Source organism: Arvicola amphibius, chromosome 10 (assembly GCF_903992535.2).
Source record: "Arvicola amphibius chromosome 10, mArvAmp1.2, whole genome shotgun sequence".
NCBI lineage: Eukaryota > Metazoa > Chordata > Mammalia > Rodentia > Cricetidae > Arvicola > Arvicola amphibius.
In genome coordinates, this window is record NC_052056.1 from 82217177 (window position 1) to 82359297 (window position 142121).

At 49.8% G+C, this 142121-nt stretch overlaps 3 protein-coding genes across 26 annotated transcripts; 2 read left to right on the forward strand and 1 right to left on the reverse strand.

The window, feature by feature from the left end:
• The first annotated feature begins 2433 nt into the window (after positions 1-2433).
• Positions 2434-7208, forward strand: Ogfod2 (2-oxoglutarate and iron dependent oxygenase domain containing 2). 8 transcript variants are annotated; one of them, XM_038346119.2, is made up of 9 exons: positions 2434-2485; positions 3053-3152; positions 3371-4494; positions 4750-4806; positions 4878-5129; positions 5283-5466; positions 5833-5960; positions 6149-6406; positions 6476-7208. In XM_038346119.2, exons 3-9 carry the CDS (start codon positions 4366-4368, stop codon positions 6737-6739), a joined length of 1272 nt encoding a protein of 423 aa, XP_038202047.1. In that variant the 5' UTR covers positions 2434-2485; positions 3053-3152; positions 3371-4365; the 3' UTR covers positions 6740-7208. The 8 variants fall into 8 exon arrangements, with proteins under 8 accessions (XP_038202047.1, XP_041911843.1, XP_038202046.1 ...); XM_038346121.2 differs by having other exon boundaries at positions 2446-2485; positions 3729-4494; XM_042055909.1 differs by having other exon boundaries at positions 2435-2485; positions 3053-4494.
• A 132-nt stretch (positions 7209-7340) lies between these two features.
• Arl6ip4 (ADP ribosylation factor like GTPase 6 interacting protein 4) lies at positions 7341-9829 on the forward strand. 2 transcript variants are annotated; one of them, XM_038346124.1, is made up of 6 exons: positions 7341-8272; positions 8607-8879; positions 8956-9073; positions 9271-9366; positions 9478-9547; positions 9632-9829. In XM_038346124.1, the coding sequence occupies exons 1-6, from the start codon at positions 8116-8118 to the stop codon at positions 9686-9688; spliced, it is 771 nt and encodes a 256-aa protein (XP_038202052.1). In that variant the 5' UTR covers positions 7341-8115; the 3' UTR covers positions 9689-9829. The 2 variants fall into 2 exon arrangements, with proteins under 2 accessions (XP_038202052.1, XP_038202054.1); XM_038346126.1 differs by lacking the exon at positions 9271-9366 and having other exon boundaries at positions 7372-8272.
• Positions 9830-10244: 415 nt separating this feature from the next.
• On the reverse strand, positions 10245-116251 carry Pitpnm2 (phosphatidylinositol transfer protein membrane associated 2). 16 transcript variants are annotated; one of them, XM_038345054.2, is made up of 26 exons: positions 116147-116251; positions 51475-51651; positions 38499-38713; positions 37049-37170; positions 35529-35756; positions 29307-29609; positions 28472-28567; positions 26669-26770; positions 26450-26520; positions 23767-24014; positions 23158-23347; positions 22923-23042; positions 21856-22100; positions 21286-21464; positions 19890-20060; positions 19209-19358; positions 18166-18330; positions 17667-17828; positions 16764-16912; positions 16401-16517; positions 15978-16094; positions 15726-15874; positions 15466-15615; positions 13455-13638; positions 13249-13377; positions 10245-13165 (listed from the first exon to the last, which is right to left on the reverse strand). In XM_038345054.2, exons 2-26 carry the CDS (start codon positions 51550-51552, stop codon positions 12842-12844), a joined length of 4164 nt encoding a protein of 1387 aa, XP_038200982.1. In that variant the 5' UTR covers positions 51553-51651; positions 116147-116251; the 3' UTR covers positions 10245-12841. The 16 variants fall into 16 exon arrangements, with proteins under 16 accessions (XP_038200982.1, XP_038200981.1, XP_038200991.1 ...); XM_038345053.2 differs by adding an exon at positions 114703-114825 and having other exon boundaries at positions 13249-13638; positions 116147-116226; XM_038345063.2 differs by lacking the exon at positions 116147-116251 and adding exons at positions 45607-45806; positions 45962-46049 and having other exon boundaries at positions 13249-13638; positions 51475-51579.
• Between the last annotated feature and the right edge of the window lie 25870 nt (positions 116252-142121).

Genomic DNA, 142121 nt, shown 5'->3' on the forward strand with positions numbered 1-142121 from the left:
TCACCTGCACAACGTCAAGCCAGCAACATCAGTCATCCCAGCAAGCAGCACCGAATGGACTCAGGGATACAAAGAAAAAAAAAGAAAAGAAAAAATAAAGGACAGAAGGAACAGAGGGGCATGTGTTGGAGTGTCTTGGGAGCAGATGACCAAGATACATTCTGTACACATATGAAATTGTGAATAACGGGCTGGAGAGGTGGCTTGCTGGTTAAGAGCACAGGCTGCTTTTGCAGAGGAACTGGGTTCAGTGCCCAGCCCCCACATGATGGCTCACAGCTATCTGTATCTCCAGTTCCAGAGGACTCAGTACCTCCTTCTTGCCTCCATGGACACTATATGCACATAGTACACAGACCTATATGCAGGTAAGACATTTGTACACATAAAATAAGCGAATCTTAAAATAGGAATTTTTTTAAAAAGTTACTATAAAGATCCCAGTCCTCAAGACATCGTGGTGTTAGCAGAGGAGCCAAGAGTTTAAGGAAACAGAAGAGAAAGCCCAGAGATAAGCCCAGGGACATAGTATACATCTTTGAGAAAAGAACCCAGGTGACAGAGTGGAGTAAAAGGAGCTTGCCAACAATGATGGGACAGCAAGCAGCTGCACAGCCATTTGCTTGTACAAAGATGCACCCAGACACAGAACTGAATGTCCTTCAATGAATGTACTCAAGGAACATCATGTCACGTGCCTGCTTCCAGAGCCTAATGACCCAGAATCTGTGGTATAGTGTAAAGAGAGAGCAGCTCCACAGAACTGTCCTTTGACCTCTACATGTGTGCATGTGTGCATGTGTGCACCCCCACAGTGTAATAAGAGACAGCTTGAGTGTGGTTCCCAACACCAACATCTGGCAGCTCTTGCCTCTTGACCACCTGCAATGCCAAGTCCATGTGGATCCAGCGCTTCTGGGCTCTGGGGGCACCTGCACACACAGGCATGTGCCTGATGTTGAACGCAAGTCAAATAATCCCAAGCTAACTCCGAACAGAGTATCCTGAGGTTTTTCTTTATTAAAAGGGAAACTCATGGAGCAGGAATGGGGGGTCCAACCTCAAGGTGTGGAGCATGGTAAGAAGAGAATGAGCTGGGTAGGATGGCGGCTTTTTGGGTACCCAAAAGTCACGCCCCAACCTGGTCCAGCCTCTTAAAGGCCATTGGCTGAAGGAGGTTCCCCATCATGTGCCCATACACAGACACACATATGATTAAGTATTTGTATGTGTGGTCACAGTAGACCCAAGCCAGTGCTGGCTTAACTGTACATGTGACTCAGAGCTTCCTGTGAAGTCTCCTGCTGTTGTTCCCCTTAGTGACTGAGCCCAGACTGGGGCAGGGCATGGAGACGCTGCTTGCATGATTAACCGTGCTAGAAGAGAAGCACTCTAAGGGACAAATGGGCCCTACTGACCCTGCAAACTATAAACCATGAAACTCAGTCAGGCGAAGCAGGGCTGTGGTGGCTGTCTGGAGAGCTGGACCTCCTGGGAAGCAGTGGGCAGGCAGGGTGATAAATAACTTTGAGATGAGTAGACAGGTCCCCTTCTGGATGGCAGGGGCTTCCGGAGAAATCGAGACAAGTGTGAAACTTTAAACAGCTTCTTGGCAGGCTGGTTCAGGGCCAGGGAGCCAGGCTCTGCAGAAGAAGTGGGTCCGGGCAGCCCTTTTCTTCTTTGGGTCAAGAGGCTGGGCTTCCTGCAGCCCAGTGACCTCACATCTGAGGGGAGATGTACTGTTGGAGACTGGGCTGCCCCTTTAGGAACAACTCAGGAATGTCAGGTTTGAGTTTAGTTCCTTATCTACCATTTATAAGCTGCATGACCTTGGATAGTCAATCCAACTGACCCTGCTGCCATTCACTTTCCTGTATCAAGAATGGAAATGGTAAAGACTAAATTGCACATAGGTAACATTGAAAATGTTAGCCATGGCTCCGTTGGCCATGTTCAGGTGCATATACCCGTGCGTGTGTGCGTGCGTGCGTGCGTGCGTGCGTGTGTGTGTGTGTGTGTGTGTGTGTGTGTGTGTGTGTGTAGGCCAGAGGTCAACCTATGGATCGTAACCCCTTCAAGGGTTGAATGACCCTTTCACAGGGGTCACCTAAGACCATCAGAAAACACAGATATTTATACTACAATTCATAACAGTAGCAAAATTACAGTTATGAGGTAGAATGAAAATCATTTTATGATTTGGGGTCGTCACAACATGAGGAATGGTATTAGAAGGTTGCAGTGTTAGGAAGGTGGAGAACCACAGGCTGGAGTGATGATGTGGGAGGGTCTTCTGTTTTAATAAAGAAACTGCCTTGGCCAGCCCTTAGGTGGGTGGAGTAGACAGAACAGGAAGAAGGAAGTGAGGTAGATGGCTCAGTCAGATGCCACGCCTCTCCTAAGTTAGGCAGACTGCCATGCTTTTCCTCAGGGAGACAGATGTGATGAAGCCAGCCGCCAGGTCAGACATGCTGAATATTTCCCGGTAAGACACCTCTTGTGGTGTTACATAGATTTTTAGATATAGGTTAGTTAAGATGTGAGTAAGAGGCTGAAACTAATGAGCCAGGCAGTATTTAAAAGAATACAATTTGTGTGTTGTTATTTTGGGGCATAAGCTAGCCGGTGGCCAGGAGCAGGGTGGCAGGAATGCGGCCTGCAGCTCCTCACTACAGAGTGAAGCCATACAGGGCACCTCAGAAGCTTGAAGATGCGGAGCCTGCCCTATCTTCTGAGCCCCTTGCAGGAGGATGGTTCAGCTTGATTCTCTCTGAAGCCAGAGCTCATCAGTTCTTGACTTTTGAACTTCTGGCCACCAGGATCCTGAGAGAAAGTCTGCTGTTTATGCTAATTAGTTACACAAGCAGGGAGTTTGTCTGCAGCTGGCCACGCTGGCCCACACTCACCTGCATGCCTTGCACAATCACACTGCAAAGAGTTTCATTGCTCCTGTGCAGCCAGGGTGTAAGCCAATCAAGCTGCCATCTGTAGCTTCCTATGCTTCTAGGGGGGGCAGGAGGACTTTGTTAGCTGGAGCCTTGGATCTCCAAAGGGGCTGATGATCATAGCTGGAGAGGAAGGCCAGGCTCCAAGGCACAGGCTGTGAAGACCACTCTCCCCTCCCGGGTGCAGAGCTTCTGTAACGGTCACAGGTAGGACAGAGCTGGGCTTGCCATAGAAAAAGAACCTGGGTTGTGCTGTGTGGGGGGTGAACTATGTGAGAGACTGTATGTAAGAGCATTGCCATCACTGGGAGATGCTTCTGGATGGAGAGTTTACCAGTGAGTGTGAACAGGTTAATGTGGCTGCACAAGGATGCACGAGTGTGTCCATGCATGCTGGCACTTACCGTGTGACCCCCCCCCCCCAGTGAAACCATACCAAGCTGCAGAAAGAAGACACAGACTCCTGTGGTGGGAGGGCCCGAAGGCACTAACAGGGCACACTCCTGGGCTCAGATTCCATAGCCTTCCTGACTGGATGCCTAGGCTGGACACTGCACTATGGAGCCTGTTTCACGGTGTCAAGCTGGTACCTTATGTGATGTTTGTTATAGGGATGGGAGTTGAGAAACTGGGTAAGGGGGTAAGGGCTTTGCCACCACTCCGTGCCCATTCCAAGCTGAGAGGGTTCAGGACGGGTTCACTGAAGCTATTATTCATTTTTGAACTTCTGGTCACTATTCAAATTCTCAACTTCTATGAAGAGGGTTCACTGACCCGTTCCAGGCACCTCGGTTACCGCTGAGCGACATGGCCTTGTAGACCTGCCCTTGCGCACGCTGTGTGGCTGTGTGTGCAGTGGTGTCTCTCCCAGAGAAACCCTGGAAGACCTCAACACAAGTTCTTGAACTTGACCAGGGCGAGGGGCGTGCCCGCGACAGACCACGCCCACCCCAGCCCCCACCCCCGCTGCATTCTACGGGAGAACGGCCGGAGGTGACGCCGGAACGGAGCGTGTAGGGACTAGCAGTAAAGGCCAAACCCGAGCTTAGCCGCACAGACGCCGCCGCGGTCGTACTTCTGAACCCTAACCGTCCTGAGTGCTGCATCAGGCGGCTCCGCAAAGAAATTTCTAACAGGAGACAGGGCAGCTTTAAAATAAAGATTCTGAGTCCTGCACCCGTGCGTCCTGTGACCGTTCCAGCTCATCCCTCTGTAAAGGGGTTCCAGCCCTGTGCTGGAAACATCCCCGCCTCGCCCGGGAAGCCGACTTCTAGACCGGTTCCTGCCCTGTCTGCCTGCCCTGTCTGCGTTCCTCTCTGCAGTTGAGAATTTACAGCGGCCCCTTGGTTGCCGGCGCCTGGCTCTCGGCTGGGACGCACCCGGAAGTTGCCGCTACCGCAGGTGGCGCGGCCGCTTTGCCATGGCGACGGCCGCTCGGCGACGCTTTTGCCGCTGCGCCTGCTTCTGCTCTCAGAACCTGTACGTGGCGCGCTACGGGCTGCACCTGCGCTTCCGGGACGAGCAGCAGTTGCGTCGTGACTATGGCCCGGTGAGCGGGGGGGAGGGGGGAGACTTGCAGAAGGGGCCCAGACACCAGGACTGGCTTTGCCCGAGGCCTCTCGCTGCAGCTTGGCAGCTCCCTAGGAACCTGAGAACACGCGTGCCGAGTACGCTGGACAGAAGTTTTCAGACCTATCGATGATCCTGTCACTGTAATCTCCGTGACAGGGGTGGGGGCGCTGAGGCTCAGAGATGTTTATTGACAGGGCCACATAGCCCTGCTAACTGACCTTTTTGCCTGCAGCTCCTGCGCAGCCGAGGCTGCGTCAGTTCCAAGGACTTCCAGCAACTCTTGCAGGAGGTATGGCACCCCCGCCAGCCCTTCCTCTGGAGCCCTTGTCTTCGAAGGACTTCTTAACCCTCTTTCCCCAGTTTCTGCTTCCACTTACTCCCACTCCCAGGTCCTGGCCCAGGAGAGAGATTGAGAAAGACCAAATTGCCCCCAGCGTCCCCTTCTCACCAGCTGAGTGGCATGGTCGGGGCCACCACCCCCATTTCAGCTATCAGGACACCTTGACACCTGCAGAGAACTCTGGCAGGTTCAGAAGTATAGGCAGATTTGCCTTCCAGCCTGGGTCCCACTTTGGCCTTCCTGGACTTCAGTTTCTTCTCACGGCGTTGGAGGTGGGTGACCCCAGTGTGTAACTGCCTTTGCCTTTCCAGCTTGAGCAGGAGGTAGGGCGCCGCCGCAGGCTGGGGCAGGAATCAGCTGCCAGAAAAGCCCTCATTGCCAGCACCTACCACCCAGTGAGGCCTGATGTCTACTGCTCACTGCAGGTACTTGGCCGGCCTGGGAGCTTGGAGGATGCTGCCCTGGTGGGGGGGCTGGACTTTTCACAGCTGCCCCGTGTTCTGCCCCAGGATGCGGCACTGGCCCCTGAGTTTGTGGCTGCAGCTGAATACAGTGCATCCCCCGGTGCAGGCCTTGAGGGCCTTCTCCAGCAACTGGAGATAGTGTCAGGTGAGACCCTTCAACCCCATCACCAGCCAGCACTGGTGGGGATGGGGGGCAGGGTGGTGGCAGCTTGAGACACCTGGGTATGGGAGGTGGGGTACTTTAACTCTCATCTCCCGTCTGGATGACGTCCAGTCCCACCAGGAACTGGGACGGCCAGCAGGAGGAGCAGTCTGCTAGGGAATCTCATTCATTCATTAATTGATCTATTCTCTCGTTCACTTATGGATCATCCAGCTAGGTTCAGGGAGTATGTTACTATTCCCGTTGTACAGAGGGAACAGGCTTGAGGCTTTAGAATGACTTTCAGATAAGCTGGCTCACGAGGCTGAATGGGAGCTCCTGTCCCACAGTCTGCCTCTCCTTCCTCAGAGGAGAAGCGCATCTACCGGGTGCCTGTGTTCTCGGCGGAGTTCTGCCAGGCCCTGCTGGAGGAGCTGGAGCATTTCGAGCAGTCGGACATGCCCAAGGGAAGGCCCAACACCATGAACAACTATGGGGTGGGTGAGGCCTGCCTGTGTACCTGGAGAACGAGGACAGTTAGGGTGCACGAGTCACCTTGTTTTGAACCCAGAGCACCAGGAAAGCAAGCAACTCTTGCACTTAGCAACATCTTTGGCAAAGAATTGTGGGGATGCAGGGTGAGGCTCCCTAAGTCTCCCTGCTGATTCCTGGGAATCCTCCTTAGGTACTGATGCACGAGCTAGGCCTAGATGAGCCACTGGTGACACCACTGCGGGAGCGCTTCCTGCAGCCACTGCTGGCCTTGCTGTACCCCGAGTGTGGTGGGGGCCAGCTTGATAGCCACCGTGCCTTTGTGGTCAAGTATGCGCTGGGCCAGGACCTGGAGCTGGGCTGCCACTACGATAATGCCGAGCTCACCCTCAATGTGGCTCTGGGCAAGGCCTTCACAGGGGGTGCCCTATACTTTGGGGGCCTCTTCCAGGTGAGTAAGCCCCACCATTTAGGGTCCAGGCAGTCATGAGTACTCCAGCCTGAACCCTACCATCTGCAGGCACCTGCAGCCCTGATGGAACCCCTGGAAGTGGATCATGTGGTGGGCCAGGGTATCCTGCACCGTGGTGGCCAGTTGCACGGGGCTCGGCCCCTGACCACTGGAGAGCGCTGGAACCTTGTCATCTGGCTCCGGGCATCTGCTGTTCGAAACCGCCTCTGTCCTATGTGCTGCCAGAAGCCAGAGCTGGTGGACGATGAGGGCTTCGGTGATGGCTTCACCCGGGAGGAGTCTGCCATGGTAGATGTATGCGCACTGACTTGAGCCTGGTCCCCCAGTGGTGGTGCCAGGGCAGCAGGAAACTGCCATCTTGGATGAGGAGGGGAGAAATAAACTCTATAGCCATGACCCTTCTTGGGTCAAAGGGACACGCTGACTCCTCAGTCACTCTTTGGACAGATGAGCTGTGTTAGGGCAGAACAAGTCGAGTTTGAGATGAAGTATTGAGGTCGAGGGTGGAGCAGGTTCAGGAAGGGAAGGAGCCCCAAAGAGCCTCAGCCTGATCCCTGGGGAGCTCTGCCTGGGCTGGGGGACTCAGTCAGTGACTCCTTGGATAGGGTGGCTCACAGGGATTTAAGTGGAGTTCATTGGTCTGTCAGCAGTGCTGGCGAGTGGGGAGCCAGACTTTCTGGGTTCAAGCCTCTGTTCTGGCACGTCCAGCTGGGCAGCTCAGAATTTGTTTGCAGCCTGGATGTTGTGACGAGTTGACATTTATAAAGCACTTTATAACAGCCCTCTGTTTCCTGTTGTTATTTAAGAGCTTGAAATTGGTGGTTCTGAGATTAAGGGGTGCACAAAGCTGTGCGCTGGACTTCCGTTATAAGTCTAGGTACTCAGGGAAAGTGCTGAGATACAGAAACACCTCCCTCTAGATGGAGCAGTCTCAGCTAGACACCCGACAGGCCAGGGATTCATTCCTTAATTGGTTGTCATGATCCCTGGCTCCTGATGGAGAACTGGATTTACGACCTCCAGCAGTGAGTGACTTGGAAATACCAGCTGTCTTCAGTCTGGTGGAGTGGACAGACCGGCAGACTAACCAGGGAAAACAGGAGGATGGCTTTCAGGAGAGTGAGAGGCCCGAGGGCTTGCGGCTGGCGCAGGACCACAACCCGACTCCCACCCACGTAAAGACACCACTTCTTGTTGGAAGTGGGTGTGCCAGAAGCGGAACCCAGGGTCCGGAACTAAAGGCAACAAGGACTCAAACTACACCCGGACGGACGGTCTTTCAGGACGGCCCCACCACGGAAGCGGACAGGAAAACCCCCACAGGCTGCTATTCCCTCACGGAGGCATCCTGTAGACTGGTGGTTGACGAGGGAACCGGGCGGACTCGCGACTCCTCTCTGGGCAGCCAGGTCGCCTTCTTGCAGTTGAGGAGAGCTGCGGAGTTCCCCGCGTCCGCCGTGCAGAGTCCAGTGCGCAGGCGTGTGGGCGGGGCGGGCCCTTAAAGGGACCGCGGCGGTGCGGAGTCGGAGGAGCTGGGGTCGCCAAGCGCGGGGTTCTCGGGCGGGAATGGGTACTAAGTTCCCCGAGGACCAGGCCCCGTTGACACTGAGTTTGGATCTACTCTGCGGACGTGCCCAAGAGGAGCCGCAGGTTAAACGCGTCTCTTCCGGTCTCTAGACCGCTTTGCTATGGCTCACGTTGGCTCTCGCAAGCGCTCGAGGAGTCGCAGTCGGTCACGGGGTCGACGAGGGTCAGAAAAGCGAAGCAAGAAGAGTAGTAAGGACGCCTCGAGGAACTGCTCAGCCTCCAAATCTCAGGGTCACAAGGCCAGCAGCACGTCTGAGGGTGAGGACCGTAGGGACGGGGAAAGGGGTGTGCGGCTCTGCGCTGCGGGAGGCTTGCATCTGTCGGGCCCGCCCCCAGGGAGCAAGGGATTAGGTGTAGAACCCTCGGATGGGGAGGAGGCTCGGTGGAGTGGAGGGTGTGCCTTATTTATGCTTTAATGTGCTGGGCCTTTGAGGTCAGGCCTGGCCACCCTGCCAGGCACACAGTGACTTCGAGAATCCCAAAGAAGGTTTCGAAGATGCTCTTGGGGAGCCGGTTGGGAGGGTCCTACCGAGTAGAGGCTGCCCCAGGGCAGAGCAGGGGACAGAGGCCTTATCTTCTCCCTGTATCACAGAGAGAAGCAAGCACAAGGCCCGGAGGACAGCGAGGTCCAGCTCTTCCTCCTCCTCTTCCAGTTCTTCCAGCTCCACATCGTCCTCATCCTCCAGCGATGGCCGGAAGAAGCACGGGAAACACAAGGATAAGAAGAGGAAAAAGAAGAAGAAGCGGAAAAAGAAGCTAAAGAGGAAAGCCAAGGAGAAGGCAGTGGTGGTGCACCCTGTTGAGGCTCTGCCTGGCCCCTCACTGGATCAGTGGCACAGATCAGCTGGGGAGGATGATGGTCCAGGTACTGTGTGGGCCACCATGTGGTGGGGAGAGGGTGCCCTCCTCGGGTCTGACACCCCCTCCATATTCTGTTCCAGTCCTGACTGATGAGCAGAAGTCTCGTATCCAGGCCATGAAGCCCATGACAAAGGAGGAGTGGGACGCTCGACAGAGTGTCATTCGCAAGGTGGTGGACCCAGAGACAGGACGCACAAGGTGTGGAGCAGCAGACACTGCTGCTAGTCCTGCCCTCAGTACAGTCGGGAGTATGTGCTCTTGGGGGTGGGATGCTGTGGCCACTTTTGTCACAGACAAATATGGGGAAAATGGTCATTTGTAGTGTGATATCCCAGCTGTTATTCCCTGTGCCCCTTGAGTAGTGGCAGGACTGGAAGGGTCTTGTCATTTTTCAGATGGTTGCTGCGACAAAGGAGAGCCTACCTGAACTGTCTCCATTCTGTCCTGAGTAGTGGTTGGGATGAGTGGCCAGGCTCCCCCTGCTCGAGATGGTCGGCCTTGCCCTGGGGTCCCTTGGCTGGGTGGTTTTGGTTCTTTTACTATGACATGAGAGTCCCAGACTCTTATTTGGTGAGTTGATCCCCTTTGACCCCCCACCCCAGGCTCATCAAGGGAGATGGTGAGGTTTTAGAGGAAATCGTAACCAAAGAACGGCACAGAGAGATCAACAAGGTTGGTGTCACCACTCTGCCCATGCTGTGCCCACACGGTGTCTACACTCAGTATCTCATGCTTCTATCCTGTTTTCTTTCTCAGCAAGCCACCCGAGGGGACGGTCTGGCCTTCCAGATGCGAGCGGGCCTGCTCCCCTGAGGGCCCTGGTACCCCAGGTCTGTGAACTACTGTTGGTGGCTTGGAGACAGATGGATCCAGTTGCCTTTTCTCCTGTAGGTGGCCTCCTAAGCACCAGATTGGGAGAGTGTAGTATCAATATTAAATGATCTTAGTCACCGAGTTCCTGTCTTGTTGCTTTCTATTCTGAGGGGTGGAACTATTCATTTGACTTCTGAAGAGATGTGCTTAATATCTTTGGAAAGCTGGCATGTCCTCTCGTGGTAATGAGCAAAAACTACTAGCCACCCTGCTCCTCCTCAGTTGACTCGACCAGGACCAGACCTGACCCTACCCTGGCTGAGTCAAACCAGCTTTGGTCCTTAGATTGAGCTCATCAGGCCATTGCCTGTGTCCTGTTCCACCCGAGCCAGGCTGTGTCCCCTGGGGAGTAGAGGCTAGCAAACCTACCTCACTAGGTCTGTGCATGAGGTGTGTGCTGATGTCACAGTGGTTAGTTATCATATGTCATTGCAATGGATGTCCCCACGCACACACCAGGAGACCCACGGTGCCACCACAGTAATGAGACCAGAAGGAAGCCTCCTGCTTCTTTAATTGGTGTAACAGACTGTGACAGGTATACAGAGAGCACACTCAGGCCAGACGATGCAAGGACAGCAGGGATGGGGTCAGGACACGGTTCACACATCGTCCAGAGAAACAGATGACAGGGACACATAGGAGAGGGCTGAGATGTGAAGATGTCACAGGGCAGGGTGGTGGGCAGCTCACACAGAACCAGGAAGGGGGTCGGGGAGGGTTCTTTGCTGAATCCTTCTTTAGAAATCAAAGAGAAGGCAGGTGGTTGGTGCTGGGTGGCATTGAGGCTCAGTCCTGGGGACTGCGGATGGGGAGGGAGTGACTAAGGCTTCTATTCTAACAGGCCTGGGGTGGGTGGCAGTCAGCAAGGTCTGCCTCACCCTTTGGTTACGAATGGCCAGGCCTGAGCCCTGCAGCTCAGCACCTGACACTGTAAACATTTTTGGTATTTTTAAGGGGCTTTGACCTTCCTCTCTTAGTTTCTGTAAAAGTGGGGCTTCTTCAAGAGAATGAGCCAAAGGAAATCGTAAGGGAAGCAGAAAGCAGACTTGAATGAAGTTTGGGGGAAGGCTGCCGTCTCACCATCTATGGCTAAGGGCCCTGGGAGAGCCCTAGGGGACTATTGCTGTTGTCCTTGGCATGGCTGGCGGCTGGGCAGGCAGGGACATTCGGAGCCACGAGGGGGCTGCCCAGGGGGAGAAACCAAGCCCGCTGACCCCACGGCTTCCCTGGCCTTTATTGCAGGTGGCCTGAGGCTTCCAGGTGCTTCTCCCAATGGCTAGTCACCTAGGCTGAGGCAAGACGGGGTGGGGCTGCGGCAGGGAGCACTGGCCACTGGAACCCCTAGTGGGGCAGTGATTGTCGGGCCAGCAGCCTCCTTCAGGGGAGTGGTGGGGCAGATATTGCACTTTCATTGTGACGGTTCCTCGGAATCTTGGTCCATAAAACAATCACTGCTTTATACAGAACGCTGGAAACAGCAAAGCTACATCTTAAGGGGGAAGACCATGAAGGTCTTGCCTCTCTAGACATTTTTTTTCCTCTGCACAAAATAAATAGCTTTCTTTTGGTCTAGGCCCACCATGGCAGGGCATCTCACGCCCCTGAGATGCACATATCTCTGCAGCAAAGTCAGCGGCTCCTGTACGCCTACCTACTCAGCCTAGCCATGCAGCCCTGAGTCTCAGTCCAGCGTGGCAGCTCCTCAGGTAGAGCCCCGTCACTGGACAGCTGGCCTGAGCTAGGTGGGCTCAGTCAGCGCAGGGAAGGTGCAAGAGAATTGTGCTCAGTGCTGCGGGGAAGGCAGGGCTCAGACCCAGAGTGTGGGACACCCGTCCTTGTTTAGGGAGAAATAAAATGGCTGTCTGCCCTTAAGCTGATGAAGCAAACTGTGGCTTCTTGGAGTAGACATTAAACGGAATGGCATTAAGAAAACCTAAGAGCTCCACCTGCCCCAGAGTAGGAAGTCGGTGGAATTGTGGGTCTGGTGAGGCGAGAAGCCCACAGCTTGCCGAGTGGACCAGGTGCAGGGCCCACAGGCCAGACTGAGTGGGACCCTGTCACAGTGCTGGGTGTTCCTAATGTAGCAGGCTGCACTGATGCTGAGCTAAGAAAAGGAAGCAGCCGCTGGCTGCCTGTTAAAAAATCTTATAGAAACCAGATGGAGAAGTAGAAAGGTATAGAAACACGGCGGACAGCAGCCATGGCATGGGGCCCCAGCCCATGGCAGGCGAGGAGGTGGAGGTGGAGGCCAGGCTTCACAGGCCCAGCTGCCCAAGGTGGGTTACCAAGAAGGAGCTGGCTAAGCACTTCACTGGCCTTGCGCCTGTGCTGTGCTCAGGACCCGGAATGACAGCAGTCCTGTGACTGCACTGAGCTCTGGGTGGGCAGGTGGATGGGTAGGCAGCAGTCTTGAGACTGCCGCTGGCCTGCCACAGTGCTGGCAGCCCAGGCAGGTGGCAGAAATTAAGATTTAGCCTTTCTCTCCTGCTTGTGTGAAGATTTGCCACACTGGAATATTCTGTGTGGTGACAGACCCTGGATCAGCAGATACTGGGTTTCATGCATGTCAACATGTCTGGAGCCAGAAGAGAGATGGTAACAGGTCTCCACTCTCAAAAACCAGTGCAAAACCAGTGAGGTTGGACAGTTGAGAACCGGAGTCAACAAGAAGCAGGCTGGACCCCCGCTGGAGCTGCTACCAAATGGGAAGGGGCGCCAGTGGACACAGAGGTGGTAGGCTGGGCTTTACACCCATGCTTGGCACCAGGAGGCTGAGAGATCAACACAGGGCAAGCTGTCCAGGAATGCCTCCCGGGCTGGGCTAGGTAGCCCATCCTGGTTCCTCTTCCATCATGGGCTGGACATCCTGCCAGCTTCCATGACAAGCTGGGCTCCTCAGAGCCTAGGGCATGAGGCAAGGCCGGGAGGACTGTGTTGTCATGGCCATGTCTTCCAAGGGGCCCTGGGACAAGCTCTCAGGCCACGTCTGTGCTTGTCCCCAGCCACCTATGTGTGCACAGGCCAGGCCTCCCAGTGGGGCTGGTGCCCTGGCCTAGCACCATGGAGACCACAGTGCCTCCTAATGGTGTCCTACTTGGGTCCTGTGGCTGCCCCGGGTTCGAGGCGACCTGTTATGGCACGGCCCCAGCAGCTGGCCGCCACACTCATGCTGCGCTGGCCCCGCTGCTCACTGTCCATCTGGCTCTGTGTTCGATCGTGCCGATGGCTGGGCCCACTGGGCTGGGCTGAGATGGTGCGGAGCAGGTGGTTCCGGGAGCGCAGGAAGTCACCCTGGCCAGGTAGGCCAAAGCTGCCCTTGCGTAAGGCCATACGTGTGGCCGTGTTTCGGGCTGGACGTGCCCGATGATTGTACTTGAGCTGGGCCAGGTGTGCTGCATAGCCGTCCGTGATGAACTGTAGAAGAGCCATAGGGTGGGTTGTTAAGCAGCCTGGTACTCCCCAAGCTCCCCACGTCTCTTCAGTGTGCCCTGACTCACCTGACACTGTTGCTGCAGCTTCTTGGTGGGTCTGCCCACAATGTAGATATGCATGGGAGACAAGCTGATGGAGTTATAGACTGCCACATCCTTTGTGGAACCGTAGGCCGCATGCGCACGCAGGTGCAACTGTGGATGAGACAACCATGGGCACAGGCTGGGTCTTCTAGCCCTCCCCTCCTTAACCCAGTGCTCCCAGGCCCCACCTCAGAGATGAGCAGCTTCAGGAAGTTAGCCTTGTGCCGCAGCGGGTCATGCACCAGGCCATCACAGAAGGACACCACGCCGTGAGGGAAGTTGTGCTGAGCCAGCCATGCCACTACCCGCTGCTTCTGCATGTCCGGTCGGCCAGTCACATAGATGATGAGGTAGCCCAGGTCCTGCCAGTGTCTGCAGAGGCAAGGGGCAGGCATGTCCCATGGCTGTTCTCCTCCTCGAGCCTCCCTCTCTCCTGCCCAGCTAGAGCTCATTTGGGCCATTGAAAAGTACTTCTTCAAATGAAAATAGATCCGTATCTATCACCATGCACAAAACTCAAGTCCAAAAGGATCAAAGACCTCAACATAAAGCCAGACACTGAACCTCATAGAAGAGAAAGTGGGAAGTACACCTGAACACATTGGCACAGGGAACCACTTCCTAAATATAACCCCAGCAGCACAGACACTGAGAGAAACAATAAATGGGACTTCCTGAAACTGAAAAGCTTCTGTAAAGCAAAGGACACGGTCGGTCAACAAGACAAAACGACAGCCTACAGAATGGGAAAAGATCTTCACTAACCCCACATCAGACAGAGGTCTGATCTCCAAAATACACAAAGAACTCAAGAAATTGGTTATCAAAAGAACAAATAATCCAATAAAAAAATGGGGTACAGACTTAAACAGAACTCTCAACAGAGAAATCTAAAATGGCTGAAAGACACTGAAGGAAATGTTCAACATCCTTAGTCATCAGAGAAATGCAAATCAAAACAACTCTGAGATTCCATCTTGCACCTGTAAGAATGGCCAAAATCAAAACCACTGATGACAACTTATGCTGGAGAGGATGAGGGGTAAAGGGAACACTTCTGCATTGCTGGTGGGAATGCAAGCTGGCATAGCCCCTTTGAATATCAGTATGGCAATTTCTCAGAAAATTAGGAAATAACCTTCCTCAAGACCCAGCAATACCACTTTTGGGTATTTATCCAAAGAATGCTCAATCGTGCCACAAGGACATGTGCTCAACTATGTTCATAGCAGCATTATTTGTCATAGCCAGAAGCTGGAAACAACCTAAATGCCCCTCGATCAAAGAGTGGATAAGGAAAATGTGGTACATTTACACAATGGAGTGCTACACAGCAGAAAAAATTAACATCTTGAATTTTGCAGGCAAATGGATGGAGCTAGAAAACATCATATTGAGTGAGGTAACCCAGACACACAAAGACAACTATCACATGTACTCACTCATAGGTGTTTTTTAAACATAAAGCAAAGAAAACCAGCCTATAAACCACAATCCCAGAGAATTTAGACAACAATGAAGACCCTAAGAGAGACTGTACCTGGATCTAATCTACATGGGAAGTAGAAAAAGATAAGATCTCCTGAACATGAGGACCTTGGGAGAGGACTGAAGGGGGGGGAGAGGCAGAGAGGGGAGCAGAGAAAAATGTAGAGCTCAATAAATATCAATTAAAAAAGAAAAGTACTTCTTTAGTTGGGCCTTGTGGTGCCCACCTGCCCTGATGGTAATCCCAGATACTCAGAAGGCTGAGGCAGGGGGATGGCAAATTCAAGGCAGCCTGGGCAATTATTTAGTGAGTGAGACCCTGTCTCAAAAATAAAAGGGAGGTCGAGGGCCGCTCATGGGAGAGTGCCTACACTTGCCTTGTATGAGCAAGGCCCTGGTCCAGTGCCCAGCACCACACAGAAAAGAAGAAATGAATCTTGGCCAGGGTTGAACAGTGGTATGAGGGTGAACGGCAGTGTCAAAGCTCTCTGGACTGAGCTTGGGAGGCAGATACCCTAGGTACCCTCAAAGGAGGCATCCTTGGAACTGGATTGGCATTAAGTGTGCCGACAGCTTGTTTGACGGTACACCAGTCAGTGGTGGCACTGGCTCAGGTCCTCAAGGCTGTGCTGTGTGCCGTATCCTCCTTCACTTGGCTTGTAGCCCACCCCACCTTCTGACAGCCATACCGGGCCCCTAAAGGCCACTCACCGCACCACGTCCACAGCTCCGGCGCGCACCTTGGGGTCACTGCCCATGATGGACACACTGGCAGCAAAGGAGCCATCGATACTGAAGACTACAAACTCTGTGCCCTTGGGGAGTACGGTGATATAGCTGTCGGCAAAGGTGTGGTCTCCCCTGGTGGTCAGGGATAGCTCATCAGAACTAGAGAGGGCCCACTCCCCAGCCCCACCCTCCTACATTCAGGAGGCTGGCCTTGCTCTGCCTGCCCCACCAAAGGCACATACCTGACCACCATCTTGATGGGATAGACGCCCACCCCCAGGCGGTGTGTTTCTGGAATGGTGTAGGAGACACGCCCACTGCTGTTGGTCACCAGAGTGTCCAGGTACAGCCACTCACCTGACGGTGGCTGCATCATGATGTGCACATCCACCTGAAACACCAGGAACGCTGCTTACAAACCAGCCATGGCCGGGCCTCAGTCCCTGGACCCTGCCAGGAGAATGGAAGTACTACCCCAGGCACCGTGTCCTCACCTTCTCCCCAGTCAGGGTGACCATGTCCAAGGGCCCATACATGAACCGGCCTGTCACAATCTGTGGGCCATCCTCATTGGCAACTGCATCATTGATCCGGTGGTTGGCTGTCACATTCTGGGGAGGGGAATGCAAGGTGAGGTGAGGAGGGGGGAATGGAGCTGGGGTCTTCTAGGCTCAGTTAATACCTCTGTTAGTGGGGTCTGAGGGCTGAGCTTGGGTTCTGAGCTAGGTAGCCCATGCTGGGTCCAGCCAATAACCGGCCAGAGAGGGAGACAATCTTGCTGTGCTTTCTTCCCTCCCAGCTCCTACCTCACTCCTCATTGGTCAGATGAGATGGCTCACAGCAGTGTGATGTAGCTTCTTATTTCATGGGACTAAATAGGATGACATCTGGGGCCTAGACACCCGGAAGACCCTCACCCGCAGCTTTACATGGGTCCTCTTGCGCTGCCACTTCTCTCTGGGTTGTGAAGGTGTGAATACTGATACCTCCTTGCCATCTAGCTCCAGGATGCTGGAGCTGTCATGCCGCATGACCTGGGGAACAGAGTCAGGCTGTGGGGCAGGCTCAAGCTTAGATGGCTGCTCTGGAAAAGGGCCAGCATCTCCAGGAGCTGGCAGTGGACATCTGGCAGGGTCTGTAGGACTATCAAACCCTCTAGTCTGTGACCCCTAACTCCAACCAGTTCCCATCTCTGCTGTGCATGTGCACGTTGTCCCACCCAGCACTCTGTAGGCTCCAGGACCCAGTGTAAGGCCCAGTTGTGTCTGGGTAGTAGGTACCTGTCTCAGCAGAAAGGAGACTACATCGGTGGACTCCCAGTAGCTGGCGTGGAAGAGGTGGGGCAGGGCCACTGTGGGGAAGGCTGTGAGGGCGTCGGGGCAGTACAGGGCATAGTCAATTCGCTTCTGGCCCCACCACTTGGCAGCAACTGCCGGGAAGAAGCCAGGAGGAAGGGTTGTGATTGCGCTCTTGGACTCCAGGACGGAGGCCCGAGTGGGTCACCTGGATTCCAGGCCTGTTCACCTCAGACTAGCCCTCCCTCCAGGTGCAGCCAAAGCAGGTTTTCTCCCAGGCTGGTGACAGGCAAGCAGGCATGTGTACAAAGTGCCCTCAGGTAGCCTTGCCGCCTGGAGTACAAAACCTTGTGGCAATGCCAAGGGGCATGAGGATTGTTGGAGGAGGACAAGCTGCCCCAGTGCTGTTGATGGCAGAGAAGCGTCCCTTCCCTAGAACCTGCCTAGGCTCTCTATGTTTTTACTGCTTCAAGGCTTGGACAAGTGAAAGGAGGCACAGAGAGACCTTGGCTGACAATTCTGCAAGCTCGCTGTCTTTCCAGTATCTTGCCTGCTGCAGAGGGGGAAGGGTGAGTGTGAGGCCCAGGGACCTGAGTGTCCTCCCTCAAGGGAGAAATAGCATGAGGAATGCCATGCCTGGTGACTGCACATAGGTGCCCATCTGGTGGTGCCTGTTTCATGAGGCCTAGCTCCCTGAGTTCTCCCCATGGCCTGCAAGATAAGACTCCCAGGTAGCTCCAGCCCCGCCCTCTCCTCCCCACCCAAGGCAGTGTGCCCTGTTAACCTCAGCAGGAGCCAGCAGACAGGGCCTAGCAGTGGGCTGCTAAGACATGCCTGGCAACAGTGAGTGATCTTGGGTTAGAGGGGAAAGTGCTGTGGCTGGGGTACCTTCTCCGATGTCCAAGTCAGGGAGGCAGGGGAACCTCTCCAGGTTGGGGCTCACCTGCCTTGCCCTAGCACGGGGACCCTGGGTGGTAGGGGATGGGGAGGGCAGGGCGAGCAAGGATAGGCGCCTGACACTGGGAGTGTGGCTGAGCGACGAGGGGCCCTCTGAGAAGCAAGAACAGGGGAATTGTTGAGACACACACACACACACACACACACACACATATACACACCCCTACATTGGTAACAGAGCAGAGAGGATATGAGGAAAGAGCCAGGACCCAACCAAGGGAAGACCCTAAAGAAAGTTGAAACCTTAGAAACCCCCGCAGAGGTCCCAGTCTTGCCCAGCTGCTCTGACCACACCCTCCTAGTGAGGTCACCGCAGGCTGGCACTACTGACCAGCCACTGTGTGGAAGTACCCTGGTCCTGCAGGGGCTTAGTACCCACTTCCTGTCAGCTAGACACTGCTATCACCCTGTCCTCAGGGACAGCACTCACTCTGGGCAATGCTGGATGCTGTGTAGTTCTCGGCCATGCCTGACACCTGACTGGCAATGCTGATCTCGCTGGCTCTGCGGAAACCACGGCTGGTAGAGGCTGTGCCAGGTGATGAGGGGGCTGCATGCTCTTGGAAGACTGTGTTGTGAGTCTGGAGCGCATCCGCTGTGGAGGGACAGGGACAGAGATTCAGGTAAGAGAAGCCCTGCCTGACCCTAGGTCTCCCAGCAATGGGAGAGGCCAGCTTGCCAGGTCCGACGTGACCAGGGTGCAGCTGGTTTAGGGCCTTGAGAGCCAAGGGCCTGAGCTGAGGCAGGGAGGGGGAGGGATGGGCAAAGAAGGGTGGACAGATAGACACAGACATGGGGTGGGAGGCAAGGCAAGGGTTCCTGCCCTCCTTGGCCACTTCTTCCCATATTTGGCTCCACAGATGCTCTCTTGGACCAGCATGGACCAGCCCAAAGGTTATTAGCATGACCTTGGCAGGGGCCTTGGGTAGTTTCCTAGGATGCTGTGTGTAAGCTGAGGACCGAGAAGAAGGCAGATCCCAGAGTGGCCCTCACACATAGGCTAGGACCCAGGCTTCAGGCAAAACAGAACAGGGCTCAGCTGGAACAACCAGTCTGGATAATGTATCAAAGGGCCTGCACATTCTCAGGAAGGGAGGGGTGGAGACCCAGAGGCCCAACTCTTTGACAGCACCAAGGTTTTCTAGCTGAGGGGTGAGGAGTGGCTGCTTGAGGCCCCACCCTATGTTGTGTCTGCTCCCTACAGCCTTGGGAAGGTGAAACAGCACCCTTGGGAAGGCACGTGCCATCTGACACTGGGACAGCCTCTGTCTGTCTCTGGGAAACTGTGGCCACTTTGTGCTGGAGTAGCCTCAGCTTTAGATCGTCATGTACAGAAATGACTAACTTCCCGTGGCCATGTCCTTGCTATGAAGGTCCCGCTGACTCTGAGTGGCCAGAGAGGGCATGAGGGGGTAGAGGACCAAGGGACAGCAGCCAAGCAGACATCAGTCACTAGGAGTGGGGGGTACACACACTCAGCACAGCCCGGGCTCTGGCGGGGCCCATCCTGCCAGGTGAGCGCGGGAACGGGGACACTGGTCTCCAGGAAGCTGTCCCCATGGGGGAGAGGGGCCAGGGAGCCGCCCTCCAAGACCAGCTCTGGGTTTCTCTGCACGGTCTCTACTGGAGGCAGACGGGAAGAGAGCAGAGAGGACAAGAACAGACACTCAAGTGGGCCATCTGCACACGTGCTGGCACAAACAAGGCTCCTCGAGGACCAGGACATGACAACATGGTGCCAGGGTACACGCTGGAGCAAGAGGACGGGCCAGTCCCTCCCATACCCCGGCCATCTCTGGGCCAGCTGCCTATCACAATGGGCCCGGCCTACAACACCTCAATTTGCAGAAGGCCTGTAACTCCTTCCCCATTGGGTTGGAAGCCCTAGACAGTAGGGAAAGGACTATGGCCCTGGCTGTTCCTGGGACCCCTCAGCAGGCTTCGATAGGCAGAAGTCTCTCTTGCTCCACAGGGGTCAGGGAGGACAACTACATGTGCACCTTAGCAAGTGTTTAGATGGAACAGATGCCCAGTGGGGACAGGGGTCTGATGCTGCTTCCCTTTGGGAAGACCCAGTGTGTTGGGGGGCTAGACCATAGCAGTTATAGCTATCCCCAACTTGAAAACAATCCCCACCTTCCTGGGGAGCCTCACCCAGCAGTGTGGAGCAGCCATCCCCCAGCGGGTAGCGCTGGTATCGGGGGATGTTGAAGGGTGGCAGGGTGTGGAAGCGCCGCTCCAGCAGCGGTTCTAGGCGGGAGGCTGAAGGGTCCGCAGGGTGGAAGAGGTTGTACACTTGCTGACAAGCTGGCCGCAGCTGGAAAACTGGGAGTGGAGGGTGCAGAGAAAGGAGACTTTGGGTAGTAGGTGGGGGCCTGGGGCCCAGGCACCCTTTGCCATTTTTTTTTTAAATCAATTTGGGATCTGTGTGGTTCATCGTCCATTTAGTAATAAAGATAATTATTTTTTGAGACAGGGTCTTACTATATAGCCCCTGCTAAATATTGAACTGGAACTCTCCCTGCCTCAGTCTCTCAGGGCTGCGACAAGATGTGCCATCATGCCCAGCTCCAATTTATTTTTGAGTTGGAGAAATGATAGTGACCTTGGTAAGACAGTTTGAGGGAATGTGTTGAGCAGCAGAGCAGAGGGCTCCTTCCAGCCTCATGGGCTCCATGTGCATTTTCAACTGGGTGTCATAGGAACGCAGGCTGAAGTCAATGCCAACCCCACCCACACCCCATGTTTGCCCACTCCTAGGCTGTGTGTCAAGCGTGTGTCTTCCCTGTGAATTAGGCACCTTTCTTCTAATCCAAATGAGTGCACACTAAGCTTTCTGAACTTGGTCTTTGCATACCAGCATGTGTGGCTCCACCTTATTCTTCTTCAGGGTGGCAGGGGATCCCACAGAATGGTCTTCGCATGTGTGTGAGAATCTGGCCCTATTCTGCAGGGAGACAGCTACCCTGGGGAGTATGCTTAGTTGTGGAGTACCCTTAGGGCTAAGGCTTTCCCTCACCAGCGGGGCTGCTGTTGCACCTTGAAGAAGAGGAGGAGCAAGGCCTTCATTTTAATACAGTCCCATAGTTCACCTGCTAGAGCTTTGTTCATCTAAGCCCCTCTGAGCCTGTTGCTCTCCTGCCACTGGGGATACAGCAGCTACATGGTATCATGCACATCTCTGGGGCTGTGCTGGCTAATCCTGGCAAGGATCAGAGATTTCTGGGATGGTAGGATACTGCCCTACGGCCCATCTCTACAGACTGTGAGGTACTACGGCCTCATCTGTCTCTATGGGTGAACCCTACACCAGAGACTGGTTCTCTTTTTTCTGTCCTCCCTGACCTGCTGTGCATCTGCTCTGCTTCAGGGGACCTTAGAGAGAGGTACGAAGTGGTTTCAGGGATGGACAGGTGACTGAGCTGCTGGAGAGGTGGAAAAGGGCAATGGAGATATTGAGGGGGTTGGCATGTGGCCATGGCCTTGCGACTGACCCATGGAGTCTCCTGTCCAGTTCATGTAACCTGTCTTATCCCTTCAGGCCTCTCACCGTCCAGGGAGGGGACGACTGTTTTCCTCAAGGCTAGGACTAGCCCCAGTGGGCACCCGAAGAGGAAGAGGTCGGCGATCTCGAAGTCAAACTTGCCCAGGGCCCCGGCACCGTCCAGCATCGTAGAACTGCTTGAGCGGCGGGAGCTGGGCTCGTTCTTCAGTACGCTGGCATGGAGGCTGCAGTGGGGGACGCGCAGGTCACCCAGGGTCAGCTTCACAAGGGTCAGGCTGGGTTTCACGGTCCCTTAGGGACTGAGCCCTGTGCTGTCATGAGTGCAGGGTTACCTGCTGGGACACTCCTAGTGATAGTGGGTCACAACCTCTTCAGGGAGCCTCCTGCCTTTAGATACCCCTGACTCCACCTCACTCCCACCCTCAGGACAGTGTGTTTCCAGGGGCTAAGGGTGGCCCTTGTATATAGGACCACAGTACCTGGTAAGCTGGGAAGTCCTTCAAACAGGAACTCCCATAACAGCATGCATGCAATTGGCATGTGGATTGGTGAAGGAGTACCCTGGTTCTTCCATGTTGTGCCTTTCTCCTTCTAAGTAGTATTCTCAAACCCTACCTGGACAGGAAGGCCTGGTGCTGCTGGATGGTGTCCAGCTCATAGGTGGACGAATCGCTCCTTTTGCGGGGCAGCTGCCTTCTGGAGTCCTCGGTGCCATTGCTGCGGGGGATGTCAATGTTGCTGCGGCTCAGGTGCCGACTACTCTCCAGGCTGGAGCCTCCGCCACCACCACCGCCACCGCCACCACCACTGGAGCAGTGTGCTGCATTCACCAGGATGCCCGGGGACAGCAGGTCAGCGTCCTGGAATGGCCATGGAGGCTCACTGCCAGGTGGTCCCCAGCCTAGGACCTTCTTCAGTGTTCTGTGAACCCCTCCCTCCTGACTCCAGGCCCTGCTGGCCACTGCCCAGCTGCAGGCTTCTCACCCAACCAGAGGGGAAAGTCTTGTCTCCCACTGCCCCTCAGACTACTGGCTTGGCACACAGTGATCTCTCCCAGGTGATGGCCACTCTACAGCAGGAAGACATCAGGGTCAGACAAAGAGGGGAATAGGGTGTGCCATGCCCATCTCACCTCCTAGAACCAGAGTTGTTCCATGCAGTGCAGACCCTGGTGTGTGAAGCCACATGCTCTCCTGGGCTCTAACACACTGCAACAGTTCTCCAGACCCCAAGCTCTTCCCTGCCACCTGTGCTCATGCGCACCAGCAACCCGTGTCCTTCCCATCTGTCTGCTGGGGGATACTGAGGTACACTTTCGGCTCTTTTGGGCTGCTGTTGACCTGCCTTGGGTGTTGTTCACTTAGCCTGAGATCCAGGACATATGCTCTCTATGTGTCTCCTAGCCCTCTCATCCTTCTGTTCTGGTGGGCAACTCCTGCTGGGCCTCATGGGCTTGAACATTTTGAATGGACAGAATAGAAAGAGCATGGATTGTAGTATTCAAGTCAGTTCTTCAGGGTTCTGGCTGGGCATGCTGCTTGTGGGACACAACCCAGGCCAGCTGATTGCTTGGTGTCCTACAGCAGGAAAGGCAGCCAGTCTCCGTAGTATATCAGAGATAGCAGGCCTTAGTGGGGGTCTGAGAACAAAGGCTGCTCCACCCTCTGCCCCTGCTTAGGTACCTGCATGCTGACCACACTGCCCCGGCGGCTGCTGCTTTGACTCTCAGACACTGGCTGGCCACTGTAGCATAAGGCATCAAATGCCAGGATACCTCCAACACAATCTCCAATCAGGCAGACCTGGAGGCAAGATGGCAGAGGCCTGAGTCTTGCTTGCTTACTGGGTTGCTAATTGGGAAAAGCACCTCCACCCCAGATCCCCCTCGTTCTTTCCCTACCTCCTGTCACCACTTACCTGTCCGTTGAAGGTCACACCTTCCTGGGACTTGATAAAGTCTCCATAGGCCAGGTTAGCCCGCTGAATCACTGTAGCAACTGCCTCCTGATACTGGGGTGAAGAAGTGGCCAGCAGGGGCAGGGCAGCCAGGGGGATGTGGTCCTGGCTGCTAGACAGACAGCCCTCATCATGGCCGTAGGGGCTGAGGCTGGGGGGAGGGGCTGTGTCAGCAGAGGGCAGGTAAACTCAGCTTGACCCAAAGGTCCTCCCCCATCTGGAAAGCAGGCCAAACAGAGCTGCCTGCCCCAAAGGACTCATGCAGACACTCCCAGGGAGGCCTTGAGCAGACTCTGAGAGCCAGGGCCACCGAGCAGGCACAACCCAAGGCAGGCCAGCATCCCTACTCTACAGAATTGAACATGAACTCAGTCTGAGGATTGTCCTCCTAGATTCTGAACTTATCTTGTCTGTACAGGCTCTGTGGCCTCCAGGCTGAGGAATGGATAGTAGAAAGGACAATCTGGACAGAGGACCTAATTCTGGGGAGTCGCACACTGTTCAGGGTTTCAGGTGGGGTTGCTTTTCCCTGCGGAGCATAATGGGTGTTGGCAGGCATATGCCACTCACTTGGAGACAAGGGCGAAGGCGTCAGCACAGATGGGTGGGCAGGGCACCAGGCGGATAGCTAGGTGGCCTAGGGCACTGGGGTAGTGCACACGCATGACGGTGTCAAACACGTTGGTGATAGTATTGGTGTCACCCTGCTTGGAGCTGGGGTCCCCGGATCCAGTGTCCAGGATGGTGCCTCCATGCAGCACCAGCAGCAGCACGTGAATCTTGGAGGGTGGCGTGGCTAGTGGCTGGCTCACCTCATCCTGCATGGGCAGTGGTGGGTATGAACTCCTTGCCAGGCACCAGGTGCCCCAGTCTGTTTTTGTCATGCTGGGAATTTTACTTAGGACCTCATATAACCGCATACATATGTGATAGGCAAACATTCCACCCCTAAGCTAAATCCCCAGATAACCTAGCTTTTGGTTATCTGGTTATAAGGTCTGGGTTCACAGCCTCAGCCTTCCCTTGGACCCCTGCAAGGACAAAGACTGGAGGAGGTGGTGTGGCCTGACCAGGGTCACAGCAGACTCAAGAAAGGGTATCTTCTAGAGAAACCACCAGTTCTACATTCTTCAGGGTTTCAGGCAGCAGCTTCTGCTTGGGCAATCAGGCCTCTGGATGCCTGCTGCATGTCTGCTTTTAGATATAGGCCTGGTTTGGCCCAAATAGTGAGGCCATGCTGGTCCAGAGACAGAATCATTAGCAGTGGCCGAGGCTAGGGAAGTAGTCTGGCTCTGAGGTCCTCCACTTGTCACTCAGTCCAAAGCCCTGTTACTTCTAGATATAAGACCAAGAGCCTCAAGAACAGAGGGATCCTAGTGGAAGCAGGGTCCCAGCACACTGCAGCAGGACAGGAAAGGAAACCTACCTTCCTGCTGACCAGGCCTACTATGTAGTCAACGTGAGACCCCAGAATAATGCTCAGCTATGCACAGGGTACGGAGCTACTCCTTTCCTAGACAAGGCGGTAGGTGGGGGAGGCCCAGGTGCTGGTCATACGGCTCATTAGCACCAACTAGCTCCTGCTAGTTCTCCTGGCAGCCCAGGTTGTGGCCCCGTCCCTGAGTTCCAGGTACATGTCTGAGAATGAGCACTGGTTTGTGTCTGTTGAGTCCTGGGGTGTGGGAGTAGATGGGGAAGAGAGTGGAGGTTGCCCATCTGGGGCTTGCTCTCCTCCAGGGGCTGGGGTAGAACAACTGCACATTCAGGGACTGCCCACCACAGGCTGGCCTGGGTCACTCCGGTCAGGACCAAGTACAGGGACTTCTCTGATACAATGAGCACAAGGCTATGGGAAAAGTATCTATACCAGCCTGCTAGCTCCTGGACAGGGTGGTGCAGTTCAGCTATACTTGTTACCTGAGGGTGGGTGGGACTGGGCTGGTGGGGTGTCCAGATTATCCTCCATGCACTGATCGGGCTGGGCCCCTCACTGGTTAACCCTTCAGGAACCCCCATAAGCCCAGAAACAGATTTCTTCACATCCAGCCCAAGACAGGAACTCCTCCTGTCCTGAACTCTAGTGGGAACAGAGCTCACAAGAATAGTGAAAGCGGCCGGGCGATGGTGGCGCACGCCTTTAATCCCAGCACTCAGGAGGCAGAGGCAGGCGGATCTCTGTGAGTTCGAGACCAGCCTGGTCTACAAGAGCTAGTTCCAGGACAGGCTCTAAAGCCACAGAGAAACCCTGTCTCGAAAAACAAAACAACAACAAAAAAAACAAACAAAAAAAAACCAGTGAAAACAGCTATGGAGAGCCAGGGTACCCCCCCACCCCCAGTCAATGTTCCTATCAAGCCATCCTTCCACGAAGGAAGGTTCCGGTTTGGGGGCTAGTATGGGCAGATGGGTCTGACTTTGGATGGCAGTGCGCCAGATCAGTGCTGGGCTCCTCCAAATGTACATCCCAAGACAGATCCTGAGCCTCAGGCTCCACCCCTCTCCTGGGGGACAGTCAGAGCTGTGTGCGCTGAGTTGGAAGGCCCTCTGCTTGCTTTGTCTAACAAAAAAGTGTCTAACAAAAAAGCAGCAACAACTGACAATCGTTCCCCTCATCTACTACCCCTTCTAGAAAAGTGTATGTCCACCTCAGACCTCAAAGGAGAAGACCCCAGGAGGGGAAGAGGTGTGCCTGCCTCTCCTAGGCCCTCCAGGGAGACCAGAGTTCCCATGGAGGTGCTATATCCACCTTGGGCAGCCTGAAAACAGCAGGGCAGTGATTGTGACCGCAGCATGGGACAACCCTGGCCGGGCCTGGCTCCTGCCCCAGTGCAAACAGCTCTGACGGCCTGCAGGTGGAAGGAGCGCGAGCTTAGCAAAGAACCCCCAAAGCGGACACAGGCTCCAGAAAGACAGCTTTATTGGACACACTGAGTTCTGCCTGACTCCAAGGGCCACAGCCATGTCACTTCTGCCTATGCGACTTTTGCTTCCTTCCTTTGCTTCCTTTTCTCTTCTGGTGCCACAGGAAGGATGGGAACATGGTGAAGTTCTTAGCTTTACTCTGGAATTTACAAGGTTCTCATTTTATTTTCCCAAAGGAGGAGCTTGGTCAAGGTTTTTCTTGGGGGTTGTCTGCTGTCCTTGGTTCTCAGGAACATCACAGAGATGGGGCTAGCTGGTGTCTCCATAGGAAGGTGGCAGGGAAAGGGACCCCAGCCCCTCCCCTTAGTCACTCAGTGTCCAGAGTACCTACCTCAATGATGTTTAGCTGCTCCACACTGGAGGCCACCCCGAACTCAGGGCCACTCTGGTGGTATAGACCGTCTGCAACACAGAAGCCACACTAACTACTGGTGTTGTGGACACCTGGTAGCCAAAAGGGAGTTGTGGCCCGGAATCCCGCAAGCCCCTGGGACCTGTGTGAGAACTGGGTGAGACAGGAGTAGGCCACACCCTCCCCCAGGCTGGTTACCCTGTGGGTCCTCAGGCTCTGGATTTTCCATTTTGTCCATGAGGTCATTGGAGTTCCACTTCGTGATGTCCTTGGGGAATACTTCCTCATTGTACAGATCCTCTGGGGGAGAAAGAGAGACTTCAGTGGGGACTGGGGACACACTGGACCTCCTATGTTCCTGGAGTCCACATGCCCAGTGTTCTCAGCTCTGTCTTAATAGGACGGCCAGGCAGCTGCAACCACCTGGCCAATCACAGACATTCTCATCCACACCATATTAAAGGGGCATTTAGTATATTCATTATACTGTGGGGACATCACTATTTAATTCTAAAATATTCCCATTACTTCAAATAGAAGCTTCATGCTTGATGACAAGCAGTCAGGCCTCACAGCATAATGAACTCTCGTCCAGGCCTCTGCCGACTCTGGGCATTTTCAGTGGACACAGTCACACACTGTGTGGTCTTCTGTGCGTGACTGTGTCCTCACAGCTCTGTGCTTTTGAGGTTTGTCTTCTCTGCAGAGTGTGGTGGCGCCTCCTTCCCTCTGCAGACCTACCCTAGTCCCTGTTTATCCACTCACAGCTGATGCTGTTTAACGTCCAGAAAGACACAGCTCAGGGAAGGTGCTGCTGTGAACATGTCACCCAGGACTGGACTCTCATTTTTGCTTCCCCAGAACTGCTCCCAGGGTCGGGCAGCTGCCTGGGCTCAAGCTCATGCTGGCCCTCTCCTCCGTGGCTCCTGGGCAGGACCTGAGAAGCCTGCTGCTTTGGCAGCTGTGCCTTCGCCCTACAGTCTTTTTCAACGAGGTGTTTTTCCTCTTTCAAGGAAAAAGAGCCAGCTGGGAAGGGTGGGGCACCAAAGACACCCTTCTCCATTCTTGTCAAGTGCACAGATTGGCTCAGGAGTCCCCTGGGACCTCTTTCCAGGTTGTCTAACTCCAGGACAAGCCAGGACACTGACCCCAGGTTCTCTCCCTGTAGTATGGCTGGCCAGGTAATGAGCATGTCACATGCAGGCAGCTCCTCTGCTCCTCCACGCTAGGCGAGAGAACGGGAGGACCCTGCTGTTCAGCCGTGGCATGCTCTCATCAGTCTGCACCTCTGTTATGTGCATGCTCTGTGGCCGGCGGGGTGCCAGCGCGCAGCAGCACCCATCTTTCTTCCAGGGCTTGCCTGCTGGCCCTTTTGACTTTGTTGAGAGCATCTTTGTGGTTCTGTATAAGGCAGTGCTTGCATTTTCCAGCACAGGTGAGCAATTGGCTGTGTGCCAGCTGTACTTATTGCCATTAGCGGGAAAATGGTAAGTTCATCTAGTTTCTGCTTATTGCTTTTTCTAAAGTGTCTACATTAGATGCAGATTAATTTGCATTAATTTAATGAAGGAAAAGCAACAGCACAATAAAACAAGCACAAAAATTGAGGATGCTGTAAGTCATACTTATGGAGACAAATTAATCTGGGAAAGGCTTTGGTGTCATTTATGAGGTGGGGGTAGGTATGGCTATGTAAGTATACATACAGCTATGTATGTATACATACGGCTATGTAGGTATGGGTAGGTAGAACCTACCTATTCCTGTTCAAGAGATCAGCACTCTCCTTCCATGCCCTAAGTCCTGACTTAGACCCTAAACTCAAGTGAGATGGCTTCCCACTGACCTCATCTCATTCTCTGTTCTATTCCCAAGCTGCCTCCTGTGATGGTATAGGTACAGATCACAGGAGCAGTATAGTGACAGGTGCTTCATACCCTTTAACAATTCTTTGCATCTGGTCCCAGAAGTCCCCACAGGCTGTAGGAGCTGCCTGCCTACCTTGTGCATCAAAGAACTCATCTTCCGAGCCTTCATCGGAGTCCCTGGCGATGCTCTGCATCCTCCACTCTGAGATGCTATGTCTGGAGGGGCTGGCTGAAAGGCAAAACCCTCATGTGATGGTCTGGCCTGCAGAGAAAGACTGTTGAGCCAGTCACAGCAGGCAGGGAGTTGTGATGGCAGCTGGGAGGGCTAAGTGGGCACCATCAGAAAAGTTCACTCTAGACAGAAATGAAGAAAGCAGGGGCTGAGTGTCTAGGGCCACCTGCGTAGACCACTTGGCTGCCTTGTCCAGGGAGAGCTTAGGGTGTATGCTCAGAGTAGTGCTGGACCTGACCATAAATAAGCTCCTTAAATGTGGCCCCAGCAGAGCTGACAGGGCAGGGCAGCAGGAAGAAACGGAAGAATAAGGTATCGGCTCACTTCATCCCAATGCCATAAGCCCAGGGCCAGGTGCACTGGGTTGGAAAGGCACGCTACAGGGGCTTGACTGGCTGCACAGGGGAGACCCTACTTCACCTTGTGGTCCAGGATCTGATACTTTGAAGATGTCATCTTTTACTGGGGGGCCTGCCCAGAATCACTCCCCAGAGTCACGAAGTTACAGACTGTCTGTCTGGGGCTAACAAGTAAGTCTGGGGGTGCTGCGTGGAAGAGGCAGCTTCACTTCATGGTAAAGTCCCACCTGGTACCAGTTAGAACGTGCAGGCTCCACAGAGTTAGCTCTACTATGTCCGGAGGAAAGACCCAGAACTACAAGGACACAGCAGTGGCATGACTACCCTGGAAACTGGGAAGGTAGGCCTTGAATCAAAAGGCAGGAACCCCAGCTCACCTCCCCGCTTGGAGGATCTTGAGGACTTGGAGGAGGTGGACCACTGCTTCTTCAGGCCCCGGCCCAGGGTTTCCCCATTGCTGCTGCTGGGTTCAGAGGCTGCTGTCGATGCCTGGACCTGAGGGGAGCTGTCCTTGCAGAGCTCCGATGTTCCTTCTTCCTCTGCATACTGGGCCATTTTTCGGGACAGCATGAGCTGTACTTCCCTTTCCAGTTCTCGGATGTTCTCCATGGTCAGCCCATACCACTCATCCTGCCAGCACCAGGCCTGCCGGTGGGCCCGCACCATCACCCGCCGCAGGCCTACACAAAGCCGGAGGACAGAGGTGGGCTCATCTCAGAGGCTGTGTGTACCGGGGCACAGCTGTAGGTCGGCTAGAGTCACTGCTTATTTGTGCCTCAGTTCCTCTACTGCCACCCTAGAAAACTGGCTCCCAGAAGGCCTGGGGAGCTCACAGTGGCCGTACACTTGCAGGGCCAGGCTTGTTAAGTAGAGGCTCTGGTCAGAAGCCACAGTTCACTGGAGGGGTTTCATGCTCCAAGGACAAGTGGCACTGTAATTCCCAAGAGTCTCCTGTCTCGGTGCCTGGTCTACTTTTCTTGTTTAATTTCCCAAAGAAGAGCAGATTTTAAAATGTGTTGGGTTCTCTGTCTGTCTGTCTCGTGTGTGTGTGTGTTATGAATGTATGGAAGCCGGAGGTTGTCAACATTGGGTGTCTTTCCTCTATTGTTTTTCCACCTTATTTTTTTAAGGCAGGGTCCCTAATTGAACCTAGAATTTGCTGATCTGGCTGGACTGGATGCCAGCTGGCACCAGGACTTCTTCTGTCTCTGCCTCCCCAGCACTTGGATTATAGGCATACACCACTGAGCCTCGTTGGTTTATGTGGAATCAAAGCTCAGTTCTCATGGTTCTGTAGCAAGCACTTTACTGACTAAGTGAGCTACCCCCACTTAGCCCCACATTTTCTTTAAAAATGAAAAAATTAAAACAAGAGCCGGGCAGTTGTGGGACACACCTTTACTCCCAGTACTCAGGAGGCAGAGGCAGGCAGATCTCTGTGAATTCGAGGCCATCCTGGTCTACAGAGCGAGTTCCAGGACAACCAAGGCTACACTGAGAAACCCTGTCTTGAAAAACAAAACAAAACAAACAAACAAGAAAAGAAAAGAAAAAAGCTGAATGCAGTGCTGCATAGTGATCTTAGCACTTGGGACATGGAGGCAGGAGTTTAAGGTCATAAAGGTATCCTTGGCCAATACTGGGTGGGAGGCCAGCTTGAGTCACATCAGACCCTGCTCCAAAAAACAAACAGAAAAAATCCAAAACAGGGACTGGGGAGTGAGATGGCGCAGTGGGTGCCAAGCCTAACAGCTGGAGCTCAATCCGTGGAACCCACACTGTGGAAGGAAAAGCTGTCCTCTGACATCTGCAGCACGTGCTGCTTTCCCAAAAGATCAGAGTTCAGTTCCGAGTGCCCACAGGCTGCTCACAATCACCTATAACTCTAACTCCAGGAATCCAGCACCCTCACCTGGCTTCCACAGGTATCTGCACTCACATACACATTCCCTTACAGACAGACAGACAGACACACAGACACAGATACACACACACGGACATTTTAAAAAAAGCACAGAAGGAAGTAGCACATTAGTGTCCACACCACTCAGCAAAGAACCAGAGTGTCGGGGTTCTTAAAAAACTCCTCTCTTAGTCGGGCAGGGGTGGCGCTTGCCTTTAATCCCAGCACTCGGGAGGCAGAGGCAGGCGGATCTCTGTGAGTTCAAGACCAGCCTGGGCTACAGAGTGAGTTCCAGGACAGGCTCCAAAGCTACAGAGAAACCCTGTCTTGAAAAAACAAAAACAAACAAACAAAAACCCCTCCTCTCTTCCTAGAAGCACAGGTCCCGGGTTTTGTGTTTGCTGCTTGCTCCGTTTCTGGGTTTAGTGTGCAGATGTGTTTCCCACAGTGTGCTGGAATGGTCTGTCTGGGGAAATAGACATCTATGTGCTGTGCTGCGTGTTTTCTGCCATGTGCTTCATGACTGAGTCTCTCTTTTCCCACACTCTTATGTGGCTCTAGGTGTGGGGTTTGTTATTGATACATTTGATTTTTTTTTTTTTTTTTGGTTTTTCGAGACAGGGTTTCCCTGTAGTTTCTAGAGCCTGTCCTGGAACTAGCTCTTGTAGACCAGGCTGGCCTCGAACTCAGAGATCCACCTGCCTCTGCCTCCTGAGTGCTGGGATTAAAGGCGTGTGCCACCACTGCCCGGCTATTGATACATTTGAAACACTGTTTTATTTAGTTCTTTCCTGCTAGTTGATCTTTGGCTCATCTGTATAATGTATACCAGGCTGGTCTTCAACTCACAGAGATCCACCTGCCTCTGCTTTCTGAGTGTTGGGATTAAAGCTATGTGTTATCATTGCCTGACTAATTTTTCTATTTTGTGGCCCTGAACGTGCCTTAAATGTACATGAGTGTCTCCAGAGGACATCCTTGAGGAGTAATGGCTGGTTCTCTGGGCAGCATTCCGAGAGGCTCAGCCCTGGCATGTCCTCAGGCTTTGCCCCTTCTCCTCCCATGCCCCATACCTCCTTTCCTGGTTCATAGTCACTCTGAGAGGCTAGCTGTGGAGATCTCTGCTCACCCATGGAGCAGGATGGTACTCTCCTTCAGCCTCGGCTGACTGTATTCCTAGTTTAAGTGAGTCTCAGTTCCTTTTCTGGGCCTGTCTTTTGGGCTCACAGTCCACTATAACCTAACATGGAACGTCTTCCTTGTGGGCTGGCTGGAAGGGATGGATGGCACATTGCACTACTGTAGAGGCACAAAGGGAGCAGCTTAAGTTTTGGGAGTTATTTCTTAAAGACTACTTGTCAGTACAATGATGTTCACCATGCTCAGAGAAGGCTGGGTCACCCCACAGGAGCTCTGCAGAACTAGTACTATTACACCCACCTCACAGATGAGGAAAGTGGAACTCCGAGAGGCAACAGTGACTGCTACGGCAGTGTGGGGATGGCATGTCGCAGTTATCCTAACAACTGTGCCCCCACCCTCCTTTCTGAGGAGATCAAACTTCAGAAAGCTGAGGAGTCTGGGTTTTGTCAGAAACTCAGGGGTTACATAGGGATGGTGGGGGCATGGGGATCATAGAGCCTGGGAACCACTATCTCCAGGACGAGGGACCCCCAAGCAGGTCATACAGGGCAGACTACAGTAAAGGGTAGGACAAGCCAGCACAACAGGGGAGCAAGGAAAGGGCCAGGGTAGCACCACAGTGGCTGCCTGAGAGGTGAGGCCTGTGCTCCTGTTTTGGAAGGTGGGAACTGTGGACAGGAGGAGGAAGGCCCAGGAGGTGGGCAGGCTGAGATCCACGCTGCCTCTACAACACTGTCCTCCTGGTCTGAGGTCTCAGTCAGGGATATGGGGAGGTAGTAGGAAGGCTGTTTCGGTCAATCCTGGCTACCATGGGTTAGATAGGCAGACTGTAGAGATGTGTTCTATCCTTCTGCCACCTTCACTGACTGTCATGGACACTGCAGGGGCCTGCTGGAAAAGGAGCAGGAGAGGATGTATCTGAGATGCTGCCCTGATGTAGGAGGGTCTATATGGCATTTAATGTTTTAATAACTTAGGACAATGAGACATGTCTGCTCCTGGCAGCACCAATCTACTTCAAGAGAAAGATGGGCATTAAAGAGGCTCCTTATGGAGTTGGTTACCCATTTGGGCAAGAAACTGCTCTTGCCTGGACTGTTGCATAAACTGGACACAAGAACCCGCAGAGAGAGGACTGCTGAACTTGCCTAAAGGTGAGATGATCTTTCGGGGTTCCTGATTCATGAAAGAGTCTGTGAGACATTCTACAGGATACAAAAGAAAGTGACTGAACTGTCTTTGAAATTTCCTGCTTCATGGAAAAGTCTGCTGGATACTATGGGCCTGAAGGCTAAAGACAAATGTCCCAATGGTACAAAGGAACTTTGGGTGACTGTACAGGCAGTGAGATGTCTCTGTCATTTCTAGAGTTTTGGAAGTTGCTTACTTCTTGTTTACTTAGGTAATATATCCTTCTGGAGTCTTTGATGGAGTTGAAAAATGGTTAGTTATAGTTATAGTTTTCCTTAGTTATGATAAAAGATAAAATAGACATAAATATTGTAACTGTAATTCTTGCTTGATAACTGTTTTGTTATATGTAATTTTACTATGTTAAAGTTAAAGCCTTTCTTTTTTGTTTAAACAGAAAAAGGGGAAATGATGTAGGAGGGTCTTTTGTCTATGTGTTACTTTCATTGGTTAAATAAAGAAGCTGCCTTGGCCTTTTGATAGGCCAGCCCTTAGGTGGGTGGAGTAAATAAAACAGAATTCTGAGAGGAAGAAAGCAAAATCAAAGCAAAATCAGGTAGATACCATGAAGCTCTGGCCAGAGATAGATGTAGGTTAGAATCTTCCCAGTAAGCCACAACCCTGTTGTAATACACAGATTACTAGATATGGGTTAAAGCAAGATGTGAGAGTTAGCCAAGAGGCTAGATATAATGGGCCAGGCAGTGTTTAAATGAATACAATTTGGTGTGGTTAATCCCGGGTAAGCTAGCCATGCGGAAGCCAGGTGGGACAAAAAGCAGGCCTGCTCACCTCATCACTACACTGCCCTGGGGATGGAGCTGGTGAAACTGTCCTATGGTGTATAACACCATCAAGGCTGCTGTGTACACATCATCACTGCCTTTCCAGGTGGGAGGCTCTGTACTCAGAGCCTAGTGTGCTGCTGAAGGCACAGGTACCTTCCACAATCTCTAGCATCCATACTGCATGTGGCTGTCTACTGATACCCCCACTGCCAGTGCAAAGAGTATCTGTTCTGGGTTTATGTGGGGGTCTTTGTTCCATCTTCTACAAACAGGGCAACAGTGCCCCATCATGGGTAATCATGAGTGTATATAAACAGGCAATAGTGCCCCATCATGGGTAATCATGAGTGTATATAAACAGGCAATAGTGCCCCATCATGGGTAATCATTAGTGTATATAAACAGGCAATAGTGCCCCATCATGGGTAGTCATGAGTGTATATAAACAGGCAATAGTGCCCCATCATGGGTAGTCATGAGTCAATGTGACGAGGGTGGTACATGTTGTCAATGATATGGCTCTATTCACGCATAAAAGTCTCCTCCTGGATGTTATTGTGGGGTCATGAGTCTAGGGCTCCAAGGGAAATGGAGAAGGGGAGCCTTAGGACAGCCTTCCTTGCTTGGGAGCTCCCAGGCATCTGTTAGTCCACCTGTTCCTTGGACACCTGCTCTGGGAAGGCCATGTGGGTGTGAAGGACACTATATCTGAACCACTCTGCCATCTGCAATTTCCAGCCTGTGAAGAAGCAGAGCTAAGGACCAGCTAGGGACTGGACCTACTCAGATAGAGGAAAAAAAAACCTGGGATCCAGGAGCCCCATTGGCAGAAGGGGGGCTGTCTGGCTTCAATGGGGTGCAGGCTACATTATCAGACACCAGCCAGGTCTGGAATGTTTGGGCAATGCATGAGGCATCAACATGGACAGCAGGCACACTGGTCACAGATGGCCAAGATACAGTGAGGAAAGGGAGCTGGGCACAGGCTTCGGGGTCTGTGGTGGCTGTTCTTGTTGTCAACTTGACTACACCTGGAATTAACTAAAGCTCAAGCAGCTGGGCACATCTGGGAGAGATTTTTCTGGATTGAATGTTTGAGGTAGGAAGACCTACCCTAAATCTAGGACACACCTTCTGGTGGCAGCCTATATAAACGGCAGTGAAGAAAAAGCTTTGCCCTTTTCCTGCCTGCCCTCACTGGCGCTTGCAGGTCTATTTATTCATTGGCATTAGAGCCTACTTTTTCTGGGTTCCAGTGTATGCTGAAGACCAGGTGAGACAACCAGCCTTATGGACCAAACTACTAGATTCTTGGACTTTTCATCGGGAGGCAGCCATTGTTAGAGTACTTGAACCACAGCCTACACTACTCTGATAAATCCTGTTTATTCTCTCTCTCTCTCTGTCTCTCTCTCTCTCTCTCTCTCTCTCTCTCTCTCTCTCAGTTTATCAATCCCATTTCTCTAGAGAACTTAATACAGAGTCACCTCCTAGGAGTAAACTGTAAGTACACAGCCAGCACATGGAGAATGAAGGCAGACAGACAGGCATACCCCAACCCTACACACACGCACCTGTGTCATGGATGAATCTCTCTATCTTGGATTGCATGCCCCAGTATCGGAACTCCACCTTGCAGAGCTTGTAGGCGCACATGATGGGGAGGAGCCGCTTCTTGTACTCCTGAATCCAGTTATCAGAGAGGGGCCCCCGATGAGTCTTGATTGAATGGAACAGCTTGGGGTCTTCTTCAGTCTTATACTCGTTGGGAGGCACAGGATCCTTGACGATGTCGATGATGTCTATGGGGACACCCTGCGAGTGGTCATGTTTGCCCAAATTCTATTCACCCTCTGCAGGACTCATCATGTATAATGGTGTGTGAATAGGATGAGGTTTCTGGTGACTCCCTGACTGCCAGCCCAGAGCCTTTCCTGTTCCCTTTAGTGTGTGTGACACTGGGACTGAACCTAAGGCCTCAAACATGCTAAATAAATGCTCTATCACTAAGCTATATCACCAACCCTATTTTTACTTTTTATATTAAGACAAAGTCATAAACTAAGTTGTCCAGGTGGCTTGGAACTTATGATCCTCCCATCTCCCTGTAAGCAGCTTCAATAATAGCCTGTACTACCTGGCCTGGTTCTTGTAGTTTTTTTCTGAAGTCAGCTTACCATACCACGGTAAATGGGGCAGTGAATCAAGGAGACAATGGGAAAAGAATTCCCATGAAGAATACGGGGTAGGGAAGGATAGACATGACTGAGAAACCTTTCCAGAGTAGGGAGGTATCTTGGCCATAGGAGTAGAACAGTGTTGGATTGAGGTGGGATCTTGGGGAACCACTGGGATGCTGGCCAAGGACAGGAGACTATTGTGGAGGGGATGGAGAATCAGGACACAATGGTCTTTTATCACTAGATAAGGCTCCTGGATAGCACCTAAGCAAGTAGACCTGGGCAGACTACCATCTAGAAGAGGCTTGTAGAACTGTGTTAGGCCCTCAGATGTGTTTTGTTTGCCATTTTGTTAAACATTTATCAGTGTTTAAGAACTGGGGAAATTTCACATGAAAATCTCCAACTCTGATTTAAAGGATTTAGCTGGGCATGGTGGTGCATACTTTTGATCCTAGTACTCTGGAGGCAGAGACAGTCAGATCTCTGTGAGTTCTAGGCTAGTCAGAACTACAGAGTAAGACACTGTCTAAAACAAAAAAAGCTTAACAAATGGAGACACCTCCTGCACAGTGACATTAGCTGGAGAGCAAAGCAGCAAAGGCCACCATCACTCCAGCCACAGACACCATAGTGTGGGCCAGTCTACTGTAGGCATGGCGTTCACAAGTGGCTTTTAGCCAGACAGCACCCCAAGAGTCCACAAGCGCATGTACAGGGAGGAGAAAGCCGACAGACTTGGCATGCACATCCAGGACATGGAAGCCTGTCCTGCCTCGCTCTGTGCCCCATCCCATCCCCCCTCCTAAGAATCCAATGTACTCTCAGGATGAGATCAGGCAAGGGCAGAGGGACAGAGTTAGGGTGGCCTGGGGTGGCAATGCTGCCTGCTGGGCTTCAGCCGTCATGCTCACCTGTTATCAGCTGGTTCTTTTCCACAGGAGACAGGCTGAACACATCATTGCTTTCACCAGTATCCGTCTTATAAAAGGTCTCAATGTCAATGGAGAACTTCTCCACAAAGGGACAGGTGAACCTGAGAGAAAGAACATCCATTGGGACTGAACCCTGGAGGGGCTGTCACTAGCTAGCAGTCTGTTGGACCACACTGGAAACAAAGTAAAGTGGGTAGGTGGTGTGGTCCATTACATGAGAATGGCCACCACAACCTCATATATGTGAATACTCGGTCCCTAGTTGATGGAACTTTTGGGGAAGGATTAGGAGGTATGGCCTGGTTGGAAGAGGTGTGTCACTGGGGGTAGGCTTTGAAGTTTCAGAAGCCCATGCCATTCCCAGTTAGTGCTGTCTCTTTGCTTCATGTTTGTGGAGAGGGTGTAAGCTCTCAGCTATTGCTCCAGCACTACGGCTTCCTGCTTGCTGCCATGCTCCCTACTGTGATGGTCATGGACTCATCCTCTGAAACTGTAAGCCCCAATAAACTCTTCTATAAATTGCATTGGTCAAGGTGTCTATTCACAGTAAGAGAAATGTAATGAAGATAGGTGGAGTTAGCTGAGATGTGACAGTCATGTCTATTTCCTATACTACCATCTTGTCCTAAGAATAGTCAAGCCAGCTTGCGGGAGAGAGAGACAGAGATGAGAGCTATTGAACTTCCTTGGTAGCTTCTAGAAGCTTCCCACGTCTGGCATCCATGTGAGTATGGAGTGGTGGGAATGCATGCACAGCCACAATGGCAGTGTGCTATGAAGTCAGTGGATCTGGGCAGACATTCTTGGTATGTGACACCAGCAAGAAGCCCACTCTGAAAACAGAACAGCTCCTTTCTGGGATGGAGAAGTTCTCTCGGAAATCTTAAACTAGCTCTCAGCATTTTCCAGGTGTGGGGTTTGTGGGGAGGAAGCCCTGGGAAGCTAAAGGGGAGTACCCTTGCTCAGTGAGAGCTAACACCGAGGAGAAAAGAGTGAAGATCCTTGGCTAGGGTTCTGAGAAAAGCCCTGCTTACCAAGGGATGTATTAACAATGCTACAGAAGCTTTAGAGTCCCCGAGTTGGGAGACTTTGGACCATCTGGTCTACCTTCAGTTCACACTTCTTCCCAGCAGGCTGTCTCTGTTCATGGGAATTTAAGAGAATGTTCATTCCCTTAACCTTCCTAGATGCCAGCCCTTGCTCAGTCCCTGCCTTCAAGACTTCAATTGCCATTTCTTGGAGGCAGGCATACAGGGGCATCTGTCCCTTTCCTGTTTGTGACCACCTGTGAACCATTAGGGGACATGTGTGAGGCAGAGTTTGATGCTTGTAGGGGTGTAGGGGGTTGAGTCTGCCAGGAGAATTCCTGGACACATGCTGTGGGGTTCCCCTAGCAGATGGCATGCTGAGGAGGTAGAGGCAGGCACACCTGGTTCGGGTGTAGGGGTAGGCATTCCATGACTCCTCCACCACCCGCAAGGCTGCCTTGGGCAAGATGGCACGGAACCAGCCAGGGATGTGCATGCCCACATGATACACCTTGTGGGTGTACTGCCCAGAGCCACCAGGACCATCTGTGTAGGGCCGGTTCTCCAGGATCTCCACGCCACTGCCTTGTCCATAGGTCTCGTTGCGGCTTTTCTTCTATGGGGAAAACATGTTGATGTGTGGTCAACATAAAGAAGAGGCTCAGAGGACAGAACAGGAAAGATCTTCAGCCTTGAGGCTGGCTCTGTGTCACTTTAGGACCCCACGGCCTCCTCCCCAAGCCTTCTGAAGTGAACAGAGCCCTGAGTTTTCTCTTTAAGTATCAAAAGCACAAATCACCTATTTTGACTCCTATCTATCCTAGGGCTGAGCTTCCCCAAGATGCCCATTTTCCCCCTTTTCTCTTCTTCTTCCTCCCTGTCTTTGTGACAGGGTCTCTGGCTGACCTGAACTTCTTTTGTAGATCAGGCTGGTCTTAAACTTGAACTCACTTGATCAGCCTTACTTTGCCTCCTGAGTGCTGGGGTTAAAGGTGAGCACTGCCACACCCGGTCTCTTCTTTCTTTTGTTTGTTTGTTTATTTTTTGAGACAAGGTCACAGCATAGTTAGGGATGGTATTGATTTGCATTTCTAGCCTCCTAAAGGGATTACAAGTGCGTGCCATCTCACCAGTGCTGGGTGCCTACTTTCCTGCTTCTATGCAGTTTTGTACTGTTTGTTCCAGGCACAATAATTAGGCAAGAAAAAGAAATAATAAAAGGCATCCAAACTGGAAAAGAAAAAGTAAAAATCATTTTAGTTTGTTGAGAACATAATCTTTATATAGAAAACTCTAAAGAATTTTCCTTAAATCTCTTAGGCTTAATTAAATGAATTCAGCAAAGCTTCAGAACACAAAATCAACACACTAAGCTGAAGAAAACAAAAGGGAAACTGATTGCGTTTATAAAAGCATTTGTCAGAACAAACAGGAATCCATTTGACCAGAGGTGGGTGAAAACTGAAGACCACAGAACCAAAAGAAACTAAAGACTTACACAACTGGAAAAGCATCCTCTCTTCATAGGTTAGACTCAACATTGTGAAGACAACAATAATCCCAAAGAAGCCTGCAGGACCTGTGCAGTCACCAGCAAAATTCTAGTGTTTTTATTTTGTAGGAGCAGCACATGGATGCTACAATCTATACGTTATTGCAAAAGACCCCAAACATCTGTAAACAACAACAAAAACTAAAGCAAGCTGGAATCTCACCTCTCTGTATCACACAAAACCTTGTACTTGAATGGCGCATTCCTCACAGCAGCCAGAAGGTAGAAACGATCCAGCTGGCCACCAGCTGAAGAAAGGGTAGACCCTGGCCCGGGAGATGACTCAGCGGGTAAGAGTGCTTGTTGTGCAAACACAAGGATCTGAATTCAGAACCCTGGAAGCCATGTAAAGCCAAAACCATGTGTGGCTGCATGCATGACTGTAACCCCAACACTGTAGAGGGCAGAGACAACAGGATGTGGGACTTGCCAGCTGCCTAGCTGCCTCAAAGGACAGACCCTCTCTCAAAATAATAAGGTGCAGAATAACAGACAGGACATCTGGCATTGCCCTCTGTTTGCTTAGGACTTAAGGGGTTCTTTGGACACACAGGTTTACTGGGGGCTAATAAAATTCTGTTTCTAGAACTGGCACTGCTCCCAAAGGTTTATTCACTTGCCACAAGCCCACCACAGTGGTGCTTATGACCCATGCCATAAGCAAATTCTTGAATTAAACAAAGAATGATAGGTGGTATGCTTGCCCTAAATGGAACATACCCAGTACCCCATCCAAGGCTCAAGGAACACTGTGGAATTGGGGACAAAGAGAACATAAAGCCTGAAGATGGAGAGGTGTGCTGTAGAAAACTGTCTTCTGGACACACAATGCCATTGTGCTCATGAACTCACTGCAGCCATAGTTACTACACAAAGTTGTCCAAGACTGGGGGAAGGGCTCAGGGGCCCCTGGCTGTAAATGGTGGCTTGGTGAGGGGCTGTCAGCTGTCACTTTCTTCAGTGGTGTAGCCAATGATAAGTTGCCCATGCTCCAGTAAATAATTTCCCACTCATGCAAGCAACCCTAATTAAATGCACTGGGCACCATGTGCACAAAAGCCATGGAGGTGGGCGGCCTTGCTGGGACTCAGTGGGATGGAGCAGAGATGAGACACTGTAATAGCAAGGGGGTGAAGACAACTAAAATTCATCGTGCTCATGCACAAAACTGTCAAAAACTTAAGATGAAAACAGTGCAGATCAGCTGGTAGGGCCCTTGTCACCAAGCCTGGCAACTTGAGTTCAATATCTAGGACCCACATGGTAGAAGGTAGAACTGACTCCTGAAAGTTGCCCTCTGACCTCCACACGCGTGCCATGGAACACATGCTTCCCTGTCCCACCCCCCAAAAAAAGAAAACTAATTTTTGAGAGAGAGGGTCTATCTGTGTACTTCTGGCTCACTATGCAGACCAGGCTAGCCTTGAACTCACATAGATCTGCCCCCCTCTGCTTCCCAAGTGCTGGGGTTAAAGGCATGTGCCACCATGCCTGACCCAAATAAATGTAATTTTTAAAAAAAAAGTGAAGAGAAACCCAGAACTACCCAAGCCAGTGAGAAGTCTCCCTCTGAGTTGCACTGCAACTGCCGCGGAAAGCTCCGGCCTCTGAGGACAGCTGTCCTGTCTGCCGCGGGAAGACAGTTAACTCTAGCTGTGGGAAGTACTGGGGATGCTCTACAAGGCTCCAAATCCAGATATGGCGCAGGTTTGTTTCTGAGAAAGGACTGAGGGTACAGGGTTGAGGACCCCGGGAACAGAGGTGAGGAGGGTTCAGCTGCTCTGACTTAGTCATTGATGCTTTCAGATGGGACAGGGAAGAGCAGGGCTTGATCTGGACCTGTAAGGCAACAGAGAGGGCCACTCAGAACCCACTGGGGCTGAGATGTACATGCTGTGGCTAAGGAGGAGGCCCACAGGGAATGCCAAGGCTGAGCACACACCTTCTGGACCCTATCTTTGTCTGCACCTGATCCTCAAACTGGTAGAATGGAGCACAGGGTACAGGGTACTAGGTGCAGCTCACTCAAGGTGACAGCTGACTACCAGACTACAGACACTTGGGACAGTGTGGAGACAGAAAGGAAGAAGCTGAGATAGCTTGAATCTCAGGAACCACACAAGCATCCCCTCCTGCTGGGCGGGCCTGGTCCTAGACTACTGATCTGTAAGAGTGGGGGCAGCCATGCCTGAAGTGGTTCTGGAACATACCATGTATATACAGGAATATACATGACTCACAGTCTCTTCCAGGCTGTCGTCTGAGTGTTCTCTTCCGAACCCATCTAGACCATGTATGCCCTGCTTTGGGCTATCACTCTTCTCAATATTCCAGCTACTGGATGTGACTCAGCCTCCCAGGTAAGCAATGCTATGTTATAGCTATTTTTAAGTGTTACTGTCTCCTTTACTGCAGAGGCCCACAGCAGGGTCTGGGTTGGGGCCAGGCACAGGCTGCCTGGAGAGACACCCAGGGATACTGGGGTGGAATTGTGTGTTCTGAGATCAGCCTATGACTAGGAAAACTGAGGACTGTTGCCCATTACTGGGCTTAAGCACTAGTCTGCTGGTCAGGATGTCTATGTTCATGTGACTTTTCTATACACATGTGTGACACAAGCATGTATGTGTGTGTGAGAGACAAGAGTCCATGGATTCAGGGCTCTGCTAGGCAAGACAGCAGGACAATGTTCTTAGAGTCACCTGTAGACAGATGTGGTGTCTCAGAGTTGTACTCTCAGCATTTGGGAAGCTAAGCCAAGAGGAGAGCTGTGTGTGAGTAAGTGAGGAGGGAAACAGACAAAGACTTACTAGGAGGATGTTAGTCACGTATGGAGAAACTGAGGAACAGGAACCAACTGTGATCCTACTCGGTTAGAATGACAGGAAGCAGACGAGGCAGCAGAAGTTTTGGCAGGGGGCCCAGCATCATACAGGGCCACAAACTCCCTAACGGACATGACTCTCTCTCTGGCTGCTGTTGACAGCTCATTAGTAATAATTCCCTGATATAAACGCTAAATCTCTCAGAAGAAAATGCAGGGATAGGTTTATGAGCCTGGATTAGACAAAGTTTATACATATGACACTGGAACTGCTACGATTGTTTAAAAAGGCAGCTGAGGGCTTGATCTGATCTTAGGGGTGACCAATGTCTACTCATGGGGAAGTGACTTGTCACTCATGTGTGTAATGGACATAGTGCCTACAAGGAAGATGGGAGGTGGTCCCTTATGAGGCAGAAGTGGTGGAAATGACTTCCATGGTCCACAAGGGAAGCTAAAAGTACATCCTTCAGCAGGAAGCCAGCAAAAACATTCATCGCAAAAGACAGAGAAGCTGGATTTAATGAAAACTGATAACATGTGTTTTGCAGAAAGAAAGTTAAAAGAGCCTGTATAATGCAAGAGAAAACGTGCCAGTAATATCTGATGCTAGGAATTTGTATCCAAAAGATAAAGATGATGTCTCCATCTCAACAACAGACCAGTGACATGTTCACAATGGTCCAAAGGCTTGAACAGCCACGTCTCCACACAAGATGTACACAGAGCCAGTGAGTGCCTGGAGGTTGCTTAACAACACAAATAGTCAGGAAACACAAACTAAAACCAGCCAGAAAGCACCAAGCCTAATGCAGAAACTGGAGCCCTCACATACAGCTAGTAGGGGCAGAAACAGTGTAGCAGTCCCTCATAGATAAAAAGTCTAAAGGTAGGCACAGAGGCACAGCAGAGCAGAGTCTGGATGCTACCTACACACAATCACCAAAAGGGGTCAATCAGCACACGGGAAAACAAACATGGTACATTCATCCCATTGAACAATCTCCAGCCATAAAGAGGAATAAGACACTGATACTGGCTGAAAGGCAGACGAGCCCTGAGGACATGTTAAGTGACAGAAGTTAGACACAAAAGGCTGCAAATCATGTGATCCCATTAATGAAAATGTCCAGAAGAGGCAAACCCAGAGTTCAAAAGCCAATTGTTGGTTCCCAAGGGCTGGAGTGAGGGCAATGCACATTCTACAGGTAACAACTACGTCCTACACTAAAGTTACCATACTATACAAACTAGTGATTTCTACTTTTTTTTTGAGACAGGGTTTCTCTGTAACAGCCTTGACTGTCCTCAAACTCACAGAGATCTGCCTGTCTCTGCCTTCTGAGTGCTGGGACTAAAGGCGTGTACTACCACCACCTGGTTGTGATTTCTACTTTTAACACACTCAAAACAGGAAAATATACGGACCCTCTGTGTAGTCAGTTTTAATCGTGAACTTGACACAATCTAGATTCACCCTAGGAAGAAAGACTCAATGAGAGCTTATCTAGAGCAACCTGGCTTGTGGGCATGTCTGTGGGAGCTGTCTTGATTAACATTAATACTGTGAGAAGACTCAGCCCACTGTGGGTGGCACCACTCCTTAGGTTTGTGTCCTGGCCTGTGTGTGAGGACAGAAGTTATATGAGCACTAAGCATGTATGCACTCATTTCTCTCTGCTCTTAGCAGTGGATGAGATGTGAGTAGGTGATTCGAGCTCTTGCAGCCTTGACTTCCTCCTAGGATGGACTGCACCCTGGAACTGTGGACTGAAGTCAACTTTTCTCCCTTAAGTTGCTTGTTGTGATTTTACCACAGCAACAGAAAAATGAGGATACCTGCAACCATAGACATAATATTTCTATACCACATCCAGAAGGTGGCTTCTGTACAATTCTGTGAATATGCTACCTGTCCCCTTCAGATGTGTGGGACTCACAAAGCTGCTCTAACAACAAACAAACCCCAGGCTTGCCTCTTGTATTCACTCACTAAGGTTTAAGAAGAGCCAAATAGAGCCAGGCGGTGGTGGCGCACGCCTTTAATCCCAGCACTCGGAGGCAGAGGCAGGCGGGATCTCTGTGAGTTCGAGGCCAGCCTGGTCTACAAGAGCTAGTTCCAGGACAGGCTCTAAAAAAGCTGCAGAGAAACCCTGTCTCGAAAAACCAAAAAAAAAAAAAAAAGAAGAGCCAAATAGGAAAGTGGGAGGGGGCTTGATGACACTGATACACATAGCACCTATGTCATCTCTGTGTGTCCTTTCCAGTGTCTGAAAGGTCCATTTCCTGTTTATAGATGTCCAGACTATGCTTCCATGGTGACATGATGGCATTGCTAAGGCTATCCTTGGTCAGCTTCCCAAGCAGCACGTATGTCCATGTGCACACATGCTCAGTACCTGACCCAAATGCTCACACTGATACGTGCAGATACATGTGTACTCTCTGGTGCTCCTCCCCGACACACTTTATCACCTCAACCACCCCAGAGCCTGACCTCTGGAGGACACAACGTGGTGTCCAGCTCCGGGGCCCGGAGTGACTAAAGCCTCCTTCAGAAAGGAGAAGGAATGTCCTGGGGGTGGAGGCACAGCTTTAATCCCAGCTCTTGGGAAGCAGAAGCAGGTGGATCTTGGTGAGTTCTAAGCTAGCCAAGAGTACATAGTGAGACTGTGTCTAGAAGAAAGTAAGAAAGGAAGGGAGGTGGTATAGGAAGTCCTTCTGTATATGTGTTGCTTTTCTTGGTTAATAAAGAAGCTGGCTTGGCCTGTGATAGGGTAGAGTAGAGCTAGGTGGGGAAGATTAAACTGAATGCTGGGAGCAGCCATGGAGCCGTCAGAGGAGAAAGACGCAAGCCGCCAGATGGAACCTTGCTGATAGGCCACAAGCCTCATGGTAAAATATGAAATAATGGAAATGGGTTAAATTAAGATATAAGAGTTAGCCAATAAGAAGCTAGAGCTAACAGGCAAGCAGTGATTTAATTAGTATAGTTTCTGTGTGGTTATTTCTAGTCTGGGCAGCCGGGCACAACGAGCGGCCTCCTGTTACAGAAGGAAGGATGGATGGACTGGTCCGGGACTGTGGGCTGGGTCTGAAGCGAGTGGAGGTGCTATGGCACAGCGTGTCTCACCTCTTACAGCAGCCCTGCGCCTGCGGCTGGTAACTGCAGGCCTGGAGCACGGGACAGCTCTACAGTGACCCGTGTGACAGTACGGTGAGAGCTAAGAGAGGTGGTGACTGTCTGAGGAGATCCAGGAGTTCGTTTCTGCTGTCTGAGGCCAGCTAGTATGTGTGGTCCTTTGCACGGCACCAGGAGGCTAATACACTTGCCTGCTGAGAAGTTTAATGAGGAGATGGGCCAGTTACAGGGGTTGGGGAACCTCAGAGGTCTCTCAGGGTGGAGACAGGGTACAGAGAGTCAGGAAAAACTGAAAAAACAGCAGGGGCAGGGAAGGCTCTTCCATATAGACCCAAACAGCACTCACCCTGTTCACTGAAGCACATCTAGGCTCGAGCCACCTCCAAGCTGCCTGCCAGAACGGCCAGTATGCTCTCCTCCTCACAGGCTAGGACCTAAATCCAAGATGATCTTATCTCAAAAGTCTTAACTAATTATATATACACAGACCCGAGTCTAAATGAGGTCATACTCTTGAGGTTGTATATGAATATGAACTGGGGTTGGGCACTACTCACCTAGCTAGGTAGTTTTATTGATGACCTCCTGTGGTTAACCTTCAGCCTGTCTGTCAGAGAAACACTGACTGTTGATCCCTCCCCTGCCTAATAGGGAAGTCCTTCGCCTCCTGGAGTGGTTCTTGTGCTTCCTGCACAGCCACACAGGCCTTTCCCCAGTGGCGTGACTCTATGGGCAGGCCACAGCATCCTGGCCTTACCACCCACAGTATGCCCTCTAGTTATACGAGCATTGGAGTCCTGGGGTGGAGTGTGACTGTGGAAGGGACATGGGGTGAAGAGCATCCTGCTCCAATCCCTAAAGCCATAATTTTAGAGAAGGAAGAGATGCATCGGACTAGGAAACCTCAATGCTCCAAGTGCAGAAAGGCAGCTAGCCGCATCTCCAGATGAGGACTGGCTTCCTGGGGCCAGCTGTTCTCTTTGACAGCTCTGGGCTGCCTCTGCAGGTCACCATGGGGACTAAAGCAGGTGATGTACTCAGGCTGCTGCCATCACCAGGTGAGGGCTATGGACGGTTGTAGTCACCCAGCGAGTGAGTATAGAGACTTGAGGGCATCAAGGACTGGTGTCTATGCAGCAACCCCACACAGCACTAGGGTACCTCCATGCAGTAGACATTAAACAAAGGCTTGCCAAATGAATCAAAAATCAATGGGATCTAGTCCTCACAATCACCAGGCACTCTGGAGGTGGTGTCTCCCAGCTAAGCCAGCCCTCTACAGGCTCATCCCGGGGTCCCACTGGTCACAGTAATGAAGGGAGCAACAAGCCCTCATACAGCTGTGGCTTAGCCATACCAGAGAAACAAGCTCTCCTCAGTCTCTCTATGCTCTGCTCACACAGGAAGCCACTACCACATCCCTGCCCATGACCATTCCTAAATGGTATGTAGTGCTGCCCACCCTTGGAACCTTTGGTTGGCAAATAGTCACCAAACCTCCATGGGACCTCTGAAGAAAGGCTGCAAAATGAGAACCCCTCCCCAGCAGCTGCGCTCAGAGCTGTCCAGGGTACTGACCAAGCCCATTCGGCCACCAGGCACCCCCACCTCCAGCCAGCAAGGTCTTACTTAGCACCCCCTAGAGGACAGCATGGGTAGTGCAGTGGTTTCTGCTAGCATTGACTTTCTGGGTACAGAACTTGCTCAGGCAGGTGAATGGCTCTGACTCACCAGCTTGGTCTTTTCTACAACCTGTTCCAGCTACTGCCAAATGAACTTCTTTGCTATTCACTCAGCTGTCTCCAAAGGCCCTTCACGGAAGGAACATGCTGCCTCCTACAGCATCTGCCTGGGGTGTACCTAGACCTGTCTCCCATTGCTTAGCTCTTGCCACTCCTGCCTGGCTCTCATTTGACACATCTACAGTCTCCCCTGAAATCGTCTTCACACAGGTGGGGACAGAACACTGTGTTACTGTGGCATGACTGGCACACAGTGAGCTGTGCACATATCCGGGTATATCCTGTGACTGTGACATATGTTCACCCTGCAGTGGCACAGGGCCCTCAGGAACTCTGGGTTCAGAGGCACAGAAAACAAAGCCCATAGCAGGAACAGAGAAGCAGACAGGGGCAGGGGCTGGGAAAGAGCATCCATAGGTTCTGTAGTAGCAAGGAATGCTGGGTACAGAAACGATCTGTCGGTCACATGAGATGCGCAGGGCCTTCAGAGATAGAAATCTGGCTGTGAGTGGCGTCTCAGGAACAGGAAGGACACAAGCACCCAGGTTTCAGCCCCCACATCTGAACTGACTGAGCTAGCCTCTTGTTGAACCACTGCTCTCAGGCCTGTTAACAAGCTCACATCTCTTCCAACTAGAATCATCTTGGAGAGGCTATAGGACAGAGTGGGCAAAGCAGGCCTCCTCGGGTGCCTCCCTCCCTGTTCTGGATGACCAGGGCTGCTTGTCTTCCCTGCTGTCTTCTTACTCCTGTCTGCCATGTACTCCCTCATCTCTGAGGCTGGGAGTGGATTCCTCCTGACCCCACCAGAAGCCCAAAGCCTTTAAGAACCAGACAGGTCCCCAGGGAGCTGGGGGAGCTAAGTTTCACATTTGGCTCACTTTTCCTATCTGCAAACATGAAAGTTACTTTTGCTGGGAGCAGTGGCTCTCACCTGTAGTCCCAGCTACTCAGGAGACTAAGACAGGAGGATCCCTTGAGTCCAGGAATTCTGGGCTGTAATGCTAAGACAATCGGTGTCCACACTAAGGCTGGCATCAACATGGTGACCTCCCAGGAGTGGGGAACCATCAGGTTGCCTAAGGAGGGGTGAACCAGCCCAGGTTGGAAAAGGAAAGTTACTTTTGAGAGCCCTTCCAGAGCAATGCCATTTAAGAAACTAGCTTATGTAAGAAACTGAGGGGCCAGGCATGATGGTGCATGACTTTAATCCTAGCACTCAGGAGGCAGATGCAGGCAAATCTCTGAGTTTGAAGCGAGCCTCACAGAGTGAGTTCCAAGACAGCCAGGTCTATACAGAGAAACCATTTCGAAAAACCAACCAACCAATCAACCAAACAAACAAAACAATCAAAACCAAGATGGGGGGCTGGAGAGATGGCTCAGTGGTTAAGAGCTTTGCTTGCTCTTTCAAAGGTCTTGAGTTCAATTCCCAGCAACCACATGTGCTTACAACCATCTGTAATGAGATTTGGTGCCCTCTTCTGGCCTGCAGGGACACATGCAGGCAGAACACTGAATAAATAATAAATAAATTAATTAATTAAAAAAAACAAGATGAGTATTGTGGCACATGCTTTAATCCTAGCACTCAGGAGGCAGGGGCAAGCAGATATGTGAGTTCAAGGCCAGCCTGGTCTACAGGACAGCCAGGACTATTACATAAAGAAACCCTGTCTAAAAAAAAAAAAACCCACAAAACAAAGCAAAAACAACAAACAAACAAAAACCCAAAACAAACAGTAAGTGAGACCCAGGGAGACTCACTTGCTTGTTCCCCAGAGCCAGGCTCATCTCGAACAGTCTACATTTCCTCCTAGAGAGCAAGATACTTAGCTGTGCTATTGTCTGGAAACAGATCACACCTCAACCTCTAGACAAGCCACATATACTGGCTCTGGGGTCCCTGATACCAACATGGAACCATGGTATTTCTGCTTAAAACAGGTGACACAGCCTTTGCTACTCAGGGACTCAACTCTCCCTGCCTTTCTGCCACTGTGGAGCATGAGGAAAGGCTGGAAGACAACCAGGAAGCCTGGTTTTAAAGGGGCTACAGTGGCCATGAAAGCTTACAGAGAGGTATATCATACCTCTATAGGCCTCTCAAGCTATGGGGACTGGAGTGGGACTGTGCATGTTATGTAGATGCATGTGTGCATATTTGTGTGTGTGCACGCACACACACACACACACACACACACACACACCTATATATGTATATGTTAACTATGTTCCTCAGCCTCCCTCTTGATACGGCCACTTGGCCCAGAAACCCCTCTCCTGGAAACATCTGGCTTGCTCACCATTCTATCTTTTGCACACCCACTTGCTCACTGGAAGGGGCACAGGAAAAGGCACTAGAAGCTCACAGCAGCAGAGAAGGGCACTTGTGAGGGTGTAGGCACTTGTTAGGGTATAGACACACGTGACCTACAAGGTAGGAGGCGCTTCTATTTACTATAGTTTCAGCCAGCAAATCAACATTCACCAAAAGACATTGTACAAATTGGTCCAATGGACTGTGTGGTCTGGACACAGATCTGAATATCATACAGATGACGTGGGCCACTGCACAGTTGAGTTGACTGGAAGCATAAGGACCGATTCTGGGAAATGAGGTATTTAAGAGGGGCTGAGTAACAATGACTCCATGCTTGAGAAATACCTTGGGGCACTCCAGAGGCTGGAGGTCATGCTCCTGGACCCTGAGTGTCAAACCCAGGAGCCAATGGGGCTGTACTGCTGTGGCCTGCTGCGAAGGGAACTAAAGGGCACAGGACAAATGGCAGCATAAGCAGATGAGTCTGGTCCTTGAACAGACTGAGCTATTTCCAGAGTGCTCAGAGCTGGGGCCTGATTTAAGCTCTTCCTCTCTCTGCTCTCTAGAAATAATTAAGGGGTAAGTGGTTCAAGAGGGAATTGAGTGGCGCTTCTGAAGCAGCTCAGAGCAAACAGTCCCCCAGAGAGGATGGGGGCACTTCCTGCTCTTTCCCAGTCGAAGCACTCCTGTGGGAGCTGGCTAAACTCTAGTGGCTTTAAGCTCCTCTTAGACAGGTACTGAGCCTCTGGGCGGAAGGTGCAACCCCCTCAGAAACCAGGTAGGAGAAGCCGGGCATGGAGGTGTATACCTTTAATCGGGAGGCAGAGGCAGGCAGATCTCTGTAAGTTTGAGGCCATCCTGATCTACAGCCCGGCAAGCCAGGGCTGTTACACAGAGAAATATTGTCTTGAAAAATAAAAACAAACAAACAAGGTTGGTGGTGGAAGCCCTGAGGGCTATGCCCTGCTGCCAGCCCTACGTACTGAGGGTTCAGGGTGATGCAATGAAGCCTGTCAGATACAGGGCCCAGTGGGTAACAGAGATTTCATTTTATCCAGAAAAGCCAGAGCCAAGCCAAGAGATGGCTTATAATCAAGGTAGAAGCTCTGGACCCTTAGCATGGAGGAAGAACTGCAGGGTTGGTGAGGGAGAGGGGTAGCTGCAGAGCTAGGGTGAAAAGCTCTGCAGAGCAAGGACTCGGTCAGTACCCAGCAGTGTGGGAAGTGGGCAGTCTGACATCTGGGCTAGAAGGATCTGAAATGAACATAGAGATTGGGGTCTGTGTTCTCAGCTGCTCAGGCACTGAGGAGAGTCTAGGGGATTTCCTGGAGTGGACATGATACATCCCATTCTCCCATCAGACTCTGGGAGCCAGAAGTCAGAAGCCAGGCTGTGTGCTCCTGCACACCTTATCCTCCCCTGCCTCACATGCCCCCATCTTGAGTGAAGTGTTGGGACCAAACAGGTCTCCTCCTACAACGAAGCTCCAAACTCCCAGTGTGATATCTATGGAGGCATCTGGGAATTACTTAGATTTATTTGGGGTCAAGAGAGTGGAATAATATACTTATTAGTAGAAGAAAGACTATTGTCACGTGCCCACCCCAATGTGTGGACATGTGAAACTCAGGAAGACAATTCCCATCAAAAACTTGCCCTGCCCATCGTTGATCTAGGAAGAGGCCTTCAAAGCAGCAAGGAATAGTCCCTGATGCTTAAGCCAAAGGGCAGGGTAATTTGTGACAGCGGCCTGGGCTGAGACTTAACCTGGTCCAGCCACCTCTCTGGGCTCACCTGTATCATGTATAGCTGGGCGATGCGGTATTCCTCCACGGTCATTGGCAGGGGAATCCGGTATTCCTTTATGATCATCTTGGAATCCACGCCTTCCCGGCGGCAGGGAATTGCGTGCTTGTGGGGACTTCCTAGGCAAGATTCCTTAAATAACCATGGCAGAATTCACTGAGGACCCTTGAGAGACAGAGAGAGACAGAGAGGACAGGAGAGTCACTTTCTACAATGTCTGGTTGGCATGCTAACAGGAAAGTCGAGGTCTAGACCTGAAGCTAGAATTCTCATCTCAACCCTCTCAAGTCAACAGTGACCTGGAGTGAATTCCTAGCCTCTCTGGCCCGCTCTTCCCTGTTTGCTAATCTTCAAGAGCTATTGGAAGGACTAAATGAGAGGTTAGTGAACTCTCTCAAGTCTCCAGGAAGTAAAGGGTTAGCCTGCTCTCTGAACAGGTATCGGTAGCTGTTCCTTAGAGGGTCACTACTGTTCAGTAGGGGCTGCAGGTTTTATGTCTAGGGTCACAGCAGGATCTGCAGGCTAGACAAAGCATATTCCTGCAGGGTCTCAGCCCTTCAAAGATGTCCAGGGATGAAATCTTGGAGCCTGCAGACACCACTAGTCTCTTGGCTTTCAGATGCTCTGTGAATATACATCTAAAACAAGTACATGATGACATTCTCTCCAAAGACAAGCTCCGAGGTGAGCCGTTAGCATGCAGAGTGTCCACCCTTCCACACTGCAACTCCAGGACAGAGACACAGCACTGACACTAAGGCAGAGGCTTCTGGGTGGCTCCCACAACCCAGGAGCAAAGCTTAGCCACAGAGCATTCTGAGGACTGTCAGACAATGGAGGCCAAGGCTGCACCTCCATCTGAGGCTGTGTGAAGTACAGGGACTGCGTTCTGCCTGCAAGGAACTACAGAGGCAAGCAGGTAGGCCTCCAGAGGCTTAAACAGTAGGAGGGGACAAACAGCTCAGCATTGTTGCCACCAAGTGTACAGTGACCAACAGCAACAGAGAGAACGGGAGACCACAGTTTGTCATTCCCTGTGGGATCTAACTGCAGAACTTAACACTGTATCCTAGCTGTGAGGCTCCTGGGACAAGGGCTGTGAGGGAAGGCAAAAAAGAAACAAAGAAACTTAGTATATGTGCTACTTAAGAGAGCCTATGAGACACAGTGGGGATTTTCAACAATAGAGAGAGATGAAAAATAAGCTAGCTGAGCTCAGGGGAATAGGAAAGAAAAAATATGGCTCGTGTTTTTAAAAGAGGTACATGAAATCATGGATAGGCAAAGCACAACAAGAACAGTGAGAGGTGTGGGAGGACTAGAGGAACTCACACAAAGTCAACTGGAGAGTAAGGCAAAAAATGCAGCTATGGAAGCAACAGAAACGCGAACACACATGTAACTGGAGAACACCTGGAGTAAAACAAGATAATAACAGGGGACCTAGGCACTGAAATAGACCACAAAAACTTTCTTCATAAGCAATTAAATTGTTTATGTGTGTGTGTGCACACATGGAGCCTGAGGTCAATGTCAGGCGTCTTCCTCTGTTCCCGCCCTCTAGTATCTGAGACAGTGTATCTCAGTGAACCTGGAGCGCACTATTTTGATGGTAGTGACTGAAGGGTGACCCCTCAGGATCTCCTTGTCTCTACCCATTCACCAAACTGAAATTCAGTTGCATGCAGTTAGATCTGGCGTTTATGTGGGTGCTGGGATCTGAACGCAGGTCCTCATGCTTTACCCTCTGAGTCTTCTCCAGAGCCTCTTAGATTTCTTAAATGTAAAAAGATAATAAATGAATTATAAACTAAGGCCTAACCCTACAGTTTAGCTTACATTCTATCTTCTAGTGAAAAAAACTGATGCTACAAATAATAGTAAAACATATTATGAAAAATTCACTGACCTTAAAGGATACGTAAAAAGAAGTATAAGTAGGAGGTGCAGAGAGAAGGGTTGGAGAGAATCAGACTTCATAACACAGTTTTAGAAGCTTGTGCAGTAATATCTGCAGAGCTTTAAGAGGCAGAACTTAGGAATCAGAACTTCATACCCAGTTAAACAATCATTTAGGTATGATCAGCAAATACTCTGAAATATTGAATTTAGAGGCTTAGACATGGATAATAACTTCTTTAAAAATGTTATCTGGTATTAAAACCCAACAAACCAAAAGATAAATAATTGTAAATTTAGCCATGCAAAATCATGATGTAAACAAAGTAATTTTGAAACTTTGGTAATTATAGTTACTGAAGTAACATATGTAACATCAACAATGTATACAAACAATAATGCAATTAACAAAAACTGGGAGTGGAAGAATGAAGGTAGAAATGTAACTGCCTCAACTTTCACAGTACAGAAGTTGGTTCATTACATAGAGAAATTAATGTGGGATGAATAGTCAAATACAGAGGTTTTTTTAGGCTAGGTAAACTGCTTCATATAATGTGGTGCATATGCCATCATAAGTTCATCATACATATGCCTACAGGATAGACAACCAAGAGCTCAGTGGTTAACAACACTTGGTTCTCTTACAAAGGACCTGAGATTGGTTCCTAGTACCTGTGTCAGAGAGCTCACAGCTGTAACTACAGTTTTGGGGGTCTTCTAGCTTCTGTGAGCATCTGTACTTATGTGCATGCATGAATACACACACACACAAATTATGAAAATAAATCTTCAAAAATAATATAAGCTGTGGACGCTGTGTGACTATGACAGCCCATGAGCTGTAACAAAAGGACCACTTTGGATAAACAGTGGGCAAAGGCACTTGCTGCATAATGACGCAAGCCGGATGACCAAATCTGAGTCCCTGAAATCTATGCAAAAGGTTTTCAATGGGCAACTGCTTTGAGTTCAGAAAAGACTGATTCAGTAATCGCACATTTGCTAGAAGTTATGGCCATCACAGGTATACCTGCACAAATAAAGACAGACAATGCTCTAGTGTATGTCTCTAAAAAAGAAACAGTTTTTTGTTTATTATAATATAAAGCATATTACAGGTATACCACATAATCTTACAGGCCAGGCAGTTATATAAAGATCAAATCAAACTCTAAAGGATATGTTAAATAAACAGAAAGGGATAATAAATACTCCCAGAAATAGATTGCATAATGCTTTATTAACTTTGAATTTTCTAAACGCTAATGAGAAAGGAACAACAGCCACGGAGAGACACTGGATAGTAGAAAAAAACCTACAGAATTAAATCAGTTGATAAATTTTAAAGATGTACTGACCTCAGAATGGAAACCAGGACATGTGTTATATTAGGAAAGGGATTTTGCTTTTGTTTCCACAGAAAAAGAAAAGATATGGATATCATCAAAATTGATAGATTTGATCTGAACAAGAGACACATCTTTTTTATTTTTATTTTTTGAGGGGGGCATTTAGAGACAGGGTTTCTCTGTAGCTTTGGAACATGTCCTAAAAACTAGTTCTTGTAGACCTGGCTGGCTTCAATCTCACAGAGATCCATCTGCCTCTGCCTCCCAATTGCTGGGATTAAAGGTGTGCACCACCTAGTTAAGATACTTCTTAAATAGAAGAGATGTTAGTTCATCAAACAGCATGGCCATGTAATATAAACTAACCTATAAAACTAACAAGTGGTTTTTAATTGATCAGATATAACTTGCCAAAAGAGAATATCTCCACAATTAGAGCTGGGGAAGGGTTTGTTTGTCTTTTCAGGAATAAAGGTTCCAGCTAAGGAATCTGAAGACCACTGGACAAATGAGACATCTGAAGAAAAGGACAAATCATCCACAAAAAATGTCTGAAGAAAAAGAGTAAATTGGCCTACTGATATATCACATTTCCAACAGGATAAAATTTGATAAATTTTCCCAAATGCTTGTTTCTGCTATTGTCTACAGACATATAATGCAAATGGTCTTTAGTAGTCCCAATCCAATTAAAGATTAAAGCTGGCTTTGGAGTTGGAGTGTGGCTCTCCTTCTCTAAACCCAAGCATGCTTAATAAAGTGAAATCTAAAATCTCTGTCTCATGTCAGAAGAACCACCTGATATGGGACAGAAGAAAAACAAATATTCAAGGACTATTTTATTACTACTAATCTCATGGTTTTATATTGACTCTTTAACAGCTTTTCTTAAATTATAAGTTTTATAAGATTAACATATGTATATATATTCTAATTTTTTTGTCATGATATTAATGGTCATATAGAGTAGCAACTAATTCTAGAAGAAGGTTTTTATCTATCTTCCTGTACATGATTTCAGGTTTGATTCTCTATCAGTTTTCTGCAGTGAACCATGAGCATGCCTAACAGCAACCTTTTTTTTTTTTTTTTTTTTTGGTTTTTCGAGACAGGGTTTCTCTGTAGCTTTTTTAGAGCCTGTCCTGGAACTAGCTCTTGTAGACCAGGCTGGCCTCGAACTCACAGAGATCCGCCTGCCTCTGCCTCCTGAGTGCTGGGATTAAAGGCGTGCGCCACCACCGCCCGGCCTAACAGCAACCTTTGAAGTCTCCATGAGGAGGATAGGGCCCCACAATGACAGTTCTTTCAGGACCATGATAACACCACTAAGCTGAAAAACACCACCTAAAGAACAGCTTTGGACTACAAACTGTTTAGAACAATTTTGAGGTGGCTAGCTGAGATGAACCAGCCTAACAAGACTGCTCCATCCAGGACTTGAGACAAGCCTGCACTTTCCTATTATGCACAGACTAGACAGCAAATGATACAGCCACCTCTCCTAAGACCTGACAATTGACCCAAATTTTTCTTTTCAGGATCCCCTACAGATACCATTGGCCCCAGACAGCAGTAAGTAGATTTAAGAATATGACACCCACATTCCTAAGAGGTAGGGTGGGTGGTTTTTGGTTGTTCAATGAGTTATGGATATTTGCCATTGTTTATGGGACTGATTACAAGTTGCTATTGGTCAAGGCCAGGAGGAAAGTTGAACGAAGGAGAACAGATTCAGAGTTCTTGTTTTGAAAAGAAAAAAGGGGGGGGGGTACAGATATGATAGGATAAAATGGTGGATTATTGAATCTACTCTGAAAAGAAATAAGGGAGGATATAGATAAGATGAAAAGGTAGATTGTTGAATTTACTATTATTTATTTATTTTTGGTTTTTTAAGACAGGGTTTCTCTGTGCCCTAACTTGCCTGGACCTAGCTAGCTCTTGTAGACCAGGCTGGCCTCGAACTCACAGATGAATCTACTTTTAAAAAGCAACCACTAGTTCTAAATATTTTATATTGGATTAGATTTTGCATATTGTATACCAATTTTGTATATTGATAAAAATTTGAGATTAATTTTGTTAGAACATACTGTACATACATTTCTACTCTTGTTCACGGTATTGTACCTATACAACTCATTTAACAATGCAATGCAGATTTCTAGTCCTTGAAAATTATTACCAACTGTTTAGGATAATAAGGAAATGCAAGTTAGTAGTTAGTCACCTACTATAATCAAACTTGTAGTCACATTAGGTCATCTTCAAACACTTCAGAGATCTACAGAATATGGCATTTAAGATAGTTTAATAGCATAGGTTCTTTTCTTTTTTTTTATGACAATAAGACCTGCCTACCCCTGGCAGCAACAATCTACTTTAGAGAAGATGATGGGCATCCAAGAAACTCCACATGGAGTTTGCTTTCTTTGTGGAAAAAGTAAGTCACTGGGTAAGAAAATGCTGACAGTGTGCTGTCCTAATTGGACAGGCAGGACACAAAAGAAAGTGACTGCGAAACATTGTCAAGACAAGGAGAGACAGCCCTTCAGAATCTCCTGCTTCACAGAAAAATTTGCCAGATATGCTAGGCCTGTAGGCCAAAGATGGGTGCCCCAACATTGTAGAGGAACTTTGGGTGACTGTCCAGGCAGCCAGCTGTTTCTGTCATCTCTCACATGTTTTGGAAGTCACTTACTTGCACTTCCTGCTTACTCAGTTAATACTATTTTTCTTCTTGGGTCTCTGAGGGAGTTGAAGACTAGATAGTTATAGTTATAGTTTTCCTTGTTTACCAGATGCAGGAAACAACTTATGATAGAAAGAAAATTAGGTACAAGACTTTGGACTCACCAAGACAGGATGGATATGGAGTATTTTCTCTGAATTTGTCAAATGCAAATGTACTAGATAGACATTGTTGATGCATTTATTGCTTGTATATTTTGTATATAGTTATTGCACTTATTATATATAGTTTTTCTTATATTTGCTATAGCCTTTTTCATTTTAGACAAAAAAGGTGGGGGGGAATGTTGTGGCAAAGCAGCCATACTAATCAGCCATATAGGCCAGGGAGTGACAGCACACACCTTTAATCTCAGGATTTGAGAAACAGAGGCAGATGGTTCTCTGTGAGTTCAAGGCCACCCTGGGCTACACAAGATTGAATCTGTCCAAAAGAGAAACAGAGCTCACACAAAGGCGATCCAAGTACTTGGGATCACACGCCTTCAATCCCAGCACTAGGGAGGTGGAGACAGGAGTGGTATGGCTGGATGGAGAGAGAAATATAAAGAAAAAGAGACAGTAACTGAGTGGAACGTGGAGTCTGAAGTTGGTGGAGAGCATTGCCAGATTTGCCCTTTATTTGTCTGAGTCTTGGTAGAGGTAAGATCTTGATGTGGCTGCTTTGCTCTTCTGATCTTCAGCTTGAATCCCAATATCTGTCTCTCGGTTTTTATTCTTCGTGCTACATGCCACAGAGCTATAGCGCAATCCTTTAAAACAAAACTTTTCTGTTACATACCCTCTATCATAATCTACAAGTTCAAAATATTATATGCTGAAAACATTGAATAGCAATTTTAAATGCATTAATGGAATGGGTGTTTGAACTGCATCTTAAAAAAGCTATTTTTAAAAAGCCTTTTTCCTTTAACATTCTGAGGATTGATAATAAAATGAAGAAAATATCTTTCTGAAGTTTAGCAGTTCTTCCCCATTTTTTTAGACATATGCAAATAATGTGATGTCTAGTTGCGGCTGTCAACCTGAATCAACTAAAACCCAAGCAGTGTGGTAGACCCCGTTGGACTTTCCTGATCAGATCATCTGAGGTGGGAAGACTCACCCTGAATCTGGGTTATTTGAGGTCAGAAAATTACATCCTAAATATGGGTCACACCTTCTGCTGGTAGCCCACATAAAAGGACATGGAAGAAGGAAGCTTTTGCCTTCTGCCTTCTTGCCCTCCTCACCCTTGCTGGCAAGTCCATCTACCCCACTGCATGTCTTCACTGGCATTAGAGTCTATCTATTTCTTTGGGATTCTGGAGAGAACTGAAGACCAGCTGAGACAACTATCCTCGAGGACTGAACAACTACCGGATTCTTGTTTTTTCCCTTGGGAGGCATTCATTGTTGGAATAGCTGAACCACAGTCTGTAAGCCACTCAAATAAATTCCTTTTTAATATAAATAGATTCACTCTATCAGTTCTGTTCCTCTAAAGAACCCTGAATAATACAGATGTGTCCTTGGCTAAAGTCAAGTATATTTTAAATATGTGAGGTCACACGTATGCTAACACAAAGCTGATAAGGTACTAGGGATCAGACTCGAGTTGCACGTGCCAGGCAGCTGCAGAGCTGGGTCATACCCCAGCCCTGATTTTTCAGCTCAAAACCCCCGAGCAATCTACAGATTCAACACAATGCCCAGCAAAATTCTTCACAGATCTTGAAAGAACAGTACTCAACTTCATATGGAAAAGAAAAAACCCAGGATAGACAAAACAATTCTGTACAATAAAAGAACTTCTGGAGGCATCACAATCCCTGACTTCAAACTCTACTACAGAGCTACAGTACCCAAAACAGCCTGGTACTGACATAAGAACAGACAGGAGGACCGATGGAATCTAACAGAAGACCCGGACATCAATCCACAGATCTTCGAACACCTAATTTTTGACAAAGAAGCAAAAATATCAAATGGAAAAAAGAAAGCATATTTAACAAATGGTGCTGGCATAACTGGCTATCAACATGTAGAAGAATGAAAATAGACCCATATCTATCACCATGCACAAAACTCAAGTCCAAATGGATCAAAGACCTTAACATAAAGCCAGCCACACTGAACCTTACAGAAGAGAAGGTGGGAAATACACTTGAACACATTGACACAGGGGACCACTTCCTAAATATAATCCCAACAGCGCAGACACTAGAGAAACAATTAATAAATGGAACCTCTTGAAACTGAAAAGCTTCTGTAAAGCAAAGGACATGGTCAACAAGACAAAAGGACAGCCTGCAGAATGGGAAAAGATCTTCACTAACCCCCAAATCAGACAGAGGTCTAATCTCCAAAATATACAAAGAACTCAAGAAATTGGTTACCAAAAGAACACATAATCCAATTTTAAAAATGGCGTATAGACATTCCTCAACAGAGGAATCTAAAATGGCTGAAAGACACTTAAACAAATGTTCAACATTCTTAGTCATCAGAGAAATGCAAATCAAAACAACTTCCATCTTGCACCTGTAAGAATGGCCAAGATCAAAAACACTGATGACAACTTATGTTGGAGAGGTTGTGGGGAAAAGGGAAAACTTCTGCATTGCTGGTGGGAATGCAAGCTGGTACAATCCCTTTGGACATCAGTGTGGCAATTTCTCAGAAAATTAGGAAAACAACCTTCCTCAAGACCCAGTAATACCACTTTTGGGTATATAGCCAAAGGATGATCGATTGTGTCACAAGGACATGTGCTCAACTATGTTTATAGCAACTTGGTTTGTCATAGCCAGAACCTGGAAACAACCTAATGCTTCTCGATCAAAGAATGGATAAGAAAAATGTGGTACATTTACACAATGGAGTACTACACAGCAGAAAAAAATAACGACAGCTTGAATTGTGCAGGAAAATGGATGGAGCTAGAAAACATTATTTTGAGTGAGGTAACCCAGACACAGAAAGACAATTATCACATGTACTCACTTGTAGGTGTTTTTGAAACATAAAGCAAAGAAAACCAGCCTACAAACCACAATCCCAGAGAATTTAGACAACAATGAGGACACTGAGAAACACTTACATAGATCTCATCTACATGGGAAGTAGAAAAAGACAAGATCACCTGAGTAAATTGGGAGCATGGGGACCTTGGGAGAGGGTTGAAGGGGGGAGGGGAGCGGCAGGGAGGGTAGTAGAGAAAAATGGAACTCAATAAAAATCAATAAAAAACCTTAAAATTTGGGAAAAAAATCATTCTTCCTTTTAGCATGGGTGTGTCCCTATGCACGTTTCCTGGATGTGGGTGAGGGAGGTGCCGTCAGCAGAGTTTGGGCACCTTATAGTTGTACCTGTCTACATGACTTGATGTTGAACAGCAGAATTGGAGCTGCCTGTGCAAATGGGCAAAGAAGGGCAGTGGTACAGAGATGAAGGTCACCGCCACACCTGCCATTCTTGGCTATGACTCACTCTGGAGCCAACTGCCTGCTGTTTTGACCTTTTGTTTTCTCCCCTACAAACAGAGGTGAGAACCCCTTTTGGGGTGTTCTGTGGATGAAATGTGATATAGCACAGCAAGTCTCATCCCTCTGTTACAACGCTCAACCCATTGGTATTGCTACTGGCCTGTCGGATCCAGAAGGCCAGTCGTAGGCAGATGGCGATCCCTGGGTGGGATGCCACTCCCAGTAGCAGACACTAAATCCACTAACTTGGACCTTGGGGCTGAGGCCTTAAGGAGGAATGCCTTGTCACAGGTGCTTTACTGGCTGGCCTGACAGCCACACATGGCTCTTCTTGGTCTGGCTGATTAATATTATAGCTTTTATCTGGCCAGACAGCCCCTCTGGTTTTGTTCCTGATGAGCCTGAGGCCAGGGAGCACCCCATGTGGAGAAGGAACAGGACTTGTGTCTGATGTCTCTGCCCTTACCTCAGTCAAACCCTAGCTCAAGCAACCTCATGACATCCTGTCCAACAGCCTGGGCAGAGACAGATTCGCTTTGTCTCATTCCTGCTGGAGTCATGACAGCATAGACAAAATTATAGTTCCTGCTGGCCATGGGGTGGCTTTCAGGGCCTGGGACAACAAGGGACAAGATGGAAAATGGAGGTCTCCAGAGGCCTCTTAGTAGAAACTAGACCAGTATGTGCAGATCTCCGAAATGCACACCCTTCATAGAACCATTTAGGCAAGACAGGGCCTACTCTGGAACCTCAAACAGGCCCTTTACTGACACCTTCAAGTTTCAGACCCTGCTTTCAGGATTCTAGGAGACCATCCCTGAATTCTTCAGTGTCCTTGATGGTCCGACATGGTCAGAGCATGTCAGAGTGGGGCCACTTGGTGTGGTATCCAGGAACACCATGGAAATAGTCAGGTGGAACCCTTGACAGAGTGCAGTGTATGAGCTTCTTACAGGTCAGAGACCAGGCAGAGGGAGGTGTGCTGGATGTCATTCTAGAAATCAAGGTCCCAGCCTCTCACATAGTGCAGAAAACCTGGCTGGGCTCCTAAGCTACTAGCCCAAAGATCTTCCCAAATGAATGAGTCTTGCAGGGAAGGGCAGAGCCAAACTCCATAAATAGAGCCTGCCAGCTGAAGGCATGCGAGAGAGCTTATGGAGCATTACTTGGGAAGGCTCCAAGGGAAGGGAGAATCCAGGGCAGGTCCTCGAGACACCCTGAGAAGGAGGGAAGGCAGGAGAATCAAGTTTACAGAACTTAAATCTGTTTTTCCGGGATTAGCTGAGGTTTGACGTCACAGATGGGAGTCAGGAGTAAGGCTGAGCAGACAGACGATGGAACCCATCCAAACGCAATTCAGTTATGTTCTGGGTATTAAGTCTGGAAGCTGCTTGAAGAAGGGTCAGTAGGAGCCTGGACTTTGGCAGCTTAGAGGAAGACAGGGAACCACACGGTGGGGCTTGAGACTCACTTGTGTGTGCATGTGCAGGAACCAGCTGGTCCCTTGGTCTCCTATTCCAGGGAATCCTACTGCTTCTCTCTGTTTCCCAAACCCCTGGTCCCCAAGCAGGAGCCAAAGAGCACAACAGCAACCTCCTAACTTGTGCATCTGTGTCTCGTGATGAAAGGGTGAGAAAAGGGCCACCGAGGGGTAGAAGTGAACCAGCCCCTAGATGTGGAATGCCTTAGGTACAGCTTCTCTGGATGTATGATATCAGCCTTAGGAGGAGAGAGCACATCACCCCAAAGCCCCTAAGTCCTACCCTTCACTCTCTTGATACCAAATATTGTACCCTGAGTCTCATATATACCAGGCAGGCATCTACCACTGAGTTACACTCCAGCCCCGAGACCTCTCTTGAGGAAAGTGTGCCTGAGGTAAGGACAAGGAGGGTCCAGTTCTGTAATGGAGAAACTGAGGTTGCTGGCTCATACCAGGTTTCTGAGGCTGATCCTGGCTCAGGCCTCTCTTCCTCTAGCTGCTTAGCCATTCTGGGCAGGGGCCAGGGCCAAGAAGATGAAGCTAGAGTACATAGCCATTACGCCCTCCCTGTCCCAGTGTCTTCCACTCTTTTGAGTGGCACACAGCCCTCCATTACTGTGGATGAAGGGAGGGGCTCAGCCCCAAACTCTGAGGACTGATGCACTCAACCTGAAGTTCTGCAGAGGCCCTAAATCTCACCACCATGCACCTGGGGTGCCACACCGGGGTGACCACCAAGCCACTGTGGGACTTGTCACCAGACCCCATGGCCCAGCAGGCTCCTTGGGGTATCACAGTGGTGTGGATCTCTGCGGGGTATTTCAGATGTGATGTCTCACTCATAGGATGGCAACAGAGAAGCAGCAGGTACTGAGGACCAAACAGCCTTGAGAAGGTGGCACTCTGCTTAAGGCCAGCAGTGGGCTAGGAAAGTCCTGTCCTTATTACTCCCACTACCTGGAGTGGCTGCCAACGCTGCAGCCTCAACTAAGATGACAAGGGCAGAGAAAGCCTTTGTGTGAGAATATGACACTGAGTCTCAGACTCCAGGGCCTGGAACTAGCTGATACTCCATCCATTCTCCTGGAGACTGGTGCTCATAGCAACCACGGCCACCCGGCCTCTGGGGCTATTGCTTCCACTGAAGAGTGGGCATGGCAATACCTCTGCAGGCTGGGCTGTGCCAGAGGGAACACGGGGCTTGCTGCAGAGTTCTTCGTTCTTAGTCTTGTCCCTTCAGCAGCAGGCTGGCATCCTCCAGCTTCAGGAAGCTTGCTGGCCTGAGAAAAAGGCCTACCTTTAAGGGGCAGAGGCCCTAGTTCATGAGCTTTCAGGAGGGAGGATGCCTGAGATGAGAGCACCTCCAGGGCAAGGAAATCTGGGGAGCATTTTTAAGAAGTATATTGGGCTGCAGGTGCTATCCTAAAGCCTCCCTCAGCTCTCTCAACCCTTCCTTAATGGAAACTCAAACTTTTGAGGAGTCCTAAAATGCCAGAGCTCCTAAAAGGCACAGGTGGGAGTCTAGGGATTTTTTACTCCCAAACAGGCATGAATCCTGTGATTGTGAGATACGATGGGAACTCAGCACTGCTAAAATCTAGCTTAAAATGCTCTTACTGAGCCGTGGTGGTGATACACGTCTTTAACCCCAACACTTGGGAAGCAGAGGCAGGCGGATCTCTGTGAGTTGGAGGCCAGCCTGGTCTACAGAGCTAATTCCAGGACAGCCTGGAATACACACAGAAAAACCCTGTCTCAAAAAACCAACAAAACAAAACAAAACAAATATACTCTTACTGCTAAACTCTCTAAGTTCCTGCTGTAAGCATTCATTCTACCATAGATAAACAAAGACACAGGGTGGGAAACGACTTCTTAGCTGGCAGCTGTTGGGTGTTCCCTTGCTGCCCTGGCTGCTTTGAGCCAAAGGACAGACAAATTACAGCCAGATTACTTATATGCCAAAAGACCAAGCACCCTGAACACTCAATGGTGCCTTGGAGGAAACTATACAGTGATCACAGCTGCGTGCTCCAGTTTCTGCAGGCCTTTGCTATGACAAGGCTCTGTGAACCCTTTCCATCTAACCAAAGCGGGGGATTCCCCTGGTGTGATGGGGCCAAAGAGGCAGCTGTGATAGGTGAGAACACACTCTTTCACCTGCATGTGAGGTCCAAGTATGATCGGTGCCAAGTGTCCCTTCTCTGGCTGTAAAGGCAGGGTGCTCTTTTTGGATATCTCCTAGGCATGCTGCCCCCCAGCTGTTATGTGAAAAAGCAGCAGAGGCAGAGGAGGAATGGCAACAGTGATAGTAGAGGAACCAGCCCACTGAGCTGTGGGGCAGGCATCCACCTGACAACAGGAAGCCAAGAGTTGAACAACCAAGGGAGCAGTCGGGGCAGGAACATGGGAAATGGGAGATGGCAAGAATTAGAAAGGGGATGGAGAGCTGCGGCTGCAGAGGGATGGAAGGCTGGAAAGACGTAGAGAAGCTGCAGGCCCGGGTCACTTGAGTTCAAGAGAGCTGCTGAGCCTGGAGGGACAAGACTCTCGGACACATCCCACAAGCAGAGCTGGACACCGCTGCTGTCAAGTGCTGAGGAATTCCCACATCCAGGCCCACACGGAAACTGGTGCCAGTCAGAATGGTTAACCCTGACTGCCCTGGACCCACGGGGCTGTTAACACTTGTAGTGCAGAGGGGATTTTACCAGAGGCACGCACTAGGGGGCGTCATCTGCTGCTGCTGCTGCTGCTGCTGCTGCTGCTGCTGCTGCTGCTGTAAAACTAGAGGGGAACACAGAAGCTGCCAGGGACAGCACCTAAGGCTCCTCATCACCTGCCCACAGTTCCCAGTCTGGTAACTCCAGCCCCCGACTGGCAACAAGAACTGTGACCTGTTAGGATGCTGTCAGCTAGATGTTTACTAGTAGCCACCTCACCATTGTGGGTTCACCCTTCTGTGTGCCGGCCTTGCTCATGTGATAACTCCACAGGGGCTCCTGTGGTCCCTCTACACTGAGCAAGTTTCCACACTCCCCACTTTTGATTTTGTACGTCTTCTTTATACCTTCAAACCCTCTCCATCAAATTGGAGCAACCCCACTGCTCCAAAACCACTGTCCTGAAAACAGGTGGAATATCTCTGTTCCCACCTGAAGGCTGACATAGGCAACAGGTCCCATGTCCTCCTGTCATTCAGGAAATCTTCCCCCGCAGCACTCCCCAAGTCCTGGCATCTGCTGGAGACGCCCTCACCTCTATCAGAAGTCAAATGTAAACAACCACTGTAATTGCAAAAATAAAGCCAAAGTCCCTGGTCTCTCTAACTATACCTCCTCGGTCCAACCTCATTCCTGATATTTGAGTTAACAAGTCCCTCTGAAGATCAATAATAGTTGCTATCCCCATGTCTCTTTCCAACCCACTTTGGTATACCCTCCCCATTCCACCAAAACTTCCCTGATCAAGGGCCTTGGTGACCTTCCTGTATCTACATGGGTGGGGATCCTTAGTAGACACCACCTTTCATTAACTGCCGCATTTAGTGACCAGAGAGAACTGCTACAGGGGCCCCCGGAACTCGGATAGTTTCAACCCATGACTACATTTCTGTCTGAACAATGTTTTCCCACTCACATGGCCAACACAGCCGCCAATGAACCTCCACTGGTGTCCTCTGGGCACAAGATTCCAGCACCAGCTTCTCTGACTTATTCAGGGGCCTGCCAGCTGCAAGCTCTAATTTTCTTTCTGCTCCCAAACCAGCAAGGGTGTGAGGTCTTCAAGCAGCTCTGTGGGGCTCACCTCAGTCTGGAGAATCCAGGAGCTGGGGTTCCAATCCCTACCCTTTAAAGCTTTCTTGCTTATGGACCACAAAGGTACACAACTCCGGCTCCGATCCCCACGGCAAGCAGATGCAGGTCCAGCTGCCTCTGGGCATCATAAAGAGCGCTGGAACCCTTTCATTCTGAGACACTGCTCAGTGCTCCTCAATTACAATCAAGGGAATGTTCTCTAAGACAGACTTTAGAGCTTAGAGTCTAGAGAACTCAGCATAGCTAAGAGTCAGAGTATCAGTCTTCAACTCCCATGTGCCCTCAGTTCATCAGAGTTCCGTGAAGAGAACGGAAGGGAAACCATGCAGTGTGCCTGACACTGCTCTCCTGGGGCACCACCTGCGACCCTCAAGCGAGCTCTGCAGCCCCACTGACCGCACACAACAGTCCCACTCTGGAGCTGCACATCATGAAAACCTTACGTGGTGATTTACAGACCACATCCCTCCTCCCACTACCTTGAGTCAGAAGCTCCGCCCATGGCTTACGTCTGTTGTGGGCACAGAACTCATGCCCAGCAGTTCACCCCCTAAGGTGGTTGTTAATGTATTCAGAGCTGTGCAACCATCACCACTATCTAATTCCAAAGTATTTTCTCTGCCCACAAAGAAACCTGCGGTCCTTAGCAGTCTCTCCCCATTGTCGTAGCCCATCCCACCCCTCCATGGCTTCCACTAACCTGCTTTCTATCTCTATGGATTTGCGTTATCCAGGACCCATCTGTACCTGTTGAGTCTGACTTCTTGCACTTGGCCTTGTGTCCAAGGCTCATGTTGTATCATATGAGGGCTTCATTCCTTTACATAGCTGAACAATGCTGCTCTTTGTGTCAATGGCGCTGGTTTATAACCGAGGTGACCTCACTCACAGTCTCAGAGGTGAGAACCCAGTCAGGAAAGCAGCTTGAGAGCTGAACCATCAGCTTCTTAATGGGCCTCCATTTGTATACATATTCTTCAAGTACTGATAACAACACTGTATGATTCATAAATGCTCTTATACCCGTGCTTTTCCAGAACAATCTTTCCGGGCATAAAAGGCAAGGGTGTCTCCATGGCAGGAAGGAATCAAGGACACCAAAACTGAACAGTGTATATTGAGAGCTAGTGATGTTTACTGGAGGCTGAATGGGGACGCCATCTGATCTGCACGAGCTAGGAAGGAACAGAGCGGCTTGAAGGCTTTCCCCAAAGATGTGTCACTTAGAGAGATTATTGGCCTCATTTTCTTTCAGGTGACTTTGTAGGGAGTGCACACCTCCTGGCTGCAGCAGAGTTCTAATTAAATTCCATCAGAGAGGGGCTACTTGGGGGTTTTTGTAATGCACTGAATGACATTATGTTAGAAACCAAGGCTGGCAGGGGGAGAAAGGGGACCGATGGGGTGGGGGGCAGGAGGTAGGAAGGGTAGGGAGAATTGTGGGAGAGGACTGGTAATAAAGTATAATGACATGCCTATATAAATACCACAACAAGACCCATCATTTGTATGCTAACCCTTAAAATTAACTGGAAGAGTGAGCAAAGAAGGAAGAATCCTAGCCCTAAACCTTTCTAAAACGTGACCCTCTACTCAGCTCTATTCCCCAGACAGACGCCTGGGGATATCTCATGTATTCCCCCAGGTCAGTCTAGAGACCAAAGCTCCACTGCCTGGCAAACATGGTCTTTCCCCACTAACCTCAACACAACTCCCTAAACTCATCTAGGAAGACTCAACTCTGACAGTCTCAACTTCATACCCCTAGCAAATCCAGGCAGTCACCAGGAGCCAGATTCTGTGATGGGCACTGAAGTCCTGGGGATCAAGACAAGAGTACTCAGGAAGTTTCCAGCCGCTGGGAGGTAAGTAGCACACATGTCATCAAAACTGATGGGAAATATTATTCAGCTCTCAAGTGGAAGTGCTAACCCCTGTTGACATGGATGAAATGAAAAGACCAGTCCCCAAAGATGGATGATTCTATTTCTATGTGCTGGCTAGAGCAGTTCCATCTACAGAGATGGGAAGTAGAATGGCAGTGTGTGTGTGTGTGTGTCGGGGGGTAGTCAATGGACCTTGCTTCAGCTTTGAAAGGTGGGACCCTCTGGAGGTAGCTGGTGACGATGACTCACACTGTACGGTTGTATCCCCCACCCCAGACAGAGTTTCTCTGTGTAGCTTTGGAGCCTGTCCTGGAACTCACTCTATAGATCAGGTTGGCCTTGAACTCAGAGATCCACCTTCCTCTACCTCCCCAGTGCTGGGGTTAATGCATGCACCATGCACCACCTCCGCTCAGCTACTGTAGGGTTGTTTGTAAAGCCGCAGAACCCGGCAGAACTAAACAGAACTAGACCAGAAAGCACTTTGAAATTGCGTATTTTGCTACAATGACAATCCAAAGTTCTGTTGGGGATCACAAGAGAGAGCTGTGAAAAGTTTCCTAATAAGAGGGACCCAGACCCTGAATTCTTCCCACCCTCCCCAGCTCTCAGGCAAACCCAGCCATGGCCCCCAGCCCTGCCTGTCCACTTACAAGCCATGACCCCACCTCTGCACTGCTGCCCTGGCTGCTGCTTTCTTGGACACACAAACCCCCCCTCACTGCTGCTGAGCTGCTGTTGTACCCTCAAGTCTCAATCTGTCCCCAGAGCCTGGGCACATCTGTTCATCATCATTCCGTGCCCCAGTCCATGTCACACTCTTCTTGTCCCTCTGAGTGGCTCCAGCTTCCACCTGGTCCGTCTTGGAGCCTCCTCTGAACCTTGTTTTTACTCTTGGCTCTTCTCTACCCCTCACAGCTCTGCTGGCTCATGGGTTGCTATAGCCCCAGGAGCTAGAGAAGCAAATGAACAAGGCAGTCTATCTGTGGGGCTCGTTCTTTATGCAGCAGGCTCCAGGCAGCACTTAGTAGGTATCTAAGAAAGGCAGCCTGGCAAAGGGCTGGCTCAGTGCTCCCTCTCCAGGCAGACAGCACTCCTAAACAGGCAAAGTGTTAATCTGAGCTGCTCTGTTAGTGGTTCCTGAGAGCAACAGTAAGTGTCTCTAAGAATAGTGCAGCCTCCCTGCCTGCTATGTCCCTGTTTGGTGACAGCATCTGTGACTCAGACTTCTCATGGGGCCAGACTTGCTTCCCCAGGGGCATGCAGGGGCACGAACAACACAGACAGCAGCTGGAGGCTTTAGTGGTGGTAAGGGAACAGTCAGTTTCTCGGCTCTCTTCCAATGGGGTGGATTGGGAGAGGCCTGCTTGGACCTAGTGAAATCCAGTAATGGCAGGTACACAAAACACTCCAATCAGGACGAGACAGGAAGAGGGCAGCCAAGGGTGGGTGAGCTAACATTTGATGAGGCCGTACAGCATCCCAGAACAGAACGGTACAGTATTTGGTTCCTGGACAGTGATCCAGGCCTAACCAACTGTACTCTTGAGTTCAGCAAGAGTCCTGGGAATCACAGGTCATCAATGGCACCCAAATGCCCATCTCTGAGGGCAGTCTCTTGGTCCCTGGAGGATAAGAAGGTCCCAGGCAGTGTCCCTAGGGGAGGGCAGAACAGGCACATTCACATATCTGAACACTCAGACCTAGATCGTACTCCATCTCACTGTGAATGCTGTGGCCTTTCTGCCAGGCCTCCCAGAGCTGCCAGGAACACAACATACCTGGAAAGTTTCCCAGGTAACTGGCTCTTCTTTACAGAGCTATTAGCTTCCTTTCATAGCTCCATAAAACCCTCTCGCTGATGATGGATGCCCATCCATCTCCAGGGAAGAAAAGTGAGTGGAAAGAAAACACTAAGGAAGAAACAAAACTACTGGAAAACCCCGCGAGTGCATAAGTGTTGGTGCGCACAGTCACACAGAGAGCGCACCAGCCAACGCTAAAGTGTGTTCCTGCAGGCTATGACACAAGCAAGCCAACAGTCCTCTGAGTTAGGCATTGCTGGGAAAGGGCCCTGCCAGATGCAGGGTAATGTGGTCAAAGCTCCCACCCCACCCCAGGCTCCCAGCCCCAATACCTTGTCCTTGTTTGACAAGTGCCTGAATTTTAGGAACCTCAGGCAGGAAGAAGGGAGTAAGTGGGGAGGAGCCATAGCAAAGCCCTTTTTGTCATTTCAAGGGATAGGGCTGGGTCCTTCCTCTAAGCTGAGGACCCTGGGGAAGTAAGTATCAGCCATCTTTACAGAGCTGGCTCCCACTTACGTGGACTCTGGCTGCCTTTCCTCTTTTCTTCTCTTCCTGGATTCTTCCTCGATGCATCCTTGTCCCCGGTGCAGTTACTGCAGGCTGCCTTTGCAGTCTGCTTCCCACACTGACCCTTTCTCCAGCAAGGACTTCTGCTAGGTTCCTTCTCAGACCTGCTCCATCGTCCTCAGGGCTTCTTATTCCCTGCACTGAGTTGTGCAGAGCACGGCTGCTTTACAGGCTGGGCTTCAGCGGCAGCATCGGAGGCATGCCCAGAACCTGCTTCTGCCGCAGTCATTCATGCTGGTCCTAGCTCATAGCATTCATCTACTCTGGCCTTTATATGGTTTTGTTTCCTGCATTACTGTGGTGTCAGAATCCAACCAAGCACAATCCCACTGAGTTACACTCTCTGCACAGAACAGCTTGTTTTCTACAGAAGTTGTTGGAGACCAACATCTTTGACACCAGGCACAAGAGTCTATTTCTCTAGAGAGAATTTCTATCTGCCTTGTCACCTGCTGCGAGATTACAAAACTCTAAGAGGTTGTTCTGGACCAGTAGGTCTGAACTTGCCGCTCTCCCTCCTCTCTGCCCTCCTCCTGATTTACCCATGGAATCATCTCTCCAACCATAGATGAAAATATTTTCCTTAAATTTTTTAAATATTTTTTTAAAAGTTTATTTTATGTGCTTTAGTGTTTTGCCTGCATATAAAAATCTGTGCACCAACTGTGTGCCTGGTGCCCACAGAGGTCAGCTCTGGGGTGCTGGCTATCCCAGAAGTGGAGTTATGGTGGTGCTGGGAACTAAGCCTGGGGCCTCTGAAAGAACAAGTGCTCTTAACTGCTGAACCATCTCTTCTGCCCCTGAAAATATTTTCTAATCTGAATCTTCCTTCCATTCTTGGGATAATCTTATTTGTGCATATTACTCTTATAATATTTATCTGAATTAAATCTGCTACCATCTTACTTAGTTTTATCTTTGTTAAGTGACTGAGCTCTTCTCTGGTTTTGGCCCATGGCTCCTGTAAGATGAGCTGTAGCATCTCTTTGCAGGCTTGAAAATAATTAATCTTATACAAGAACTCACTACTTCTTGAAGGTTAGAAAAATTAACTCTTTCTTGGGTCATATTTTTCTTTCTAATGAGCCAATTTGGGTCATTTAAATTTGCTTAGAAAGTCCATATACTTCATTGCTGGGTATGGCTGCAAATGCCTGTGATTTTGCAGACAGTCTGGACTGTGTAATGAGACTCTGAAAGAATCAAATCAAGTCAAATCATATATTCCACTTAGGTTTTTTTTTCACTTTTTGGCAAAAGTCACATGGCTGTCCTTCCCACTTTAGTCACAGTCTCTTCCTTGTTAGTCTTTCTGTCCTGTGTTTGTTGTTTTGTTTTAAACAAAACTTTCAAAGTCTTACTTGATTTTTTTTAGTCTTACCAAAGACTTTTTTTGAACTATTGATGAGTGTAACTCAGTTATGTGCCCTTATTTTTAATGACCCTTTGAATGGATTGTGGTTTTTTTTTTTTTTTTTTTTTTTTTTTTTTGGTTTCTTGCATTGAAAGCTGAGTTCTTAGTCTTACTTGTCTGAATAAATGGCTTTGGGGCCGCAATGATTGCCTGTCATTTCTCAGACTGACCTGCTGCCGTCTACCCTCAACACTCCAGCTGAAGGGTTCACGTTATCCGTCAGTGTCCCTCCTGGTCTCTTTTCCAGGTGGACATGGGGTCTGGCAGCACATGCTCTGTCAGAGAAAGATCGAAGCAGAAAGCAAAGACAGCAGCACGGCCTCTACCGCATCAATGATCTCAGCCCTACTGTGAACTTCTGGGGGCTTTTTTGTTTTTAAAGTGAGGATCAAAGAGAATACGAGCCAGTCCCTCGATGGCAGTCAAAGTCATGAAGCTTAGACAGCACACGCCCTGCAGTCTGGGAGGCCCCTGGGCTCCTGCCGTGATGGAAGCTCCTGTGGCCACATGAGCCTTCTGATTCAGTTCCCTTCCCAGCTGAGCAGGCTTAGATGGGATTGCTGTTACTCGCCTGAGAAATGCCTGACTAATCCAGGATGATGCATCTTTGTAGCCTCTTCGTGTTATCAGATTGCTGAGCAAACGTGCTCCTCTTAATGGACAGGAAGACACAATTCCTTCTACCCCAAGGTCAAAAAAACCCTGCTTACAAATTTGACAATTGGCTATGTAGCTTTTGCTTGTATCATTCTGAAATCCTTTACGCCGCCCCCCTCTAAGATCTGGTATGAATCTGGTTCTGGAAAAGACGCCACACCTGTCTGTAGGTGGAGGACATGTGTAGGGGAACCTGATGTACCATGTGTTGGACATATGCCACCACCTGTGAAATGTGGTCACTTCCTACAAATCTAGGGAATTGCTTTAGGGCTTGGAACCACCTCAAAGAAATCACCAGTCCAGGGGGCCTCAAACACTGCCACCTTTGGGCCACCCATTGTGTGCGACACTATGCAGACTGGGTGCGAAACAGATACAATAATTGAGACTAAAATAACACCCGGCCGGTGACATCTTGATGCAGCTTTGTGGGAACAGCAGGCTCCTGTGTACACATTGTTCCACTCTGCATGCCTATTTGTAGATGTCCATGTTCCTGGACCACTGTGAGGCTGGTGGGCTATAGGATCCTCTATTCCACCTAGATCAAACCCTTTCAAGAGATGCTGTGGGTCTCCTTCTTGTCAGGCTCTCTCCAGACACTCTCCTCTTGATATCCTCCTACCAGGATAGCATGGGGACAACAAATGTCCCCAGTATACAAACGTGATAATTTTAAGAGACAGACACATGCTTCTAGGACACAAGAGCAAGATGAACAGAAACATGGTGTTTGTCAGTAAGTCCTCATCACTGGGATTTTCTCCTATTATGCTAACTTCTCTGGCACTAGAACACTGCTTAGCCCCACCTGCTGTGAGTCAGCTCTGAGGGTCATTGTCCTCCAAATCAGTGGTAAGTCTTGGTAGTGGGTCAGGGAGTGTATCAGGTTGAGCTGGCCACCCCAAGTGTGACACATTCCTGGCCTCATTTTCCTGGGAGGAAAGCCCAAGCCTGAGTTAAGCCAGGCTTTCGTGGGCAAGGCTGGTAGAGTACAGGCCCATCATTCAGAACTACCCCAGAGTAGCTCTGTGCTGAACTGACCATGGAGGCCTCATCCACGCGGACAGGTGTGAGGTCATGGGCAGCTGGCCCAGAAGGCCTCCTGCACAGTCCAGGTCAGGACATCTGCCAGCAGTCACTGCCAGCTCCAGGAGGCTAGGGACCTGGTACTACGCTAAGAAGGGAAGCCATTGAATTGTGGGGCCTCCTCTTCTGGCAGGTCTTCCAAGTTTGACAAAAAGGCTCTTCCTACCCTAAGGTGTACTAAACACCCCCAAGTTCCTATATTCGCCTGGGGGGGTCTGGGCCAAGGATGAAGGGTTCTCCCCACGTCTGCACACAACAGCCGCTGTGATGACAGAGGGCGGGAAAGAGCATCAGGCTTCCCCACAGGACCTTGTGGACCCAGCACCCAGCGCTCGCTGAGGCTCAGCTCCACCCTGTCATGGAAAGCAGGTGGTGAATGGGAGCAGGGGCCATGTTTTGGGAAGTTCGGACCTGGAAGCTTAAGATTTCAGCAGTTGCCAGGCAGTAGTGGTGCACCCTTTTAATTCCAGCAGTAGGGAGGTAGAGGCAGGTGGATTTCTGTGAGTGTGAGGTCAGCCTGGTCTACAGAGCAAGTTCCAGGACAGCCAGGGCTACACAAAGAAAGAAACCCTGTCAAAAAAAAAAAAAAGTAGGAAAAAAAAGATGCCAGCAGCTGAACTGGGTACCACAGGAAGAATACAGGAAGCATGTGCCTGAGAATGGAGCATGCCAGCAGATCAGTGTCCTGCAGAGAGTCATGTGACTAAGGGTGGAGGCAGTGGGACCCAAGGTTTCTGGGAGCTGTCTCTGCTGCTTCAGATAATGGCTTCTGATGCTAGTTACTTGTTCAAGCTGCCAGGCACACTAGGGCTTGTTGAGGTCAGGACACTGATGGTGATCACTCAGCTGAGTTAACAAGACCCCATCCTGAAGCCCCAACCCACCCTAGCTGAGGAACAAGTTAGGGAGGCTGCAGTAGAGAAGGAAGAGTGGCCATTGGCTGGTTCTGAATTATTAACTGAGGATGGGGAGTAGGAGGATGAGAAATGGGGAAACAGAGGCAGGAACTTGAAGGGCTGAAGTCAGCAGTAGGTTGCCTGCTCCAGAATTTGGGGAGGGAGCCTAGGTCCCTGTGGCTGCACAGACCCAGAGAGCACAAACTGGCAGATGGCCTTCCACATGCCCCAGAAATCACTCCTGGACCCCGACAGGTTGATGCTTCTTCTCCTAGGGTTGCTCACGCAAGGTGGGCATGCTCGGATCTTTTCCTAAGTGTCAGTGAACCAGTCTTACATTCCTTCCTTTTAGTTAGGCCAAGGCCAAGCAAGATCACACAATTCAGGCAGTTTCATAAATGTCGGGGCCGGGCCAGGAGATTTACCATATCCCCAACAGTCACCCTAAAGTGAACTTCCTGTCACTGTGGCCAAATCTTAGGCCTGGGAGACACAGCAGTGAGGCCCTGCTCTAGGCACCATAATCTGATGTCTCAGCTGCAGAAGGCATCTTCTAAGTGAGGACCTGACTCGTTCTTCCCAAGAATGTACTCAAGACCCCTGAGCCGTGCCCAGGACCTCTCCGGGTTCCCCGCCCCATGATCTGCTGAGCTGGTGCTAAAGGGATGCTCTGAGGAACTACAGGCATGTGGGGAAGGGTGGTCCCCACTGGCAGCCAAGGCTGGCTCCCTTGCCCCCAAGTGAAGCAGCTGAGTCTGTAATCCCCTTTCTCACATGTACCTGGGTCTTTTTTTTTTTAAATATTTACTTATTTATTATGTATACAATATTCTGTCTGTGTGTATGCCTGCTGGCCAGAAGAGGGCACCAGACCCCATTACACTTGGTTGTGAGCCACCATGTGGTTGCTGGGAATTGAACTCAGGACCTTTGAAAGAGCAGGCAATGCTCTTAACCTCTGAGCCATCTCTCCAGCCCCTGTACTTGGGTCTTAAGTACTTGCTCTCCCCCCCAATTTCAGCATGCTCTGATGGAAAATCTAGGGGCACAAGCTGCCTTGTGCCCATGACTCTCCAGAGGCAACATAGTAGAAGAGAGCTGAAGGCCCAGTTACCCCGTTTCACCTTCCTATACAGAGATAAGATACCAAACACTCAGAATCTTCTGGAGAGCCAGTGTGTTTGTGTGTGTGTGTGTGTGTGTGTGTGTGTGTGTGTGTGTATCCAGTGTAAATAAAGAAAGCTTCTTATAACAGGCCGGGCCAAAAGAAAAAAATGTGTTCCAGCCAACCAAGTGATACTGAAAGCATCTTACTGCTGGGCACTCTGATGGATGCTGAGAGGCTTGGGGCGGGGGACAAGACCCCATAGCTGGCATTACCTCCTTAGCTCCAAAACCCACGGAGAGAGACACTGTGGCAGGTGCTTTTTACAACCAGTAAAAAAGTCACAGAATGCTCACCCCTGGGGCAGACGTGTGTGGGATTTCTGCTTCCTGAGTGTCAGACAGGTAGCACGTTTCCACAGCTTTCAATAATCGAATACATTGAAATTTCTGCAGTGAATTCATGAGTATAGGATATATAATGGCTATAAATAGCTTCATGTAGATTATAAATAGCCTCATCCCAGTTCATGCAGGACTCTGCTGCCAAATGAGCTATGACAAAGCACTTGGTTTTCAGAGCTTGCTGCATTTGGGGATAGAGAGCAAGGTACTGTGGGTATGCATGTCAATGTTCTCTCTGTATGTTGTGAGCCAACTGTACATCAGGCCTGGCTCGTCCTGCAACCCACATGGTTCTGAACAGGGTTATGTGTGTCTCGTCCTGCAACCCACATGGTTCTGAACAGGGTTATGTGTGTCTTGCCCTTGAAACTCACCCGGCCCTTGGACTTTAGAAGATAGTTCAGGGACATTAACCACATATAAAGGCACGCATGTGTGCACGCGCGCGCGCGCGCGCGCGCACACACACACACACACACACACACACACACGGTGGGGTACTGAGAGTGCACCATGTCTATAAAAGTAACTATGAAGGTTGGGTGCAGAGGGACAAATGGGCAACATCCTATGGCCCAGTTCAGTGACAAGAGCTAGCCTAAGGAATGGGGCTGGGGTCCAGTAGGACACAGCTTTCTAGGCTCTGTATACGAAGCAGGGGACGGAGCAGCAGGCATGGCTCAGCTCTCAGTGCTGCAGCTCCTGAGCTGGGCTGGCCTGGATCTGCATCTCTACTGCCAGCAATCACTACAGGTTACACAAGGCTTTGGTGGGGAGTTGGGGGTCTGGGAAAGAGAACATGAAGCTTTGGGGCTTCCTGGTGGTATCTCTCAAACATCTGCTCACTCTTGTGTGAAACTGTTTACATGTACAATACAACAGAGGAGCTTACATGGGTGGGCCCCTTTCATTCCAGAAATGCTTCTATATCCCAGGAGACTCTCTTTTAAGTAGGAATCTTTGTGGGTCCGTCTTTAATGCAGGTGTGATCTTTTGGATGCTCTTTTATGAGGAGCTCAAGGTTGGAGGGAAGAGCCCAGAGAGAGCAATGAAGGCTTCTCTTTATGAGGAGGCATTACAGTATCAATGACAGACACAGGCTTTGAAGTCAGGATCGAGGTTCTAGTCATAATCCCACCCCTCATTGGTCAGGATCAAGTTATTTAGAGTTTGAGCCTTAGTTGCTATATTTATAAAGCTAGATGTCTCATCGCGGGAGAACAGGAGAGACAAAACAGCGGCAGCGTTGAGTATCCATATGTAGCACTCAAGAAGGTGGCCCCATGGTGACAAGGACAGGACGGCGGTGCTGATGGAGCGTTTCCCTTGCTCTCATACTCACACCACTCTCTAAGCCAGGGGTTTTCAACCTGTGAGTGGCAATCCCTTTGGGGAAGGGTCACATATCGGATACCCTGCAAATTGGAACTTTACGTTACAATTCATAACAGTAGCAAAACTACAGTTATGAAATAGCAACTAAATAACTTTATGGCTGGGGTCACTACAACATGAGGGGCTGTACTAAAGGGCCGTAGCACCAGAAAGGTTGAGAGCCACTGCTCTAAGCAGTCAAGGCTGAAGTAACACATTGGTGTGTTACTACTTGGTCACTCTGTATCACCACCAGCTTCCCTGTTACCTCACTCACACTTCCAGCAACATTTTGAGCAGTTGGGAAGACTTTCCCCATTGCAACTGAAGCCAGGAGAATGTCAGGGACCTGGCTAAGGTCACCAAACAAATCAGTGATAAGGAGGGGTAAGAACTCTTCATTGTGGGCACAAAGAAACAAGAAGCCATTCCAACTAACACCCTGAAGCCAATGGCCACAGCATCCACTTGACTCCTTCAGGTCACAGGTGTTGAGAAGCTCCCAGTGGCTCAGCCCGGTGGGTATATCAGGACAGGGAGCAAAGAGGGGAGAACAAGAAGGAGAGGAGGTGGCTGGGGTACAGGGAACTGAGTCATCTTCCAACTGGTCCAAGCCCATCGCACATAGTCTGGCTCCTCTATCTTTGGCGGGGAGCCGGGGGTTATTCTGGGAAGCTCTGCACACAGCTTGCCACTTCTCTGCCAGGCTGACTGGGTCAAAAACAAAACCAGCCCAGCAACAGCCCTGTGTCAACAGGGTGGGAGGTGAAGAGGCGCTGAACAGCCCTGAACAGAACAGCAGGAGCGGGGGGGAAAGTCGGGGGAGGTCGGGGAGCAGTCACTCCCACCTTGATAAAGAGGATGCTGTGCAGTAGGAAAGAAAGCAAACAAAAACTGAGTTGAAGGTCACAAAACATTGTAGGAAAAGACTGGAATCAGACAGACCTGAGTTCAAATGCAAGCTGTATATGTGTGAGTGAGTGAGTGAGTGAGTGAGTGTGTGTGTGTCTATGTGTGTATGTCCACGCACGCGCATACTTTCCTGGCAATGGAACCCAGGACCTTAGTATATGCTAGGCAAGCACTCTATCACTGTTACCAGCTCTGTCTCTGAGAAAGTCGCTTAATTGCTCTAGGGCTCATTACCAGCGTGCAGGGACATCAGTCTCATAGAACTGGAGGAATAAACACTGTTAGCATGACATAGTAGGGTTTGGGCACATGTCTACGGTTAACTAATGACTACTGTCTATTTCTGTCCTCAAGTGCCCTGGTCACCCATCAAGACCCTGTCTGATCAGGGCCACCTCTGTGGGCAGCTCATTTACAGTCCTTGCCTTACAGGCTCTGGCTGCCCAGAACAGCTCAAGTCCTATACAGTGGAAGAAAGCACTTGTCCATTCTTGAGTGACCACAGTGACGAGACCATAGCCTCTGCCCAAGCAGTCTGAGAACCAGCCCAGGGGCCACCCCACATCCGAGGAGTCAGAAGGGAAGAGAACAAGGAGGCCTCACCCAACAATACTGTCACAGGGGACACGGCAGTGCTCAGCTGAGCAAAAGCTGCTGCTCTTAGGTTTCAAAGGTGGACGACAGTGTCCCGTCCAGAACAGCGGTGCAGCAATGTCTGCGATGACAGACCTGGGGAGGATCTGGCAGCAGAGGAGAGTGATCCAAGGGCTGGGCTTTGCATCTGTGTGAGGAGCTGCCACAAACTGTCACAGATGATTGTGTCTTTTGACAGATGAGAGGAAAAGACTCGGGGAGGGAAGGAACATGCCTGAGGTCACTTGGCAGTGGGTGTGAGGTCTGGTGGCAGGTAGTGGGCTGAGATTCTCAGCAGGCTGTGTACTATCTCCTGGATGAGAAACAGGCCCCAGGCAGTAAAGACACAAGCTAAGAGAAGACAGGATAGGTAGAACTCTCTAGAATGAAGTCTTATGTTGGAGCTAAGGGGGGCTTGGAGGTTTAAGTAGCCCTGCCAGACACCCAGCCCTGTACTTTTTCTTACCTGGCTCTCTAAAACTCTGGAGGTGGACTAGAAACAGCCAGGTGAGAAAAGGCCAAATGTCTACTGATGGGTGCGTAGAGAGATGTAAAGAAAATACTGCTCGGATTTAAACAGGAGGAAATGCTGACACAGGCTACAACACACATGAACCCCGAGTTATAGCTGGCTCCTCCACAGCCCAGGCCAGTCCATGGGAAATAGATGGACAGCATCCTCACTCCCGCTGCCAAGAGCTATATGGTGTTCCTCATTTAAGACAGGTCTGGGCTCTTGCACATGAAATGTACTGAGAGTGGGTACAAGTCCACTGAGGGCCAGCAGCTCAGGCTATCAGAGCTACTTTTGAGGCTAGCGTCAGTCAGCCAGAGAGGGCTGGGCAGGAGGCAGCACTTCAAAACAGAGCAAGGAGAGGATCTGAGCAGGGCAGGAGAGGCCCAGCAGTGAAACAGGTATGCTCAACAGTGCAGAAAGGGCCTAGCACCCAGGGTCTGTGGTTGCTAATGCCCTAGACACTGAACAATTGTGGTCGTGCTTCCCACTCCATAAACCCACAAATGAGCCAGGAGTAAAAGCCTGGGCCAGGCTTGCAGCAGGATCTCAGGATGTAAGGTTAGCTCTGCCACCATTATCTTCCAGGTCTTAGGAGTCCTGGCCTCATCCTGCAGTTGTCAGGTGGGGTTTGAATCTCTAGGAGCAGCACAGACAGAGCTCGACAGATAGGAGTCCCCTCTCCAGAGCATACCCTGCAAGAGGCACTCAGTCACCCCTGGGGATGGGCTACTCACCACCCCACAAGAAAGCATGTATGCTTAGCAGTTTGCCTCCTGGAACTCAACCCAGGTCCAGCACTTTAGAGTCACCTTGGATCTTTCTTTGGGGGACAACTTGATGGAGGTACCTAATGGCAAAACCCTCTCCTGGTCTCTCTGATTCTATTCTTGGAGGCAAATTAACTTAGCTGGTGATGGGATGGAAAGCCAGTAGAAGCCACCTGATCTGTCTCTTAGGATCAGCTACCAGGCCAATGTTTCTTAGCCTGTACAGTAGGTTTATTCTTTGGGGTACATTCTGCCTGCTGGGTATAATAGTAATGTTCCTCACCGCCCCAAGTTCCTATCTATGTAGGATGTCAGAACAGAAACTTATTTGGAAATGGGGTGTTTACAAATAATGAATCAAGATGATTTTCTAATAAAATCATACTAGATTTAGAGTGGGCTCAAAATCTAACTAACAATGGCCATCTTTGGAGAAAGGGAAAGATGGAGTCACAGAGGTAGAGGCGATGTGAAGATAGAGACAGAGGGGAGTGATGTGGCCACAAGTCGAAGCAGGAAGAAACTGGGAGGCTGCACATCAGAGTCCTCAGAGGTGCAGTGACCGAGCAGACATACAGCTCCAGACTTCTGGCTAGAGAGCAGTGCTGAAATACCCGCAGTTTAAGCCTCCAGCTTCAGCACTGCACAGCACACGGCTCCAGGAACTAGTGCCGTGGGCTTACGGCCTGCAGAGATAACACCTCGCTTCCCCACGTCTACCAGCCAGTCTTTCTGCTCTGAGTGCAGTGTGAGAAAGGACCACTGCTGCTCTATCAGTGAGAGCAACCGCAGCACTTACACAGGACTGTGCCAGTCTGTTGCTGGGTTGTTACCAGGGCTGTGCTCCAATTAACTTGGGGCACTTAAGGAGCCTTCCCATGCTAATGAGAAGCCTGTCTGTGTTCTGGCTGTTAAGACACTTGAGGTGAATTGACCACTCAGCCCGTAGCATGCTAACTGTTGCCCAGCCTCTCTGCTTCCCTGCTTCTCCACCCTGGTCTTTTGTAGGCCCCTGTATGGGTCAGGTCAGGCCAAAATCCTAATGTACATCAGCCCATGCAAATAGCTTTCAGACCTAACCCAGGGAGAAAGGCCGGCATCACATGCAGCCCAAGACATACAGGACTTCCTACCCTCCCCGTTGGTTCTCAATCTGCTTTGTTGAGACCCTCTCAGAATTGGGAAAGGCAATAGTCAAGGCTTTTGGAAGCTTTAGCAGGGGTTTCTCTGATAGATGCTGCAGCAAGGGAAGCCCTTTCCACCTTACCTCTCAGTTGGGTTGCCAGGCCAACAGTCATAGTCAGGTCAGGACTGTCACAGGCTAGTTTGTATAGAGCAGGGCTCAAAAGCTGAGTCAGGCATTGCTCAGAACAGAGTGTAGCCGTGAGACTTTAGAAATATCTAGTGAGCCTGTTTCAAACACAGGCTCCTGGGCTGGTAAGATGCTTCAGTAGCCAGGCCTAACAATCCCAGTTCGACTCTTAGAACTCACATGGTAAAAGGGAAGAACAGAATCTCTCAGGTCATCCTCTGCCTTCCACCTCTGTGCAAATAACCAAGTAAATATAAATCTAAAAAGCTCAGACTCTTTACTCTCCCTCCCAGGCTCTCTGAATCACACCTCCAAGAGAGACTCAGCAAATTGAGTTTTAAACACATCTCCCCAGGGTGAAGGAGAAACCACTGGAAAATGACAAGGGTCTGGATTGACCTCTTTCATGTACAGAGAGATAGCAGAGGCAGGACAGGTTTGGAAAGGTTATACACAGCAGCCAGGCTCTGGTGTCTCCAAACTTGGCCATGGACCCCATGTGCCTGGAGTCCTCCATGCTAATCTCTGTCCAGGGAGCACTTCCTTATCCTTTCCTGGCCCCTGGGCATCATGTGTCAACTTTGCTCTTGGCTATCACTGTAAAAACATGGCCTTTAAGCTTAGGCCCTGATTCAAAGTGGTTCCCCAGGGTTTAGCCAGAGTGACTGCTCAACAAACTAAGGTGCCCAGTAAATATTGGTTATGAAAATGATTTTAATTCCAAACCCTGTTCCTAAATAGTTCTCTGACCTTGGAAAGGTCACTCAACTTTTCTGACCCATATGGAACAGATTCTAGCCATCTGCCCTAATGATGTCATAGGCCATAGTAAGCTGACAGACCAGACACAACTGAAAGGTGGCAGAGAGGCCGCAGTCTGCACACTGGACATCATCATATGGACAGATAGTACCAAGCCCAAAGAGCACAAGGTGTGAGACCCAGCCAGGAGACTGCAGGGGTACAGAGCAGTGGAGGGAGTCTGGAGGCTGGCAGATTGTTCTCCATTTAAGGATCCTCCCAACAAGTGTCTCCAGATGTGAGCAGGGACAGAAGAGACACCTCCCTGCTCTAAGCTCAAGCTGCTAGCCCCAGTGACTACAGGTCTGCCCCTTCTCTGGGCCTGTGAAGGCTCCCCGCTTCACACTGTGGCTTTGTCTGAGATCCAGCAGTGAGACACAGAGCTGCCCCCTGGATCCTGTGATGAAGGACAGTCAGAAAGACCTGAGGGTTGGTGAATGACAACGCTGCCCCTCATCTCAAGGCAAGCCTGCATTAGGGAGCACACAGGAGTCTGTACTGGTGAGGTACAGAGCATTTGGAGGGCCTGTCATGGCCTCTATACTAAGGACAAACTTTGATATAGAATGGAGATTTGGAGGTAAGCCCTGAGAAATTATAACCTGTTCTGCGCCCCTCTTATGATCAGTACTGACTTGGAGCTGCAATCAGAGTGAGGCACAGTGGGACAACTGCCCTGTTCTACACATCAAGAAGCTACGGTACAATGGGATTCAGCAGGTCCCATGAGTCACAGGTAGGACTCAAATCTGTATCTATGCAGCTGCCACTTTGTGTTTCCTACTGTTTGAGGAAGGTTCTTTCCCCCAGGCAGCCTTGTCCCCATCCCTCTATCCCAGGGCCCAGTCCTGGAGATAGGACTTCAGCAACCAGTAGCACATCATACACCCCAAGCAAATGAAACAAGGTAGCAAGAATGTTTTTAAAATTAACTAATCCTTACTCCCTGCCTGAGCAGCCTGACAAAGCCTGTTCACAGCCAAAGTCTGCCATCAGGGGTGTGCCCACACCTAGAAAGCTGTGAAGTACTTTACAAGGGCACAAGGCACCAGGCAGAAAGGGCACTGATATGGAAGAAAGTGTGCTGCAGAAATGCCATGCCTCTTGTCCTCTATAGGCTTAAAGGGTACCCATCACTAACCCTATCGTGCAAACCAGGAAACAGGCTCAGAGAGGCCAAGGCTATCTCCAGGACCTCATGAGCAGGCTGATGGCAGAGGGGGGAAGGACAGGGCCTTTGAACTTGCTTTTGGAACTAGTGAGGGGTGTGATTGCCATGACACCAAATGGGAAAACTGAGGCAGAGAATGGGTAGCTGCTTAAAATACAGACACTGAGTTAAGCTGGTAGGTGTCGTGTTCTCCCATCTCCTGATACCCCGCCCTCATCCCAGCATTTTGCACAGTTCATTCATTTCCACCAAGCCTGGCTTTGTCAAGGGACAGTGGCAGCTCAGAGAAGTTCCCACAGAACGGAGCAGGGACTCCAGACTCTCGAGCTGGGGGCCTAGTACTTGCTTGTAACAGCTATCAAGGCTCCGAGGTTGGACATTTATGTGTAAAGAGCTCACAGCAATGAGCAAAAAAACAAAGTTCACCTCACAGGGGAACCCTTCTGCATGTTGGACCCAAAAATCCAAAGTACATAATAAACGAACAACAACAACAACAAAAAACAACAACAACAAAAAACAGTGCCCATTCCTGACACCAGTGTAAGATCCATCTTCCTCTCATCTAGCACGTGAAAGGGCCACTCTGGGCAACAGAGCCTGACTCTTAAGCCTAGACCCTGTTTAGGGGAAACTTCCTCAGGCTGGTAACCCAGAAGATGCAGCTCCTGTCCCCCATGGTCCGTTACCTTATCCCACAGCTGCACAGCCACCTATAGCCTTTAGTCATTTGACTTCTAATGGATTCTTTAAGGTAAGAGCACTTCTGTGTTACCCCACATCCTGTCAACTTTCTAGGAAGAGTCCTCAAGTGTCTAAGACATTTTTAAAAATTATCTTTCTTCATAATCTCCAATTTTCATAAAATTATAAAATGAAAACAAAAGCTCCCATACACACACACACACACACACACACACACACACACCAAGAATTGCTGACTACTCTTCTTTTGCACTGCCTGCTTCATGTCTGTGCCCTCTCCCTGTGTGCGTGTTTAAATGGGTGCATTATCTGTCCTGCCCATTAAAGAAGACACTGGAATGACCTGTCTATATGCAGCCCTACCACCCCCACCTCTGCCAACACACACTATCCGTTTCCAAGCACTTCACATCTGTTCTGAATGTTAGGTGTGTGAAACAGACAGTGTGATCTCCATGTTACAGGCAGGAGAGTGAGGCGCAGGTCCTACCACATATGCCATTGATGTCTAAAACCCTAGTATAAGGTAAACAGACTTTGCAATGCACATAGTCTTCCAGACTGTGGGATACTCTTAATCAAAGTGGGGGTGTGGGAGGAGCAGGTATTTGGGTGTTGAATCTTAAACTGTAGCCTGAGCAGGAATCGTGAGTGAGAGGGAGGGCTGGGGCCAGGACTTCTTGCCACTGTTACTTCCAAGCCTCCTTGTCAGAAAGCTGTGGGGGAGGAAATGGAAGCCAGGTGGGACCAGCACTGCCTTCTTTGGCTGCCCTTCTGCCCCCATCCAGGCTTTCTCCCAAGGCAAGAGCCTGGTCTGCTCTTCACCTGGAGCAGCTGCTTGTGTGAATGATGAATGAGTCAGTCCAGAGAGCCGAGTTCTGGCTCTGTCTTCATGGCACAGGGTGTTCAAACCCTGAGACGGCATGGAAAATGGTGTGTCTTCACAGCATCCACTGAGATGAAATGCTGAAGGTACCCATTGTAATGATCAATAAGACTCCAGGACAGTCATATCAAACACATCTGCCCAGAGCTCTCAGGAAACTGAGCCAGTGAATGGAAAAGGGAGAGGAACCCGGGGTGCCCAGACATCCAAAAAGGAGTACTGTAGATGTACACATAAACACACATGCACATATAGAAAACATACACACCACATATTTATATAACACACAAACACCCCACAAGCATAATACATGAATCACCACACAAATATCCAATTCTCACAGAACACTACACATATATGAGCACATACACACATTTGTACAAATCTCAATGCAAACACAAACACTTTATCCACAGCATATCACATCTATACACATCAGTACACCACTCACATGCACAGAATATGGTAGACCCTACATACATAATGCATATACATACACACACCACACATATATTTATATATATATATATATATCCTCACATATAACAAACCACATACATACCACACATATGTACATTTATACCTTCACAGTCATACACATGACACCACAAACAACACACTTTCACAGAGCCCTGTAGAAATACATACTACACATATACTACAAATACAACGGGCATACTACATGAAAACACTTTGAACATAACTCACACGCAAACACACAACACACTATGCATGCCACAAATATACAGGAACATGCCACATACAAGCACATACCTCAACATAACATACTACAGTCATACAAATACCAAATATACACATACACATAGCTCCAATCATTCACATCACAGGTATTACACACAAGTGAATTCACATACATACACAGACCACACATATATGCACACAAATAAATGTATGCACCCACACATTCACATACACACATAATGTAAATGTTTCATAGGCTCCACATTTACATGCATATTTATAAACCAAGAACACATATGCAAGCATATGCCCCACATTTATACACATATCACAAACCACACAAGCTATGCACTCTCAGATGCGCACATTCTACATATTCACACATCCCAGACAGTTGTACATACACACCACTCACAGAGGCTTGCATCTCAGCACACCTTAAGCTTATCAGTCTCTCTCTGATAATCCCCTTCCCTTGGGGCTAGAGATCTTCAGTGAGTGAGCAGCTGCATGCTTCTCTTAGAGATGAACATGCCAATCTCTGTAAATCCCCAAACACTGTCGTATAGAATAAGGAGAGAGGGACAGGAGAAGGTGGGCTCTCTTTCTAGAAGTGGACGAGGACAATCTGCGTTACTCAGGTAAGAATGAGCTGAAAAAAAAAGAGTAAAGGCACAAGTGCGTGATTCTGGCAGTGCTGGGAACAATTATTAAGATCATGCGAGCATGAGCAGAATGTCAATAGATACATGAGCTCCTGCTAGCAGAAGGGGCGCATGTGTTTGTGTGTGGTTCATGCTCATGTACATGTGGATATGCACATGCATGTGTATGTGTGTGCATACTCAGGAATAGCCTGAACAAGTGCTGCATGTGTGCGTTCATGTATACATGTGCATAAGTGCACAAAGATGTGAGCGTGTGTACATCCATATGTATGTATGTGTTCAAGGAAATCACAAGAACACAGGGGAATGTTTAACTCATGAACTTCCTTCTTCCTGCACAGTTGAGGTCATTCAGTAAATACCCCCGAGACTTTTTAAGAGCTAAGGACCGGGTGCCCTAAGAGGGGACAGAGGTTCAACCTCCCAGACAGATGCTATCCTAAGCCTCAGAATCCCTGAACGGGGGCAGAGCTGCCTGTCTTGCCTGGGCATAGCCTGGTGGTCAACCTAGCATGGGAGAAATGCGTCAAACTTGACCCTTACAGCATCAGGGCTTCATGAGGTCTGCACAAAGCACAGGCTCCCCCAGCTTCCCGCCATCCTTTCCCTGAATCCCGGCGCTCCTGTCAAATTAAAGAAGAAAGAACCACTCACCACCTGAAAGCCAGCCAATACGGTGATTATTCCAGTTTTCCTGGAATGAGCCTTCCACACTCTGGCTGGCTGAAGCCATCGGCAGCCAGGGTTCCCACCTCTCCAAGCTGCTCTCACACCCTCTGCAGCTCCCCAAGATGCTTTCAAGTAAGTCAGCACTATGTACAATCTTGCAATCACAATTACACTTGGGAGCATCCACTAAGCAAAGACTTGGGTGGGAGGAGGCAGGGCTGGAGGGAGGCACTCAGGGTCTACCTGGGATACAAGAGGTGGAGCCTACCTCTCCGTCCGAGCTCAGCTCTGGCTGTCCTTTCTGGGTTTGCCAAATGAATGATCTGAATGGGTGCTTGTCCGGTCCTGGAGGAGCATGAAAGACTCCAAAACAGAAGGACCTTGCTGTGATAGCAGCAGTGGTGGTGGCAGTACTGGACCAGCCTCCCACAGAAGCTGAGAGCAGAGATGAGAAAGGAGCTGCACTTGAGGGCTTGCCTTTACGTGTCACATCATATTTTCCATTCTCAGACAAACAAAACAAAACCAGCACACGGCCTCCCCAGCACCAAGAGCTTGTAAACCCATCAGAATTCACAGCCAGTCAACAACCCCAGACATGGGTAATGCCATTAGGAAGCCTGCACAGCACCAGATGCCAGGAGGGTCTTGGTGAGTGCAGAGCCTGGAAGCTCTGCTGCACCTGCAGACACACAACCTCCTTGTCCTGAGCATCAGGGTTGTTTTACTGCTCGGAAGGAAACACTAGGAACATAGTCTATGGCAGCTCTCTTGCAGTTTTAAAGAAAGGGGTCATGGGAGAGATAGACCCAACCACAAAGCTACGCAGGCCTTGAGCTGCTGTTGAGGTTCTGATGCCATTATTAAAGCAATCTGTCAGGGAGAATGTAGAATCAAAAACAGAGCACAATCAGGTAGCCACGGCCTGACTTAGCAACACGATCTTAAGTCTGCTATCCTCTATTCATCTGGCGAGCTAACGTGTGTCTCACCCCAGGTCTCACACCACCTGACAACTCAGGACCACACCTGAATGCTCAACACCTCTGCAGGCAGTCCCCTGAGCTGGGTACCACTTTCAGGGTTGGATATGGATTCCCTGATACCACACCAAACTTTGATGCTCCCCATGAGTCAGACAGGGCCACTTGGTATGTGCTTTTCTATTTAAAGATCAGACAGGGCTTACACACAGACACCATTCAAGCCTGTAGCTTCTAAGAACTGGGTGCTAAATCCGGTATCTTTGGCCCTCACTTTCCATCAACACAGGAGATGTTCTTGTTGACAACCAAGGATTTTTTTTTCCACTGCCAGCTGCACAGGAAGGAGGGGCCATGGGGGAGATGCCTGTCCCCTGGGCTGGGCTATGGAGGGGTCAACACCACCAACTCCTCTGAATGCCTTTCCCAGGGTGGGAAGAGATGGAGAATGCTCACCCACCATTCTTAGAATCCCATTTGAAACCAGCTGTGGTGGGTGGCAGTCCCAAGGCATCAGGGTGTGTGAAGATGGACATAGGACACACCCACAGGACCAGTCCACCTGAAGTCAGCTGGGAGATGAGTCTCCTGACATCATCCTCTTGAAATCATGGTGGAGGGACAAACATCCCCACACTGAGTGCCCATTTTCATAGGATTAAGGACTAGTCAGTTAGAAAGCTAGGCAGCCTGTAGCCAGAGCTCTGCCCGCTGGGGGGCACGTGAGCGTCTCTAAATTTCCTTCTTTCCTTGGTGCGACCACGCTCTAGGAAAGCAGGCTGTTCGTGCTCTAGCAATCACAGGCAACACGGGAAGTGCTGCAGCACACCATCTCTGGCCCCCAGAGGAAGACAGGAGCTGGGCTACTCAGGAGAGGGCTGTGTACCCCAACTCTGCTGTGACAGGCAGTGCTCCGGCAGGCCAGGCCAGGCCTCTCCCTGCTGCTCTCCCTCTATCCCAGCTTTTCGGAGAGAAAGCAAACAGACCCTTGACCAGATGGAGCCTTCCTCGCTAACAAACCTAGCCTAAGGCCGAGCCATGTTCAAGAAGAAGCAGAAAATTACCTTTCAGGAAGCCAATGTGAGGTAAGGGAGGGGGTACAAAGTACCAGGGCTGGAGCCTCGCGCAGCAGGAGCTGGCTGGGGCCCCTCTCAGCAGCCCCATCCTGTAGACTCTGCTGGCTGCCCATGTGCAGGTCTCAGAGAGCCGCGCCCCAGCCTGCAGTGCTACAGGCAGCTCATGCCTGGAAGTGCCAGCACACAGTCCCCTGGCTGTATGAGGAGCCACCAGGCAGGGACAACGGAGGCAAAAGGAAGGCAAGCAGGAGAGGAAGGGGTGGGGAGTGGAGCGGGAGGGCGGGAAGGAGGGAGAATTGATTCTCTCTCCTCCACTGGGACCACTGAGCTAAGTTGCCATGGAGAAAGGGGAGCCGCTGGCAGAGCTCGAGGCGGGCGGAGGAGCCATATGCCAGGGGAAGGCGTCAGCAGAGCCAATCCCACAGTTCTGCTGTGGCAACCTCCCCAAACAGGCCTTGGCCTGCGCACCAAGGCAGGGTGGGGCATGGCTGGACGGTGGGCGAAAACAGTCCTCCACTATCATCACCTTGAAGGAAAGAGAAGCCCAGAAAGCTTCCCCCTCTCTCAGGTTGCTTATCTACCCTTCAGCTGGGACCCTGGACCTGCCTCTTCTCATGCCACTAACCTCATGCAGCTTTCTCAGAACCCAAGGTCAAAGTCCCAGGAACAGAGACCCAGTCCCCTCCCCAGGATCTTCAGAACTGCCTCTCTATCCTTGCCTCCTGTTTCTAAAACTCAGCCACCAAACCCTGAGTCATAGTTTCCCACCCTCAGGAAGGAGGGGATGCCCACCCACAGGAAAGCTTCTGTGGCCCAGAGCCACCCAGGCAGGAAGCCAAGATGGGAGGTTGCTGGGCACCTGCTGGTTAAAGAAGGAACCATAGCATGGGCACCCTGGACCAGGCCTACTTTGGGCTGTATCTCCCACCTGCATACTACCAACCTTACAACTGCTGTGCAAACCCCACGGCTTTGCCCCCAGCCCCACACAGGCTCTGTGCTGCAGAGGTGACTGGGGGAGCGCAGGAGCCTGGGCTGGAGTCTCTTTCCCTCTTTGGAGCTCACAGAGCCATCACAAGTCTGGTCACATCTCTGTGCTTTCATTTCCTTGGTACAAACCGAGACAAGACCATTTTCTCTTCCAAGCTGCACTTCTGGGGGCACTGAGACGCTAGCAGACTTAGGGAAAGCTGAGGCTGTGGACACTGTGTCCTTTCCTGCTCCATTTGGAAGCATGGGTGGGGGCAGCATCCAATGCTCTGTCTCCCCTTGTGCACTTGGCTGGCAAACCTTAGGTCAGAGTGTGGAGCAAACAGCAGTGCTCCCATGCCTGTTGTTCTTGAGGGAACATCTGAGGGCTACTATACCCAACTTGCCTCTGAAACCTGCAGCCAAGGAAACATTTTTTTCTTCCTAGCTCCCCCAACAATAATTTGTTATGAAAATGCCCCTGCATATGGATAAGTCAGAAAAACGTTATAAAGAGCACATACATATATTCACTGCCCAGATCCCTACTGTGTCCTCTCACTTTTCTATTGTAAAATACACACAACACATAATTGGCCATTCTCGTCAATTTAGAGCGTGCACTTCAGTGGCATGAAGCATATCCACAATGTGGTAAAGCCACCACCTTTATCTAGTTGCCCAGGTCTGCATCACCTGAAAGGAGACACATGGGAGAGCCACTCCCTGACCACCGACTTAATCTACTGTCCAGACAAGCTTGCTTTGGGTGTTTCATGCAAATGGAATTACAAAGTGCATGCAACCTTTTGGGACTGCCTTCTTTTACTTAAAATGTTCTCAAAGTTAATACAATGCCATACCCTATGCAGGCTGCTTTGTTCCTTCATGGCAAAGGAACATTCTGTTGATTAGATAGACCTCATTGTACATATTTACACATCACAGGATGGACATGTAGGTTATTTCTATATGTGAGTTTTCCTTTTATTCCTCCACCGCCTCCCAGAACCCAAGAAAGTGCTCTGGGCACTTCATCTCTAATGGAATGTTTAGCCACCTGTCTTTCCAATAAGCAAAGCTCACCGTGTCTGACATGGAGGCGAAGGCAGAAAACTCCAAGTAGCCTTAGTCTCCTCTGTCCTAGGGAAGCTTCCAGCTGAGCAGGAGGACTCACAAGTACCCCCACTTCATGTCTTCTCTGACAGATGAAGCTAGGTTCCAATGCCACCAGCATTCCTGGCTGTAAACTAGTGAGTGTTCCCCTCTTTAGCCTCTCGGGTCTCTATCTTATGGCATTGCTCCAGAGACAAGGTGCTGCCTAATGCAACACTGTATGGCGATGGCCACACTCTATCCCTGCACCAGCCAGGGCAGTCGTTGCTATCCCACAGGTCTAAGTGGCCACTGAGACTCAAAATGCGGCTATTATCAGCGGGAGATGGAACCTTTCATTTGGTTTCACATTTATTTATAAATGAAATTAAAGATTCACATGGAGCTATGATGATTGCCAAGGACAGGTCAGCTGTAAAGGTAGAAGAAACAATGGCCTAGCTCTTCAACCTCTGTATTTTCCCTTCCTCCCTTTACTTACCTTAGCTGCCTGGGCGTGGGGATCTGTCTGTCTGCAGCCTGGCTCAGGGGCTGTCTAGAAGGACAGCAGGTATGTGGTGGGGTTCTCAGGGAACCAGACAGAGAGCAGCTGGGGAGTACGCTCCTTAGACTCCATAATGAAAAGAGTCTCTGAACCTCTGACCTGGAGCCTCCTCTCTGCCCTGTTCTAGAACCACTGCCTTCCCTCGTCTCCCCCAGCAACTCCTGAGGTCATCTCCAGAATGTCTTCGAGATTGGAACTTCCCTACCATCTCCATGCAGTGACAGAACCCTGTGTGGTTATGCAAAGTACAACCTTGGTTCCGGGCTAGGCTGAGGGTCAGTTGCTCAGCGAGACAACACTCCCCCCCCCCCCCGTAGTGTTCCCAGTGCATAGATGGTCTCACATGATCCCAGACCACACTCTGATCCTGCCTAGCATATGTGGGACAACAGTAATGTGGCCATGAAGACTGCAACAAATGGGCAAATTTAACATAGCCACAGCTAGCTGTGGATGTGGTTTCCACATCCTGAGAGTCAGCCGACTACAGGCTGAAATGAAAATATTGAGGAAAAAGAATCCTGTCTGTACTGAGCATGTGCAGAACTCTTTCTTGCCGTTATTCCCTGAAAAGTGTCACTGTGGGATGGCTCTTTGTGGAAATGGTGCAGTGTGGAAGTTCCTCACACAGCTCTACGGAGTGCTAGGCACTACAGATGACCTAGAGAGGTGGGTAAGGTGTCCAGGAGGTCACATGAGCAGGTCACATGCAGTACTCTGCCTTCTACAGGAGGGGCTGGTATACTCTGGTAGAACTAAGGCCTTCAGACACTGGGGTGACTGTTGTACTATCCTGAGCTGGCAGGGGCTGCTGAGGACAGGTCTGTTCTCTTCCTGCAAAGCTCTCCCTTCCTTCCCATGCTCCAGGAGCAGAAGGCCCAGGGGACCCACCACAAACCCGTAGGGACATCCTGCCTCCCACAGCTCAAAACCCCAAGTGGCCTCCCTGCCTTATCCCTGCTGTCCAGACTGGGACCCACCACAAACCCGTAGGGACATCCTGCCTCCCACAGCTCAAAACCCCAAGTGGCCTCCCTGCCTTATTCCTGCTGTCCAGACTGGGGTCCACCTCTTCCCACAGGGCATTTACGCTGGCACGGCTTCTTCCTGTTAGTCTCTGCCCAAGTCCATTTTACTCGGATCTTCCAACCACTTACTCAGTTAACCCTGATCCTGTCCTGGCATTCCCTTGATCCTCTCATTTTTTCATAATATTAATCCTTACCTAACATACAATGTACTATTTGCTGTTTTTATTTTCCAAATGGAGGTAAATGTTGACATTTGTTATCCTGATAGCTTGTAAGTGCTGTGTTCAGTGACACTGAGAACATTAACATGGCTATGCAGCCCTCACCACTAGCTCTATAACCTTTTCATCTCCTAAACCAAACCTACACTCATACACACTAACTCCTCTCCCACCCCACGCTGGTACCCTCCATTTTACTTCTGTCTCTATGACTCTGACTCCAGTGACCACTTGGCAGCATCATTACGGCATGGAATTACACCACTGTCCTGTGCTTGACTTCTTTCACTTAGCAGTCCATCCATGCTGCAGCATGTTCCTTTCTCAAACTGCTTCTCATGCTGGGCAGGGTAGCACAGGCTTTTGTTCTCAGTACTTGGATTTAATCTACTAGGTGGATCTCTGTTAGTTCAACACCAGCCTGGTGTACAGATAAAGTTCCAGGACAGCCAGGACTACACAGAGAAACCCTGTCTCAAAAAACCAAAACCAACTGTCTACTTCACTTACTAGAATGAAGGCTTCTAGGCGGTTGTATTCATAGTTGTATCCCAGGGTATATGCGTAAGAATACTGGTACACAACAGGCACTGAGCAAATGTTCTGAACGGATGAATAATGGGTGAGTACTCAGGCAGAAGAATGAGGAATGGACAGACAGGTGAATGGGATACGGATGGACAGCAGAATGACTGAATGCACAACAGGTAGATGGATGGAGAAGCTGCAAGTTAGTACTTCACTTCACAGGTCTTGGCCAGGCCTGGTGTTAGATGCAGACTTAATTCCTGGTCCTACCCAATGACGTAGCCACTTGCCCTGAAGCCCAAGCCCATCACCCTTAAGGTGTGGCCATATTTAGTGTGGCAGGACTCTCCCCAAAACTTCACTATGGCTCTTCTCATATGGTTAGCCCCTTTAGGGTATTCTTCTCAGATGTGGCGTATCCAGGGAGAACTTTCTAGAGAACTAAGAATTCCTAATTACAGTGTTTTTTTTGTTTTGTTTTTTGTTTTGTTTCTGAAACAGGGTCTCACATGTAGCTCCGGCTCGCCTAGAACTCCTATCTCTGCCTCCTGGATGCTAGGATTAAAGTCTTGTGTCATGATGCAGGACTCCCAGCCGCCATCTAAAGATGTCTAGGAGACTCGGGCAGCAGCCACCAGTACAGAGAGAGGCAGAGAAGAGAGTGGGAGACCAGGAAGCACCTGGAACACACATCCCACCCAAGGAGCAAAGCCTGTGGAGGGTAGGCTGAGGGCTGGCCCTTCAGTCCTGCTCTGCAGCTGGGCCCACAACCCTGGTGGCAATTCACCTCTCACCTTTTCCACATCCTGCCTAGCTATTTACAGCTATCCTCTCTCTCAAAACTACTTTACTCCTTTTTTTTTTTTTCTGAGCTGGACAGACTTGTAAATTGAAGACAAGAGGACCCCACCTTCGAATCCAGGAGGCTTTATGATATGACTGTACTTATCTGGGTCTGCCTGCACCCCTTGTCTTGGGTGGGGTCCTCAGGGTCTGTGAGTCAGGTGTGGGGTGCTCCCAGGGAGATGGCACCCATGCCGCATCCCAGGCAAACCTCAACTTGGGGATCCTATAAAGCTCAGGGGTCACCTCAAAGTTACTCTCTGCTCTAGGAGAAATGAGCACTGTGGCAGTAGAGGACAGCTGTACCTTTAAATGATCTGGCCCACAGATAGGAAAAACATTTGCACTCCATGGCTGTTTGCATCTTTGGTTATTTTTAGGGTGAACCCAGTTGCCTCCCCTTGGAACCAGATGAAGCCCCAGAGGAGGCACATAGTCCTTTTTCCCAGATGGGGGGTCCTGCTCCTGCTTCTCTGGGAATGGAGTCTTAAACACGGGCTATCTGGAGGAACCGCCCTCCCAGCATTACACAATGCACTCCCCTCAGGCTCACTTGAGGATCAAGGCACCAAAAGCAGCTTTGCTACTATTGTGAAAATGTGCTGCCAACATCAGGGCCACCTACCTGCACCCCGAGAGCCCCTTGCCACTCCTGGAGTCTGAAAGGGAAGACGATGTGATGCAATCCCCTACCTCCAACCAGCAGTCCCAGCTGATGGGAATGTCTGGCTGGCGTATTTCTAGAACAAGCGGCAATTAGAGGTGATCTTCTCTCCTGCCCCCCCCCCAAAAAAAACAGAAATAAATCAGTGCTACCAATCTCCCAGCTAATGATTTCCTCCATTAAATTAAAAAGAAGAAGAAAATGTTTTTTAAAATGGATTACCAGCCCTGTGCTTTCAGAGACCACATGACCTGTCAGCTTCTCTCAAGTCCGGATGCATCAAGGCCCCTCGATTAATTTTTAATAAATAAGACAATCACAGTGTAAGAATCACCACCAGCCTTACCTCCCCCCCCCCCAACGCCCTTCACACTGAAACACAGGGCTGGCCCTTAACTGACTCAGGCACAGAGAACTCTTTCCACATCACAAATGGGAAGCAAGGCAGGGCTGAGCAGCACTTAAGCACTCACCCCAGGATTCTATGGAGCTGTGGGAACATGGAGTGTGGAGCAGGGTCTGTGGATTTCCAGGTGCTCCTCTCTAGAACCCAGAGCTGAGGAGCCCAAGCAGAGACAGTGGGAGTCACTGCCACCTACTGAGTACAGATGGGGGGATTTCACCTTCTCATCTCCTTCCTGCATCATTTCATGACACTGCACAGACACCCTGCTTGTTTCAAAATGTCTGCTCCAACAACATTGATGGGCCCAGAAAACATGTTGTCTGGTGGTAGAAGCCAAATTCAAAAGGCCACATGTCCTGTGAGCCACTCTGTGGCTTGTCCAGCAGAAGGACATTCACAGACAGCATTTATCAACAAGTAGAGTATCTGTTGAAAAGATAAAAATATTCTGAAAAGCTGGGCAGTGGTGGTGTACACCTTTAATCCCAGCACTCAGGAGGCAGAACCAGGCGGATCTCTGAATTTGAAGCCAGTCTGGTCTACAGAGCGAGTTCCAGGACAGGTTTCAAAGCTACACAGAGAAACCCTGCCTCAAAAAAATAAACAAACAAGCAAATTTCTGAAAGCAGGCCAAGTAAGTGATACCACATGGCATGGTGAATACAGTCCCTGTAACTGACCTGTGTGCTTACAAATGACCAGCGTGGAAGAGTTTACAGTATGTGTAAAAATGTCTTGTAAAAATACAAGACAACAGAAGGCCACTTTTCAAATGCCATTTGGAAATACAAAAGTTCCAGCCACTCCATGGTGACTATTACTCCTCTCTTACCCTTGTGTTTCCCAGTGTCCCTGGGCCAAGGTTCCCTGTTTCGTTGATAGCTTATGGCATGCCAGAGGGCAGGCAGGGCTGTGAAGACCCAGGGAACACCTTGTCTGGAGCCTTCACACTGGCCATCTCCTCTCTCTGGAATGCACAGCCCCAGTTGTTACATAATTTGCTTCTTTTGTTTATTTGTATTTTTACAGAGTTCCTCTCTGACCATCTACAGTCAGAGAGAGGCAGGGAAGATGACTGGGGCCAGGGAGGAGGGCACCACAAGCAAGGACAGGAGACCCAGAGCCTAGCCTGCTCATGATAAGCACCCAGCCCCATGGCTCTTTCTGGTTGGAGGAAAGCCATTCTGAGCTGACTGCCAAGGGATGGCACTGTTGTGAACCAGCTAGAGGGCCCTGGCAAGTTCCGTCATCCCTCTGAGGCTTGGGCTCTCTTCTACACTGATGGGGAGTTCCTAGTACATATCTCTCAGGTTTTTTCACAGACTACATAAATGACGCACAAACAGTATTCAGCATATGGCAGGGCCCTGGTCAAGTCATAAATGGTAAGGACAAATGGATTATGACCATAATCTCCCAATCATGCAGGAATGTTCTTAAGAGGATCAGGGCAGCCATCCCAGAAAGCTCAAGAAGGCCACCACGTAACACTAATCACTCAAGTGTGGCCAGGCACAGGGCCACCCTGAGCCAGACTACTAAGGCTCACAACAAGCAGATGATTTGACCCTTTGCTCTACAATTTACATGTGTAGAAACCAAATTGCAAAGAGGTTAGTAATTTGCCCCCAGGTCACACAGCTAGGAGGCGATGAAGCAGGATTTAAACTCTGCTCCACTCCTCCAGGCTCAAGCTGGTCAATGTTGTTCCATAGCGTATATCAGAAGAAGCAAAGATGGAGGTACAGGGGAGCCTGGAGTAGGCAGAGGCTGACCCCAACTGCTTCCACAGCTCTGACATGGGGAAGCCTGAGGGAAAGGTCTCAGTGCACATCTCCTGGGAACCCCACAGGATGGCGGGACGGGCCTGGTGCATACTGAGTCTCCCCAGTGTCAGGACTGAGAGCTCCATACTGCATTCCCCTAGTCTAGCTGTTTAGGTTAATACAGCATATAGTTAACTCCCTCAGAGCTAGGATTGCGTGCTAAGAGATGATCTCCACACCCCTGGCTTATGAGGTCTTCTAAGACCCCAGAGAACTACAGATATGGGGGTCTTTCACATAGGTGGAAGATTCTATGTGCACAGCAGGAGGGGAAGCTGCTTCCAACTTGGTGGGATGGTGCTAGACTGCCCTCCAAGCAAGTCCCTAGGAATTCCTAGAAACTGCCAGCTGGCGACTTATATGCTGCTACAAACAGAACTTCTAAGTGGGTCCTGCTAACCCTCTTGCTCCAGGGGCCCACAGTGAGCAAGTTAAGATGTAGACGTACAGAAAATGATGTCACTGTCTCAAAAGCCTCCCAGGAACCCCTTCACATTTAGAATCATGTCCAAAGTCTTCACCATGACCTGAGTCCCCCAGGATGGCTCTCTGGCTCTCTCTCTCTTTACTTCCTACAGCCTTTCCTCTCTTGTTCTGTTCCAGTCTCACTGTTTCTCAAACTTGCTAAGCATATTTCTATACCATTGCCCCTGTTGTTGCTGCTTTCTTCCCAAATTTATATAGGTCTGCAGAGATGCCCTTTCTTAGCACCCTATCTAAAACCTCTCTCTATTCCCTTCCCTTGAGTGCTTTTCTTCCTGTGTTTACACTGTTGTCCTAGTTGCTGTTCTACTGCTGTGGAGAGACATCATGACCAAAGTAACTTACAGAAGAAAACATTAAATTGGGATGAGTCCATTATGACCATGGTGGGGATCATGGCAGTGGATAGGCAGGAGTGGTGATGGTGTTGTAGCTGAGGGCTTCTGTCTTATCCACAAGCTGGAGACTGAGAGTGATAAAGATACATAGAGAGAGACAGAGACAGAGAAAATGAGCCTGTCTTAACTTTTAAAAACTCAAGGCCTACCCCCACTTCCTCCAACAAGGCCACACCTCCTAATCCTTTCCAAAATAGTTCTACTAACTAGGGACCAAATACTCAAATATATGAACCTATGGGGCCTTTCTCATCCAAACCACCACAATGATCAAAGCGTATACTTTAGGCAGGGATTTCATGCGGCTTCCTGATCAATCCCCAGTGCTCAAAATACACCTAACGCACCAGTAGCAGGAGTTGGCTGTTGGCTTTAGAAGGTGGACTGGAAGTAGGGTGAAGGTGGGAGTGACAGAGAAATATAGAGCTTAAATAAGCAAATGCGAAGTAACTTAAATGATAAGCTAAGATCTTTGCCACTACCACCATTCAAAGGCACCACGCCAAAGGAGTTTTACAGGTATTCTAACAAACCTCTGAAAAACTGAGGGAAAAGGTTACTCTTTATGCTAAAGAGGATAAGGAACAGGCACACTTCATTAACAAGATGCCCTTCAAGTAAGCCCTAAAGCAGGAGAGGCAGGAAGCACAGGATCACATGCAGTGTCACTGTAACAATGTTGCCTTCTCTGGAAAGCCCTTCTCATCTGGCCTCCGTGTTCTTCCTTTGTCTCCCTCGCCCTGGTCACTAATGTCAGCCTGATCACTAATGACACACTGCTTATATGTCCATTTCTGACTAATTAAAAGACAAAATAGGAATTACATCTCCTTCAGTCCTAAAAACATAGCAGGTACTCAGACATGGTTAAGAGAATGTCCAGCATAGATGAAAGGCTCACAACAGATGACACGTAAGAGAAGCCTTCCAGGGCTGCCGCTGTGGGCACGAGCACACAGGTCAGTGTCTTGGCTGGCTGGTTCTAAGCCATCCTTAAACATGTGCAGTGAGCACAGGTGGCAGGACCTTGGGACACTGAGAGCACTAGAGTTTGTCTTTTTCAGGTTCCCTTTGTGAGCAAGAAAGTGACAAACAGAAGTCACGCCTCCTCCCCAGCGAGGCTGAGGGGCACCTAAAGGACGATGCTATCTAGCTGTCTACTTCTTTATGAAGCTCCATCTGAGGTCCTTTTTCCTCCTGGTGTAGGCTGGGGGACAAAGTGAGAAACCTGGAAGCAAGGCTGGCATCTCAAGCGGCCAACAGGTCAAGCTGAGGGAGAAGGAGAAGAACATAGAGTGGAGAGGACAGACTTTCCCTCCACATTCACAAGGGTCCAGACATCCCTGCTTCACTCCACTACTGCCATTTATTAGACAAGTCCGAGAAGTCCCCACTGCACTGCTCTAGGACGAGGCTGATCTTTCACAGCCTCATCAGCCCTTGGGTACAGACCATCGCTGGGACCTTCCAGACCATGGATACAGCAAAGCAAGGCTCTTTACGGAAACCCTGCTATGGCCATCAAGACATGCAGGTACACACCAGAGCCACCAAGAGGCACCTTTGCAGAAAATAAAACAGTTTTGCCCTGGATATGAAGATGCCTCAGTCCAGGAGAAAAGGAACTTGGTAGGCACAGAGCCCTGCACAAGATCTTATGGCTGTGTGAAACAGCACCCACCCTAAATAATGGTTCAGATAATAACCATTCACTACCTTCCACTATTTGGCTGGTGGCTGTGCTCTGGGTCATTCAGGCAGCCATAATAAATAAATAGGTTGGGGCGGGGCTATGGTCATCTGAAAGCTTTGCTAGGGCTAGAAGGGCCACTTCTGAAGAACCCACTTATGTGACTGACATCAGGTGTAGGCTGATGGCCAGAAGTCTACCTCTGCATCTCACCATAATTCCAGAACTTTCCAGAGAGCTTCTCCAAAGTCTCCACAAGACAGCAGCTTTCAGGAACAAATGATGCAAGAGAAAAAATAGAGAAAGCTCCTCTGTCTTTTATAATTTTGTCTTAAAGTGACACTTCACTTGCAACACCCTACTAGATACACAGGTCAGCCCCTCGATGTGGGAGGGGGAGGGGACAACATACGGGTATGACCATGGAGGCAGGAGGCAGGACCCTGGAGGCCACCTGCATGGCCACACTGTGCACCAACCTTTGATCCTACGTGTGTCCTTTCATCTTCCAGGCAGTCCTTGAAGGTAGGCATTTTATCTCTTTACAGACACAGAGACGAAGCCCAGAGAAGGCAACTGCCTGAGTCCCGCTGGCCATTAAAGGCCAACCAGTGTCTGGTCTTGTCCGGCTAGTTCCCAGTGAAAATCCTCTGGGCAACTTGGGCTCCAAGGGAGTCAGAGGCCTGGCCAGCGATACAGCCACGTTACAGGACTGCTCCTCAAGAGCCAGTAGTTTAAGGCCAACAAGATGGCTCAGTAGTAAAAGCACTTGCCACTAAGCCTGGGACCTGAGTGTGACCCCTTGGGCCCATATGATAAGAGAGAACTGACTCCACCCATGTGTCATGGACTCTGTACTCCCCCCATACACATGTACAAACATAAATACAAAAATAATTTTTTTTAAAAGACCCAGCAACTGCTCTAGGTATCTTAATTTACCTCCATCCTCCATGACTGTCAAAGATTCCTGTTGGCCCCGTCCTGTCCTGCTTCCTTGGGCAGAGAGACCTAATGCTGAGCTAGGTGGTGACATGGTCATAGGCACACAGGTGGCCGAGAAGCAGTAAGGGCTTGGATCACTCACAGTCATTCCCTTGCTGCCAGGCCTGGCTGCCCAGCTGTAGGTGGCCTTACAGAAACAGCCAGGAGCATCTCCTCTCTCTGTCTGACCACCCCACCACCTGCAGAGGTGCCTGGCTTCACAGCAGGGTCCCTGTCCTGAGCCACTTCATTAGGAGGCCACCTGCTTGAGGTGCTTGAGTGACCTGTGGCAGCAGGTGTCACCTCATGGGGTGTGCAATTTACAGCCACTCAGAAGTATAGTACCCAGGTGACAAATGCATTGGCTGCCTGCTGCCAGAGCCTCCTGGTCTCACAGGAGAACATAGCTGAGGCTTATCCGTTTTCCCCCACTTTGTTCTTACACCACTCATGAGAAGAAAGAGGCAACCCGATCTATACATCTAACTTTTCCACCCAGAGCTCCATGGTTCAGGGTACAAGGAACTCTTCCCCTGGGTGGTGAAAGTTGGCTTGAGTCAATGAGACTCAAGGTGGCATACCACTCACCCAGAGAGCCAGTTCTAGCTACTGAAACTGGCACACAGACACGGCACATGCAAAGCAAGCACTAGGTGGGCCATGCTGACTCACGCAGGAATGCACCTTCCTATTGACCCCAACCCACAGAAGCCTGGTTGCTGGCCTGAAGTTTCTCACAGAAGAGCCACCATCTGGGCTGTTTCATGACCTTGGAGAGTCACGCTATCCTGTTCACCTACAACCTGTGAGGCCATGTGCATGGCAGTATCCTCTTCTCTCACTCATCTTGTGGGTGGCAGGGTTGCAAGGGGAACTCGATGCAATTACTGGCTCCTGTCAGGCACCAGTCAGGGAGAGGCACTCCTTGAGGTATCTCTCTGATTTCCTTGTTCCTTCACTTTGTTTTAAAGGCTGAGGGATCCCTAGGGTGGGGTAGCACCCTGGTCAGCATTCAGCTTGTATGGATGGTCACTTCTTGAAGCTGAAGGTTGTGTCTGAGACGCCAGTGGTACCTTTGGACTAAGAACTAGCAGAAAGGGGCTCTTCCTGTGAATAAAAGGACCCCATTCTCCAGAAAGCACTGCAGCAGGGAGTAAACACGGTCAGCAGTCACTGTTTGAAAAGACAGACAATCAGAGCAACATTAAACAAATATTTAACTGCCCTTCCTCTAATGCCTAGGCTGTTATCAATCACACTGGTTCTAATCTGGGTTCAATTTCCGGATCTGCCTGCAAGCCTCCTCCAGGCCTCAGATCTGCTCCTCAAAGAAGAAACTGAAGAGGCTCCTGGGCTCCTACCTCCTGCTGTGGCCTCCTCAGGCACAGCTGTGTCTGCCTTGGATGAGCCCTGTCCTCACAACCTGCAAGATCTCCCTGAGTCCTGAAAAGAGAAAATAAAAACCTCCAGGCAACCTGGGAGACCCATCTTACAGGTCTCATCAGTGTTCCTGACAACCAGCTGTGTAAGAGAGGTTCAGGCTCAGCCTCTAAGTTGATCCCCGAGGGCCTCTGGGAAGCCGCTTCTGTTTACATTCCCCACCAGTGTGCCCATCCCCCTGTCCCCTCACTAACTCATAACTGTATTAAGATGTAGAGTCATCCTTTAAAAACTCATTGGCCACCAAATGGGGTTTGCTCACATGATGCAATGACTCAGCCATAAATAAGGAATGACGGACTGATCCATGCTATGAGGATAACACGAAAACATCATGTTGGGCGACAGATACCGGAGTAAGAAGTCAAGACTACAGGATTCTATCTCAATGCAGCATCTAGGACAGGCAATGGAGACAGAGGCAGATTAGCCTGGAGAAGAGGGTCTGAAGAGAAGTGGAGGGTTTTGAGGAGATGAAAACGTTTTTAAGTTGACTGTGGTGATAATTACACAATTCAGAATATTTTAAACAATGCCAGGATCAGCACTTTAAATGGGTAGATTGAATGGTATGTGACATTCTCAATATTTTTAAATATTTATCTTGAATAAATATTTAATTTAGAATGCTTATTTTTAAATGCAGGAATTAATAAACTAACCCTAGACAACCACCTCTGAGTTCAGGGCATGTGCTGAAGGTGACTCCAGGTAAAGGCCCTACACTCCCACGTGCCTTCTCTCCTCTTGCCCTTGGGGAAGCAGCTCGCATCCCCCTCTCAGAACCACCCACCTGGGGCTGGAGCTGGGCTGGAGAACACAGATGTCAGCTTTATGGAATGATCCAGATGGAGTCCAGAGACCCAGCAGACAGAATGGTGCACAGAAGTGTGGTCCCCCACACCTCATATATTTCATCCCTCCTACCCTGCATAAAGCTGGATTGCCAATGAACAGGGTTATCTTGTCTCTGAAATAACAGCAAGGACAAGCAGGCACCTGAGCAGAGAGAGCTACAGGTACTCGTCAGGCTCAGCTGTATCCTGCCCCCACTTACTACCAGCATAAGACACCCAAGAGTCTCAGAAGCTGGGGAGGCAGGGCCAGTGGGGCTTAGAACAGAGTGTAAGAAGGCACAGAGCCAGCAGGCCTAGTACTGTCTGGCCAGAGGCAGTACTACCTGCTTCCCAGGGACCAGCCCCTCAACTCAGACAAAGGCCCTCTTCTCTAGCCATTTGAGCAAGAGATTACTGTGGGCTAGCCCATATGGAAAGCATGGGGGCTATGGAGCCAGTTTTGCCACATCCTAGGGTCCCCAGTTTTTTATTGTGGAATTGCCAGCCTGGCCAGGAGAACTAGGCAGTGCTTTTCAGAAGAAGTTCTTGTCTCATCTGAAGCTCACCATCCCTGGGGAACCACAGACTTAGAGGGGTGACCTGGGCTCAGAGTAGCAGCTTAGTCTGGAGTGGACAGAACTGAAGTAGTTAGGGAATCTGGAATCCTGAGGTATGTTCAGATACTCAGAAAGCTCAGAGGTGGCTTCCCAGGTAAGGCAATCCTGACTGGCCCCAGTTTGGGGCCCGACATCCTTAGGTACGCTGAAGGGCAGCTGGCCAAGGCCTGTGTTTGCCCCCAAAGCTTGAAATCTGGTGCATGTGGCTCACACATGTTGTCACCAAGGTCTCCATCAGCCTTTCTGGCCCAGGAAAGTCAGCCTAAGTGCTCTGGAGACATTATCCAAACAGCTGCCTTCAACTCTGGCCATAAAGCAAGGGACTGTGGAAGCTGACCACTGGGAGAGCTCTTCCCTCACAGCACCATAAATCACGCCCTCCGTCTGCACTGGCCAGACAGAGCTCTGTCAGAGCCCAGGCCAGGGCCCCAGAGCCCTCAGGCCTACCAGCTTCCAGATGGTTGAGGAGGAGGATGGCAGCCTGCAGGAGATATGTCCACACGTCATCCAGACCTATTCCAGCCTAGAACAAGTTCTTTCAGCTCTGTCCTTAAATCTGGCCAGAGGGGGTCAGTCCAAAGGAAGGAAGGGGAAAAGAAACAGAAGGTTTCAGTCTCCCCAACCTTCTGGTGCTAGCACCCTACTAACCTTTACTGCCCAGTGAGGGAAGAATGAAGCAGCAACCACCCACTCAGTGCCAGCAGAAGGTGGATTAGACTGTGTGCTGTGTGCCCAGCCACTTATGCAGACCAAGAAGCTAAGCTGGAGTAGCTTGCTCAAGGTCATCTGGTTGGATCCTGATCTCTGACCAGAGGCCTATTCCCATTCTTCTTAGCTGTTCTTCCACAACCGAGGGAAGGAGATGGGTACCACAGCAGGCAAGAGACCTAGTCAGGCAGGCACCAACTCCTCTGCTTTCACCAGTCACAGCCTTCCTGAACCTTAGTTTCTCCATCTGTGTCACCATCGCCTTAAAGGGACAGCTAAGTGACCAGCTGTATTGGCTGCCCTGCCCTGGCCTGTTTCATATAACTCTGCATACGCACCAGGTGGGTGACATTTTAGGGTTCCCATCTCACAACGTGACACGTGAAAGCTTCGGAGAGACAGTTCAGACAGCCCAAGGGCACAGAGTGGCCTTCTCTCAGACTGGAATGCGGAACATCCAGCAAGCACTTACTTGTTCTCCTAGGAGGCAGATGCGCAGACAACAGCCCAGCTTGGCCAGAGGTACAAGTAGAAAGAGCCAGCTTGATAAGGAAGCCAGGAGAGTATAGCAAGCTGTAGCATTGATTGTATGACCATTGTCTAGGAAGCAGATGGAGCAAGACAGAGAGGGTTCTAGAAAGTCTCTGGGGTCCCTCCATATCCCAGCAACTTCATGAGTTTCCCACATCTCTTCTGCTCAGGAGGAGAATAGCCGCGGGTACCAGGGTGGCCTAGGTTCTCTGTGGGTAACTGGTGTGTGGCCCTCCCCTTCCTGGGGTGAGTTTCCCCAACAGAGAAGAGGCCTAGAACTGAAGGGCTGGATACAGGGTCTGCACAGGAACAGCAGAGCTATTGATTTTTCATCACCAGCCCTTCACAAACACCACCTCTGTCCTCGGCCTCATCTCATCACCCTATTTATCAGTCCACGGCGGCAAAACCACACACACAACAGTATTTACATCATGAGACTGTGGTCTAACCTGCACGCAGGGCTGTGGTCCCTGGGAAGCTGTGTTTATCTGTTGCTCGCACAGCACGCTTTCTTTGTTCACTTTCTTTGGAGGCTGGAGTTCTGGGTTCTGCATCACCACAGAGGTGAATGGATCAAATTGGCAAGCAGGGATTCAAACACTGTGCTAGGAGCAGTCTGTGCAACTTAGGGAGCTGGGAGCTTGTCAAGAGAGACCTAGGCCAATTCCTGGGGTACTGGTTATCTCTGCTGTAGGCCTGCCTACTGCCTTTGGCCAAGCTTGCTGGACAAAGTCACCCTTGAAGAGGATAGCTAAGCAAATTGAAACTGATGGCTCTGTGCTTGTCACAGCCCCTGCAAGCCTCAGCTCATGTCCACTCAGCACTGCCATCTTTAGAAACAACTGTCTCTTGGGCATTCACCCATGAGCACATACCCCAATTTTACAGGACCTCATGAAAAGAAATAGAGAAAGAAGGAAAGAAAAACCTTCCAGGTATTCAACAAAGACATTGTAATGTGTGCCCCCCATCCCCTGTCTGTCACTCACACAAAGTCAAATGAAACTTCTAAAACACACACCAGCTCCTGCCATTCCTCTAAAGCCCCTCAACATTCTCCTTCATTCCCAGATGCCATCTGCGCTTCTCCTTGCACAAGGTTCCACTTGGTTCTTCCCTCAGCCCAGCTTACCCCGGCACAGTCCAACCAGGCGCCACAGCCAGAATTCCAGGCTGTCCATAACAGACAAGGCTTGCAGTGCCTCCTTCCCTTGAATACCCAACCCCATGTCTGTGCTCAGCAAACAGCCTTCTCTACAACCCAGTTCAGATGTCAGCACCAGAGCAGAAGCCCCAGCTCCTATAGAGTGTGGTTGTCATTTGTATGGGTATCACAAAAGCATAGCGCTTTGTCTCCTCCTGTGGCTCAAGAGTGCCTTGAAACCAAGAGCCAGACCTAGTTCATCCTGGCAGTAATACTGAGCGCACAGAGTGCACACTTAGGACTAAGCAGCAAGTCCTTGCACATGTTACCCACTCAATAGGCCAAAGTGGTCCTGTGCTTTTCTTTGTCTCCTTGAAGCCCTACAGCACAGGGAATACATGGGGAAAGGGAGCATGATTCCCTCCCTCAAAGCCACTCTCATACAAGACAGCCTTCTTTTGCTGCAATCTCCAAAACACTCAGGGCATCATTTATCTATACAATATTAATACACGCCACTTCTCGCTAGGTCCAGCTTGCATGCTCCAATGTTCAGCCCTTGTTAAATGAGGCCACAGAGGGGCTCCCTGGGCATCACTTCCCATGATTGGTGACTGCATGGCCATGGTACTTTCTTCATGGTGAGTTCCCAGGATCCCTGCCAGCTTAGCGACTTTAAACCTCTCCACAAGAAGTGAAGCATCTCTTGAGCACAGCACAACTCCCCATCCAGCAGCCCCAGGTAATTGCTTCTGGCTGAGAGGAGGCGGAGGAGGAAAAAGACAGGGAAGGGAAGGCACAAGGAGAGGAACTACAGGATGCTAAGAAAGGCAGGAAGATGGAGACAGGCATGAGTGTGTGAGGTGGGGCACAGCCACAGGTCAGGGAATTCCTGCCCTATGAGCTCAGCCCAAACTAGGGTCACCTGGTGAGCTGGCCTGTGGTCCAGGTGTGGGAACAGAGATGGGTAGAGATAAACAAAGCTGTGCTCTCACAAAGAGAATGGGTTTGGGAAGGGCAAAACCAGGAAAAGACACCAAATGAGGTATATGATAGCCTCCAGCAGGAGCACTGCCTCTTCCTTCTAAGATCTGCTACACCAAGAGAAACTGAGAGGACTGAAGGCTTCAGGAACGTATAATATATTTATATTCCCCATGCCATGTGGCTCTCCCCAGGACCCGCTTGCTGGATCACTTGACTTTTCCCTTCTACAATGGTTACTTGGTACTGAAGAAGACCACAGCAGTTCACCCTGCTATCTACAGCCCCCAACATATACTGCAGTCTTTTTCTTCCATCTCCTTAGCAGAACCTCTCTCCACCCCTCCTCTACCTGTGATCCCACAAGGACAAGTGTGCTCAGGCAGGGAGTTGGGGAGGGAGTGGATTTCTCTGAGTGCACACACACAAGCACGCTAGCCTGGCAGCAGCAGTGGTGGCATGGCTGGGGAGGTGTTCCAGCAGACTTATTTATAGCCGAGCCCCCGTCCACACACTCCCCCAATGCTGCCTGCCTGCCTGCCTGCCACTGGGGCTTTTCAATCTGTGTCTATATTTATCACTTGAAGCCGTTGGGATAATGGCAAGGCCAGAAATAGACTTGAAGACATTCACGTGAAGCTGATGGGCAGGTCCCCAGATCCCAGGTTGACCTCACCCTAACATCTGCCTCTTGGCAGTAGGGAATGGGGAACAGCTGGATGCGGCCTGGGCAGGCAGTTGCAGACAGATGGGAACAACATAATCCCTCTTTCTCTGCTGGCCTTAGCCCCTGTAGTGAGGCAGGGGACACATCTGAACTGATATATCGCAGCTGCCAGGCTGAGGGGAGACTGAAGGTGACATGCTTTCTTGACGTCAGCGTGCTAATCGGAGCAGACCTTCCAGCTCAGAAAGGAGAAGAGAAACAAGGCAGCAGGTCCAGGCTCACCGAAAGCAGGTCATTGCTACCCTAGGGAACAGCCCTCCAGCCTGACCCTCAAAATGAACCTGGAATGTGCCTGTGGGGGAGATGGAGACTGTGTCCTGCTTCTTACATACTCAACACCTTTCAACCTCAGTTTGGAGACAAGCCCCTGCTCCATCTTCAATGGCATGGTGGGTAAGGCTCAGCATTCTGAAGGCCTAACATCATCCTCCAAAAAATGTTGAGGCAGACACTGGGGTCAGAAGATAATGACACTGTATTCTGGGCTCTTCCAGAAAAGTGATACTGTGAGGCCCCGTATAAATGCTGTTCTTCCATGGGGAGAGGGGGCTAATCTACAGTGCTCTCTGAGAAACTGGGCTCTGGGTGCTGGAAAGACCTGGAATAGACCAAGTGGAACTTCAGGGATATATCAGAACCATAACTAGGTGCTAAAGATGCAGCAGAGCAGGGTGTCAACAGGCCCCATCACAGCAGAGAGCCAAGGTAAGGTCAGAAACATATGGATGGAGAAATGAGGTTCCTTCTGCTGGTAGCAAGCACACAGGGCCGCAGAAACAGCCACAAGGACAGTGAGTTCCTTGAATCCATGTTCTCCAAGTCTCTCCCGACAGCTGTTTTGCGGGACCAGCCTCTGTCCTGCCCCCTCCAGCCTTACACTTGAGCGGCCTGGCACTTTCTGGAACTTGGATCCACACACAACAACTCTGAGTGCTAAAGGTGCTGATTTGTGCCATTCTGTCTGCTTTCTCCTGTCCTCCCTCTTCTAAGAGATCTTCCCGCTTTGGGCAGCTAACGGTTGTCTTCTCACTGCTCTGGCTGCACTGCTGGCCTCTCCAGCCATGAATCACAAGCGCTAAACTACATCTGTCCCTCCATTCCAGACAGAATATTCTTCTACCTCATTGGATCCTGCTGCCTGACCAGATGAGAGCATGAACAAACCAGGGTGGTGACCAGGACAAAGGCAGATCTGGGTGCTCTCGTCTGCCTTGTCAGCACTGTTGTTGGGAAACTGCTGCTCTGCTGGGGTCAACAGAGGCAGTAGCAGGGGAAGAGACCCACCTTCCTGCTTGTAGGCTGCCGGCCATACCTACAGTGCTGGGGCTTCCCAGGAGGCATTTTTCTTTCTTTCTTTTTTCTTTTAAAAAAACATTTACAGGCTGGGAATGGTAGTGTATATGCTTAATCCCTGTGTGTGGGAGGAAGAGGCAGGAAGATCTCTGTGAGTTCAAGGCCAGCCTGATCTACATAGAGAATTCCAGGCCAATCAAGGCTACTTGGTGAGACCTTGCCAGAAAAAAAGGGGGGAGGAGAAAGAAAGGAAGGAAAGAAAGAAGGAAGGAAGGAAGGAAGGAAGGAAGGAAGGAAGGAAGGAAGGAAGGAAGGAGAGAGAAAAGAGGAAAGGCCAGCTCTAAAGGGTACCGGCAGGCAGGGCCTGGCATGGCCACAGCAGCTGACATGTGTATAAACAAACGCTTACCTGCTCAGTCCTCCCAGAGACTTACAGTAATAAGTAAGACTTACCCTGAGACTGCTCATCTCATAGATGGAGAAAATGAGGCACAGAGAGCTAAGGGGACCTGCCTAAGGTGTCTCAGGCAGTTTGCCATAGGGCCAAGATCAGCACACTGCGGTGTATTTGCTAAAGACCTGACACTGCAAAGCTCACCATCTTTTCCAAGTCTAAATTATCTTCGGGGGACCCTTCCTAGCTGTTCAAAAACTGCACCTGTTCCCCAGATACAACCCCCAGACAATCAAGCCTATTATTTCCAGTGGAAAGGAAGAATGCTGGGATAAAAGGTACAGATAAGAAAGAAGGGTAGGGAGCTGAAGGGGAAGTTGGTGAAAGGGGAGAATCAACCAAAATGAAGTATGTATAGAAAGCTATTCCTTTGGAAGCTAATTAAAAAACAAGTTTTTTAAAGGATACCTGTGACATCAGATGGGCCAGCCCTGGGTGGCTGGTGACACAGAAGGTCCCTTGCTGGGATGCCACCAGTGCAATCCCTGACTTAGGCTTTAATGAAGTCTTCCAGAGTGAAGTACCAGGGAATGGCCATGACCCATCTCCCCAGACCATCTGTCCTCTGAATGACAAGCAGGGAAGAGTAAAGCTTAGCTGAAGGAGGAAGGAACCTGGGGAGTGCAGACCCTAAGGAGAAGCATTCTCTGGGGAGAGTAGAGGACGGTTCTCCTTGAGCCCCACACAACATAGCCTGGCTTCCTTTTATTTGGGCACAACTCCAACACAGAGCACATTTAACCCACGCTGGTCTGATAACTGACCTACCGAGGACACTGCTCAATCCATGGGTAAATCAGCAACCCCCTTTTCATAGGAGACAAAAGCCAAGAGAAGATTAAGTCCTGAAGTTATCACAATGTGGGAAACAGCACTCAGCCTTGGAGGTCCCAGTCACAGGGGTCCTAGAGCACCGGTCTATACCTAAGAGTCCCAGCAGAAACGACAGAGGCCATCTGAGCAAGCACGTCAGACGCTGCAGGCCAGTAAGGAAGGAGGCTATGCAGGGGGCTGCAGCCTGGTGCAGGATGCTGAGAGAACTAGAAAGTGTGTCTGCACAGCCCCACAGTCCTTTGGACAGGGAACTTGTCTTTGGTTTTGTTTTCTGTGGTTTTATTTTGCTTTGTTTGGAAACTTAGTAGTCCATGTTGAACTAGTCCACAGTAGTCCACCTGAAATTCTCAGTTCAGCCTCCTGAGTGCAGTCACAGCTACAAGCCACTATGCTCAGCCTCTTGGCTATGTTTTCAGGGCAGAAAGGGTCTCTGGGTGCTTTATTGCCCTCACCCTCTATCCTCGGGAAGGTGCCAGCAACTGATTTTCCAGAAGTTTGTTGTGCATAGATGCCTGGAGTCTGGCCACGCCTCCCGCCACCCAGGCCTGGCCCTGCTGCTCTATGATAGCATGTTCTTAGCCATATACTGCGGCTGCCAGGTTATTCACCAGAGCAAAGGGCAGTGCAGAGGCAGCAGTTTCCGTGCCACCACTTCTCAACAGTCTGCACGGCAAATGGACCAGGCTGAGTTAAACAGCACAAAGGGAAATCAAACTGGATGTTTGCTTCCACTTTGGCCTACAAACTCATACTTCCTCAAGAAAGCAGAAACAAGATCTTCCTCTACCTTCTCCAGGTGGCCCTTCTGTGCAGGACACCCAGGTCCTACTTTCTGGACCTACGGGATAGCACAGGCCTCTTCTATCTACTGGCTAGAGTACTGTAATGGCTGTCATTAGAAACACAGTGACCATAGCCCCTTCCGAAGAGACAGCAAGGAGACATGGAAGAGTAATGGTGTCAAGAGCACAGCAGGTCCTCCTGGTTGAAAGTGATCCATTCTCAGTGACACAGCTGGCCTTCTGTGTCCCTTTATCACAACAGCCAAAACCACAGACTAAAGAGGACCACCACAGTGGACATGAGCTCTGGCGGTACGCACTAGGGTATTTGGAGGCTATGGAGGCTGTTTTATACCCTAGATCAATGATCCCCTGCCCTTGGCCAGTTTTGTACGTCTCAAACATGGACATTTTGCCCCACCTCTACCACACACGCTTTGGCTGACCTGTCAGCTCCTGAAGGGCAGGACAGTCTTTCCCTGGCCTCTGTCCTTCCCTCAGCAGAAGCTCAGTCAAAGCTGAATAAAGAGTACCATGAGCTTTGGCTTTGATTTGCCCAAGGCCTTGGATATCACAAACACCGCAATCCAACTAGAGTCAGAATCTTGGGCAGTGGCCCAGACAGAGCTGCTGAAGGCCTGGAGTGCCAAGAACCTTCAGCATGCAAAGCCTCTGGCCCTGCCCATAGCGGAGGCCGCCACCCACGGTGTTGCTGGCATTGCAAGATCCCACTGCTCAGCTGTAGCAGTGTGGGGCAGGCTCTTTCGCTTGTGGCTCATATGCTTACACACAAGGGACCACCCAGCTCTGCTGCAAACTACGGGACTTAGATTCCAGAATCCCAAATCTGCTTGGCTCTGTCACTAACTAACCAGCTTGACTTTGGACACAAAACTTCCTTTACTGGGCTTCAGTTTCCTTTCTCCACAGGTTACATTAAAAGTCAGATCAGAAGGTCTCCTGGGTCCTCCAAGGCTACAAAACCCTTTTAAATGTGGATAAAGAGTCCTTCCAGGAATACCTGAAGATAGACCTAGAGCTCAACGGGCACTCCTAGGTCCAAGCACCACTGACCCCTTTACTGCAGTTGTTCCTGTGCTTCTGCAGCCTGTGAACAACACAGCAGCCACAGGCTGAGCCTGGTCCTCAAGCTGTCCAAATGCTTTCATGGCTTCATACCACTCAAAGTCAAGGTCAAGGCCTTAGCACCAACTCACAAGGCCATGCCCTCCTCATCCCCTGCTATTCTTCCCTTTGTTCTCTATCCCCAGTCAGCCCCAGACAGTCTCTCTCAAAGAGCTTTTCTTCCCGCCCCCCCCCCCACCTCTGACAGTACAGGGTTTCACATGTGCTAGGCATACTCTACCACTAAGCTGTATCCCCAGGCTTCACTTTCCATCTTGTTGAGAATCCTGAACAACTGTGCTATTGCATAATTACTGAGAGATTGTTAGATATGTTTGAGAGGTGGGGTAGTGGGAGGTATTAGAACACTGGGGACTTGTCTTCAAAGGGGAAAAACCCCGTCCCTTTTCTCTTCTCTGGTCTTTCCTTCCTGGCCTTGAGGGAAGGGCTCTGCTTTGCCACATGCAGCACCATGACGTGGGACCTAGCACAGGCCTAAAAGCAACAGGAACAACCAGTCACAGACTGGAGTCTCTAAGATCATCAGCCAACCCAAACCTTGCCCCATGACAGTTAGAATCCCTCAGTCACAGAAAGTTGGCTGACACAAAGCATCTTCCACAGGTGATCCTGAGTGGAGAGAGGAGCACCCGCCAGACTCTGCCGCCTGGTTGGAAAGAAAGCACATGTGTAGAAAACAGTGCTCTGCCTAAACAGATAGGACCCAAGGAGAGTGAAAAGGACTGTCCTCATGGGGTGTAAGCCGGGGAGGGGGCCTACAGGCAGAGAGAGTGCTGTCCTCGTGGGGTGTAAGCTGGGGAGGGGAGGCCCAGAGGCAGAGAGAGTGAGTCCTTGGAGGTTTGTGGCCAAGTCCATGTCCTGTAAACTGCAGGATGTGAGTCAAAGTAGCCCATCAGACCACAGAATACAGCAGAAGCAAAGTGCAGAGCTGGCCCCAGCAGGGCCAGGCCATCAGCTCTCCCCAGCTCTTCCACCGGCACTGTGTGGAGAGCAGAGTGCTGCCTTCCCTCTGTGTTATATGTCATTCAGCCTTGTCCATCCTGGGCTCTGATATGGCCTAGACTAAAGGAATACACTGGCCAACTTTGTCACACGGAGACAAGGCTGACCACAAAGAGAGATGAGAAACTGTGGCCCAGAGGCTCAGCTGCCCAGGTGGCACCACCACCTAGATCCTGGCTTCAGCTCAGGTCCAGAAAAAGGTAAGGGAGGTAGACAGACTCCCGTATTCTGTGTCCATTACTGCTGTGTTCTGAGGCCCTACCCAGGCCCTCTTCCTCTGGAGGAGACAGTGACCTTCCAGAGGCCTGTCACACAGACAATGGCAGGAAGTACCCCTCCTAGCCTGAGCCTACACCAGGAAGTAGGAAGGAAGCCAAGAAGGCCTGTGCCAGGAGACCCTCCTTGTTGCATTCTAGCCTCAAGGACACCAAGGTGCAGTCAAGGCTAAGAGTCCTACTGTGTCACTCAGAATGAAGCCTGCTCAACTTGCTGAGGGCAAATGCTCTCCCTTCTCAGCTAGGACCCTCTTTGGATGCCTCTGAACCAAGCAAATGCAGAAGATGCCAGGCTGCCAAGGAACAAGCCAGTTGTCCTACTGGGCCCTCCAGCCTGCCACCCTTCTGGAAGGAAAGAGCCTGGGTTCCTCTGGAGCAAGAAGTGTCTCTAAAAATAAACTTTGTTGGGTCTTTTCATTCCTCACCCTGGCAGAGGAGGGCAGGGGGAACATTCCTGTTCTCAGTCACCCCTGACAGGGCTGCTCTCCATCCAGAGACTTGCCTCCCGCTCAGAGTTCTGTGCCAATCATGTTACTACAAACTTCCAGGGCAGCTCAGAGGCCTGCAGCGAGCAAACATGATTGCCCCATTCAGGCCTGATGTTTGCAGGAGAAGCTGAGGCAGTAAGAGAGGTACAAAGTCTCATCCATTAAAGGGCCCTCAGACTGACAGCTAACAGGCAGACAGAGGCTTCAGAGCTGATGGTAACAGCAGTGATCTGGGACAATATGAAGAGGAAGGATGGGTTAGCATGGGTTGAGGGGCTTACAAGGAAGTACTTGAAGTGGGCTCAGGAGGGAAGACAGGAAGCTGGCAAACAGAGTGGGTAGAGGAGACTTCACCAGGATGTAAACTACTCACATGGGGCTTCTGTCTGCTTTGTTCACGGCTTTATCCCTGACACCTGGAATAGTAGTAACCCCTTCTGTGTTTGTAGGCTGGCACAACATGCACAATGCACCTACCGTACACCAAGCATTTGACCATGTCGTCAGGGAAGTCACTGAGAACCTTGGGTAGGCGGGCTGTGAGGCCATCACCTCTGCAAACTCACTGATGACAGCTGCTATGCAGGAAAGAGCCCCTTCCTGTGAGAAAGGAAACAGGAAGTGGAGGCCCCAAGTAAAGCAGGGGCAGGGTCCCTCTGAACACTAAGAGGTGACATCAACATTCAGGTCCTGCAGGGAAGGGTTTTCTGGGGGCCCTGCCGAATGTTGGAGATAATTCTACTAGCACATGTCCAACCATGGAGCTCAGACCAGACCACAGAAGTTGGGGCTAAGTGCTCTGATGTCACTATCCCCATAATCCCTCCTGTGCAGAGACACTTTTGAAAGTGAAATAAAACAAAACAAAACAACAACAACATAACATAGCCGTTTTCTCCTTAGCACTTGGAGGCCATTTCTTGGCAAGTGAAGAAAATGAGCAATTAGAGAAAACAACAGCTCTTGGTGCCAGCCTGCAAGCAAAAGCCAGAGGCAGCCTAGGCAACTCTGTGCCCTGGGAGCTTCCCGGTGAGGAAGGGGCCCAGAGGGAAGGAACCAAGAGCAAGACAGGGTGGAACCAAAAGGCCCAGACATTGCATTTGGAAAGCTAGGCTGTGTGCTCCTGGTCTGGACTTGGGTCGAATCTCAAGCCTGCTACTGGCCAGCCACGCGACTAAGTCTAACACCTGAGGCTTCGGCTCCCTCGAGTAAGATGAAGTCCAATGGCCACAGCAGAGGCTGGGGCCAGTAAGCTTCCCTCCCCTCCCAACTTTCTTCCCTAGAAGGAATGTGCAGGCCCTGCAATCCCAAAGCTCAAACCCACTGATGAGTGTCCAGAAAGCAGAGTCCATAGGAAGTTAGGGAGGAAAGGAAAAGTCCCTGTACCACCTGCCCTATCTACTAGAGGCCTTCAAATAAAAGCACAAGTCAGAAGAGACATTGTCTAGGAAACAAAATGGACAAGAAGCAGGTGGGTTCAGAGGGACAAAACCTAAGAAAACACATTGGAAGCCAGTTTCTGGGTCACTGCTGCAGCTTATGGACAACTCGATGAGCAAGCAGCCCAGCCTTGGCTCTTTGAAGCGACTAAAGAGTCACTGGGGTTCCCAGCCAGGAAGAAGACACCTTCAAGTAAAAAATCCTCCCTACCCTATCCCATATCTTGTCTGTCACCTGGAACAGAGGGCCCAGAATGAACCCTGAGAGCAAATAGTAAAGAATCCCCTTGTGTGCTCTGTGTAGGGCCACCAACAGTTGCTACCAAGGACAGACCTTTCCAATTAATGAAGATATTTCCACCATATCACAGCAATCAGAAGGAGCTTTAAGGGGAGAAAGAAATGGTAAAGGCTCCATAGCCCTCCAACTTTAAACACTGGGCAGGAAGACAGGGCCACTGTAGCAGGCAGTTGGTCTTTACCTGTGGATCTGAGCAGCTCGGTCAATGTCTCCACCACAGGAAGAGGAATGATCAATTTGTCCACAGAAGGGAGTCAGGACCAGGACACACGTGCCAGCATCCTGCAGGGAGAAACCCAAAAGCAGAAGACATGAGCCACCTGCGCTCCTCATTACGCTATACCAATCAACATGGAAATTGCAGAGCCAGCCTCAGCCTGAGACTCACACTTTAGGGGAGCAAGAGAGTCAAAGTGGTGTGTATGGCAGAGAGGTATCCATTTCACAGATCCTGATGAATGCCTTTGGGGAGGAAAGGCCTAACCCTGAACCAGTGATGGATGTACCTCCACACTGTCCAGTTAGGAAAACCACACAGGGAGTGGGACTAATACGCCAGCATACCACTGCCTTCTTATAAGTGACCAGAACTCTTTTGGCTTCCAGTCTAAGAGCTTTCTTTACTCAGGACCCAGTTAGGATTGGACGATGTCAGGCCATGGGGTGGGGGTGGAGTAGGAATAGCTGGAAAACTATGCAAAGCAGGAAGGAGTCAGGAAACACTTGGCTGGACCCTTGGATTGAAGATGCAGGTGGCCTCCAGCTTTGCCAGTAATCTTCTAAGGCCCTTAGACACGTTAGAAACAGATGCCCACTTCTACTGAGTACCCATAGGCCAGAACTAAGCTCACAAAACAAGATGAAAAAGAGAGAATTGAATTTTCAGTGAGTCCCAGGTCCAACTGGCCTTACAGACAACAGAATATCCACAAGGACCAATGAAGCCACTGCTCAGCCCAGGGCTGCCACAGAGCCTGAAACATGGCAGGTCTACATCACAGCTCAACACTAGTACCCATCTGTCAGACACATTGAGGAGCCCCGCTTCCCTGTGCCTGGACCTAGGCCTAGGAACAGGCAGCTATCTAAGAGGCCCTCCAATGACCTCCCCTGCAATTCACCAGCAAGTTACAGACACAGGAATAATAACGTGTCAGGGACCAAGAGCCAAGTCTAGGGCAGTCCCAGTTCAAAGTCTGATGTCGGGCACCAGTAAGACACCAGTCCTGTCAGCACAGTCTTGACAGAGGCAAGCATAAATCCAAGGGGCGTGTAATGGAGGCTCAGGATAACAAAGTGATCAACTGCCAGTGAGCAGCACAGCCAGCAAGAGCCAGAGAGGGAAAGAGGGAATGGGATGTGCAGAGAGCTGGTGATGCACAGTGGTGGGAGGTGTGGCTGCAGGGAACAGCGGCTCTTCACACACCACCCACACTGCCCATCCCACACCCTAGGGAACACTTCTGGGCTGGCCTTCAAACAGAGGCTCCTTGGCAGTCCCGCCTCTGACCCCCGTGCCCATGCACACATTCTTATACTTCCCTGACCCCTGAGCCAGAGGAACATCCCAGGTTCCCCACAGCGCAGTGGGGGCAGCTGCTCAGGCCACCCAGTTCACTCTACATGCATCTGCTGCTGCAGTTCCCCAGCTCCACACAACCGTACCATCCTGATTCTTAGCTTCCACTGCTATACTTCTACAGCTATGAGGTCATCATTTAGTGTCCCTACATTCAAGGTAAGGGAAACTGTGGGGAGGGCTGAGGGTTTGCCATGACAACACTTGGTCACTGGTGAGCCAGTTTTGTCAGGCAAGCCCCACCATTCTATGTGACTAGCCCACCCATGGGTAAAAAGGTCAATGGTGACTCACACCCAGGAGACTAGGGGAAAGACAAGCTGAGAGTGGTGTGGTGGGTACTCATGCCCTGACGAAATCCACTGACGATGTGCAATGCACACGGCACTAGGTTAGTAGCAGGCCTCATGACAGTCACTTGCAGAACAGAGCTCAGGACAGGTGCACAGAGCCCTGTTAGAACGAAACAAAAATATGTCACAGGGAGAACTGAAATCTGTTGCATGCCTGCTCCACACGTGGGTAGCCATGACTCCAGCAGCTGGGGTCTACACTCAGATAACACAGCATCTGCTGCCATTCCTAGGAGCAAGAATAAACCATTTTGCTACCTAAGTGTTAAACTTGAATCTCCAGAATGCCCCTCAAAGATGCGGAGAATTGCCGGGGAGAGAAAAGAAAACCAAACCAAACCTGCTCGAGAGACAAGAACAGCAAGAGTTGAAATTACTTTCCTAAAAAGTTTTCAGATCCCGTGCTGTTTCAGTCAGTGGAAGTGAATTGGTAAGCGAATCTGTTTCTCTATATGGCTTCCATTAATAGAATATCAGTCTCTCCTCATTCCCACTAAATAAATGTCAAACAAACACTTAAAACATACCGGGTTGGTGGGGTGCCAAGTAGCTCCCTTGCCCAGACGTCCGCAAGCCTCAAGCTGGCCCCGGCTGGCTGGAAACAACTACTGGTGGGTAGTGAGACTGAAGTCAGCCCTGCTGTCTCCCCCCCCCCCCCCCCCCCCCCGCTGTTCACATGGAGATTGAGGCAGGTGGCTCCAAAGCAAACTGTCCAGGGCCTTGGAATGCCATGGGGAAGCAGGGTCACCAATTTTTAAATATTTACATATACCCTACAATGCCATGAAGCTCACTGTGGAAAGCAGTGATTATCATGAGTGCTTATTAGTCTATCTACAAAGCTGTGCGGCCATCATGCTACCTTAGTAGCACATCTGTCACCCTTCAAAGCAACCCAAAACCCATGAGAGCCAGTTCTCATTCTCTCCCCTCCCCCAGCCTCTGGGGACCACTGATTTGCTTTCTGTCTATGTGGATTTGCCTATTTTAGACATTTTACATCACTGGAGTCATACCGTGTGCAGCCCTTTCACATCTGGCTTCTTTTCCTAGGGCTGTGTTTTCAGAGACTATAGCAAGTGGCAGTATGCTATTCCTTTTTTTAATGTCTTAATTGTTAATGTAATTTTTTGCAGTGCCCATGACTGAACTCAAAGTCTCACAAATGCCAAGCAAGCTCTCTGCCTTGGAAGCATATTCCCAGCTTACTTCATTCCTTCTCCTAACTGAGCAACACTCTGCTGGGTGGAGAACACGTTTTGCTTCTGCTCATCTGCCATTTGACATCTGGACAGTGCCGACAATTGTGGAGAAGCTGCTGTGAACGCTTATGGACAAATTTTTGTGTGGACATGTTTCCAATCTTTCTTAATCTTTAAATAAAATATATAATTTAGTTTTCTTGTCTGTTGTTGCACTGGGTATTAAACCTAGGGCCTCATGCATACTAGGCAAATGCTCGCCACTGGGCTGTATCTCCAGGTCACTGTCAGTCACTTAATTTACACCAAGGAAAAAATACATCCGCATTTTGAAAACTTAGAAAACTCAACAGACAGATTGGGTACTGAGTGAGATGAGTTCCTCTCTTGGTCCTGCAGCCAGAACCTCCTTCTTCTACCCAGAGTGTTTCAGAGGAACTGGGCATCCCAATCAGGCCAGGGATAGTAAGTACACAGGACTATGAGTTCCATGTGAATGCTCTACTCTGGGCTGCACTCAGGGGACCAAGCTGCTCTCTGGGGGAGGACTGTAGACAGATGGGCTCTGCAGGCTCTACCACACACAGGCTCTGAGACCTAGTGGGCTGCTGAGACTTTCCGAGACTTAGTTTTCTTATCTGAGAGGATGGACACTAGTACGGACATCACAAATCTACAAGAATGAGTCTGTGAGAACAAACACTTAGCATCTTCCTGAGCCTCTACCACTGCTACCACCACTACTTCATAAGCACATGGGTGCACACCAGACCCTGAGGTGGGGGCCCACCACACAGCCTCTTTTGGACAGGGGAGCTCAGGTATAGGGAGGGGCTGAGATCTATGCCCAGTTCCCTATATACCATTCCAGTTCTATCTTTTATCCCCACCCTTTTACATGGGGTCTCACTTATATAACCCTGGCTGGCCTTGAACTCATTATATAGATGAGACTAGACACTAACTCACAGAGATTATTTTGCTTCTACCTCCCAAGTGCTGGGATTCAAGGTGGGTGTCACCATGCCACAGCTCTCTTTTGAGAGCCGGGTCTATGTTCTCCATGAGACTAATTCTTGGCCCTTGACTGTGTTACCCCCAGAGATCAGGAAGACCCTGCCTCTGGGACCCCATGTTGGGGCAGGCTGGTTGAGCATCTCACTGCTTGTCTCTCGCAGCTCCATCTTACGTATGTGCTCACCCACCACACTGCTCTGAAGTTGAGCTGCTCTTTCTCAGGCCCAGCATGCTGCAGACAGTAGGGACTCTCAAGACTTTCAGAGCAGAGAGCCCTCAAGTGCAGGCAGAAGCTGAGAGGGGCCACTGGGAAGCCATGAGGAGCTCTTCTCCTCCCAGCTGGCGAGCGGTGAGTGCACAGCTGAAGCATTATGCCAGGAGCTGGGTAAGCAGAGTCAAGGAAAAGGGGCCCAGCAATGTTTCCTTGAGAATGCAAGAGTTCATGAGGGAAAAACCCAGGACACACACACAAAACACACACAAAGAATACATAGCAGAAAGAGAAATTCTTAGCCTGCAGCAGTTGGTAGCATTATGTAAAATCCCAAGCCCACAAAAATATCATTTGGATGATAAAAAGTTAAATTTAGCTAAGTACAGAGTGACTAATACTATGAGGGGAGGCAGCACCCCCAGTTGCCTGGAGCTGATTCAGCTGGCTTTTAGAAACTTCTGACAAGTAACCAGTCCTGGTGCAGCACAGAATAACAGATTATGTAATGAGAGGCACAGCCTTCAGCAACACAAAACAGTGCCAGTGGAAGATTGTGGCCCTCTCCAAGAACCACTGGGGGAAGGCTAACACAATCTACCAGGACCCTGTCTCAGTGAGCCTACCCAGGGGACTGTGTGTGCTCCAAAGGCACCAGCCAGCAGTCCCAAAGCCCTTCCCCAGAGTGGTCATGACAGACTGCAACTTTAATGGCCTTCAAGACATAAGTGCCTTGTGCTGCCCCCTTCCTTTGAATGGCCCTCTGACCTGGTTAACCAACGGCGTGGGTAGGAAGTGACAATGTGCCAGCTTTGAACCTCCATCTTGGGAAGCCTAGCTAAAAACTGAAGACAGGTATGCAAACAGGTGTGTGCCTTCCTAGATTCACGGCAGCACTCTGTCCAACAGGCAGGTGGGAGGAGCCCCAGTATCCAAGGAGGGAGGTCCAGATAAGCAAACGTGGTCATCAATACAGTGCCCATTCATTGTAAAAAGGAAGGGAATTCAGATACATTCTATAGTCCCTGAAAACATTCTGCCAAGAGAATTTAGCTAGTCACCGAGAAAAAAATATCATTCATTATAAGAGATAGCTAGGGTGGTCAGACTGATAGAGAGGGAAAGCAGAATGGGGGTCCAGAGACTGAAAGGAGGGGAACAGGGAAACAGACAGACAGACGTGATCACACCGTGTTTCATGGGCCATCAGGTGCCAAGCAGTAACAATTTACTTTAACGCCACTCTTTTGCACACTTTAGAATAGTGTTTTGTTTGTTTTTCTGGTTTTTCAAGACAGGATTTCTCTTGTGTAACAGCCCTAGTTGTCCTGGAACTTGCTCTGTAGACCAGGCTGGCCTCAAACTCACAAAGATCAGCCTGCCTCTGCCTCCTGAGTGCTGGGTTTAAAGGCATGTGCCACCACCGCCCAGCACTGTACACTTTAGAATAATTAAATGTTCAATTGCATGTTCTATATACACTATCACAATGGGAAAAAAAAAAAGAAAAGAAAGATGGAATAAAAGAGGCAGCCCAGAGTTTGTGCTCTGAGGAAACCAGCAGCCATGTTGGAAACCAGCTCCCTGGAGGTCACCTAGCACACACTGGGAACCCCTGCTGGTGCTGCCATCCACTACCATGGTCTCTCTGTCCCAGGAGTTGGGCCGGCTTGTAAGTGGGGCCTCCAGCCTAAGTCGAGCTGTTGCAGTTGACACAGGTGAGCAGAAGTGTCACCAGGTCCTGCACAAATTGTATGAGAGGCTAACACGTGCGCAACAGACAACTGTGGTGTAGCTGAGGGGTTTGCAGAAACTTCTGTCCCTGACAGGAGACTAGAGAGGGCCTTTTGTCCTCTTCAGTCACATAAGTCCCTAAGAGGGGCCAGGGCTTCAGTGAGACTTTCCACTCTCAGCGTCCCAGCAGGGTGGGCTGAGCTCCCACAGCTGCACTGAAGCTGAAACTTCTCTAACGACCCAGTGGGGCGGCCAGGCCATCCGTTGACTGGCTCCAGCTCCTCGCTGCCATGCACTGCACTGTCTGAGGTGGGGACTTGGACACAACTGGAGAGTGACACCAGTGGGACTTGCTATGAAGAACGGGTGATCCTTAGAGTGGGTCTGAGACCAGAGTGCCAGCTGGAGATTCTGTGCCAGTCAGCTCTGCTGTCTGAGACTCGGTTTCCTCATCTCTGTGTCTCTCACAGAAGGGAGTGCGGATGCATGCCTCAGCAGACTCCAGGTGAGACCATGGGATTAGAGCATGCACAGTACTGTACATTCTCCCTTCCCAGCCTCCACTAACCAGCCCACTGACTGACAGCTCCAGAGGAGAACTCCAATGGAGCCCTAGGGGATGGCAGAGCAATATGAAAGAACCGCAGGTCCCTAATGCACTGCATGGAAACCAGCATCCAATCCGATAATAATCAGGAATGACAATAAAGCTGGGCATGGGGATGAATGCTTGTAATGCCAGCTGAGAGGGTGAAGAGGATAGTAAAGCCAGTATAAGTGACATAGTAAGCTGCCCACTACACACACACACACACTCACACACACACACACACACACACAAACCTTTACTGTGAAAAGCAAGTAAGATTAGGTTGATAGTTGATATTATCTATGTTGATAATCCAGGGAGATCTGACATAGAACAACTGGGCACATGGCAATCATAATATAAGCACATGATAGGAGCTTTATTCATGTTCTTCATTACTACCTGGTTTTAAAACCCTTATAGCATATGCTCACTGCATGAGATGAAAACAAGCATCTATACCTAGATTCCTAGTTGAGGGCAATCTGCAATCAAATGAATGAAAAGAAAAACTTAGCTATCTGCTTCTTGGTAAACAAAACAAAGAGGGAAACAGATGAGCCACAGTTCTTACAAGCTGGAAAGCAGTGGCTCCTGAGAAGGGAACCTTGTGTTGGTAAAGAGCTGATGGGAATATGGTCCTCTTAGGGCCTCAGTATCTGGAGAGAAATAGCCAGAGACCACGCTTGCCTGAAACCTCCAGGGAGTCAGAGGTGGCCTTGCAGGCCTGCCTGTGGCCTGACTGGCTGTCAGGAGCTCCTCACTCCTTATTTTTCATCCTTGCTTATGTCAGCACAACGGCCCTGTGGTAATGATGGGAAATATTTACATACCACACCACTGATGGGTTGTGTGGACCATCTGGCTGCTGGATGTGTAAAGTATTGTCAAACACATGGCCCTTCCCTGAGGACTGTGCTGAAGGACGGACCACAGAGACTGACGTGGCAGCCCACCACTCTCTCTACATGGAGAACCAGAGAGGCCAACTCCTATTTATGACTCTGTGGCCTGTGCCCATAGCAGCCTCGGTCACCTGCGGCTTGGCTTGGAAGTCCCAGGAGGGTGGCTTCCACCCCTGGTGTAACTAAGCTCAGCATTCATGACAGTCAAGTTCCAGCTGAGGGCCTCTTCAGTTGTCAAGTGCTCCAAACCAGGTTTCATGTGGCCAGCCAGCAGAATGCAAGGGATGGACGTCTCAGAGCAAATCGATTTAGTTGTCTATCTGAAAGCACTTTCTGTCACTCTCCGGCATGGCTCAGGCTTTACAACTGCAGCAAGTGGAGGATGGAAGACTTAGCCTTGCCCAGTGAGAATTTCTTCTCTGCTCTGTCCGGGCCTCTAATAAGTTCGGACTCCATAATGAACCTGTGTAGATTTTTTTTCTGGATTGACGTCAAGTTTTTTTTCTTTTTAAGTTTAGGGTGTTGGGTGGGCTGTTTTATTATTATTTTCTTAATTTTAGTAAAGGCAAAAAAGTTCTTTTCAGAGCCTGTTCTAAAGTAGCAATTTTCTTAATGAGGAGCACAAGCTTGCCACCCACGTGAGGAGGCTGTGTCGCTGCTGATCACATTGCCCCATGAATGTGGCAAGTCATGTTACCTCCCTGACAGCTGGTGAGTCAAGGGGAGCTGCTTGTCCATGCCCCACGCGGTCAGCTGGGGTTTACTGCAGTCACCAGCATGGGCTTCCCTGGAGTGTACTGGCCATGTTCTTCACATCTGAGCCCAAAGCAAAACTTGCTCTGCCCACAATCTCAAGTGACCGTCACGAAGTCAGATGTGGTGGTATCCCATAATAGTCCCAGCACTTGGGAGATTGAGACAGAAGAGAGGTCAAGGCCAGCCAGGGCTGCACAGTGAGTTCCCACAGTCAGCATACACTACGTAGGGAGACACTGTCTCAAACAGAACAAAACAAAGAAACAAAAGGAAATTACTGTTTGAAGGAATAGAGAGATCTTCTCCAGAGCTGGTTCTGCTCTTAGGGACAGTCAAGAAACAGTGGATAGAGTCTTCATATTCATTCTCAAAACATGGAAAGCTGACTCATTTCAGAACATCCACAACTAAGAATGGTCTTAATGGAATATCATAAAATAAGCCCTAGCTGTGGTGGTTCATGCTTATATTCCCAGCACTCCAGAGGCTGAGGCAAGAAGATCTCAAATTCAAGGCCAGTCTGAGATAGAGAGTTCCAGGCTAGTCTGGAATAGAACAACACCCTGTCTCAAAAATAAAGAAACAAACACTCCCAATAAGAGTGTTTAAATAATGAAAAAATAAATGAACCGTAGTCTGACAGCTCTGACCTGCCTCCCCTCACCCCTTAGGGTGGGGAGACTATACAAGATTGGGTGGCACCAGCTTCCTGAAATCTGTTTTGGCTATAAAATGACCATATTGTCCTAACTACTTCCTGGGTGCTGGAATGAGCTAACTCAGGCCAGGAGTCTCTCTGTGTCCAAACACCCCAAGAAAGTTCACTGGTCTTCCCTTTGCTTTCTCTTTGCAGTGGGTGGGGTCCACAAACCTCCCCTGTGGACAGAGGACCATTTCCGAAGTCAGAGCTCTTGCCAGAGGAGTAGAGTCCTGCTCACATCTGGGACGATCCCTGTCTATCCTGAATGAGTGTTCAGCACCGAGGCTGAGTAGCACTGTCCCAGAGAACACGTACAGTGCGGGGGAGGGCTTTCACTGACAGAACACCTAGTACCTCAGCAGGGTGGGCAGCTTTGAGGGCCAACATAAGTCCAAGAAGCTTCTCCTTGCAGCTTGGAACCTTGATCCCAGCAGAGGGATCAAGCCACTGGGAGGTGCTAAACAGACACCTGCTCGGGCCAGCTGCATCTAGGAGAGCCAGGCAAATGCTCTTTTTACAAATGTTATCTGAGCCCCTCGGAAACAGGAAAATCATGAGGAGGGCTAACCCAGGTCACCAGGGGCTTCACTTGTGTCAGGCTGGAGCCACACCTGCAGACATAGACAACTAGGCAGCTTGCTTCCCTGTTAAGGCACAGGACTCAAGCCACAGAGGCCCTGGTGACCCAACCACTCTTTCTGGGTCACCTTCTTTGGCTCTGGTATCACTGACTTCTCTACAGCTCCCAAACAAGACCCTAGGGAGAAAGTGAGCTCCAGGGTTGGCCAAGCTCTCACCAATCAAGGTGGGCCAAGAACCACTAGAGACAGCTCTCTGTGCTTCCTCTTTAGATCGGTCTTTTCTATTTCTTCCTGTCCATTTGGTCACAAGAGGAGGGCACCAGTGAGCTGTGGCTTTTGCATGTGGTTTACACAGATGGGACATTTACTGCACTGACCATTTTCAAGCATACAGAGCAGGGGCACTAAGTTCATTTATCCTGTTGTGCAATCATCATTGCCTCCACCCTCCACTCTAGAGTTTCTTCATCCTCCAACCTGAGCTCTGTCCTTATTAAACACAAACTAACCATCCACCCTATCCCCATCCCTTCTGTGAACTGTTGCACCTTGCAATGGCCTTATTTGGAAAATTAGTTTTAAGTTCACAGGTCTGTACAACCCAAGCTTGCTGAAGGTCCTCCTAGGTACGTATGGGCTCCCCTAAACATATTTCCTGAAAGAAAACTTGTATCAGGCCAGACCACTGGAGACCCAGAAAGCTCCAGGTGTTTCTTAGATACCCTGTGACGGACAGACTGACAGAGGAGAGGCAAGGTCAAGGAAGCCCCTCCCCTGACTCCTACTGGGAAGTCTGAAGACAAGGCTCCTGAGCATCAGGGTCTCTGTTGTGAACACAGGGGCCTACTGGGCAGGGCAGTTTTTTTGGCTGTGACCTGCCTTCTGAGGTGGATTAAGTCTTTCAGTCAAGACTTGTCTCAGATTTTCATTTTACTGAAAACCTCTTTCCTCGCCTGAGGTTTTGAGGTTAAAAACCAACCACTCACATTCACAGGCCATATGTTGCAATGCAGGTTTACACTGCTTTTGTGGAAGCAATCCAGCCACAACGGTCCCAAGCAGAAGGGAAACACCCCACTAACAGGTATCAGCAGGAGAACCCTGGTGTAGTACCCGTGCTTCCCATCTTCGAGCACCACCCTGAACTCCAGCAACACCCATCCCCAGTAGGGCCCAACTGAAGAACACAAAGCCAGTTATTTGAGGAAGCTGGCAATGCCAAATGTACCAACAGGAGCTCCCTCAGCAGCTTACACTTCCATAAGTTCAAAATGCAGCGTGTAACAGCAGGCAGCTATTTCTGTTCTTTAAAACAATATATACTGACATATGAAGATAATGTCTTGGAAAGCACACACATATACTCACACATAAACAGACATACATACACATACATGCAACATATAAACACAGTCAAACATACAGATATATACATATAAACATGCATATATACACATACACGATAAGCACTCACAAACACACATATATACATAAACAAACATACTCATAAACATAGAAACACACATATACACATAGAGATACAAAATTAGCATATATACAGCTATACACACACACAGCTATCATTGTCCCTGGAGAGAAAAACTCAGACATTGAAGACAAGGATGGCAAGAAGTCTGGCATTTGCACACAGACCCTTCTCAAGTTGCTACCAAGTATGAAATGCATTGTTTATCCAAGGAATTTTAGGTTAAAAAAAAAACAACACATCAGGCCTTCCTGACTGTTTGATTATTTCTACAGAGTATAAATCACAAACATAATTAAATTTATCTTTAGTCATGTGCCATGCACAATTTTTTCAATGTTCTGCCATATGTTTTTTTTAATGAATGAGTAAGCAAATGATTAATGAATAGTAAAGAAAAATATTGGTGAAATTTTTTTGCATACTAGAAAACTCTAAGTTTTGAGTTGATAGAGAAGGCAGGGTTAAAAAACTGGGGATGAATTCTGAGACACAAATAAGATTCAGGCTACTAAACATGATGCATACCACAGATGGTGCAATTAATCAACCTTTACAGTGTCTGACTTTTAATAATTATCTTAAAATGCTGACATTTGATGCTTGTTTTGAAACAGTAGAACAAAGCTGGATGTGGGAGCACATACCTGTAACCCCAAAGGTTGGGAGGTGGAAGCAGGAGGATCAAGAGCTGAAGACCAGGCTATGCTATATAACAAGTATGAGGTCAGCCTGAGATACATGAAACCCTGTCTCAACCACCAATCCCCATCTAGGAGGAGGAAGGAAGGAGGAAAGGGAGGAAAGGTGAGGGAATGGGAAGGGGCAGGGGCAAAATGCAAATAAAATAATGAGTGGCTCAAATAACTTTAAAATACATTTTTGGAACAAATGAAATGATTCTGCAAACCTCATTCAATGATTCAAAAGAACTAAAAACAACCACCAAACTCTCCCATGAGTTGACTCAATTCTGGGGGCTCTCCCAGGATTACTGAGTGTCTAGTTGGAGAACTCCTGAATATTAACCTCCAACTCTGTCCTACTCACAGGCTGGCCAAAGAGGATGGCAGCAGTCACTGCTAGGCTGACTAGCCAGTCACCATATGGATTTGGAGAAAAGCTAAGGAGCAGGACCTCAGTTTTATGGCACTCATACTAGCCCCTGGGGAGGCAACAAGCCTATTCTGATGAAACAATGTGGAAGTGGGATATCACAAAACCAAAGAAAAGAACTAGAGAGGAGGCAAGGCCATTGAGAAAGGAAGCAAGGGGTCCCAATGGCATCAGTCTGATAGCCCTAGAGGACACAGACTCATCACTCTCTGTGATCTCAGAGAACAGCCTAGCCTGTGATGAGGGAACAACATCTATCATCCCACAGCTTCCTTCAGTCACATGATTCAGCCATCAACTGAACTACCTCCAGTGGTCCCTACTAATTAAAAGACAGGCAAGAAATGCTTTTGAGAAAGGTAAGAAAAACAGTTAGGAAATGTGATGGACTGGCTGGCAAGGTACTTCGTGTAGACGACATCAGGGCAGCAGCTGAGCTGTTTGCTAGCAGGTAATAATTTACCCTGCTCATCTCACCTGGCTCACCCGGATACACTGTACAACTTTCCAGTCTATACAGTGGTACTGGGATGCCAAGGAGGGGACCTCAAAGTCAATGAGGCATTCTGGGATAGAGCGTGGTTCATCTTTCCCAGAACTGCATTCATCATCCATCCAGGACTGAGATAACGGACATCTGGCTTCTGTAATGATGACTTAATGGTGCACAAATATGTTCTGGAACATTCTGGGAGACCCATCAGAACAACACCTTTGGGAGATCTGGAGCACTCTGCAATATACCCTGCACATTACTGCCCCTCTCTCCTGAGATACTGCATCCCAGGGAGGAAGCTGCCTGAACTGACCAAGTGTCATGCTTATTCACTGGAAAATGGGGCTCCCATCTCCTGACACCCAAGCAAACAGGCATCAGAGGGCTCTTCCCCACCAGAGTCACCACCCAGTCTCTGCTGACACCTGGGAAGGTGGCGCAGCTGCTTACTTCTCTTCTCACTGGCTGCCGTGGTGTCTGGTACGCGCTGCTAGTCCTTTCCCAGTCCGTCTACTTTACAAACCTGGAGACAGGTATCCGCTCAGAACATCGATTTTTAAATAATTTTTAAATCTGCCTAAGAGTTATATGTACTTCTCTGTTCCAGACCATTGTACTGCTTGAATCTCGATCAGTCACTAAAGAGGAAAGGGTGTTTGCCTGGAAACAACATTTATAGACATTCGTGTCTCTGCACTTGGCCCTGTCTGTCTTGCTGCAATGCCCAGGAGCAGCGGCTCCTCAGGCCTGCTTTGGAATCTGCACTAGAACTTTTGGCTGGCTTGTAAGGGGGAGAGATATTATCACGCAGAAGGCTTCACCGGCCCCCCCCCCCTCCGCAGTTTCTGCCTTTCAGAGTAAAAACCATAAACTTCATCAAATGCCTCATTGTCACTTACCCAAATCATCTTCGTGGTTTTGGCACACATCCCCCTTTTTCTCATCTGGTAGGTCACCTAGTATTTAATCATCTTTTATGTTTACAAGGCTGTAACAACCCTTGGGCTGGACGTTCTACCTGAGGAATGTGGAGAGATGCGAAGAAGAGATCCTGCTAGTGTTAAAGAGCCAGAGGAAGGGGGGCAGGAAAACCACAGCAGGCACATAAACCTGCACAAGCCTGCACACCACCGGGACAGCCAGCTAGCCCTTGAGAGTCAATGCGCCATACCCAGGGCACAGTGAGGATCCTACACACGTATCAAGCTAGCTACAGCGGGATTCCTGCAGGAGGTGGCACATTGGCAAAGAGGCGAGAATGACAACCTCTGGACTGGAGTCCAGTCTCATAAGCCCCAAGGCATACTTCTTGTCTACAATTTTCTCAGCTGGAAAACTGGAAATAATTACAAACCAAAGAGGACAGTGGGTAGCAGCTAGCTAGACTCCATTTGTCGGCTGATGCTGAGGTTCCAAGAGGGAGGCGATCTGCCCAAAGTCACAGAGCCATTCTGATCTACCTCTTGACTCCAAAGGGAAGGGAAGAGAAACCAGTAAGACTGAGGTTATGAGCCCCCCACAAGCCATGATCCTCTGAAACAAGTATCAGATTTTCTAGCTAGAAAAGGGGCTGAGTCTGAAAGTGGTCATTATGCTAGGTTCAGAGCAGTGGGGCAGGGAGACCACCCCACCTTATTCCTAGTCAGGAGAGATGTTCCTGCTTACACACACATGAACAGCTATGCAGGGATGTCTGCTCACGCTCATTTGGTCCTTCATCTGACAACTCACCCCAAGTTCACGTTCTCACAAACACCGCTTTGGACACAGGATCTTTGAAGACATAATTAGTTAAGGTGAGGTCACAGTGAAGTAGGGTGGGTCCTAATCAAGTGTGACTGGATTTAGTCCCAATAAGCAAACAGTTGCTGGGCAATGGGAATGCACGTCTTTAGTCCCAGCACTTGGGAGGCAGAGGCAGATCCTCTCTGTAGCTTCAAGGGCACAGCTAATCCAGCATTCGGACTTCTGACTTTGTGGAATGGATTCTGGCTGTTAGAAGTCACCCAATTCTTAGTACTTAGTTATGTTGCCCTGAGATACTACCAAAAAGACACGAGAGAGTCAGGTGGTAGTGGCACACGCCTGTAATCCCAGCACTTGGGAAGCAGAGGCAGGTGGATCTCAGTGAGTTCAAGGCCAGCCTGGTCTACAGAGTGAGTTCCAGGACAGCCAGGGCTACACAGAGAAACCCTGTCTTGAAAACAACAACAACAACAAAAATACAAGAGAGATTAGCCCTTTAGGGGCTCTAAGAGACAGCATCTGGTTCCACATGGTGACCCATCCCCTGCCATGACCAATGGTCCTCTCCCTGCTGCCAGTTTTATCTTCCCTGGACTTGGGGTTCTAATGAGAAGAGAAGACTCAGTTGATTGTTATCACTTACAGAAAGATTGGTGGCCTGGGTAGGCCCAGATGGCTATACTTGCACACTTGCTCCTTGAAGCCTTAGGCCCAGCCAGAAGCAGAAAGAACACAAAGATTCTAAAGGAGCACAAGACCCTACTCAAGATTCCCCAGTGGGTCTGCAACAAGATCCCCCAATAGGTCTGCAGTAAGATTCCCCAGTGGGTCCGCAGCAAGGTCCCCCAGTAGGTCTGCAGTAAGATTCCCCAAGCTGTCTATATCACCCACATCCAATGTCCCAGCCAGCATCCTGTGCCCCCAGCAGTGCTATCTCCCACCCACTCTGCAGCTGGGGACCCAGGCAGGGACCGTGGGCAGCTGGCATCTGCTCTTTGAAAAGGTATTTATCTTTCCACTTGCAGAGAGCAAATGAAAGCCATAAAAGGACATGCCCAATGTCAGGTGCAGAAGTGCTCCACAGAGGCAGATGTTATTCACACGTGCACAAGGCTGTTAACTGCCAGGACTGCCCTTGCAGAAGAACCTGGGGCCCTGCTATGCAGGAGGTCTCAGGCAGACCACAGATGTGAACACTGTCCCCATGCCTCCATAAACACAGTGAGGCATCATCTAGCCCATGAGCACTGGCGGTTCTAGGAATATCTGTGCCAAGCCCACAAGCTTGAGATTTCTATTTGCTTTCTCTTTCTTTCTTTTGCCAATTCACCACTTCAAGTTTATAGTCCATCAGAGTTTACTGCAAGGACAAGGTTGTGCAGCCACTGTTGCTACACTAGAGCATTTCATCATCCCACCGAACAACAGCTCCCAGCTCCCTCAAGACCAAGCCCTGCTAACTACCATTCTCCTTTCCATGTCTAGTCTGGGGGCTAATGGTGAGTGACATCACATGGTATTGACCTCATGTGGCTGTCTGTCCTCTTTCACTTAGCAGAGACTTTCAAAGCTTCATCCCTGTGGTGTGTTAACACTTCGTTTCTTTTTATGGCTAAATGCTCCACTGTATGCACGGACCATGTCTGTTTATCTGGTGCTGGACATCTGAGCTGTTCTACCTTTCGGATCTGACCTATGGTCCTGCTGTGAGCACTGGAGAGAAGTTGCAGCCTTTGCTTTTACTCCTCTCAAGGGGCAGACTATGCAGTGGGCCTACTGGCCACGCGGTAACTGCAGATAATTGAGGGGCTGCTGGACTGTTTTCCACGGTTGCTGCAGCATCCCACCAGCCCCTTCACATCCTCTCTAACACATGTTTTACTCTCTTTTTAAATGTTTAAGATCATAGACAAGCCCAAGACTCTGAACAGATACAACCCACAGGATGTGACTCTGTGGCCTACGGTGGCCAGGTATCCACTTTAGACCGGTAACCACCCAGCACAGGACAATGTTTGGTTGCAGTCAGGAGGATTCATTTCAGGTTCTTGCTTTAGGGCTCACTGGCTGTGTGACTCTGGACAAATACCTCTCTGAGCATCAGTTATTCCCACTGTGGGAAAGGAGTTCATGTGGCAAGTGTCACATTCCACTGGAGCAGGGCTGTGACTGACTCTAGAGTCTTGTCAAAAAGTCAACAGGATGAGGCTGTTTCCTCCTTCCTTGCATTTCCTTTTACAACAAGCATGAAAAGGGTTAGAATATTTTCTCTTCGATTCTTCTCTCTGCCTTCAGATGGAAATGACAAAATAAAAGAAAAACAAAGAGTAGGGGAATCTAGATGTTCTCCTGAGGACAACCTTAGCAACACACGTACACACATACATACATGCTCATGCTCTCACACACACCCATATGACACTCATCCCTCACCATAAACTCAGTTTCCCCAATCACGTCACCAGATCCAAGCAGGTAGGGTATGGATCCTTATTGTGAAGACATGAAGATATAAAAAAGTAAAGTGACCCCCAAATTCAGATGGCACCCCTCTTATGGGGTCCCTACTCTCCTAGATAAGTCCAACCAATACAAGAGACAGCTGCGGGCACTGCCTACACTCAGGCTACACCCCAGAGACAGCCCTGTTGCCATTACTCTATTAGAGAGGGAGGGAGGCTCATGCAGGTTCTGACTGAGAAGTCCCGGAAGGAAGCAGGACCCCTTCTACTGCTAGTGGAGGTTATGCATCCCTTAGGGGCCACCAGCCAATATCTCCATAGTGACGGCGGAGTGACAAAGGCAGTGAGCCTCTACCCTGAGGACAGCCCCCGTCTGTCCAGTTCCAGCTGTTGCGGGACTATGAAAAGCTTGGAGAGCAAGATCTCAGTAAGAGTGGCCCTTAGGCCATTAGAAGGGACACAGTACACTCAGCTCATCCAGCAGAGTGAGCTCAGGCAAGGTCCTTGAGCTAATGGGATCTGTGTGGGTGGCCCCGGAAGGCCTGCAGTTCACCAAAGTTCTTGCTCTTGTGCAGGTACACTCCCCTTCCCAGCAGGCCAGCTGAAGGAGCTCCTCTCAGCCTTGACAATGAACGCACGCTCTCCCCAGCGGCACTCTGACAGGCTTCTCACCCAGCATGGCTTACACAATGCTCAGGTCAGATCCCACCCAACATAGTTCACACAATGTTCAAGTCAGATGCCACCTGAAAGGATGCCCAGCAAGCTACTTAGCAGGTAACCCCAGATCTGCTCAACCCCAAAATGGGTGCATAAGTTGTTAAATTGTCTTAAACAGTAGGTCAGTGCGGAGCTCAGTGCCAGGTGGCCAGAATCTGAGACAGGAGGCGTGGAACTTGAGGACACGCCCTTCTCCTTGGCTTCAGTTTTCTCTTCTCTACAATAGGCTGACTTCAAAGAGAAGCTGTATGGTAAATTGAGGGCATGGTGTAAAGCAAACACCACAGAGAGCACAAAGTACCACGCTTGGCGGGACTGAAAAAAGGTTGCTGCAGTAGTGGGCTGGCCTGGAGACCTCTGTGACGGGCACTCCCACACGAGGCAGCTGTTGGTGCGTGTCAGTGGACACCGCACATCAGTCAGCACCTCACGCATGGGAGCTGCAGAGGTGACACAGACGAACAGGAACACACCAGCAACCAACACACAGCTGTGGGGTCCCTAAAAACCAAACAGGGGTGGGTATGAAGCTCATCAGTACAATGCTTGCCTAGCATGACCAGGGCCCTTCTCAGTCCTCAGCACTGTGGGGAAGGAAAGTTTCTTTTTAAATGTTTATAACTAGGGAATACAACTTTTCATTTATGTATTCTAAAGCTAGTTGATTATTTAAAGCCATTTTATTTATTTATTAAGCTTTAATTTTATCTTATGTGTATGGGTATTTTGCTAAGTGTATGTCTATGCACTATGTGCATGCCTGGTGTGCTCAGAGGCTAGTAGAGGACATCAGATCTGGGCCTGGAGTACAGGTGGTGACAAAGTCACCATGGGCGCTCTAGGAATTAAACCCTGGTCCTCTGCGAAGAACAACCAGTACTCTCATTGCTGAGCTCTCTCTCTCCAGCCCGATTTAAAGCCCTTTTTAAGTGACTGAAAAATATTCTTAGAGTGAGGCTACTTCACAAGGGTGCTGCTCCTTAGATTTTCAAAGGAGTGATATGTTACAGACTTCAGGTTCCACGCCATCAAAGCTTTCTGCTGTTATGACGCCTCTCCATCACCCCCCACCACCTACAACACCACTGTACTCTGGCCCCCCAGCCTGGCCTCTCTCAGTGGAATCATGCAGTCACTTTGTGACCTCACGTACTTCCCTTACCACAGCGACCTCAAGATTCACCTGCACTGTTCCTATATCGCGGATCTCTCTGAAACAGACCGGCTTCATCTAGTGACAGGCTTTGTAAAACTATCTGACTTTTAAATAGTCTTTGTTAACTTACCAGAACATTTACTACTGGGATTTATTTTAATTGTGTTGTCTGTGTGTGTTGGGGGTAAGTGTAGGTAAAACACAAGTTGTAGGTGTCCTAGGAGGCAGAGGTGGCTGATCCTCCTGCAGTACCTGATGTAGATGCTGAGAATCAATGCTCTTAACCAACTAACCATCTCTCCTGCCCCGAAAGCTTTTAAAACTAGGAAAAGAAATACAAATGTAACCTAGGACTAAAGAAAGGCCACTTGCTCCTCTCTCTTGGATGCACCCTCCCTCAAGCTCGACCTGCAACTCCATCTGTGTGACCTTGGACAGAGCTGCCCTCCCAGCTTCTCTGCAGTCTCTAACATGGATTCCTAGCATGACTATGCTATGGCAAATCTACAGCAGCCTTAAAATTCTCCAGTAGAGCATGGTGAATACAACTAGCCATTTCTCATGGTTTGAGTTAATCATTAAGTATCCTTAATCATGAATGGGAAACACAACTGGCCTCACTGACCACTGATTATGGGCTTCCCAAGTTACTTGCTCCTCAGGCACATGGAAAGTTAATTAGTGTAATGAAAGCAAGTGTGAGTTTGGGAATTCCAGACTTACTTCCTGTTCTCACTCAGCTACCCTGGAGGCTGGTGATGTCATGTCATTCTCCTGGCTACTTTTCCTGGAGAACCAAAGGATAGTGACCCAGAGGTTATGTGCCCCCGTTGTTCCCTATCATTATCTAGTGAGAATTCAGTGATAAAACAGGCTACTGAGAGCCAGGACACCTGCCTCTTCTGCACCTGCTCCAAGTCCTCAAGCAAGGGAAGGAGGCTTCCGAGGCCCAGGTCACAGGTGAGCCCTCCAGAATGCCCTGACCGTGAGACTGAGACCTACCAACAGTCAGACCTGTGACCTGAAAACCAGTATACACCCTCACAGACCATCTCCTGCCCAGCATCCTCAGAGGGGACTGCAGACGCCAAGGTACAGGGCGATTACCAAGACCACCCACCTTTGGTTCAGCCACCTGGTCCAGTATCATTTTTCAACTTGAAGCAAACCAAAGCCAAAACTTCCCTGACCCAGAATCAACCAAACAAAATGTGGCCTATCCTCGCAACGCCATTCACCCCTAAAAGGCAGGCAGCCATGACACCAAGTGAGGTATGATGCCACCAATACGACATCCATACAGAATTAAATCCATAACAGCAGGAAGTAGAAGAATGCTTGCCGGGGGCTGAGGAGGAGGAGGGAAATGTTTAATGGAGACAGAGTTTCCGCAGGGGAAGATGCAAGAGTTCTGTGAATGGATGGTGGGGATGGCTGCACAGCCACCTAGTATACTTAAGGCCTTCAACTACACTCAAAACGGCCTAAGTGATGGACTCTATGCCGTGTGTATTCTATTACAGGCAAAAAGGTATGACATATGTACAACCTGCGGGCGCTAAAAACATGATGCTGAGTGACAAAGACGCCAGACAAAGGTCACACACAGGGACTCTGTTTACAGAAGATGTCCGGAATAGGTGACTATGGAAACAAAGCCCGTTTGTTGTTGCCAAGGGGCTAGAGGAAGATGGGAACTGCCAATGGGTATGGGGTGCCCTTTTTGAGGGGTAGAGTGTTTGGAATGAGAAAGAGGGTGGAAGCATGCCACTGTGAATGTGTTAAATGCCACCAAGTTGTACAATTCAGAAGTGTTTCGTTTTCAGACTCTGAACGCCACCATGCTTCATCACGTGACTTCCCTGGAGCAGTGTAAGAGACATCCATTCTCCCCACACAGAGAGGGGAGAATGCTTAGTGAACGCGCTCCAGCTTAGTGAACCAATAACCAATAACACCAGGTTATTTACAAGATCGTGGGTGACTCAAAGGCAGCATGGGTGAGAAGGCCCCCGGCAGCAATGTCACTGGAGTCACACCTGCCGCACGGACAACTCGTGAAAAGACGCACCGTGGAAAAGTCTCAACGGGCAGAGGGTGGCAGCTACCCCACCAAAGAGCACCACCTCCCCCAGGCTAACCTTCCAGTGGAGAGGGACCTGTGAGGACCTTGTGAACACCGTATACAGCAGTACACCCTGGGCCTCCCCACTCCCTGAATAAGGGAAAGTGAGGAGCTCTGGTCTCAGAAAGAGCTAAGGTCTTTTATTGGACTTGATCACTGCGTCAGGACCCAGTAGCGATCAAGTCCAATGAAAGACTGTACTTACACAACACACCCAAGTAAAACACCGCCACACTCTGTGTGCATGTGCGGAAGGTAACTTCTGCCTCTCCTGTTTTCTCCAGGCCCTTTCTTGAGCTCTGCGCAGCACTGCCCTATGCTGGATCCCACTCCACCTTCTCTGTGTCCAAGGTTGGATCCTGGGTTGTTTTAAGTGCTCTGTCAAGATATAAGTGGAAAAAAGAGGAAGCTGGCAATTCACAGTTTAGGAGGGGAGAACAGGTGCGGCCCAGTCCCAAGACCCTAGTGAGGCTCTCTTTCCATGGGTCCTCACGGCCTGTTTCTCCATTCATAACTTGCTACTACAAAAACCCCTAGTAGGTCCCCCAAGATGTCACTCAGGGATTTAACTAGATCTCTTCTCCAAGTTCAGAACCAGCCCTGGCACTGTGGGAGAAACTCCAAGAGTAATAAATCAGCCTGTCCTATCTCACTGGACACTTAGGCCCCAAGAGCTAAACCAAGAGGCCAGCAATGCAAGCGTAACTTTGGATGGTCAGGAAAGCCTCAATAGGGTGTCTGTTCCCTAAACAGGTTCTGTGCTCTAAACTCCCTGCCTGGGCAGCCAGGGAAACATCCAACTCCTGCCCAAGGGGCCTGTCTTCATTTGCTTTCTACTGCTGTGATATATACTACAACCAAAAGCAACTTGGGGAGTGTGGTGGTTTGAATAAGAATGGTCCCCAAAGGCTCATATTTGAACATTTAGTCACCAGGAAGTGGCACTATTTGAAAGGATTAGAAGAATTAGGAGGTGTGGCCTAGTTGGAGGAAGTGTTTCACTGGGAATGGGCTTTTGAATGTCAAGCCCAGAGCCTCTGTCTCTGCTTACAGATCAAGATGTAGCTCTCACCTACTGTTCCAGCACCTGCCTGCATCCCTCCATACTCCTCACCATGACAGTAAACTGTAAACAAAACCCAAATGCAATGTTTTCTCTTAAAATAGTTGCCTTGATCATGGTGTCTCTTTACGGCAATAGACTAGTGACTAAGGCAGAGGGAAAGGGTGATTTCCACCTAGAGCTTGCAGTTCATCAGGAAAGAATTCAGGGCAGAATTCAAGCAGGAACCTGGAGGCAGGAACTGAAGCAAAAGCCATGAAAGAGTTCTACTTACAGGCTTACTCCGCTAGCTTTCTTATACCCGGGGACCACCTGCCCAGGGACGGCACTGCTCTCAGTAAGCTGGCCCTTCATGGAAAATGCTCCCCACCCAGACTGCCTATAGGCCAGTCTGATGGGAGGTAAGTCCTCAATTGAGAGTCTTTCTTTTTAGCTGAATCTAGCTTGTGTCAAACTGATAAAACGCTAACCACACAGGGCTTGAGTCCAAGGCTCCTAACTGGACCTACCATGTCGCCTTCTGTTTCTCAGCCACAGACCCTGACCACCTCATCTCAACAGCCTCCAAAAGGCTGGGTCCAGCCTCTGCCTCCTCTCCTGGCTGGCTTCCCATTCCATCTTCACAAAACCCTGGGTCCGGTGCTTCCTCTGAGACCAAGAAGATGAAGCAAGCCCGGGAGAATGATGGGGACAGAGGAGTCTGGCTTCCAGAGGTGTGGCCTCCCTCCTGAACAAGCTCCACCTGACTCAGAACTTTGACAAAGTCCTACCTCATCCTGCTGCAGAAAGAAAGCCCCTTACCAGGATCCCTTAGCCTACTATGTTTTCCCTTCAGGGTAGAAAAAACAAAAACAAAAAATAAACGAACAAAAAACCACCTGCTCCCAATTAACTCACCTCCCAGGAGCTTCGGACCTACAACCCCTGTGCCTGACCTCTGACCTCCAGGGGGTGCATGGCTACAGGACTGGGCAACAGGATCAGAATTTAGCCTCAAAACTCCATAAATGGACAGGACCCAGGACATGTGATGCTATCTCAGGGAATCTGTCAGTGTGCGGAGCCCTTTGGCCTCTTTTTGAAAAGTAAACTCTTCGAAACAAACAGGAGAGAAATTCTATTTCCTGCTAGAACAAAAACAGAGGGTGGGGGGGACACAACACAAACTCAAACTTCTAGGTTCTCTGTACCATTTAGACACAACCAGATCAGGAAACGCTAAGGGATTAAAAGCAACAGCAGCATAACTCATAGACTGGTCACTTAAGCAACATGACTCAACACAAACAGGCACACGAGGAATCAGGAACCTCCAGGGGCCTGGAATCCGAACCAGTAGCGAATGTATTGAGTGCTGGGGTTTAAATCATGAAACAGCACAGGTAAAACACAAATGACTACCAGTCGTGACCTTGGTCCCTTCGTGCTGTCCACAGGCCTTGTGGCCGTTCTGAAGCACAACACAGAGGCAAGTGGGCAGGCAGCTCCTTACCTCTGCCTCTCAGATAGGCCCAAGACACCAAGTCAGCACCAAGCCACTCTGCCAGGCACTGATGGCCCCAAGACAATCAAGCTACAGCCCCTCGAAACATGTGCAGTGATGGTGGAGGTGGTGTGTGTAAGACTTGTGGTACCCTGTGGTTGGGAGGTTCCCAGGAGAAAGAAGAGCAACCTCCCAGAGGGCTCTTGTAGCAGGAAATAGAGAGCCCAGGGTAACTTTGTGGGGTATGGGCTGGATGCTACCAGCTTGTACCTAAGTAGCAGTCACACTACCCCAGGCCCACCAGCACAGTCCTCTGGGTGAACAAGACATCTCAGCTGATCTCTATGTAGTTGAGTCCTTGAGTGCTAATCCCACTCTCCCTGTCCTGTGCCCAGCCCTATGATCCCAAGGTTTCTGGGACAAGGAATGTCACTGTTCCGTGTAAAAAGGTTGAACTCTTGCATTTTCCCAGGGCTCCTTCTGACTCTCCTATTTGATTCTAAATTCCTTCTCTCCCCTGGCCTCCCACTGGAAAGTCAGACAGAACATTCTTCAGGAAAGGACGTGGTGGGGTGGGAATAACCAAGGTGCAACGAGAAAGATGAGTGAGGCCAGGAAACGTGATACCCTGCTACCCAAGGAGTGCAGGACAAGCAGCACAGATCAGGGGTCAGTACCACGAACTCACGATGCTTCTGTGAGTCATCCAAGGCTGGGAACTGGCATCAATCTAGAGCTCTCAGTCACTGTACAGCTACAAGCTCGGCTGCCTGCTATGGGCAGGAATCCATGACACAAATCCCTGGCTACCCCAAGCAGCCAATGCTCAGGCTCTGTGGCGCTCAGTGTAAATTAGCAAACTCCTCACTACCTTAACACAAATCGTGCTCTGGGCCAATTAGATGAGCTACTTCAGGACCTTGCTACACTGTGCTGGAAAGTGTCAAGCACTGGGGAAAGGAAGTCTCAGGTGATGTTTGTCAGATTGACGGCTGAGCAAGGGAGAGTGCTTTGGGAACTCCGGAGGCTTTTGTTATTAATGGTGTTTTAGTGCTGGGTTCTTAAACACATCAAACAAATTTCCTTAGACTGGTAGTTACTGACTGCCACAGGGAAGACTGTAGGCCTCCCACCTCCCAGATGGTCCAACCACAATAAACGTTTGGCCTGTCAGATGCACAACACTGACGAGCTAATTGAAATATGCTGCAAAGAGCAAACCCCAAATAAATGTGAAATCATTGTTTCCTTGTGCTATAGCCCACCGAATCGCTGGCGTGTCTGGCTGGCCCTGCTGATGGAATGTGCCTCCCCACCATCCACTCCGCCAGCCTCACTGACGCGCGGTTTTCAAAAGACTTAAATGCTTTTTTTTCAGTGTGATTACCCAAGTGAGGAAAAGTCTAATTGCAAAAGATGTTTGGTTTTTCTCCCTCATTGAAATAAAAATGCAAGTGAAGAGTCAGTTCTTACAAAGTGGCAAGAAAAGCAATTATGGCCTTGGGCGGAGAAGAGGAAGTGTGTGCCCGTCCTCAAGAGATAAGTGTGGGCCTGACCACAGGGCAGCCCTACCCCTGGGCCAAGGGGAGCTGTTCCTCTTGGAGGACACAGGAATGGCCATCTAGTGCTGCCCAATGCCTACTTCTGGGAGGACACCTATGTCCCCTTGGGTCCTCCTTAGGGGCCCAGGAGGATACTAGGGATTGACACCCAATCCTAGGAGAAAAAGAGTAGAAAAGGAACAGTTTGCTGGGGCAGACCCAGGAGGGAAGGCCCTTGCCAGCAGCCGCTCTCAAAGCAAGCTACCGAGCCCTGAAGTAGGAGGAGGCACAATCTGGAGACCCATGAATTTTTACTAGGCGCCCACAAGGCATCTTTGGGAATACTGCTGTGAGCCTGAGTTCTGGGGGCTCCAGTGTGGCCTGAACACCTTGGGAAGACCACTCCTGTGGCTGAAAGCCTTCCCTCAACAGCTTGTAGCAAGGGCCCATTCTGTCCTAGGTGGATACCGGCCTGTGGTCACCCAAGTGTGTGAAGGCCTGGTCCCTCTCTGCTTTCAGAGAGAGGAAATAGGCACTGTCCAGTAAGAAGCAGGACCTTCTGGAAGAAGCTGCAAGAGGGAGATGGGAGGACAGGTCGCCTGTCTTCAACATTTTTGATGACAAGCAACCACAAGAGTCTGCTACCAGCCAGGTCCTGGACTTCCACCCTCCTTCACTGAACAAAGGCTGGTAGCAAGCAGCAAGATTCCCTGAGGTGGACGGACATCTAAGATGGCAGGGCCACCACTACTGTGGGACTGCATCCTTGTGAACCCATCGTCACTATGACCTACTTCTCAGGCAGGTGGGAGAGACGGCTCAGAAGACCCAAGTTAGATTCTCAACAGCCATGTCCTTCCTGTTGGCTCAAACTACCTGTAACTGCGTCCAACACCCTCTGCAGGCCTCCTCAGGCGCAGCACACATGTGGCACATGCTCGCACAGACAAACGCATAAAAACGTAAGTAAAAGTTGACATTTTTAAAAAGAACTCTAACTCCCAGTCATGTCTTCTAGGTCAATTTACAAACTTCTGCAGATGGCAGATGTGCGTGGCCTGAGATGCAGGCTCCCCACGGAGGAAGAGCGAGGTGATGAGCCGCCTTCTGCTCCCGCGCTCTGGGATGGTAAACA

Bases quoted from the DNA above. Each gene is read 5' to 3' on its own strand.
- Pitpnm2 (XM_038345052.2), bottom strand. From the start codon at position 51,552: ATGATCATAAAGGAATACCGGATTCCCCTGCCAATGACCGTGGAGGAA. The intron at 16,913-17,666 runs GTACCCCAGCCA...TCTTCCCGGCAG, and splicing joins TGACTTGGACATCGGAGAAG to TTGCTGCCAAGTGGTGGGGC. The intron at 13,166-13,248 runs GTGAGTCAGGGC...GCTCTTCTACAG, and splicing joins AGCTGCAGCAACAGTGTCAG to TTCATCACGGACGGCTATGC.
- Arl6ip4 (XM_038346124.1), top strand. From the start codon at position 8,116: ATGGCTCACGTTGGCTCTCGCAAGCGCTCGAGGAGTCGCAGTCGGTCA. The intron at 8,273-8,606 runs GTGAGGACCGTA...CCTGTATCACAG, and splicing joins GGCCAGCAGCACGTCTGAGG to AGAGAAGCAAGCACAAGGCC. The intron at 9,074-9,270 runs GTGTGGAGCAGC...GTCATTTTTCAG, and splicing joins CCAGAGACAGGACGCACAAG to ATGGTTGCTGCGACAAAGGA.
- Ogfod2 (XM_038346119.2), top strand. From the start codon at position 4,366: ATGGCGACGGCCGCTCGGCGACGCTTTTGCCGCTGCGCCTGCTTCTGC. The intron at 5,130-5,282 runs GTGGGTGACCCC...TGCTCACTGCAG, and splicing joins TTCTTCTCACGGCGTTGGAG to GTACTTGGCCGGCCTGGGAG. The intron at 6,407-6,475 runs GTGAGTAAGCCC...TACCATCTGCAG, and splicing joins ACTTTGGGGGCCTCTTCCAG to GCACCTGCAGCCCTGATGGA.